Consider the following 144,179-nt stretch of genomic DNA (forward strand, 5'->3'; position numbering starts at 1 on the left):
TAACCCTAAACAATAGTTTCCTTAGACTTGGAAACCACTCCCCCCACAGGTGACTATTCTCTAACTCTCTGGCTGAGCAAGTAACCATTTTAACTAGACACTGAGGCAAGCAACATTGTGACCATGGTAACAGGTATAAAAAGAAGTTTAAAAAAGGGGGGGGGGGGAGAAAAATGTGATAACTGAAATGGGTTTAAATCATGATAAAAGGATTTAAACAGCTGTTATTTTTTTCAAAGTGTTATTTAAAAAATAATTTTATATAAAGAACTATATGCCACCAAGCTAGAGAATCTGGAAGAAATGGAACAATTCCTAGAAACCTATGCACTTCCAAAACTGAACCAAGAAGAACTAGAAAATCTAAATGCACCAATCACAGACAAAGAAATTGAAACCGTTATTAAGAATCTCCCCAACAACAAAAGTCCTGGACCAGATGGCTTCACAAACGAATTCTACAAAACTTTCAGGAAACAGTTAATACCCATACTTCTTAAGCTATTCCATAAGATTGAAGAAACAGGAATACTCCCTTCCACCTTTTATGAAGCCAACATCACCCTGATACCAAAAGCTGATAGGGACAGAACAAAAAAGGAAAACTACAGACCAATATCTCTGACGAACATAGTTGTCAAAATATTAAACAAGATCTTGGCCAACCGGATACAGCAACACATCAAAAAGATTGTTCATCATGACCAAGTGGGATTCATCCCAGGAATGCAAGGCTGGTTCAACATCCGTAAATCAATCAATGTCATTCATCACATCAATAAAAGCAAAGCCAAAAACCACATGATTATCTCAATAGATGCAGAGAAAGCCTTTGACAAAATCCAACACCCATTCATGCTCAAAACTCTACAGAAAATGGGAATAGATGGGAAATTCCTCAAGATAGTGGAGTCTATATATAGCAAACCTACAGCCAACATCATACTCAATGGAGAGAAGCTGAAAGCATTCCCCCTCAGATCGGGGACTAGACAGGGCTGTCCACTGTCACCGTTACTCTTCAACATAGTATTGCAAGTTCTTGCCATAGCAATCAGGCAAGAGAAAGAAATCAAAGGGATACAGATTGGAAGGGAAGAAGTCAAGCTCTCACTATTTGCAGATGATATGATAGTATACATAGAAAGAACTAAAGAATCCAGTAGAAAATTACTGGAAGTTGTTAGGCAATATAGCAAGGTATCAGGCTACAAAATCTATGTACAAAAATCAGTGGCATTTCTTTATGCAAACACTAAATCTGAAGAAGAAGACATCCAGAAATCACTCCCATTTACTGTTTCAGCAAAATCAATCAAATACCTAGGAATAAAGTTGACCAAAGAAGTGAAAGACTTGTATACTGAAAACTATGAGTCGCTACTCAAGGAGATAGAAACTGATACCAAGAAATGGAAAGATATCCCATGCTAATGGATTGGAAGAATAAATATCATCAAAATGAATATTCTCCCCAGAACCATATACAAATTTAATGAAATACCCATCAAAGTTCCACCAGGCTTCTTTAAGAGAATAGAACAAACACTACAATCATTTATCTGGAACCTGAAAACACCTAGAATTGCCAAAACCATCTTAAGGAAAAGAAACAGAAATGGAGGCATCACACTCCCAGACCTTAAACTATATTATAAAGCCATCATCATCAAAACAGCATGGTACTGGAACAAAAATAGGCATACAGACCAGTGGAACAGAATTGAAAGCCCAGAAGTAAATCCCAACACCTATGGGCATCTAATCTTTGATAAGGGGGCCCAAAGGATTAAATGGAAAAAGGAGGCTCTCTTTAATAAATGGTGCTGGGAAAACTGGGTTGAAACATGCAGAAGAATGAAATTGAACCACTTTGTCTCACCAGAAACAAAAATCAACTCCAAATGGATCAAAGACCTAGATGTCAGACCAGAAATAATCAAATACTTAGAGGAAAACATTGGTAAAACACTTTCCCACATACACCTCAAGGACATCTTTGATGAATCAAACCCAATTGCAAGGAAGACCAAAGCAGAAACAAACCAATGGGACTACATCAAATTGAAAAGCTTCTGCACATCCAAAGAAACTATTAAACAAACAGAGAGACCCCTCACAGAATGGGAGAAGATCTTCACATGCCAGACATCAGACAAGAAACTAATCACCAAAATATATAAAGAGCTCAGCAAACTTAGCCGCAAAAAAGCAAATGACCCCATCCAAAAATGGGCAGAGGAAATGAACAAAACATTCACCACAGAGGAGATCCAAAAGGCTAACAAACATATGAAAAACTGCTCTAGGTCACTGATTATCAGAGAAATGCAAATCAAGACAACACTAAGATACCACCTCACTCCTGTAAGAATGGCATACATCAAAAAGGACAGCAGCAACAAATGCTGGAGAGGATGTGGGGACAGAGGAACCCTTTTACATTGCTGGTGGGAATGTAAATTGGTACAGCCTCTGTGGAGAGCAGTCTGGAAAACTCTCAGAAGGCTAGACATGGACCTTCCATATGACCCAATAATTCCTCTCCTGGGGTTATACCCCAAGGACTCCATAACACCCAACCAAGAAGAGGTGTGTACTCCTATGTTCATAGCAGCACAATTCATAATAGCTAAAACCTGGAAGCAACCCAGGTGCCCAACACCAGATGAGTGGCTGAGAAAGCTGTGGTATATATACACAATGGAATACTATGCAGCTATCAAGAACAATGAACCCACCTTCTCTGACCCATCTTGGACAGAGCTAGAAGGAATTATGTTAAGTGAACTAAGTCAGAAAGATAAAGATGAGTATGGGATGATCCCACTCATCAACAGAAGCTGACTAAGAAGATCTGAAAGGGAAACTAAAAGCAGGACCTGATCAAATTGTAAGTAGGGCACCAAAGTAAAAACCCAGTGGTGAGGGGTAGGCATGTAGCTTCCTGGGCCAGTGGGGGGTGGGAGTGGGCGGGAGGGATGGGTCACAGTCCTTTGGTGGTGGTAATGGTGTTTATGTACACTCCTAGCAAAATGTAGACATATAAATCAGTAGTTAATTAATATGAGAGGGGGAAATCAATTGTATGTCTCAAAGTTTCTCAAAAGACAAACTGAATCTTTTTAATATATAGGCTATGTATTTGATATGCGGACTCTCTCAAAAGCCTAGACAAAGTAGATTAGAAGCTTCCAATAGCACAGCTATATACAAGATACTGGGTACTGTCCAGCAAACCATAACAAAGGGACTTTTCAAAGTTAACCCAATTAACAAATAATGTGATGATAATATTAACTATTGATTGTCTTTTTGAACCCTAAGACAGCAGGAACCTCACATCTTCACTATAGAGCCCCTACTTCCCCCAGTCCTGGAACTCTTGGATAGGGCCCACTTTCCCGTATGCATCTCCCAATCCAAACCAAATAACATTGCATCTGCCGATCACAACCTAACCAAAGCAACGATTGCTACCTCAACATGCTTCACCTCAGAATGTATCCAGAGACTTCATGTGTGGAATGACAACCCTTCAGCTTCATTACTCGGGTGAGACCTTTCCTTTAATAGTACACTCTAATTTCATCTCAGGTAGTTCACTTTCCAACAAAGTCCCATAACCTAGATATACACCAGTTTCTGTGAGAGAGAGCTTATTTGCACACGTATCCATAAACTACTGCAAAATATATACCTGAAAGCAGGACTACACTAGAGTTTGCAGTGAGTACCTCCCTAACACTTCCTCTCCACTATTCCAAGCTTGGGATCCATGATTGCTCAACAAATTGTTTGGCTTCATATGTTAACTCTCTTTTCAATCACCAGGTTCCAGATGCCACCAGGATGCTGGCTAGGCTTCCCTGGATTGAAGACCCCCACCAATGTGTCCTGGAGCTCAGCTTCCCCAGAGTCACACCCTACTAGGGAAAGAGAGAGGCAGACTGGGGGTATGGACCGACCAGTCAACGCCCATGTTCAGTGGGGAAGCAATTACAGAAGCCAGACCTTCTACCTTCTGCAACCCTCAACGACCCTGGGTCCATGCTCCCAGAGGGATAGAGAATGGGAAAGCTACCATGGAAGGGGGTGGGTTATGGGGATTGGGTGTTGGGAATTGTGTGGAGTTGTACCCCTCCTACCTTATGCTTTTGTTCACTAATCCTTTCTTAAATAAAAAATTAAAAAAATAAAAATAAAAATAATTTTAAAGGGCTCTTGATATGAGAAGGGAAAAAAACATCAGTTTTGAATGTGTCTTTAGGGAATGAGTCTCACTACTAAATATTGTAGTTCAAGATTGCCACGGGTGAGTGGGGTTCCTGGTAAATGAAAGGGGTGCCAGAGGGGAAGAAGTCAGAAAGGAAAAGCAAAGAACCGTAAGGAGATGCTTCAATCCAAATGAGTTAAAGTGTCTTCAGTGCTCTTTAATATATTGCATGTGTAGCAGTCCTTTTTAATAAAGTTTATGTTCATAAAAGAGAAAGTACCAGACTTAACAACGTTTTGAAGACTGATGGGAGTGTGGCTAAATCTGGACACATTGCTTAGTGAGTATGATGAAAGAAGACGCATAAAGCTGTTCTCCTGTAAATGGTAGATGAACAAATTTTCTAGTTTTAGAGAGGCTTGTGACTACCATGTCAAATGCCATTTTTTTAGACCATGGATTTGACCTTCTCTGTATTATATGCATTCCTAATTTTAAAAAATACACAAAAACATGTATGTGATTGCACACATACACATTACATAGATTTAAAGAGAGATGAGGAGAGATGGCTCCTTCTCTAGCAACCAGATTTTCAGAATTGGTAAAATGTCAGCATGACCAAGAAAAAAAAATGTTGTACTTCTTATGCTTAATTTAAAAAAAAAACTTTTTGCCAACAATCATAATTTCTGGGAAGACTGATTCTGCCACTTTTTTTAAAATGTGTAAAAAGTTCCTAAAATCAAATGTCTCTGAGAGGGTCTAGGCAAGTTTCATAGAACTAAGTGAAAGTAAACTTATAAGAGCAAATCTAGAGAGAGTAGAATCAGAGGAGAGTTTGGACCCGGCAGAAACATGGCTTATTTTGGCTGGGTTTCTCTTAAAGTTTAAATACCTATTGACTGAAAGCAAATTGGACATTAAGAAAGGCTGGAGTCCCCATGTAAAGAAAAACAAACACGCGCTGACCCAAAGTTGGTTGTAGAGGAAGTTAAACCTCTTGTTACTTTGCCTTATATGTTGAAAGAACTTAAATGTTGCTTTGTGTGCAAAATACTTTTCAGCTCTTGGTTTTTGATAAATAAACAGGCTATCGGAATAAATGCCAATCAGTTGCAGTAAACTAAGAAGCAGAAGAGAATGTGGAAAAATGGAAGAGAATTTAATAGAACAGCCTCAAGGATTTTAAATGTGTACAGACACCGGATGTTTAAATTAACAAGTTTTCTAATATTGACTATGTGTTTATCATGTGAGATGAAAATGTAACAACAAAAGAGATACCTTTCATCGATAAGGAATTATATTTCATTCATCATGCATAACTTGATAGAACACTTACTTAAAGGCATACCTAATTCTATACATATACACATGTGAACCACACTCAGACAAGCACATGTTCATATGAATACACATACATTAAAATGTACATAGTGGGAGTTGGGCGGTAGCACAGCGGGTTAAGCGCAGGTGGCGCAAAGCACAAGGACCAGCGTAAGGATCCAGGTTCGAGCCCCCAGCTCCCCAACTGCAGGGGAGTCACTTCACAGGTGGTGAAGCAGGTCTGCTTTATATATATATATATATATACCAAAGTAAATATATGAACTCATTTATGAGTTTTCAATCATATTGATTAAAGTCTGAAAAATATGGTACCTTCCTAGTTATGGTATTGTGGTGATGACTTAAAACGAAAACATTTCTATTAAATGCTTTTATAAATGTAGAAGATTGTTACCCTTATTGTCTTATTGTTTGGGGGGTTTATGTGCACACCAGTCACAGGGAACTTGAGATTTCAAGTCAAATTGTTCTTTCATAGTGATTCCAGTTAAGTCTTGTTATATTTCTTGTTCATGTCAAAACTCTTATATCTGAACTTAAATGGAAGTCACATATGCAGCCTTGTAAGATCCCCAGGACCCTTTACATGATCTGTGAGTCTCAGCCAAATGAATAATTGTCCATCCGCTTGTGGTTCATTAGGGACCACAAATCAGTTGAGTGGGAGGTATTTCATAGGAAACTATTCAAACCTAAGTTTTGCTAGATTTCTGATGAATAGAATAGCCTAGGATAAGGAACTTTCATCTGGGAGTTGCAAGGTAGCTAGGCTGGTGATAACTAAGGCCTATAAAGCTAATTGGGTAGATAAGAAAAAGGTTTGGATACAGAAAGGAGATATTCCTCTCAGCTTGATGATAGAAATCGTCACTAGAAGAGTAATCTATAAATAAACTTTATTACAAAAGTTTAACTTCAAGAAACATTCTCCAGTGAATGTACAGCAACACACCATGCATTTTTAAATTTCTGTTCTTTTAAGGGGAAGGCTATTTTTGATAAACATAATTTAAAATTATTTTATTTTAATAAACATTAACTGACATTATGATTTGAATTTAACTTTACACATCATCAGGTTAAATTACTCACAACCAAAGTTATTTTTTTCAACTAAGTTATCTTTTATAAATGGAGGGAAAATATATATCTGCAAAGGAGGTTTTCCTTCTCTCCCCGTTACCATTTTTTCCACCCTATGCACATGTGCTGAAAACTACATTGTGTTGGTATTTTCTCCAGGAAAAATAAGTACATATTCTGGATTTCCTAAATTAATGAAAAAATAAGGTACCCATGTGAAAGATATATGATATTAATCAAAGTTTTCAAAGTAATGAATCTCACTAATCCCAAAGGAAGCTAAAATTAACTTCAAATAGTGTTCCAAAGGAGACTTGGGAGATGCAGAAATAAGTCTGCAAAGATTTTCAGTTCCTAATGAATTTGATATTTCAGAAGTGAAAGGCAACTTGAGTAGGTGATGCTTTACCATGTGTACAACCCAGGTTCAAGTACAGCCCCTACCAAGCTGAAGAAAGCTTCAGTTCTGTGTTCTATTCTAGTCTCTCTCTCTGTTTCTCTGACTCTGTCTTTATTAAAAATAATAATCAAAAGGCAACTTATGCACTATTTTAATTGACAAGGTGCTATCACAAAAATCCATGCATATACAACATAATCAATTCAATCACACTCTAAGTAGATTACCAAGTAAATCTACAGCTAAACATCAAATCTTTCTTTCTACATATCAGAGAATTTCATTAACCCAAAGATATCTACTGTCCTACATTTCCTTGAAACAATTGTAAAATGCACATGTGACCTAGGAAGAAAAGGAGAGCTTTGGGAAATCTGTTAAAACACAGGTTAGTTAATGAAAGAGGCTAATTATAACTTCAGAATTTAAAATGAAAGTTTCCCTGATGGCATGAGAAATGGGACATAAAATTTCATGTGTGAAGGGAGAGAAACAGAGCAGTAAGCTCTATTTCTCTGTGGCAAATCTGAGCAGCCTTGACTACAGAGTGTCTGCAAAGACAACACAAACAATCATAACTTTTCTAAGGTAATATTATAAATACAACATGACCATCACAACATTATGTTCACCACAGGAAAGTACAGTAATATTCCTTTATTCCCTTTTTCTTTAAAAACTTACCGATATCTAACTACAATATATGTATCTTCTCGAACATGTACTACATATTTACATAAGTAGAAGTTTTTATAAGGGTATGGACATTTGAGTGTACATATTATCTTGTGCAGGAAACCAGGGTCAAGCCTACACACACACACACACACACACACACACACACACACACACACCTGTGCTGGTGAGGGGCAGGAAGCAGGAGAAGCAGTGCTGCTGACATCTCTCTTTCTTCTCTCCCCCATCTTTCCCTTTGTTCAAGTTGTCTTTGTACTAGTAAACAAAAAATAAAATTAAGTTAAAAAATATGATCCCCAGATCTGACAGCTCAGAAAGAAAATTAAAAAGGATTCCTGCTTTAAAAAAAAGGTTTTACAATTTATAATCATATAATTTTGGATTTGTTAAATATTTGTGTTCTGTGTGGTACCAGAATCTAGTTTTTTTACACTTAGGATTGACATCAGAATTTTAATTCCATTATTTATAATTCATAAAATCTTGGAAGATTTTAATCCTCCTACACGTTAGCTCTAATTTTGTATATTATTATTCCCTTGAGTAAAAATATTATAGCACATTAATAGAGCATTTTTGTACTAAATGAAAGTTCAATCACAACTGAGAATGTTCTTTCTCTTAGTAAGCACTATTATTCAACTTTCGGGGGGGGAAAGAATCAATTATTTGCATTACACAGCAGAATTGTGAGTTATTGTAAAGAGTAATTGTTCACCTTGCCATCTTTGGCATCAAAAATGTGTAGATCTCAGAATTTCTCCAAGAATTCACACATCTACAGGGGAAGAAAAGCAAACTACACAGAACAGTTCCTCCACTGTGAAAAATAGCAAAATTCCACACCTACAACAAATTGCAAATTTTCACATATTTGCTCCAGGCAAACATTTGCAATTTTCACAGCAAATAAGGCTTTTGGCTGCAATACACTTTTTTTCTGTTTATTCCCAGCCCCCCACCTTGGGGGAAAAAAAATCATTCTCCCTATTTTCAGAAAAACACATGAGGTAAAAACACTGATAATATTGTGCTTATCCAGGTATTTTAATTTTTATATCTACCCACCTACTTATGAATTCAACATTTGAATATGTGTTTTAAAATGCATGATTCTGTACAGGGATCCTGAAAGTGAATCCTGTCTATGATTGCAACCTAGGATATTTAGTTTCATTCTGATTACAAGTATTGTTCTTAAAACATTGCCTAGTGCTTTCAGGAAATAGATTTTTTTTCTTCTTCAGTAATCAGAGAAAAAGAGAAGTTGGGTTTCCCCTAAAATCATTTCCTATTCCTTTTATTACTATGAAACAGTGGCTTTCAGGCAAAAGGCAACATTAATTCCCAATTACCTGTACAGTATGGATATTTTTCCTGCAATTATTTTTTTATTTATGTTTATTAGATATGGAAATAAAGATGCATAGAGAGAGACACACACACAGTAGCACTGCTCAACTCTGGCTTAAAGTTGTGCTGGGATTGAAACTGGGATCTCAGAGTTGAAAGTCTCTTTGCATAACCATTACGCTATCAACTTGTCTCCTTCAATAAATTTAATAAATATGTGTTTACATTAAAATGTAACCTAGATATAGTGTGAGCTATATTTACATGAATCTATAATTTTCCTTTGCATGTATATTTGTGGCATAAGAATGACAGTTGAATTTTTAAAAGAAGTGTCAAGGAAACCACATAGTCCACAGGCCATAAGTGAATTTTTTAGGACAGCATCATCAGTCTTTTGTCTTAAAAGTTTAAAAAATAGTTGAACTTTGTTGTTGTTGTTATGTAGGGAAAGCATTTTGTTTAACCAGTGTTGGGCTGGGTTGTGGGAGCTATTTTAAAAGTGACATTTTTCTATTCACTGCTGCTTGGTTGACTTACTTAGAAACTACATAGCTTTATCTGCTAATGCAGCTGCGTTGTATTGTGTGACAGGCATTTATTTGCACAGATGTCTGCTTTCCCTCCTGGTTTTTTATACAAATCACTTAGTTTTAATGAGGAACTTTTCTTAAGCCACAGAATAAATCAAGTCCTATACCTCTTCAAAACACAGTTCTCTTTGAGAAAACTAAAAACAAAATAAAGTGATTTCATTGGCAATGTATTGAAGACCAACACCAATTTGATATCTAATTTACAATGGTGTTTCTATATTTTCTTTCCATCTACTCTTTCTGCTTTTCTTTTTTTGGGAGGGGGTTGCTTTTTTTTTTTTTTTCTTTTCAGATACAGAGAAAGAGAAATAATGAAGGAAAGACAGCAAAGCACTCAAGTGAGTGTGTGTGTGTGAGAGTGCGTGTGCGTGTGTGTTTCTGTGTATTTTGCCACCAGAGAAAATTATTGATGGGGTTCAGTGCCTGCACCATGGCTCTACCATTCCTAGGTGCCATGTTCATCCCTTCCCCCCTTACATAGAGACAGAAATACGGAGGAATGAAAAAAAAAGTGTTGGAATTAGGATTTACCTTACAATCAAGCCTCTATGTTTTATTTTAGTCATGGTTAAAGAATTCTTTATTATTACTGGCTAAGCTCTATGTCCACTGTCGCACCAGCTAAGTCAGGAATTGATCTTTCCCTCTAGTTACTATAGATTATGCTTTTACTTACTATACATGGTGCAGAGGATAAAAAGGATGCTCTACCCACCTCTACGACTCAGTACCTCTTTTCAATTCGAGGCTTATTTCTAACTTGTCTCTGTCTCACATTCGTTTTTGTGTAATTAACGAACAAATGCTGATAGGTTCATTTCTGCTGCATACTTAGCCATACTTCTATGCCTATACTGCTGCTGTCGTTTCTCCCTGGAAAGTCCTTCCTATCAGTCTAACACGTAACTCCAAATATTCCACACTTTTATGCCTATATTGCTGCTGTGGTTTCTCCCTGGAAAGTCCTTCCTACCAGTCTAACACGTAACTCCAAATATTATTCAGCAATTTGACAGTGTTTTCATGAAGGAACTTTATATATTATTGTAGATGAAATGTCATTCTACCCTCCCCCACATGTTTAATACACTGCACCAGACTATTTTAGCACTTAATATTAAGACTAAATTATGTTTCTTTTCTGTTAGATCATAAACACTACTTACTTTGCATCTTCAGTGTCTACCATATTGATTAGCATATAATATATGTTTGATAACTGCTTTTTGTTGAATTGAGATGAACCATTACATACAGGGGTAAAAAGGTAAAAGGCCCTAAGGACCCACAGTCTTACTCATTTTGTTTGTTTGTTTTTTAGGGTTATTACTGGTAGTATGAGAACTTGAATAGCTTCTGTAAGTTTATACTAGTAAATGAGTCATTTTGCTTATTGAGGGGAAGCAAGTTACATTGTGCTGTGGGGTCTGTGTGATAGTCTTACTTTTAGAATTAATATATCTACTAAATAACTTTATTTATTAATTTTCTCTTTTGTTGCCCTTGTTTTTCATTGTTGTTGTACTTATTATTGTTGTTGTTATTGATGTCGTCGTTGTTAGGACAGAGAGAAATGGAGAGAGGAGAGGAAGACAGAGAGGGGGAGAGAAAGACAGACACCTGCAGACCTGCTTCACCGCCTGTGAAGTGACTCCCCTGCAGGTGGGGAGCCGGGGGCTTGAACCCGGATCCTTACTCGTCCTTGTGCTTTTCACCATGTGCACTTAACCCGCTGCGCTACCGCCTGACTCCCTTTTCTTTTCTGATAGATTATAAACACTAGGTGAAAAGCACTACTTACTTTGCATCTCCAGTGTCTACCATATTTATTAGCATATAATATACGTTTAATAACTGCTTTTTGTTGAACTGAGATGAACCATTACATACAGGGGTAACAAGGTAAAAGGCCCTAAGGACCCACAGTCTTACTCATTATTTTGTTTGTTTTTTTAACTGCCACCAGGGTTATTACCGGTAGTATGAGAACTTGAATAGCTTCCGTAAGTTTATACTGGTAAATGAGTCATTTTGGGTATTTAGGGGAAAAAAGTTACATCGTGCAGTGGAGTCTGTGTTATAGTCTTATTTTTAGAATTAATATATCACCTAAATAACTTTTTAAGTCCAGGGAGATAGTTCAGCTTGTTTAACCATCAACTTGCATGCGAGAAGTTCCACATTATGCCCCATCTGGGCTGTGCTCAGTTCCTCTCACTCTCAGTCTTTCTCGAGACAAATCAATCAACAACTCATAATTCTAAATCACGGTGTGATTTCTTTAGAAAACATTTCATAGGGAGTCGGGCAGTAGAGCAGTGGGTTAAGCGCATGTGGCGCAAAGCACAAGGACCGGAGTAAGGATCCCGGTTCGAGCCCCTGGCTCCTCACCTGCAGGGGAGTCACTTCACAGGCGGTGAAGCAGGTCTGCAGGTGTCTATCTTTCTCTTCCCCTCTGTGTCTTCCCCTCCTCTCTCCATTTCTCTCTGTCCTATCCAACAACGAACAACATCAACAATGGCAATAATAATAACCACAACAGGCTACAACAACAAGGGCAACAAAAGGGGGAAAAAATGGCCTCCAGGAGCGGTGGATTCATGGTGCAGGCACTGAGCCCAGCAATAACCCTGGAGGAAAAAAAAAATATATATATATATATGAGAAATATTAAACTGATGATATTGCTACCTTGAAGATAGCTACATAACTTTGCCCACACATAGAAATGTTCCTTTTTTAAAAAAAAAAGCCACACCTGCCCAAAGATAGTTTTATGCAATGAATGTATTTTATTTTGAGAAATAACTCCACTGGACTGATATTAAACCTTCTGATTTCTGTTGTTTGATAATTAGTGTACCCAATAAACAGGCTACTGAAAATGTGACTTGAGGATAATGCACACCTTTAAAAACCAAAGGAAAAACCTCTGGGTAACTAAAATATTATCATTGTGATTCTAAGTTAATAAAAATTAAAATTTAGGCGGTAACGCTGCTGGTTAAGCACACGTGGCACAAAGCACAAGGACCAGCCTAAGGATCTAGCCTAAGGATCCCGGCTCTAGCCCACAGCTCCCCACCTGCAGGGGAGTCTTCACAAGCGGTGAAGCAGGTCTGCAGGTGTCTCTCTTTCTCTCCCCCTCTCTGTCTTCCCCTCCTCTCTCTATTTCTCTCTGTCCTATCCAACAATGATGACAACAATAACTACAACACCAATAAAAACAAAGGCAACAAAAAGGAAATAAATATATATTTAAAATGTTAAGAAAATAATATTTAGTATTTAAAATAAACATAATAAATTTCATGGTCAAACACCAAATTTCTGTATGTTTATGAATTTTAAAAATTCATTATATTACCTTATCATTTTTATTTCCAAAACATCTTCAAATCTAAATTTCTGAAGGGATATATATATGTATATCTATCATATGTGTGTGTATACACACACACACACACACACACACACACACACACACACACATTTTACTTATTCAAAATACTGTGTATAATGGGGAGTTCAAATGTCAATGCACAACTTTGGTGAATTTTTTTCCCAACATCTCCTCAGGTGGTAATTGAAAAATCAATGAAACATTTTGTTTTAATTATCTTTCTCCAGACACTGATTATAGTACTACATCATCACCTCTTAAGGAAGTGTTTACTGAGCAATTCCTATGGGCAAAGCCCTCAGGTAGGTGTTGATAGCCATATAAAACAACAACTCTGGCTTGAATGCTCTAGCAATCACTCCTTTTCTCTACTAAACTGCTCCATTTGTGTCTATAACCCATATTCTCACAATTTCTGATTTTTTTCTTTAAATCTCCTTGTGCTATGTCTTGCTTTGTTAAACATTGGATTTTTCTCATTTCAAAAAAGCTTAGGAAATTCACTATGTTCTACTGTGTTGTCATAACAGATTATTTTGTAAATTTTACAGAGTTCCAACACTCCTGAGATTGATTGAGAACATGCTGGTTTTGTGGTAGTCAATAAGCTAGTACTTAAAATACCTTATAAATGGCATGTGTCACCTCATGGTAGCTGATAACACTGTACTATAATGTTTGAGAGACAACCTGTTAAAGTCATTACAATAACAAATCAAGATGTATTTTAATTTTTACAGAAACTATAAAATGTATTTTCTCATCCAAGTTTATCACAGAGTTGGAAGGTAATTAATTTATAAAACACACCTTTTAGAATGTCTGGTATTTGATTGTAAAGAGGGCAGTAACCAAGTGGTTATGCTTTTGTCCATTCTAGTAAATATTCTACTATTTTACTACCATCACTTGTCTGAGTCATGAAATGGCAAGTGAGTAAAGGAACACTTAAACTATAGCAAACAATCGGAGGAATAATAGTTGAATGCCCTCAATATCAATAAGCTTTCAGTTAAGACACAACCTCCCCCGCCAAAAAAAAAAAAAAAAAAAAGGGAAGAATCTAGGTCCAATACAGAGTTTCATTCACTAGAAATATGACCTTAGGACAAAATACAGAAAATATTTCATTGTGGTTTTTACCTAATTAATGAATTAATTAATCAAACTTCATGAAAGAGAGATACACTGCTCAACTCCTACTTTTGGTGGTAATGATGATTTAACCTGGAATCTCAAGATCTGAAGTCATGAAAGTATTTTATATAACTATTATTCTACCTCCTCAGCCTTGTTTTCATCTTCTCATATTAAGTATTAGAAGAGATTGTACTTTTATCTATTTTACATAATACTTGTGAAATATCAGGACCAGTGCTCAACCTAGTGCCTAGTCAATGATTAGCACTCATAAGTGTTACTTCGTAGTAGTTATCAGCCCTGTTTTCCTCATTATCATTATACAATAAGTGTTTGTGGTCAGATTTCTGAACCATTTCCACAGCCCATGTTTCCCTGAACAAACTTAAGTAGCCAGTATCTGAGTGTAGAAATACCAAGGAAATACTCAGTTCATAGCCAGTTCAGTTGCTCCGTGTGAAAAAGTATAGGATGTGGTCTCAGTGGACATGTAGTAACAGATATGGTATAATATCTTTCTTTTTTAGCAGTAAAAAAATTCTTTCTTAGTCAAGCATTAGAGAATAACTACTATCAGTTTTATAAAAGGATCCATGATATCAAGAGAGATGGACATTCCTGATAAAGTATAGGAACTGATTCAATGAGATAGTCAGTCTGTACAAACTAAACCAAACAACGGAAACCACACAGCAGAAGAAGAAAAAGTCAGCAAAATATTAGTAATCTCCAGGTTTATGATCTCATTAAGATTTAAGAGAATATTTTATTCATTTACATAGGGGAAGGAAATGTGAAATGGGAACTATCTGAAATTAGAAAAAAAATGCATGATAAAGAAAAAAAATAAGTTGCTTACATGGAACTATGAGTAGCTTCAAAAGCAGTAAATAAGGAATAAAATTGATTTATAGATGTCAAATTTGAGAAACAGCACTCAAAGAAAAACTAAAAATGAAAGGAAAAAGACATGAGGGGGGTCAAAGAAAATAAACAAATTGTGAGTTAAAAAGTATAAGCAAGAACAAAAAGAAAGAACAATGATAAAATAAAAGTGTATTTCAAAAAGAAAAAGTATTGGGAAGATAAACATTACAAATATTGGCATTTTACCAAATGTTAACAACAGTAGAACTGAAGAGAATAATATCTAAGTGCATTTGAAGAAAACATAGTCATAAAAATATAACAATGAGGATTTAGTAGTTCTTAAAACAATGCATAACATAATAAGTGAAATAAATATTATCAATAAATAATAATTTAACAAATTTTTCCTGGATCAAAAAAGTAATCATTATATACTAGAACTATCTGAGGAAAGAAGAACATGTAAAATTTTAGTAAAAGTCTCTTTCCTTTTCCTTCTCCTTCATTCTCCTCCTCCTTTTTTCTTCTCCCATTTCCCATTCCTGTTCCCGTTCCCCTTCTCATTCTTCTTTTATCGCTTATTACCAGGGTTTCCTTACTTCAGGTCTATTATTTCAGATAGAAATACAGAGACAAAATTATAGAAACAGAAAGACTCCACAACAGAGAGCTTCTCTTAGTGTAGTGGGTGCCTGGCTCAAACCTGGGTTATGCCCATGACAAATCAAGTGCACTCACAAATGGGCTATGTTGCCGGCCTAAAATTATTTTTATTACTCAAGATGTAATTTTTAAAAATATTTATTTATTCCCTTTTATTGCCCTTGTTGTTTTACTGTTGTTGTTACTGATGTCCTTGTTGGTGGGTAGGAAAGAGAGAAATGGAGAGGAAGACAGGGGGAGAGAAAGATACCTGCAGACCTGCTTCACTGCTTGTGAAATAACTCCCCTTCAGGTGGGGAGCCAGGGGCTCGAACCGGGATCCTTACCCCAGTCCTTGTGCTTTGCGCCATCTGCGCTTAACCCGCTGTGCTACTGCCCAACTCCCAACAAGATGCAATTTTTTAAAATATTTATTTTATTTTATTTATTCCCTTTTGTTGCCCTTGCTGTTTTTTTTAATTGTTGTAGTTATTATTGTTGTTGTCGTTATTGGATAGGACAGAGAGAAATGGAGAGAGGAAGGGAAGACAGAGAGGAGGAGAGAAAGATAGACACCTGCAGATCTGCTTCACTGCCTGTGAAGTGACTCCCCTGCAGGTGGGGAGCTGGGGCTCTAAGGATGCAATTTTTATATTTATTTATTTATTTATTTTCCTTTTTGTTGCCCTTGTTTTTTTATTATTGTTGTAGTTTTTGTTATTGATGTCGTCGTTGTTGGATAGGACAGAGAGAAATGAGAGAGGAGGGGAAGACAGAGAGTGGAAGAGAAAGACAGACACCTGCAGACCTGCTTCACTGCCAGTGAAGTGACTTCCCTGCAGGTGGGGAGCCAGGGGCTTGAACCGGGATCCTTAGTCGGTCCATGAGCTTAGCACCACCTGCGCTTAACCCACTGTGCTACCACCTGACTCCCAAGATGTAAGTTTTAATAATATTCCACTAGTTATATTTTGAATGTGTATGCATGGCACACACTTTTCCGTGAAATGGACATAATGATAATATTTATCTTTCAAATTTTGTACTGTACTCAAAATAATTATGTTATAAAAAATGGGAGATTTATATACCATTTAATGGAGAGGTAAAGAAATAAGAAAAGCCGACCCCATGTTCCACTCCTGTAGTGGAGTCTCGTCACAAGTGGTGAGGCAGGTCTGCAGGAGTCTTTCTCTGCTCCTCTCTGTCTTCCCTTCTCTCTCGATTTCTTTCTGTCCTATCCAACAAGAACAACAACAAGAAAATGGAAAAAATGACCTCCAAGTGGTTCCATAGTGTAGGCACCGAGCCCCAGAGATAACTCTAGAAGCAAGATAGAAAGAGAAAGGGAGAGAAAGGGGCGGGGAGAGAGAGAGAGAATGGAAGGAAGGAAGGGAGGGAGGAAGGGAAGAAGGAAGGAAGGAAGGAAGGAAGGAAGGAAGGAAGGAAGGAAGGAAGGAAGGAAGGAAGGATAGAAGGAAGGGAGGGAGGGAGGGAGGAAGGAAGGGCATTTAAGCGATGTGACTACAATTCTCCCACTCAGAAGGAAGGACCACTAATCACTTCATGGAGTTCAATCAAATAGATTTCTAAAGGTAAGATTTCTTCATTTTATTTTTTTATTACTGATTTAGTAATGATTGACAAGACCACAGGACAAAAGGGGTACAATTCCCATCACCAGAGTTCCATATCCTGTCTCCTCCATTAGAAGCTTTCCTATTCTTTATCCTTCTGGGAGCAGGGACCCAAGATCATTCTGGGGTGGAAGGTCTGGCTTCTGTAATTGCTTCTCCACTGGACATGGGTGTTGGCAGGTTAATCAAAGCTTCTAGCCTGTTTCTGTCTTTGTCTAGTGGGACAGGGGTCTGGTGAAGTGGAGTTACAGAGTACAATGATTAGGTTGTATGCCCAAGAAAGTCAGGTTGGCCTTATAATAGATAGCATCTGCAACTTGGTGGTTGAAAAAACACTAAGATATAAACCAAGAAAAATTGTTCAATAATTAGTAATCTAAAGATAAGAATATAGCAGATGGGATTTGGGGTCTCCATTTTGGAAAGGGCTAGGAAGTCTATTTTAAGTATATTCCAAGGGACCCATGACTTTACTAATTTTTGCCTGAGCCCAACAGCTAACATGCAGGTGGGCTAAAGGCACTATCTAGGGAGGTGGTGTCAAAGTTGGAAATAGGACTAGAAAGCTGGATTTGGGCAGAGAATAGCTCCCCAAAATGAGCAAAGTCTATAAATATTCTTAACTGTTAAATCCCATCCATTTTATCTGGGGTCCACAATCAACACAGGAGCCTGTGAAACCTCTGCATGCCTGTGGTTTTGAGCTAGCATTCTGTGGTCATGGCTAGGAACATTCTAGGCTGTACTCATTTCAGGGCAAGTCTTCCTCAAGTGGCAGAGTATGTTGACCCAACCTCCCTTTGGAGAATGGGGCAGTTTCTACCATTCTTGACCCACATTGAAGGCAAGGTCCTTTAGAGGCCCACAAGGGTCCACTATGTTTTTCCGGATGGAGATGACCCCTGCCATTGGAGAGAGGGATCTGTTAGAAATCTAGGCCCATCATATCTATGTAGGAATCCCAGGGTTCCCTAATTAGGGTCGGATGATGGGGTGGCCTGGTAGTGACCAAAAAAGTCATCATTAAAGTATGACGGTCTCATATCCTTATTAGCTTTTGTAGTCCTTACCTTGTTTGACAAGATTAGCTTTGGAGTGATTGAAGGAAGTGAAATAGGAAGTAGGTGAAGAGGGTATCTTGATCTAAGTAGAGACTATTCATTAAGTACTTAATTTAAAAAAAAAAAGTGTTTTTTAAAAAAAATTTTAGGGCCTTCTACTTGCTTGTACTTATTGAGTCACTGCAAACTTCTGTGTACTTTTACATTAAGGTGTATGTATTAATATATAATTGATACATATTATTAATATGGATTCTATTTAATGTAGCAATCCAATAATTGTAGGAGATCTCAACATACTGCTTATAGCAAGTAAACAAGTTATAAAGTTGACTAGGCTGAGATCTATGAAAGCAAATCAAATTTCTAGATGCAGAGAGAATGTATGCATGTAAACACTTTGTAGAATGGAAGAAAGTTGTTTCACAGTAGTGAAAATCTGATTCATTTGCTGGGGAAATAGGGCAACATTTGTGAAATATTAGCATCCTTTACAAAAGTCACTCATTCAAAGACAATCTTTTATGTCCAGGAAAGCTTCTTTCTTAAGAAAGCTTCCTCTGGTCATACTTTTCATAGGACAAACTATATTTTATACAAAAGATATGAGAAGATACTGCATATGAACACTGAACAGTGTCTTTTTTTTTTTTTTTTTTTACCAGAGCACTGTTCAGCTCTAGCTTATGGTGGTACAGGGGATTGAACCTGGGACTTTGGAGTCTCAGGCATGAGAGTCTGTTTGCATAATCATTATGCTATCTACCCTCCGCTCCCGAACAGTGTCTTAAGGGAAAAGGGTCAGGAGATACAGATGGAATTCTGAAACCAGAGTACTGGGGAAAATTTTAAAACATTCTGCCTTAACAGGATATGACACTTGACCTAGAATTCTCTTTCATGAAATTGAGCCTAAGTCTTTATCTCTGTGTTTGGTCTATGCTAAAAATCTGTTTTCTTATAAGAAAGAATTTCACTGATTATTCTATTTAATGTAGCATATCTTAATCCTCCTCCACACTACTTTTTTAATTTTTGCTATTTTTTCCTTTATAAGACTATCTGACTTATTACATAGTTGACTGTGTCTACACAATAATTCCATTCTAGATTAGACTCTGAGGTATAGTATGCAGATAATCATGTTGAATGAGCCAATTTTAAAACTACTTGAAAAATTAACCCATTTTTGTTGAGACTACTTTATAGGAGATATTGGTAGGATTAACCTAAGCATCATTTAGGAAAATGTTAAAGGATTTGGACCATTAATGATGTTCTCGAAAACCATTTCCTTTTGCCATTTCAGCATCTTCTAATAGAGTTCCATCTGCTAACAGATTCTCACTCAAACCTCCTGTAAATTTAGCTACATTTATAAAAATAGTCATAGCTACATTAATAGCAAAAATTCATGAGGATATTTAAAAAAAGAACATGCTGGGTGGAATAATTTAGTATTGATCAAATAATTATTGAAAATTATCTGTTAATAATACAACTTTATCTGAGAGAGACAAAATGGTATTTCTGAAGTTTAAAATAAGTTCTGTTTCTGTATATTGGATGCAAATCAGCACCATTATCTCAAAAACTACTCATTCCAAGTCCCTGACAATCAAGTGCTATTACCAATTTCCAGTATGCATTATCCCTTTTCCATGGCATGGTGAATTGTTCATTCTATCTCAGTATATTTTAATACTCAACAATAAACCCTGGCATGTGTTTACCTTGTGTTAATACTAAACTGAGAGATTTACATGTTAAGAAGAAATAATGGCAGGGAGGGGTGGAAGCACCACAGGTTTATTAATGAGCACATGGCCTGAAGCTCATGGATCAACTAAGGAACCCAGTTAGAGCCCCGTCTCCCCAACCGCGGGGGGGGGGGTCACTTCACAAGCAGCAAAGCAGGTCTGCAGGTGTCTTTATCTCTCCCTCTCTGTCTCCCACTCCTTTCTCAATATCTCTCTGTCCAATCCAACAAGAACAACAACAATAAAAACAAGGACAGTGGTGCAGGCACCTAGTCCCAGAGATAACCCTGGAAGTGAAAACAAAGAAGAAGGAGTTGGAGTAGTAAAAGGAGGAGGAGGAAGAAGGAGAAGGGGAAGGAGAAGGAGAAGGAGGAGAAGGAGAAGAAATAGAAGTAGAAGAAATGATTTTTTTTTACTTCACTTTAGTAAAAATCAGGAAGCAATTGCCACAGTATTTGAGAGTAAGTTATCTAAAAATAGCAAGTTATCTATGTTTTTTATTTTATAAGTGACTTATTATTGATTTACAAAATTATCAGAAAGTAGGTGTATCATTCTGCAGTTTCCACCACCAGAGATTTGTATTCCCATTGGATGCTGCAGTAGTTATTCCAAGGTTGCTGATATGAGTTAACTGTTATTTCAATAACTATCTGTATATATTTTCCCATTTTTTCTATGGTCTTGCCTTCTCTTCCTTTCTAAGTCACACCTACACCTATTACTGTTTCTGAATGTTCTTACTTTTTTTCTTCTGATGAAGTTGGAACTCAGAACACTTTGGTCATCTCCGCCTATCACTTCTCCCCCAATGGGAGTATGGTCCAAAATTTGAGGGAGGCAGTGCAGAAGGTGGGAGGTTTGACTTCTGGAATTTCTCCTCAATGGACTTGGCCATTAACAGGTCAATTCATACCCCCAGACTGTTTCTATCTTTCTCTAGTGAGGTAGAAATCTAGTGAGGTTCCAGGACACATTGTTGAAGTTAGCTGCCCAGAGAAGTAAGGATGGAATCTTGATAGCATTTGCAATTTAGTGGCTGAAAGGCAGTAAGATATAAAGCATTACAAAATGCTTAATAAATAGAAACCAAAAAGTAGGAATAAGGCAGATGAGATCTTATGGATGAAAGAAGCAAGGAAATCCATTTTAGGTATGTTCCTAGGGGCCTATGACTTTCTTATCATTTGCTTGAATTTGATAGCTAACATGGTAGTGGACTAAAAATATTATCTATAAAAATGGTGTCAGAGTTGATAATAGGACTAGAAAGTTAGACTATGTCAGTCAGAGAGTAGATCCCAAACTTGAAGAATATCTATAAATAAAATTATCTGTTTTCCCCATCAACCTGACCCATGGCCTATATATATTCATATTTAGCACAGGAACCTGTGTAACTTCTAGGTCCCAGTCGCTCTGAGCTTATAATTCATGGTCACAGCTAGGAACATTCATGCATTCATTTCAGGACCAGTCTACCTTGAGCACAGAGTGGGATGTCACTGCCTACCATTGCTGTCTCCACTATTGCTGCTCTACAGTGAGGGTAAGGTCCTGGAGAGGCCCAAGGGCATATAATGATGTTTCTCATGGAAGTGACCAATGATTGTGGAGACAGGAATCTACTAGAGGTCTAGGCCTATCATATTTGTGTGGAAATCTAAGGGAATCCATTTAGAATACCAGATAATGTGATAGTCTGGTATTGACCAAATAAGCTATTATAGTGAGCCAGTCTCTTGCCCATATCCAGCTGTTCTTTCCTTTCTTTATCAGTTGTTAAAATGTTGAACGTGGACTTCCGGAGGCAGGGCTATAGAGCAGCAGCAGCTGTGTTTCTCTCCTCTCCCAGGTCAGTTAGGAATACCAAAACAAATCACCTGGGACCAAAACAAGCCAGGACTAGAATGACTTCAGGAACCCACCAAATCACTGGTGAGTACAAACACGAGTGGCTCATGGACAGAGAGGAGCCTAAGGAGAGACTGAGCAGCTGGTAACATCCAAAAGTTTACTGGTTGAGATAGCACCTCCAGGCTGTTTTACCAACAAAAAGACTGCTGAACAGAGGGGAGTACTGCTCTAAGACTCACCAAATACAACTGTGAATCTCCATTACTACTACTCTCAGAGGCTGGAGCAGCAGGGGTAGTGAGGAGGCCCTGACCTGACATTGGTGGGCAGAGAACTGACTAGGAAACTCAAGAGAAGATCTATACCTCAGTGACTTAGCAGTGGAGTGGTACAGTGGGAGCCTTTCCACATTGTTCTCCTGATGAGAACATGGTGAATAATTGCCTCAGAACCTACAGACTATAAAGGGGACTTGTTTAGAAACTCACAGGGCCCAGCAGTGCTGCCCAGCTTGGCAAAGAACTTGAATTGAGCCTGGAGCTTTGGATCCTTGGGGGGTGAGAGTCTCTTTGCATAAGCATTGTATTATCTCTCCCCCACCATGCTTTATCTCTTGGTCAGTAGTGAGTGATTAAGCTAAGAAGCCTACTTATAATTTAAAAGCTCTCAGGCTCCCATAGCCTAAAGGGAAGAAAAAGAACAAAAGAGGCTTTAACTGTCACTGTGCTCCAACTCAGGGACTGAAATAATACTGAAACAACTGTTAATTTCCACAGCTGTGAACTCTTTAAGTACATTACTTAGACACAAGTCAATTCAGGCAAGAGTGATCAGTAATTTGAAAAGTACTGAGAGAGGAATACCAAAGGAGACCACCTGGGACTGCAACAAGATAGGACTAGAATGACTTCAGGAACCCACTAATAACCAGCGAGTGCAAATAGTGTGGCTCATAGACAGAGAGGAACCTAGGGAGAGATTACGTGGCTGGTAACAGTCTGGCAGTTTACCAGTTGAGATACCACCTCCAGTCTGTTTCACCAACAAAGAGATGGCTGAAGGGAGGAAAGGACTCCCCTAACACTCACAAAATGCAACTGTGAGTCTCCATTCCTACTGTCCTTAGAATCTGGAGTGTGTGTTTGGGGGAGGGGGAGGCCCTGTGCTGATACCAGGGGGCAGAGAACTAACATGGAAACTCAGGAGAAGATCTATACCTTGGTGGACTAGCAGTGGGGCTGTGAGTGTCTCTTTGTATCACAACTGGATTATCTCTGATCCACCCTGCTTTATCTCTTGGTCAGGAGTGAGTGATTAAGCTAAGAAACCTACTTATAATTTAAAAGCCCTCAGGCTCCCATAGGCTACAGGGAAGAAAAAGAACAAAAGAGGCTTTTAAGCCACTGTGCTCCAACTCAGGAATTAAAATAATATTGAAACAACTGTCAATTTCCACAACTGTGAACCCTTTAATTACCTAATTTAGATATAAATCAATCCAAGCACGAGTGATCAGTAATTTGAAAAGTACTGAGACAGGACCTCATAACGTACTACATAGAGTGGTTAAACCAACAAGAAGAAATATTGGAGAAATGAACCAGGACAAGAGTCCAGCTATAAGCCCCCCAAAGGTTGAACCACAAAATAAAGAGGTCAACATCCAAACACTAGCTAAGGAAATAATCATAGGAGTAAATAAAGTGTTTGAAAGAATTGTCATCAGAAATGCAGAAGCAACAAATGAGACTCCTAAAGAAAACACTAATTATCTCAAGGTTATTAGAGAGATGAAAGCTGAAATAGCTAAGCTAAGAACAAAACTAGGTGAATAAGCTAAAACAGTATAAGAACAGGGGTAACAAAATAGATGAACTCCAGAAAACAGTAGAGGGGAGAGAGAATAGAATCAATGAGTCTGAAGACAGAATTAGCAAGATCAAGGAGAAATTAGAGACAACTAAAAAAGAAGTAAGAGATCTCAAAAAGAGATTAAGTGATACTGAAAACAACAACAGAGACATATGGGATGACTTCAAAAGAAAAAATATATGCATTATTGGCTTACCAGAGAAGAAAGAGAGGGAGGGGAAGAAAGCATTCTTCAGGACATAATAGCTGAGGAATTCTCTAGTCTAGACAACATCAAAGACATAAAGGTTCAAGAAGCCCAGAGGGTCCCAAACAATTAATCCAGACTTAAAGACACCAAGACACATCATTTTTAGAATGCAAAGGAATAAGGATAAATAAAGGTTCATGAAGGCTGCAAGAGAAAAACAAAGAGTCACCTACAGATGAAAACCCATAAGATTAACAGTAGACTTCTCCACACAAACACTACAAGCCAGAGAGAATGGCAAGATATCTATCAAGTGCTCAATGAGAAAGGCTTTCATCCAAGACTACTGTATTCTGCTAGACTGTCATTCAGACTAGATGGAGGCATAAAAACCTTCTCAGACAAGCAACAGTTGAAAGAATCAACCTGGCTAAGCCTGGCCTGAAAGAAGTTCTGAAATTTCTCCTATAAACAGTCAGACCACCATAAGTATGGCATCAAAAAAATCTACAAGAATGGCATTAAAATATCTACAATCTTTGATATCAATAAATGTCAATGGCCTGAATTCACCTATTAAAAGACACTGAGTAGGAAGATGGATCAGAAAACACAACCCAACAATATGCTGTCTATAGAAAACCCACCTAACTCAACAAGACAAGCTCAGACTCAAAATGAAAGGATGGAAAACTATCACACAAGCCAATGGCCCACCAAAAAAAGGAATTAACAGCTATTCTCATATATAACACAATAGACTTTAAAATAAATAAAAATTTAAAAGATAGGTATGGACACTACTTAATGCTCAGAGGATCAGTCATTCAAGAGGACTCAACAATTATTAACATCTATGAACCCAATGAGAAACCACTTAAATACATGAAAAAATTAACTGAAAGAACTACAGCAATATATTAACAGCAACACAGTAACAGTAGGGGACTTCAACACCCCACAATCTCACCTTGACAGCTCATCCAGACAGAAAGTCAATACAGAAATGAAGGAGCTAAATGAGGAGATAGATAAACTATAACTATTGAATATTTTAAGAGTCATTCACCCCAAGAAACTGGAATACATATTCTACTCAAGTCCACATGGGTCATTCTCAAGGATAGACCATATGTTAGGCCACAAAGGTAGCATCAGCAAATTCAAGAGCATTTAAATCATCCCAAGCATCTTCTCAGACCAAAGTGGAATTAAACTAACACACAATAAACAAAGTATTAGTAATAGTTCCAAAATGTGGAAGCTCAACAGTACATTACTTAACAACTACTGGGTCAAAGAGGAAATAAAGGAAGAAATCAAAATGTTTCGAGAGTTCAATGAGAATGAAGACACAAGCTATAAAAATGTTTGGGACACTACTAAGGCTGTTCTGAGAGGGAAGTTCATAGACATACAAGCACACATTAGGAAACAAGAAAAACAACAAATAAACAACCTGATTGCACATCTTAAATACCTAGAAGAAGAAGAACAAAGGAACCCTAAAGCAACCAGAAGGACAGAAATAAATAAAGTTAGGGCAGAAATAAATAACATTGAAATTAAGATAACCATACAAAAGATCAAGAAAAGTAAATGTTGGTTCTTCGAAAGAGTGAAGAAAATCAACAAACCTGTACCCAGACTCACAAAACAAAAAATGGAGAAGACCCAAGTAAATTGGATTGTAATGAAAGAGGAGATATCAGACATGCAGAAATTCAACATATCTTGTGAGGCTCCTATGAACAACTATATGCCACCAAGATAGAGAACCTGGAAGAAATGTACTATTTCTTAGATACCTAAGAATGTCCAAAATTAAATAAAGAGGAACTAGATAATATGAACAGAGCCATCACAACTAATGAAATTGAAACAGTGAACAAAAACCTTCCCAAGAATAAAAGTCCTGGACCAGATGGTTGTACCAATGAATTCTACAAAACCTTCAAGGAAGAGTTAATACCTCTACTTTTAGAATACTCCCTTCCAGTTTCTATGAAGACAACATCACTCTGATACCAAAAGCAGACAGGGACACAACCGGAAAAAAAAAAAAAAAGAAAAGAAAAGAAAGAAAAAATAAAACTACAGACCAATATCTCTTATATACATAGATGCTAAAATATTGAACAAAAATTTAGCCAACCAGATACAGCAGTTCATTAAAAAGATTGCTCATCATGACCAAGTGGGGTTTATCCTAGGGGTGCATGGTTGGTTTAATATATGTAAATCAATCAATATGATCCACCACATCAATAAAAGTAAGACCAAAAACCACATGGCTATATTAATAGATACAGAGAAAGCCTTTGACAAAATACAACATCCCTTTATGATCAAAACACTACAAAAAAATGGGAACAGATGGAAAATTCCTGAAGCTGTAGTGAAGTCTATATATAGCAAACCTATATACAGGCAACGTCACACTCAATGGTGAAACACTGGAAGCATTTCCCCTAAGACCAGGTACTAGACAGGGCTGCCCACTATCACCATTACTATTCAACATAGTGTTGGAAGTTCTTGCCATAGCAAGAAGGCAGGAGCAAGGAATTAAAGGGATACATATTGGAAGAGAAGAAGTCAAACTCTGCCTATTTGCAGATGACATGATAGTATACATAGAAAAACCTGAAGAATCCATCAAGAAGCTTTTTGGAAATCATAAGGCAATAAGTAAGGTGTTGGGTTATAAGATTAACATAAAAAGTCAGCAGCATTCCTCTATGCAAACACTAAGAAGAAGATGAAAACCAGAAATCAGTATCTTTTACTATAACAACAGAAAACAGTAAAATATCTAGGAATAAATCTAACCAAAGAAGTGAGTCACTACTCAAGGAAATTGAAAAAGACACAAAAAAGTGGAAAGATATTCCATGTTCATGGGTTTGAAGAATTAACATCATTAAAATGAATATACTACTCAGAGTCTTATAAAAATTTAATGCTATCCCCATCAAGATCACAACCACAGTTATTAGGAGAATAGAACAAATGCTACAAATGTTTGTCTGGAACCAGAAAAGACCTATAATTGCCAAAACAATCTTGAGAAGAAAGAACAGAACTGGAGGCATCACACTCCTAGGCCTTAAATTGTATTATAGGGTCATTATAATCAAAACTGTTTGGTCCTGGAACATCAATAGACACACTGACCAGTGGAATAGAATTGAGAGCCCAGAAGTAAGCTCCCATACCTATGGACATCTAATCTTTGACACAGGTGCCCAGACTATTAAATGGGGAAAGCAAAGTCTCTTCAACGAAAGGTGTTGGAAAAAATGGGTTGAGACAGGCAGAAGAATGAAACTGAACCACTGTATTTCACCAAACACAAAAGTAAAATCCAAATGGATCAAGGATTTGGTTGTTAGACCACAAACTATCAGATACTTAGAGGAAAATATTGGCAGAACTCTTTTCTCCATAAATTTTAAAGACATCTTCAATGAAATTAATCCAATTACAAAGAAGATTGAGGTAAGTATAAACCTATGGGACTACATCAAATTAAAAAGCTTCTGCACAGCAAAAGAAACCACTACCCAAACCTAGAGACCCCTCACAGAATGGGAGATCTTTACATGTCATACATCAGACAAGAGTTTAATAACCAAAATATATAAATTGCTTGCCAAACTCAACCGCAAGAAAACAAATGACCCCATCCAAAAATGGGGAGAGGACATGGACAGAATATTCACCAGAGAAGAGATCCAATAGACTGATAAACACATGAAAAAAGGCTCCAAGTCTTTGATGTCAGAGAAATGCAAATAAAGACAATAATGAGATATTACCTCACTTCTGTGGGAATGCCATACATCAGAAAAGATAGCAGCAACAAATGCTGGAGAGGTTGTGGGGTCAAAGGAACACTCCTGCACTGCTGGTGGGAATGTCAATTGGTTCCATCTTTATGGAAAGCAGTCTGGAGAATTCTCAGAAGGCTAGAAATGGACGTACCCAATGATCCTGCAATTCCTCTCCTGGGGATATATTCTAAGGAACCCAACACACCCATCCAATAAGATTTGTGTATACTTATGTTCACAGCAGCACAATTTTTAATAGCTAAAACCTGGAAGCAACCCATGTGTCCAACAACAGATGAGTGGCTGAGCAAATTGTGATATATATATATATATATATATATATATATATATATATATATATATATACATATATATATTGTGATATATATATATATGCAATGGAATACTACTCAGCTATAAAAATAGTGATTTCACCATTTTCAGCCCATCTTTGATGAAGCTTGAAGAAATCATATTAACTGAAATAAGTCATAAAGAGAAGGAGGAATATGGGATGATCTCACAGGCAGAAGTTGAAAAACAAGATGAGAAAACACAATTTGAACCTTAACTGGAGTTGGTTTATTGCACCAAAGTAAAAGTCTCCGGGGTGTTTTTTTTTTGGGGTGGGGGTCGGGGAGTACAGGTCCTGGAAAAGGATGACAGAGGACCTAGTGTGTGTTGTATTGTTATGTGGAAAACTGAGAAATATTATGCATGTACAAACTATTGTATTTACTGTTGACTGTAAAACATTAATCCACCATTAAAGAAATTTTAAACAAAAGTGTTGAGTGTTATTTGTTGTATCTGTGATCTGTGGTTTAATTCACTCAGGGGGCCATCTCAGAGGTTATATATTAAGTTAATTTGGCAAGTAGGAGGGGTTCAGTGTAGAAAATGATTTATTGGATCAATATGTCATCTTTATCCATAACCTTGTATAACATCAATGTAATGATGTTAATTTTTGGTGAAGGAACATATTTTTTAAAATAGATATTAATTAGCTCCTTGAAATTTATGAAGTGGAAAGTCCTATTAAAACTATTATCAAATACTTATTCTTAATTGATACTTAAGGAAAAAAAGAAAGTCACACAATATGTGAATATTTATTTACTATTATTTGTTAATAAATAATAGTAAGCTTATGATCTATTGCAGCAGAACGAATGCTACTGAAGGGGGTATTGTGAGGAAATTATAAAGCATTCAGAAAATCTGGGGAGACTGAATAATGGTTATGCAAAAGATTTTCATGCTTAAGGCTCCAAGATCCCAGATCTAATATCCAACACCATCATAGACCAGAACTGAACAAGTGCTCTGCTCTTTCTCTCTGAGTCTTTCCCTCTGTACTTATGTCTCTAATTAAAGTAAATAGAATATTAAAATAATAACAATAAATTATTTTTAAAAAAGTTGTTTAGGGGTCCAGTGCCTGATAGTGGAGAAAAATGACTATTGGGGCCACAGTATAGGTACATATTTATGGGGAAGTATATAATTATAAGGCATATTGTAAGACAACAGTCTTATAAAACAGCACTTCCTCAATAAAAACAAGTTAGTATTTCTTGTACTGGAGCTTCATTGATATAGAAGAGTTTGACAGGTTCTTTTTATTTCAATTTTAACTTCAGATAGAGACAAAGAGATAAAGAGAGACACAGAAGGAGAAAGAAAAGGAGAGATTTTATAGCACTATTCAACCATTTATTAAGTTTCTCCTGGTGCCAAGCTTAGTGCTCTCATGTGGTGTCAAGTGCTTGAACCTAGGTTCTCATGCATGTGAAGTGTGTCTTTACCTGGTGAGATATCTCTTGCCGTGCCAAAAATAACTTTCATTTTTCCTATGTTATAATATAGCACACCTACTTTTCATTATGTATAGGTAGAGGCTATGGGTACTACGTTAAATAGAGCAAACATTATTCCAGCTCTGAGAATGTAAGCATGGAAACAAGGGTTTATTCCACAATTATAATACAACAGTATGATGTACCAGAGTCATCAAATATCTATGAAAATTTAAAGTATCGGAGCCAATAATATTTTAAATGTATATTCATTCTCCTTTTATTGGCTGTGGTATGAATTCAAATTTTTCTTCATTACAAATAATCCAGCAGATCTTCTTTATATATTATATAAGAATCATGTGCACTAAGAAGTGAAATTAGTTCATTAAAAAGTATGCCTGAAGGATGTTTAAATCAGCTCGTTATATATTAGGGTTACTGTTGGGAAATCACATTTTAGAATTTATGTTAAATAGAACATTTATACTACATCACTCTCCGGATGTTGCCTTCTATTTTCATAGAATTCCTTATTAGTCAATTGGTACATTTCCCCTAATATTGGCTTTGAATGCAGATCTAAAGCATGCCAGAAATCATCTAACACAGTACTGTTTACTCTCACCCAGTGATCAAATCTATGTGGATAACTTGAAGCCATTGCTTTCTCCATAGAACTAATGCACTTTATTCTGCATGACATTGAAAGGCAGCGTCAATTACAATGAATCATGAGGCTCACAACTAATGATACATTTAAAACCAATTCATTTGTCTTTTTGATCATATAAATGCATTGACATTCGCCAAGCCTGCCCTGATAGGACATTATAGCTACTTTGAAGTCATTTCATTGTATACTTATATATCAATGCAGCTGCCACTAATGTTTACAAGTCTGTGTGCTACATATCCTCTTGATGTTTCTGCAGAGGTTAATGTTCCTGCACAGTAGATATATTTATAATATAGACAATAACAGACCCACAGGAGTCATTATAGCTCTTAAGAGATTAGTGTCTATGATCTCTCTAATTTTATTATATTTACTGCTTATCTATTTAGCCAGAGTAGTGTTAGTGTGTGTGTGTTGTGTGAGTGTGTGAGTGTGTGTGTGTGTGTGTGTGTGTGTGTGTGTGTGTGTGTATTTTAATTCTCTACTTGTCAAAACTATTCTGATACACTCTGGTAAAGTTAGTCATATACTTGTAGGTTGCATACTGTAGGACATATTTTACTGACCTGTAAATCAAAACCAATTTTAAAACTTCTTGTACTTCCTCTTGACTTAGAAAATGTGTGTTTATTCTTGCTAATCCTGTTTTGATAGTAATCAATAGAATAAGTCACTATTACAGAAAACAATATTCCATAAGAATATTCCAAAATCTCCCAAAAGATTTTGACTATTCTGCAATAGCAAATGATTATAAGGCATGAAATATTCCCTAGATCTAACACCTTGCAACATCACTTACAGAGGCTTTCTCTTCAAGAAAAATTCTCACTTGCAATTCATGTTTAGTCTGTTTTTCCTATCTTATCCCTAACAGCTGGTATATATCATCTTCCAGGGAAATGTGCTATGTGTTTAATACCAATAGCTAAAATGAGCCTTGAAAACTGAAAATAGCTTTACATTTAAATTTAAAGAAGGTTGCCAAAGAATGTCTAAATTTGTGACCAAATAGGTAATAATAACATTAATTACTTACAAAGATTAAATAAGTCAAGGTCCAGTCTATATAACTACACAAAAACAACTTAATATATTCTCTTTTGTTTTAATCCAAACTGTTCTCTAGTATTGCCTTTTTATATTTTTACTAGTGATTTTCAAAATTATAACATAATAGGGGTATAGTTCCACACTGCTCCCACTACTAGGACAAGGATTTTTTTTTTTTTCCCTTTTGGGAAGCTTCTGGTCCAGAATCAAATTTCTTTAGGAAGATATTACACCTAATCTATGGTTCTTTAGAACTTGTGTGAAGACAAGAGTTCTATTCTTCCTATGGTCTTGTCAGTTTCACTCTGACAGAAGGACTTCACCCTTGCAAGATCACAGGTCTGAGTTACACATGCTTAGTCAGGAAGGCTTTCGTGATACTAAACCAATCTCTTTCCCCTAAGCCACATCATTTTTGTCCAAATCAGGAATGTTGGACATTAGAAGCATTACTCACAGAGTATTTGTCAGACAGATGTGTTGATGTTCACCCTCTACCTATGAGGCAATGTCTCTGAGTCACAGGGGAGGGGTGAACAATTTATGCAATTATAAACCTGCAGATGTTAGCAAATAAGGTCAGTATATTCTGAGTGTATTCACTTAGTATGTTCTGGACTTTTTTTTTTCTCTCTCTGATCTGAGAAAATTTTTCCCAGCAAACCTTCTAGATGTTTAAAGGAAATCTCACACAAAAAATTTTAGAGCAACTTCACATATTCAGGTGCATCATAGAATCTTCATTCAGGGTTAATACCAATAAGGACTCAGGGATGGGTGGGTCCTTAGTTGTGTAAGTGTATAAAACTATTGTTCTACTAAGAGCCTTAGTACTGAGCAGGAGTGTTAATGTGAAAATGTATTTTTCAACTTGCTTCAGCTATCAATGGTAGATGAACAAGGTTTCCTTCCTCACCATATTTAGAGAGCCAAGAGATTTGCAGATGATTGGTTTCTCAGGTCAATATGCAATATTCAATGACGGAACAATCCAGTGATGTTCCACACTGACATTATGCCATTGGTTTACATAAGAGGCATTGAAAAGACCATTGTAACCAATATTCATCAGAGTTTCTTCATTTAAAAACACCTTGGCAGAATCTAATGATTACCAGTGGGTTTGGTTGTCAGGAAAGTGTGTGTGTGTGTGTGTGTGTGTGTGTGTGTGTGTGTGTATGTGTGTGTGTTTAAAGGAAATATCCTTAATTATTTTATCTACCATCTACTTATGTCATGTTAATGCGGTTTAAGAATATAATGGAGTTATGTTTGTGATGTATTCAGATACCACTGTTAAAAGCTTACATGATGTGAGGGCAAGGACTCACATAAGGACCCAGGTTTCCCTGGCTCCCCACCTGCAGGGGGGTCGCTTCAGAAGTGGTGAAGTAGGTCTGCAGGTGTCTATCTTTCTCTCCCCTTCGCTTCCTCCCACTCCTCTCTATATTTCTTTCTGTGTTATCCAACAACAAAAACAACAGCAATAGCAACAAAAACAACTTCAACAAAAGCTGCGGAGGGAAAGGGAGTCGGGCGGTAGCACAGTGGGTTAAGCACAGGTGGCTCAAAGCGCAAGGACCAGCTGAAGAATCCCGGTTCCTTGAAGCTGCATGTCTACCCCTCACCACAGGGTTTTTACTTTGGTTCCCTACTTACAATTTGGTCAGGTCCTGCTTTTAGTTTCCTTTTCAGATCTTCTTACTAAACTTCTGTTGATGAGTGGGATCATCCCATACTCATCTTTATTTTTCTGACTTAGCTCACTTAACATAATTCCTTACTAGCTCTGTCCAAGATGGGTCAGGGAAGGTGGGTTCATTGTTCTTGATAGCTGCATAGTATTCCATTGTGTATATATACCACAGCTTTCTCAGCCACTTATCTGTTGTTGGGCACCTGGGTTGCTACCAGGTTTTAGCTATTATGGATTGTGCTGCTATGAACATAGGAGTACACACCTCTTTTTGGTTGGATGTTATGGAGTCCTTGGCCAGTGTGGGGGGGAGTGGGTGGGAGGGATGGGTTACAGTCTTTTGGTGGTGGGAATGGTGTTTATGTACACTCCTAGTAAAATGTAGTCATATAAATCACTAGTTAATATGAGAGGGGGAAATTAATTGTATGTCTCGAAGTTTTTTTTTTTAATTTTTTATTTAAGAAAGGATTAAAGAACAAAAACGTAAGGTAGGAGGGGTACAACTCCACACAATTCCCACCACCCAATCTCCATAACCCACCCCCTCCCATGATAGCTTTCCCATTCTCTAGCCCTCTGGGAGCATGGACCCAGGGTCGATGAGGATTGCAGAAGGTAGAAGGTCTGGCTTCCGTAATTGCTTCCCCGCTGAACATGGGCGTTGACTGGTCGGTCCATACTCCCGGTCTGTCTCTCTCTTTCCCTAGTAAGGTGTGTCTCTGGGGAAGCTGAGCTCCAGGACACATTGGTGGGGTCTTCAATCCAGGGAAGCCTGGCCAGCATCCTGGTGGCATCTGGAACCTGGTGATTGAAAAGAGACTTAACATATGAAGCCAAACAATTTGTTTAGCAATCATGGATCCCAAGCTTGGAATAGTGGAGAGGAAGTGTTAGGGAGGTACTCACTGCAAACTCTAGTGTACTACTGCTTTCAGGTATATATTTTGCAGTAGTTTATGGATACGTGTGCACATAAGCTCTCTCTCACAGAAACTGGTGTATATCTAGGTTATGGGACTTTGTTAGAAAGTGAACTACCTGAGATGAAATTAGAGTGTACTATAAAAGGAAAGGTCTCACCCAAGTAATGAAGCTGAAGGGTTGTCATTCCACACGGGAAGTCTCTGGACACAGTCTGAGGTGAAGCATGTTGAGGTGGCAATCGTTGCATTGGTTAGGTTGTGATCGGCGGATGCAATATTATTAGGTTTGGATTGGTATGCTGAAAACTATGAGTCGCTACTCAAGGAAATAGAAACTGATACCAAGAAATGGAAAGATATCCCATGCTCATGGATTGGAAGAATAAATATCATCAAAATGAATATTCTCCCCAGAGCCATATACAAATTTAATGCAATACCCATCAAAGTTCCACCAAGCTTCTTTAAGAGAATAGAACAAACACTACAATCATTTATCTGGAACCTGAAAACACCTAGAATTGCCAAAACCATCTTAAGGAAAAGAAACAGAAATGGAGGCATCACATTCCCAGACCTTAAACTATGTTATAAAGCCATCATCATCAAAACAGCATGGTACTGAAACAAAAATAGGCACACAGACCAGTGGAATAGAATTGAAAGCCCAGAAGTAAATCCCAACACCTATGGACATCTAATCTTTGATAAGGGGGCCCAAAGGATTAAATGGAAAAAGGAGGCTCTCTTCAATAAATGGTGCTGGGAAAACTGGGTTGAAACATGCAGAAGAATGAAAATGAACCACTTTATCTCACCAGAAACAAAAATCAATTCCAAATGGATCAAAGACCTAGATGTCAGACCAGAAACAATCAAATTCTTAGAGGAAAACATTGGTAAAACACTTTCCCACCTACACCTCAAGGACATCTTTGATGAATTGAAGTTTTTTAAAACACAGACTGAGCCTTTTTAATATATAGGCTGTGTATTTGATATGCAGACTCTGTAAAAAGCCTAGACCAAGTAGATCAGAAGCAACCAATAGCACAGCTATATACAAGATACCGGGTACTATACAGCAAACCCTAACAAAAGGACTTTTCAAAGTTAACCCAATTAACAAATAATGTGATTATAACATTAACTATCAATTGTCTTTTTGAACCCTAAGACAGCAGGAACCTCACATCTCCACTATAGAGCCTCTACTTCCCCCAGTCCTGGAACCCTTGGATAGGGCCCACTATCCCGTATGCCTCAATCAATCCATATCAAATAATATTACATCCGCTGATCACAACCTAATCAACACAACGACTGCCACTTCAACATGCTTCACTTCAGACTCTGTCCAGAGACTTCACGTGTGGAATGACAACCCTTCAGCTTCATTACTTGGGTGAGACCTTTCCTTTCATAGTATACTCTAATTCCATCCCAGGTGGTACACTTTCTAACGAAGTCCCAAAACCTAGATAAACACCAGTTTCTGTGAGAGAGAGCATATGTTCACACGTATCCATAAACTGCTGCAAAATATGTACCTGAAAGCAGAAGCACACTAGAGTTTGCAGTGAGTACCCCCTAACACTTCTTTTCCACTATTCCAAGATTTGGACCCCCTTATCAAAGATTAGATGTCCATAGGTGTTGGGATTTACTTCTGGGCTTTCAATTCTATTCCACTGGTCTGTGTGCCTATTTTTGTTTCAGTACCATGCTGTTTTGATGATGATGGCTTTATAACATAGTTTAAGGTCTGGGAATGTGATGCCTCCATTTCTGTTTCTTTTCCTTAAGATGGTTTTGGCAATTCTAGGTGTTTTCAGGTTCCAGATAAATGATTGTAGTGTTTGTTCTATTCTCTTAAAGAAGCTTGGTGGAACTTTGATGGGTATTGCATTAAATTTGTATATGGCTCTGGGGAGAATATTCATTTTGATGATATTTATTCTTCCAATCCATGAGCATGGGATATCTTTCCATTTCTTGGTATCAGTTTCTATTTCCTTGAGTAGCGACTCATAGTTTTCAGCATACCAATCCAAACCAAATAATATTGCATCCGCCGATCACAGCCTAACCAATGCAACGATTGCCACCTCAACATGCTTCACCTCAGACTGTGTTCAGAGACTTCACGTGTGGAATGACAACCCTTCAGCTTCATTACTCGGGTGAGACCTTTCCTTTTATAGTACACTCTAATTTCATCTCAGGTAGTTCACTTTCTAACAAAGTCCCATAACCTAGATATACACCAGTTTCTGTGAGAGAGAGCTTATGTGCACACGTATCCATAAACTACTGCAAAATATATACCTGAAAGCAGTAGTACACTAGAGTTTGCAGTGAGTACCTCCCTAACACTTCCTCTCCACTATTCCAAGCTTGGGATCCATGATTGCTCAACAAATTGTTTGGCTTCGTATGTTAAGTCTCTTTTCAATCACCAGGTTCCAGATGCCACCAGGATGCTGGCCAGGCTTCCCTGGATTGAAGACCCCACCAATGTGTCCTGGAGCTCAGCTTCCCCAGAGACACACCTTACTAGGGAAAGAGAGAGACAGACCGGGAGTATGGACCGACCAGTCAATGCCCATGTTCAGCGGGGAAGCAATTACAGAAGCCAGACCTTCTACCTTCTGCAACCCACAATAACCCTGGTTCCATGCTCCCAGAGGGATTGAGAATGGGAAAGCTATCAGGGGAGGGGGTGGGATATGGAGATTGGGTGGTGGGAATTGTATGGAGTTGTACTCCTCCTACCCTATGGTTTTGTTAATTTATCCTTTCTTAAATTAAAAAAAAGAAACCCGGTTCCAGCCCCCAGCTCCCCACCTACAGGGGAGTCGCTTCACAATCTGTGAAGCAGGTCTGCAGGTGTCTATCTCACACCCCATCCTCCCTACTCCCCCACCCCCGGTCTTTCCTACCTCTCTCCATTTCTCTCTGTCCTATCCAACAATGATGACATCAATCATTAAAACAAGAGCAACAAAAGGGAATAAGTAGACAAATTTTAAACAAAGGGGGCACGGGGAGAAAATGGCCTCCAGGAACAGTGGATTCGTGTTGTAGGCATTGAGCCATTGGGATAACCCTGGAGGCAGGAAAAAGAAAGAAAGAAAGAAAGAAAGAAAGAAAGAAAGAAAGAAAGAAAGAAAGAAAGAAACTTTGTAAATAACTTGGAAAAATAACATATTTATTTATTATTTTTCTTCTACCAAATTATTTTATTGAAAAAATGTTTATTTACAAGACTAGTTGCCACAAAATAGTTAACACATTTAACTCACCAACAATGTTCCTCTACCAGAGGCACTGGTATTTTAATCCCATTTAATTCTAATTTTGCATGTAGGAAGGCCATTAAAGTTTATCTTTAGGGGCATCCTATAATCATGGATATATTCATGTATTCTGTACTCGCACAATCTCAGCTGAGATGTTAATGCGAGTTGTGTGTTTTTTTGTTTGGTTGGTTGGAAACACTGACAAAAAGGAAACACACAAAAAAAACACTGATAAAAAGGAAACACTGACAAAACCATAGGATAAGAGGGCTACAACTCCACACAGTTCCCACCGCCAGAACTCCGTATCCCATCCCCTCCCCTGATAGCTTTCCTATTCTTTAACCCTCTGGGAGTAGACCCAAGGTCATTGTGGGTTGCAGAAAGTGGAAGGTCTGGCTTCTGTAATTGCTTCCTCACTGAACATGGATATTGACAGGTCAATCCATCCTAGCTCACCTCTCTCTTTCCCTAGTGGGGTGGGGTTCTGGGGAATCAGAGCTCCAGGACACATTGGTGGGGTTGTCTGTCCAGGGAAGTCTGGTTGGCATCATCTTAGCATCTGGAACCTGTATTCATAAATGTATCCATGTATCCATAAATTAGGGCAAAATATATACCTGAAAGCAAAAGTGCACAATAGTCTGCAGTGAGTCAGTATAAAGTTCAAATAACATATTTATAAGAGTTAGCCTATTTGAAAATCTGTAATACGAATAATTTCTTTCATTGGTTTTGTTTTTGAGGGAGAGAGAGAAAGGTTAGAATACCACTCAGTTCTGACATTGATGATGTCAGGGACCAAACCAAGGGGCTCAGGTATAAGATTCCTGTGCTTTAATGTTGAGCTACCTCATTATGGTTGAGTTTATAATATAAAGATCAGCCATACCTTCTTAGTTGAAAGAAATATTGTACAGATGTTACTACTTTGAAAAGTAAATACCCCTTTATTATTCTGGAGATTTAAAAACATACTCTGTCTACCTGAAAAGAGGCTCTTTACATAAATCATAATACTAACTATTTTTAAAGTACTAATTTTATTTCAGAGGATAGAAAATCTATGCTATGAATCAATTTTTGATATGAGTATTCTAAATAACCGAACTATTACATCTCTAAGTTTGTTGAATGACACAGGTGAGTTCTCCTTTGGAGAAGTGATTGGAAGATTTTCTGATACTACTAATTCTATTTCTGATAAGACAATTAAATTAATCTTTAAAAAGTCTGCCCTTACAATTATTTGAGATATGATGAAAGTATGAATTTATGTTGTTTGAAATTTGTGTTGTTGTTCAAAATTGTGGTGGGAGTATTCTCTATATGGCTTCTATAGTTTAGATGACTGAGGTATAACTAACAAAAAAAAAACCTTTTAGGTGAAATATTTTAATGTTTTCTTGGGAGATATGGAGATGAGAGACATGCACATAGTATTTGTAGTGTGAGAATGATCTATTTTATCTCATTTTCAAAAATATACAATTTTCAAACAACTTCCAAATTGGGATACTGCATCATTAAGCATTTGACATTTGTCCAGTTAAAACTATTGACTCATGCTTTCATTGCTTCCCCTTCAAATTACTACAGTGCCACAGCTGATCTGACTATATTTTCCATTTCTTATAAATAGCCACAAGAAAAGTATTAATTATCCTTGTACGATTTAATGCACCAACTGCCTTAACCTTTCAGGTTTTCTTAAACGCCAGCATAACAAGGCATATCCATGGCAGCAAATGTGATTTATGACAGGAATCTTTAATTTCTGTTTTTAAATATGTTACCCACCGATCTGCATACATTTAAATTCGCCTGCAACACTTTTCTCTGTCTTGAGGCTGTTGTTTAATATTCAAGGATGATTTTTGTCCACATACATTTTGGTCTATGTCACCTCAGATTAAATTATTACTGTTTGCAGCCTTTTCGGAGCAGGCCTCAGGCCCTTATTTACAAGAATCAATGAAACAGTAATGAAAATCCATTTTTCATACTATCAGCTCTGGCCTGCTTTTATTTAGTTAGCTGTGTCTAAGCAAGCAATTCATTTTGTGCAAATGTCATGTAGAGAAAAAAGGATGAGCCGTGAAAGGGTTAATCATGAAATAAGGCCTAAGTTTTTCCCCATATAAAAAGCATCCGTAATGTTAAAATTAAAAAAAAAGCCCTTCTTAATATATGCAAAGTAATGTATATTGACACATAAGCAAGGCTTTTCATGATGAATATTGAAATATATATGCAAAGCACAGGAAATGGGTAACATGTTATAGATCTTTCAGTGTACATTTAGAGGAAATGAACCATTTATATTCTACAATTTAGTGAATACCTACTGTTTATCGGTACAGAGCACATAGGAGTATATTTGTCTTAGTAATTTATTTAGGGAAATATATTTATTCTTCTAGGGGTTCTTGTGCTTTTCTTGGTTCTATAGTGCTAGACATAAATATTTAACAATGCATTGTCTCAAATGTTATTCATGTAATTTATCAGAGAAAACAGTGGAGTTGTAATAACTTTTAAACCTGCACCTTCTCTTAAGCCTAAGATTGATTTAGAATGTTGGAAATGGAGCTAGATTTTCCTCAGACTGCAAAGGAGAATTATTTACCAGTCCTAACCAAGCTAAACCAAACTAGCCCAGATATCCAAAGAACAAGGTTCATTTACTCCTTTATGAATCAGTTTTACAAGCAAACGCTTTGACTATAAAAGAAAGGGAGTTCCTGGGAGAAGAAAACACTTAATTACTATGAATTTATTTTTCTATATTTGCTGACCTATTCACTTTCCTTTATCCATATATGTATACACAGAAATATACATATATATTACCCCTTGTGAGTTCCCTCTTGGGAATGTCTTCTAAATTTTAATGCACTTGGCTATAAGGATGTCAGTTCAAATTATAGCTAGGTTCTTGTAAAAGTGATTGTCCACTTTTTAATATCACAAAATAAATGACTAGAGAGTGGAAGCATTTAAAGTCTTCTTGATGTCTGCTATGAACTTTCTTAGAGCTAATTTTAAAGATTTCGTATCTGAATTGTTCTGTCTGTGTACTTGTTTCCTGTCGTATTTAGTTTTTAATATCTGTTTGCTGTTTAGTGATGGAATTTTGAACTTTAGGGCAATATGAAGATCTGAGAACTGGCTTGTATGAAATGCTTAATTATCTTCAAAAGTGTATGTATGTATGTATTCATGTATGTATTCATGTATTTATGTATGTATGTATGTATGCATGCACCTATGCATGTATGCATTAGAGAGAAGCCAGAGCACTGTTCTATTCTGGCACAAGAGCTGTGAGGGAGTTGACTTGGGATCTGAGACTTATAAATCCTGCTCTCTACTGCTGAGCTAGCTCCCTAGGCTCTTAAATTATCTTTTTAAAAGGATATATATATATATATATTTTACAGTAGAGACAAAACTGAAAAGTGCAACACCATAGTCCTAAATTGCAACTGGACAGTGGGATCAATCCTGTATATTCTCACATAGGATAGGTTAAGGACTGGTAATTAAACAGGCTGCTCATTATTAAACAATTAGACATAAAATCAGAACATCGAGATTGCTCAGTTACGAGTGTTTCACTTAGCTACTCAAGAGCCATATCTATCACAGACTATATCCTGGGTAGTTCTAATTCCAATACTAGAATACACTGAGACAATTCTCTATGTAGGTAGAGTACAACCATCTGAGTTCTGATAATTATAAAAAATACAAGTTAATTTTAAATTATCATTATTATTTGCTATTGATGTTTTCACTGATGTTTCCAGACTGAACAATTCCATCGCTCCTGGTATATTCTTTTATTATTTTTTTTCAGATAGCGAGTGAGAGACAAAGAGGGAAAGAAAAAAGAGGTACACTATTACCACTTCTCTGCTCTTAGAGTTTCCCTTTTGCATAGTGCTCCTGAGGGGATTGAGTGTTGGAACTGGCATCATCATACATAGTAAATTCTGTATTGCACCAGCTCAGCTATCTTCCATCCCCTCATTAAAGATTTTTCTGCATGTCTACCCCTCACCACTGGGTTTTTACTTTGGTGCCCTAGGTGTAGACATGCAGCTTCCAGGGCCAGTGGGAGGTGGGAGTGGGCGGGAGGGATGGGTCACAGTCCTTTGGTGGTGGGAATGGTGTTTATGTACACTCCTAGCAAAATGTAGACATATAAATAAGTAGCTAATTAATATGAGGGGGAAAATCAATTGTATGTCTCAAAGTTTCTCAAAACACAAACTGAATCTTTTTAATATATAGGCTGTGTGTTTGATATGCGGACTCTCTCAAAAGCCTAGACCAAGTAGATCAGAAGCATCCAATAGCACAGCTATATACAAGATACTGGATACTGTACAGCAAACCATAACAAAAGGACTTTTCAAAGTTAACCCAATTAACAAATAATGTGATGATGACATTAACTATCGATTGTCTTTTTGAACCCTAAGACAGCAGGAACCTCACATCTCCACTATAGAGCCCCTACTTCCCCCAGTCCTGGAACCCTTGGATAGGGCCCACTTTCCCTTATGCATCTCCCAATCCATACCAAATAATATTGCATCTGCCGATCACAACCTAACCAACGCAACGATTGCCACCTCAACATGCTTCACCTCAGACTGTGTCCAGAGACTTCACGTGTGGAATGACAACCCTTCAGCTTCATTACTCGGGTGAGACCTTTCCTTTTATAGTACACTCTAATTTCATCTCAGGTAGTTCACTTTCTAACAAAGTCCCATAACCTAGATATACACCAGTTTCTGTGAGAGAGAGCTTATGTGCACACGTATCCATAAACTACTGCAAAATATATACCTGAAAGCAGTAGTACACTAGAGTTTGCAGTGAGTACCTCCCTAACACTTCCTCTCCACTATTCCAAGCTTGGGATCCATGATTGCTCAACAAATTGTTTGGCTTCGTATGTTAAGTCTCTTTTCAATCACCAGGTTCCAGATGCCACCAGGATGCTGGCCAGGCTTCCCTGGATTGAAGACCCCACCAATGTGTCCTGGAGCTCAGCTTCCCCAGAGACACACCTTACTAGGGAAAGAGAGAGGCAGACTGGGAGTATGGACCGACCAGTCAACGCCCATGTTCAGCGGGGAAGCAATTACAGAAGCCAGACCTTCTACCTTCTGCAACCCTCAATGACCCTGGGTCCATGCTCCCAGAGGGATAGAGAATGCGAAAGCTATCATGGGAGGGGGTGGGTTATGGAGACTGGGTGGTGGGAATTGTGTGGAGTTGTACCCCTCCTACCTTATGTTTTTGTTCATTAATCCTTTCTTAAATAAAAAATTTAAAAAAAAAAAGATTTTACTGTTAAGGTGCCAGCTGGTGGCACACCCAGTTAAGTTCACGTAGTTCACATAGGACCAGCCTGAGGATCCGAGTTCAAGCCCACACTCCTTACCTGCTGGGGAACTCTGTCCTATCCAATAAAATGGGAAAAAAATCACCACCAGGAGCAGTAGATTTGTAGTGCCAGGACAGAGCCCCAAAGATAACTCTGGAAAAAAAACAGTCATCATTGAATAAAAACAGTATTATTGGGCTGGGGGTAGATAGCATAGGGGTTATGCAAAGAGACTGCCATGCCTGAGGCTCCGAAGTCCTGGTTCAACCACCCACACCACCATAAGCCAGAGCTGAGCAGTGCTTTGGTGTTTCTTTGTGTCTTTCTCTGCATCGCTCTAAAAAATAAATAAAATATTTAAAACACACACACACAATATTATTACTTTATTTTTAATTTTTTTCTTTTTAATAATTTTTAGTCATCTTTATTTATTGAGTAGTTGGAAATTCAGAGGGGAAGGGAAATACAGAGGAAAGAAACAGGGAGACATTTGCAAACTAGGTTCACCTCTTCTGAAGCTTCCCCCCTGCAGGTGGAGATGGGGAACAGAACCTGGGTCCTTTCACATTGTACTATGTGAACTCAACCAGGTGTGTCACCACCCAGCCCTCAATAAAAAAAAAAAAAAATCTTTATGTCTGGAAATAAAGAAAAAGATTAGTAAGTGACAGAAACTACTTTTCTTTTTTTAATTTCTTTATTGGAGGATTAATGTTTTACAGTTGATAGTAAACACAATAGTTTGTACATGCATAACATTTGTCAGTTTTCCACATAACAATACAACCCACACTAGGTCCTCTGCCATCCTTTTCCAGGACCTGAACTCTTCCCCCCACCCACCCCAGTCTTTAACTTTGGCGCAATACACCAACTCCGGTCCAGGTTCTGCTTTGTGTTTTCTCTTCTGACCTTGTTTCTCAACTTCAGCCTGTGAGTGAGATCATCCCATATTCCTCCTTCTGTTTATGACATTTCATTTAACATGATTTCTTCAAGCTTAATTCAAGATGGACTGAAATCACTATTTTTAATAGCTGAGTAGTATTCCAATCCACAACTTGTCCAGCCACTCATCTGTTGTTGGACACATGGGTTGCTTCCAGGTTTTGGCTATTACAAACTGTGCTGCTGTGAACATATGTGTACACAAATCTTTTTGGATGGGTGTGTTGGGTTCCTTAGAATATATCCCCAGGAGAGGAATTGCAGGATCATTGGGTACTTGCATTTCTAGCCTTCAGAGAGTTCTCCAGACTGCTTTCCACAGAGATTGGACCAATTGACATTCCCACCAGCAGTGCAGGAGGGTTCCTTTGACCCCCACAACCTCTCCAGCATTTGTTGCTGCTACTTTTTCTGATTTATGACATTCTCACAGGAGTGAAGTGGTATCTCATTGTTGTCTCTCTTTTTTTTTTTTTTTTTTTTTTGCATTTCTCTAACAATCAAAGACTTGGAGCATTTTTTCATGTGTTTCTCAGCCTATTGGATCTCTTCTCTGGTGAATATTCTGTCCATGTCCTCTCCCCTTTTTTTGATGGATCATTTGTTTTCTTGTGGTTGAGTTTGGCAAGCTCTTTATATATTTTGGTTATTAAACTCTTGTCTGATGTATGACATGTAAAGATCTTCTCCCATTCTGTGAAAGGTCTCTTTGTTTGGGTATTGGTTTCTTTTTAATTTGATGTAGTCCCATAGGTTTAAACTTGCCTTAATCTTCTCTATAATTGGATTTGTTTCACTGAAGATGTCTTTAAAATTTATGCAGAAAATAGTTCTGCCAATATTTTCCTCTAAGTATCTGATAGTTTGTGGTCTAACATGCAAGTACTTGATCCACTTGGAAATTACTTTTGTATTTGGTGAAATATAGTGGTTCAGTTTCATTCTTCTGCCTGTTTCAAATCATTTTTTCTAACACCATTCGTTGAAGAGACTCTGCTTACACATGTGAATGCATTATGTTTATCCTGAGACCTACATTTCACATATCTTATTACTTGAGATTACATCACAAACCCAATGCTGATAGTTCAAAGAAGTACAGATTATGGGAGAGGCCAGTTTCTGAGATACTTTGTATTACAATTATAATAACTGCAATTAGTTGTGAAAATACCAGTGAAATATAGTGAAATGTAGTAAGCTTTAGAGGGAGATCTGTATGTGATTCCCCCCATTATGTATTTACAAAACCCAAGGAATGGAAGATTGGAAAAAAATGTATACACAATTTTAACTTTTGCTCTCTTTTTGATAAGATTTAAGGTAACACTTTTTAAATGTTTGTTTTTAATTTCCTTAGAGTGAGAAGGCATTACATGATACATCCATAAAAGTAGAGTCTTTTTTTGAAAGACATAAGGAGGAGACCCCCCCACACACACACCCCACAAAGGGAGTGTAGCCAAAAAGCACCACTTTATATAAACAGGGCTCGCTCTTTCTAGCATTTTTTTATTTTCAGTAAAAGTATATATCTAAATTCTGAAAAAAATTAATACCACTGAGAAGAATGAAAAGAGACATTAACACATAGATTTAAAAAAAAAAAGAGGTTTCTTTTTTTTTTTTTTTGCTCCTCCAGGGTTATTGCTGGGCTCAGTGCCTGCACCATGAATCCACCGCTCCTGGAGGCCATTTTTTCCCCCTTTTGTTGTCCTTGTTGTAGCTTCGTTGTGGTTATTATTATTGCCCTTGTTGACGCAATTCGTTGTTGGATAGGACAGAGAGAAATGGAGAGAGGAGGGGAAGACAGAGAAGGGGAGAGAAAGATAGACTCCTGCAGACCTGCTTCACCGCCTGTGAAGCGACTCCCCTACAGGTGGGGAGCCGGGGGCTCGAACCGAGATCCTTACGCCGGTCCCTGCGCTTTGCGCCACATGCGCTTAACCCACTGCGCCACCGCCTGACCCCCTAAAAAAGAGGTTTCTTCTGTGGTCAAGTTGTAGAATAAAGGTCTTGAGTGTCTGAAGTTTCTCTCTAGCACTGCATATTAACAGGGAAGTTCTCTAACTTCTCTCTCTCTACTTCATGTGAAACTTTCTCTCATCAGTAACAAATAAAATAAATTATTAAAAAATATATTGCTTCCTTCCTAAGGCATAACACTGGTAAGCTGTACAAACAAATGGAAAGTTTAGTGGTGAGTTATAAGCATGGGAAGCATGTGAGGTACTCCACTCCAGACCTTGTTGAGATGTCACTGGAGTAGAATAAATGTGTCCAGGACCTGGCAGTGAACCTCTTTTCATTGTGTCAGAAATCACTGAATCCCACTCTTCTATTACCTCATCTGTGAAATGGTGATAATTTCAGTGCCCATATTACAGGTTGTGGTTAGAATGAAATGCAATAATACCATAAAGCATTTACAATTACTTTTGGCACACAGTAAAAGCTTCAGAAATGTTAGCAATTTAAACGACATTGGAGTGTTTTAGGAATCAGTATAGAGGATTATGTTTTAATTGGACATGGATATTGAAAGAAAGGTGTGAAGGGATAATTTTAAAAATTCAATATTTAAAAATGAATTGAAATCATTTTGAATACTAGAAAGTAGGATGGAGGAGTAATTATCATCATTATCTTCTTCATTCTCTTGCCTGAAGCAGCAGGGTTCCTGCTGTTAAGAACTTAGGTTAGTATGATTACCACTGACTAAGTTTATGCTTTACATGTGGGTAAACCTAGGAATATAACACCTATATTTATTTCATTTAAATTATGTTTAACTGTATATATTGCATTTGTTTTAACTGTCACCTGAAATCAGGAGACTATAAAAATTTTAAATGTACAATTTCACACCTCTTCACAATATAATAATCCACCTTACTGCCACCAAAGTACTATTAATCCTTAGCCGAATTCCTTTGACACTCTCCTGTGTCAAAGTTCCCTTCGTCCAAATTCACTAATCTTCATTCTTCAAACTAAGTCAGAAGTGTGTCTTCATTTTACTTTGATCATTTTCACTTTCTTCGATTCATTATTGACACAATTTGAGTGCAATTATTCTGTAGTTTTTTTTCAAATAAGTCCTATTATTTCTTGAAGTATCAGTTTATTGGTAATAAATTTATTTAACTGTTGTTTGCCTGAAAAATCTCTTCTGCCAGGCTAGCATGGAGGTGCCTCTTCTCAAACGCCTACTTTCTGGGTAGGAGCGAATGCGACCAGACCCAGCCTGGGCTGCTACTCACTCAGTGACCTGAGAGAATTGTCCCAGGAACAGAGGTGGTGGTGTCGAGGTGATTCAATTCTTTATTGATCAGAGAGCTAAGGCTTTTTAAAAGTTCGACCTGGAAGTGACAAGTCAAAAATGGAAATGGCTTGACAATACCATACATGGTTAGGAAAAGGACAGAGAAAGGCAAAAGGGGACTGGGAAAGGTAGGAACTTCCTTAGCAACTGTTGTGAGTGTTTTAACTGGTAGGGTTAATAATACCCTGCAGGCAGGGAGGGTCTTAAGGGAAGAAAGAAGATTGATCAAAGGAATGGAATGGGTGGGGAAATAGTGGGGGATATGTCAGGCAAAACAATGATTATGTAGATAATAAGGGAGCAGGCCATAGTATCAGGAATGCAGGGTGGAACAGAGGGAGCTGGCTCAATGTTTAAAGGAATGCCAGTCTCCTGGAGGCAGAAAAATGCAGGGTACTTTGTGAGGCAGGGAGTCTGGTAAGATCAGGCAAATCTTGGGGGGTCCTGTCCCTCCTTGCTCGACTTCTCAGTGGACTGACAGGATGGACTTGCCCCTCAGGTCAAGCCCTGCCAAGCTCAACCACATCCAATTTCCCTACACTCTTTATCACTCATTCAAACCTGAGTGACAACCTAGTAGGGGTCAAAGCCTCTGCCATCTCAAATTGATTATATTTTCTTCTTATTTTTAGTGGTTCATCATCAGTAATGAATAATTTTACAACTCTTGAGCCGACTTGTATATTATTTTGATTTCAGAGAGAAGTAGAGTACAAGGGGGGTGGTGGTACAAGGGTTTGAAGCTGGGACATGTATGGCAAGGCAATAACAATATTGAGTTCGCTATATTCTGGTCTCTTTCACGCAAATATTTGACTAAATAATTCCAGCTTTTTGTAAAATTTAGACTTTCTGCTGAGAAACCAGAATCAGAAGTTCAAGATGCTAGCATGATGCCAACCAGACTTCCCTGGACAGACAACCCCACCAATATATCCTGGAGCTCTGCTTTCCCAGAGCCCTTCCCCACTAGGGAAAGTGAGAGACAGGCTGGGAGTATAGATCAACCTGTCAATGCCCATGTTCAGTAGGGAAGCAATTACAGAAGCCAGACCTTCCACCTTCTGCAACCCACAATGACCTTGGGTCCATACTCCCAGAGGGTTAAAGAATAGGGAAGCTATCAGGGGAGGGGATGGGATACAGAGTTCTGGTGGTGAGAATTGTGTGAAGTTGTACCCCTCATATCCTATGGTTTTGTCAATGTTTCCTTTTTATAAATAAAAATTTAAAAATTGAGAGAGGATGAAAGAGAGTAGGAGAAAAAGTTAGACACCTGCAAGCCTGCTTCCCACTTGTGAAGTAGACCCCTTGCAGGTGGTGGGGGCGCTCAAACCTAGGTCCATGTATTTGGTAATATGTGAGCTTAACCATATGTGCCACTGCCTAACCACTACAACTATATTTCTAAAGAAAAAAAAATTACCTGTGACAAAATACCCAATAAGGAATGAGAATTTGGATTATATTTACTTGTGAATTGATTTTCCTACTTTATTATATGTTCTCTTTGTCATTTTCTTTATAAGTACATTTTAAAATATAATCTTGTAACTATTCAAATGTAGTAAGAGAACCAGTAAAAAAAATAGAATGGAAATAATTAATGCATATACTGGAGAAATAATTTCTCCAATAAATTAAATATTGGTTCGCATGTGAACTCAATGAGCAAAAGTCAGAAAATACTTATTTGTATTTGATTTAGTCAACTTTTGCTCATAATAAAGAAAATCATCTGTATGTACAACTACATTTTGTTTCATTATCCACATTTTACATGAACATATAATTGAGAAAATAAGGTAGAATAACAAACAACTATCTACCAGATTATAAGGTGAAAGTTGATATGTGTCTGGATTTTGTAGGTAGATGAAAAAATATCCATAACATTACAATGGTCAAATTTAATAACCAGAGAAAAAGCAAAGACAGTACTCTATTTTTTTTTTTCTTGGTACTCTATCAATAACGAATACTCTATCAAGACATAGGATGTTTCAACTGTGGACAATAAGAGAAGTTATGCCTATAGGAGAAGCAGTGAAAGTTTCAATTATCTTGAGAATATTCAGATTTCATCAGTGATTTATGACCATTTATGAAGAAAAGGAAATATCAGTTACTAAATTTATATTTAATATTTACAAATATGTAAATTAGACTGTCTCAGAAAAATGTAACAGATGTCCCTATCTTTTTAATTCTGATGGACTGCCTAGGTATTACTTTAAAATGATAGATTGGCAGTGTGAATATTATTTGCTATTCTATCTTATCATATTCATTTGGAAGCATTAATTCTTTTTTAAAAGATTATACATTCAATACAATCTTGACAGCCTGGCTCTATGTAATGGGATGTTCTATTTAAATGTGAGGACATATTGATCTCATTCTGAAGTATCCATCTAGTATCTCTCAAGAGGATAAAGTTTGAACATTTTCCATAGTGGGTCTTGTTCCAATTTTTTTAATGAATATGCCATGAAGAAAAAAGATAAAATTTAACTTCTTGATTTGCAGACATTTTAAGCAATGAAAAGAACACTGAAGAGTGTTGTTATATTTCTTTACACAGGGTCTTTTAGCAGGAGGATAGAAAATTTACCTCAAGGGAATAGCAAGCCAGAGGGTCTGATTTCTCAACACCTTTAGAAATGAATCATTTTTCTTAGATGCTATCGGCTATAGGTCTTCTTAGTCTTTGTTGTATTCCAATTTGCAGAAATTATCTTTCACACCATCCACCAATGCTGAATTCTCAGAAAAAAAAAATTTAAGTAAGTAAATCACTTTAAGATATCATACTACTCTTGATATTTCAAATTTGGGTGCGGAGGTATTTTGTTTTTCATAATCATGTGTAAAAAAATGGAAGGTTTTCATTAGTGTCCATTCAATAGACAATGCATTTAATATAGAAAGAGGGAAGTACATTTTAATGAAATAAAATGCATTATACAATATTAAATCAAGATGAACTATCATCTGGGGGGAAGTGAATGAGTGTGTGTACAATATACTATGCATTTCAGACCCAAATCTCAGGAAAAAAAAAATCTAGAGGGCTGCAGAAAACATAAATAATATTGTATAACAAATGTTGTTCATTTAAATTTTCTACATTAAATCAATTTAAGCTAGTAGAATACTCCCAGTAAAATTTGGATTACATATTGCATATGAATATCCAATGCAATATATGGAAGTCATAAAATTTGTATTTGCCTAAATAAAATATTCATTTATAAATAATTATCAACTACCATATACATATGTCTTTGTATTTTACTTCCACATATTATGCTTTATTATTGTCTTAATTGAACCTTTTTGTTCAATTTCAATGTCTCTTTTAAATTTACATAATTCTATTTTTTAATTTTTCATTTCATTATGTATAGTAGTAAGGAAAACATGAACATACATTTTTATGACTTTGGAAATTTTTTCCTAGTGTTTATATATTAAGGAAGACAATTATTTGGGAGTTGGTATAGATCAATTCTAGTTTTAAAAAATTGAGATAAATACTTGTTTACAACATTCTATAAAACTTAGGTGTGTAATTTCTCACTTTGGAAACTGTGTATATCATACCATGGCTTTTATATACCCAGTAGAAATAAATTCAAATAAATTCTCAGCTTTGTGATATATATAGTGAACAACTTCTTTTTTTTTTTTTTTTAATGGATATTCACTGTTGGAGAATCCCTGATTTCTGGATAGATCCCTGAATTAAAATGCTGTTTACTGATTTGCTGAACTATTTTTCTTTTTTCATACTTACTAACATCTATGTATTATACCAGATAAGTCAGAAATTTTTTTGTTATCTCTTAAGTCTGTCTCTAGCCCCCAAGGATGTTTTGGCCACATCAGGGTAAATGCAGATAGTAGTTAGCAGGCCCTTCTGGCTGACATGAAGCCTGATTTATTTTGATATCCCTGAAATATGACTACAACCTTGGGGTAAGGCCAGGATTAGCACAGTAAACAGTAAAATACAGACAATGATATAATCACTAGAATTGGAGATAAGGAGTCTGATATAGAGTGGTCCAAATACTCAGAGAGAGATCATTTAATTATGTGTGTCCTTAAGATGTTTTTTGTATACTCTTAAGTGTATCCTTGACTTAGCTGTGTACACACATGAACCCATGCAGAAGATTAGGCAGACACACATTCAGGAGATATTTTGGGGACAACATGGTGCCAGAGTGGGAGACACTGAGCAGAACCTCACTGTGAAATGTATGAACTCGCCACTCCATGAAACCTCTTTTCTCTCGCCGCTAATGGTGTAATGAGGTTTACTTCTCAACCCTGAATCACGAATGAAACTCTGCTTCCCTGTATCCAGAGAACCGTAGATTAATGTTTCAATAATTCAGAATGTTTCTTAGGCTGGGGAGATAGCACAACGGCTATGCAAAATGACTTCCATGTTTGAGGCTCCCAGGTCCCAGGTTCAATTCTCTGTACCACCAAAAATCAGAGTTTAACAGTGCTCCAGATAAAAAAAAAATGAACAAGAATATTTATTATTACATCTATCTGACTTATTGGTATGAAGTGTGTGCTGTATTAAAAAATAATGTGAATTACTAGAAATACAGTACAGTTGCATCTGGGTAGGGGTAGATAGCATAATGGTTATACAAACAGAGTCTCATGCTTGAGGCTCCATCAAGTCCCAGGTTCAATCCACCACACCACCATAAGCCAGAGCTGAGCAGTGCTCTGGTGAAAAAAAAAAAAAAAGTTATACATACAGCACAGTTGCATCAATCAGCATTTGTAAATTGTGTCTGTGAAGATTTTATGAAATCAGAGAAAAAGTCACATTTCAGAAAAACCTGGAATCTAAATCTCATTGCCAATATAAGGAATTTAAAAGTACAAGTGAAAGGCTGGCAGGCAGTGCGCCCAGTGGAGTGCACATGTTACCATATACTAGGACTCTAGTTCAAGCCTAAGGTCCTTCCTGCAGAGGGAACCATCAGGAGTGGTGAAGCCTTCCTGGAGGCATCTCTCCTATCTTTGTCTCAACTCCCCCTCCTTCTCTATTTCTATTTTCAGTAGAAAAAAAAAGAAGGGAAAAAATGGCTGCTGGAGATATTGGAGTTACTGTACATGCACTGAGACCCAGCGATCACCCAAATGGCAATAAGGTAAGTAAAGTAGAAATGTGGATGTGTGATTTCTTAGAAAGTGTTTTATTAGAGGTTTCAATCAAATGTCTAACTTAAACAACACTATGATCAAATCATAAAACAATTAAAAAATATATACTGCCTATTATAAATGTGATAAAAAGATAGCTAACATTGACTCTAGGAAGTAAAATTTCAAAATTAGGATGGAGTTTTTCTGAATACTGCTATTATTTGGCTTTAGTGCTGGCATCCCAAAAGGTGAAAAAGTGGTCCCGGAAGTAGATGTGTATCCATTTCATACCCTCAAGGAGCCAAATGATTTTCCTAATAGATGCTTTCACTCCTTTTTATAGTATTTACCATTAAACATGAAATAAATTACCTCTTCCTGACAAACTTGTGACTTTCTGTACACGATGTACTTTTCTCAAGAGATATTCCTTCTACTTTTCTTCCAAGAAGAAATGTTGGTCTCTTCATTAATTACTATTTAACTGGAATCGAAAAGTCAAAGAGATCTAATTGCTACATAACAGAAACTTGAAATAGGATAAATTTTCACTTATCAAACTTAACAATGAAGAACAGATAGTTCAAAACAGAGGTTCACACAAATTTTCATTTCTACTTGTTTTTGGAATGCATTATTAAAATCAATTTGTATCACATAGTTAATGGCTGAAGAAGTTGGCCCAAATCCATTCTGAATGAGAGTGGAGAATCAGCCTGGGAGTCAATTTGCAGAACAGCCTTTCTCATTCAAGTGAATGTTTCTGTGGAAAGGTTGAAAGCTGCAAAGCATTACTGATGAATGTCTCTAAGTAATCAAAAGGTCAAAATAAATTTGGAACCTTCTCTAGATGATCTGTCCATAAGTCTCCATCGAATGTTATGTAGAAGTAAGTAGAAAGGACACTTTTTACTAACTACTGACTCTGGATATGTTGGAATTATGTATCTCAAAATACTCGTGAATCCTAAGTGACATTGTTCTATATGTTTTGAAAAATAATTCTGAATTTTATAAATTTATATCTACTCCCAAATTCACTTCTACAGTACTACCTTCAAACCTTGGCCATTCAATATTACTGGTCACCCTCTGCAGTTCTAATATTTGCAGTATTCTTTGGTTTGTGGCAGCTCCTGCTTTGTTTGCCTCAACAGAATTATCATGTAGGTAACATCACAGACTTCATACTGATGCTGCTTTTGATTTAAACCAAGAGACAAAACTCAAAAAAAAAAAAAAGCTGCTATTAACTCTTAAGAAGATTTAGGGGAAATGACATAGTAAATGTGCTGAGGCTATATTTTTTCTCACTTTCTATTATAATTCACTCTTTGGCCAAAGGACATAGATACTGCTACTTAAACCTCTCGATTTGTCAATAACTTCAGAGTACTGTTAGTGATTCCAACTACTTCAGCTTATGATATATAGTATATCATTTTACTCATGATTACCTTGGATAAATATATACTCTGTTTTCTTGATATTCTTTTTGATTCACTCATAACTTTAGGGGGTAAAAGTAATGACAAGAGAATAAGAAAACAGACTACAGACAGAAATTATTTTCAAAGGATATATCTCATAGAATTCATAAAATCTCAGAAATGAGGATCTATAAAACTGTGCACTTGGATAGTGCACTACTTTGCCATGTGTGTGACCCAGATTCAACTCTTACCCGCACTGCATTGAAGAAATCTTTGGTGCTGTGGTCTCTCTCTCTCTTTCTCTCTTTTTCTCCACTCTCCCTCTCCCTCTTCCTACCTCCCTGTTATATCATAAAATATATACATACATTCACACATACATGACATAAAATTCATTACTATTAAAATATCAGAAATGAGAACATAGATGCCTAATGAAGAGAAGTCCTAGATAGAATGTTATATATAAAGGTAATGATAATAATACGCATTAAGAAGATATTAAGCATTATATGTCATTGGAGAATTACAAATTAAAGCAACAGCAGTATACCATTATAAAGCCTACATATTTGACTGGTCAAATCCAAAACACAGATTGTACTAACCAATGGCAAGAACTTATGACACTAGTTAGTCACATCCCTTGCTGGTGGTAGCATAATGATACAATCTTATATAAGATAGAAATTTCCTTAGTAGGTAACATCCTCCAACCATGTGATCCAGTAATCTTTTTTTCATTTTTATTTACACAAGTAATTTGAAAACTTAATGACCATACACAGAGTTACACATGAATGTTTATAGCAGCTTTATTTATAATTGTCACAACTTTGAAGCAACTGAGATTATCTTTTACTGAGTGGATATATGGTGTTCCATTCTAGCAAAATAAATATTGTTCAACAATAGAATAAAAGTGAGCTATTCAACTGTGAACATATTTTAAAGATACAAGCATTCATACTTAATAGTAAGACACAAATATGAAAAGTGTATATACTATACTACTCTAAATAGGTGACATTCTTAAGATAAAAATATGAAAACCATAAAAAGATAAGTGATTCCTAAGCACAAAGGTAGAAGGAGAAATAAATAAGAGGAGACTTTAAAGCAAGGGAACTATTCTATGTGATATTATAATCCTAGATATATGTCATTTGTTGATTATCAAAACTGATAGAATGTGAACCTGAATGTAAACTGTAGATCTGAAGTGATAATCAATCATGTGTCAATGTGGGGTTATTGATTATTAAAAAATGCACTGTTCCTTTGTGGGGTATTGATAGTAAGTGGGGAGGGGGCACTTGGGTAGGGACTGGAAGTATGCCTTCAAAATTTTCTTTTTTAAAATGAAATCTACATAAACCAGGAGGGTAGGACAGACAGAACTCCAGTGATTCAAGCCATATGGAAATAACACATCTTTGTAATTGTAAACCATTACATTATTAAGTTACTAAAGTATTTGATGCAGGTATGTATGTATGTATTTGTGTAGAGACAGAGAAAGGGAGGATAGAAAGGGGGAGAGAAAGACATGTGCACCACTGTTTCACTGCTTGTGATACTTTCTCTCTGTTGGCCTTGAACACGGGTCCTAGAGAACTGTAACGTGTGCTCTTCAGATGCACACTAAATGCAGTTTTTAAAAGATAAGTGTGAGGACCGGTTGACTACACTGGTTAAGTTAGTACATTCATAAAACCAATTAATATCATTCTATCTCTGACATCTTGCCAACTTTGACGGTCCTGGAGAGAACTGGTAGCTCTAATGTGCCTTGGACTTTATATATATCATCATGTATACCTACCTATCAAATTCAGATCAGTCTACTCAACTAAATTAAAATTCCTTGGAGGAATTATTTATGTATGTAAAGCACATAGCAGAGGCATGATAAATATTTTGCAGAAGAATGAAGGGAAAAATGAGTGAATCTCCACCTTTCAAACTGAGGCTTAGAGAGGATAAGTGACTGGACAGCACAAGTAGAGAATTCATTGATCTGGAAGATGACATGGGTGTTTTAGGACTCCACTATTCTCTGCACTGACATCATCTCTGAAACTTTCCAGATAAACAAGGCTCATGCAAGACCCAACTTACTAGCATCTTGAAGTCCTACTGAGGTTGTACACACATTCAAGACTGCGCATGTAAACAGTGTTGGCAGCAACAGTTGAGTGTGTGCCTTTGTTATGCCACTTCTCATCCATAGTCAAGCTCAGAAATGTTCCCTGGAACCACAAACACTAAAGTCTACTGCCAATATTCCTACGATTTCAGGTATTGGTTCAGGAAGAAGGATAGCATGGAGGATCAAGGGATGCTGTACAAGGGAAGAAGGGAGACTGAAGTTATGTTTGTCAAGGGAAGACAGAATACTCAGCCTTTGCAGGGTTTCATGGGAAAGAGGAAATAAACCAGGCTGTGATAGAATTGCTGATCTAAAATCCAGATTTATCAAGAAAAAACAACTTTCCCAGAAATCACAGAGTAGATTGGTTGCCACTTATTCAAGCTGAGAAAACTTCTCATACTTTCCTTATCTATCATGACTCTTTGAAGGGACATATAATTTAATAATCAGGGATATGAAACCACATATAGCTCCTTCTCCCTTTTTTAAATATTTGCCACAAATCCTTTGAGAATGATATTCTGTGTTTTTAGAACAATGGAGGAATCATATTTAGAAAAAAAGGACACATTTGCTTATCACTGCCATTTGGAGTTTTTATTTGCATGTTTGCCACCAAAGACTTTATACTTGGATATTCAATAATATGTTTGTGAAGCTGTTTCAAATACTTTCTTCCTGATCCTATTCCACTATCATTGGTTATATAAGAATTTCTTAGTATCTTAAGTCATCAAATATTTATTTTCCTCATTTTCTATCTACCTAGTGATTCATTTCATCTGACTTTCTAGGTGTTACATTGCATGAGTGCCTGAGACAAGTTATTCATGTAGATTTCTTTTTGTCACCCATTGGCCTTGGTGATTCTCTTTTTTTGCTTCTGGTCACCCAGTTCACTTCACCCCTGAGATAACTGTTGGTACTGTTCTAAGACACCCCCCCCCCAACAATAGATTCAATAGCTGTGCTGCATGATCTTTTCATTATCTTGGCATTATCGTTATCTTTGCAGATGCTCTGTTTCATGTCTATGTTGTTGAAAACTTTGAAAGCTTCCAAGTCTAATGAGCATTAAAATCCTCAGGAGTAACTCTTCTCTTCCCATCAGCTATTTCTGTGTTCGTGCAGAGTTCACTCCCCCTTTAATCTTGGGGCCTCATTAGTTACTTTTACACTGGGATAAAGGGTTGAATTTTATGGAGGGAAGCTTGCACTCTGCAAACACTGACATTTCCTCTGTCTTTGTGACTGGATATGGTGGTTGCTGTTACTGACATTTATCCAAAGATTTAGTATCAAAGATAGACGTATTTTTACTTAGGTGTATCAAGCTGGCCTTTTGGGCTCCATAACTAATCATGTGAAAGACTCAGAAGTTAAGAGGGACCTCAAATAATTGCATTAGAATGTGGGAAAATAATTAACAGAAGCCTTAAGATAGAAATAGGACACAGTCTTTGGCACAGGCTATGCAGACAGCAAAGATCTGTTAGCCTATATACTGTACACAGAGTGAAAAAGACAGACATGAAGAGGAGAGTCTACATTAGGGTAACTCTCAATGTCTGTCCCATTTATTCACTGAAGAAACAGTGCATTAGAATTCCAGCAATACACACAGAACCTAATGTGAGACCTTTGGGGAAAATGCTTTAGAGGCACTAAAAGATTATCTCTGACATTGAAAATGCCTAGTCCCTTGTCCTTGCCTTTTAGACCCTCTGTCTTCAAAGGCGTCGTCGACAGAAGGACTGACTGCAGTGATCTGCTTATAGCTCCATTTGCAGACTTTCTTATAGGTTCATAAATGGAGACTAGGAGGAGGAGGGAGAGGAATAAAATTTAATAACTGAATAAAAATGTAAATAAAGATTTGCCTAAAATTACTTGTCCAAGAAATAATTCTCCCTCCCCCTTAAGCTAATACTTTGATAAGCTCAGTACAGTGATCCTGATTTGGAGCGTGACCTTTGAAAATGCTCTCCAGCTTGATTAAAGATGTATTAAATTTGTTTAAATAAACCTCGTTGTAATGGCACATCATTTGTAAGAAGCTATTAGGGGGCTGGAAACTGGGCTGCTGTATTTGCATGAAAATGTGCCCTGCTTGAATTGAGGATCTCTCCTGAATTAACTGTAAAGGGAAAGTGACACTTTCATAATTTTTTCTGACAAAGAGAGAGAGAGAGAGAGAGAGTGAGAGAGAGAGAGAGAGAGAGAGAGAGAGAGAGAGAGAGAGACCAGAGAAGAGAAGAGAAAGAGCAAAACTTTATGCGAAGCTCTCCAAGGGAGGAAGAACCACATGTCAGAAATGGAGCCATATGTGCGGCTGGTGCTCCTGTCTAAGCAGTGTTCCTGATGTTCTCAAGGTATTTCGGTGCAATCAATAATATTTATCTGCCAATTACTTTGCTCCCAGAATGGCTTCATCTTTGAGTATGTGAGTGGGAGCATGTGAATTGCTTGAGAGTAACCAGATCTGCAAGATGTTCAAGAAAACGCTATATGATCATATGTCACAAAATTCCACAACTGAAATTCCCTCCCTGTCTTTAATTTTGCTGTGGTTTCTGCAAAGGTGATGCTCCCGGGGTTCGTGGAGAAGCTTAGGCACCCGGGTGTCTCCACCTGCCACTCCCAAATCAAGTCTATAGTTGCCAGATGTGCTGTAATTCCTGCCACTCCGATGGGAAAGGGTCTCTCCTTTAAGTCAAATGCTAAACTCTCAAACCTTGCACATCTTGGAGGAGTCAGGCTTTTAGGCCACCTGCCAATTCACAGAAACTGACCTCTTTCTACCCACCATTTTCTCATCTTGTTGGGTATAGAGATGCCAATGTTTAACCTACTTTCTTCCAGAGCAATCAGACTATGTCACTGTTGAAAATGTTAACTGCTAAATAAAAATAAAAATAAAACCAAAAACATTAAAAAAAATAAAAGAAAATGTTAACTGCTAGCTATCAACTGCAACCATATATCGGGAGCAGAGCTGCTTTGCTGAGATGCATAACAGCCAGCTTCCCATGATGCAGCTGGAGGCAGAAAGGAAATACACTGAGGCAGCCACACTCTCTCAGGCAGTGTGCAAAGAGTCTTCACTTTCTTTGTTTAGTTCTTAAAGTAGCCGCATGATTAGATGACATGCCCATAAGTATAAGTTGAGGAACAGAACTCAGTTAACCAAACTTAAAGCACATAATTAGCAAGTGGTAAAACTGTGTTTTCAGCTTAAGTGTGCCTGACACTAGTGCCCATACCATTTTATTATACTAACTTAGATTTGAATTTGCCATATGGAGATAAATCAAGGGGCTCAGAGATGAGGCATGACTGGTAATATTAAGAGTCTCAGATTCCAGAAACAAGTATGGGTATGTTTCATAATCTCCCCTGGCTTCAGTGTTTAAGGAGGAAGAATTGTTTATTTGTTGCAAAGTATTAAGGGTGTCTCACACTGAAAAAATAGTTCACTTGCATAATGTACCTGCCTTGCCATGTGCATAACACAGGTTTGAGCTGGAAACCCGCTCCCCCGCCACTGCTTTAGAGGATCTTTTAGTGCTGTGATAGCTTTCTTTCTCTCTTGCTCTCTACTACACTCCATCTCTTTTCTTCATTAAAAATTATTTCCTTAAGTCTGTGACACTATTGGATCATTTAAGAGGAGACATTTTCTACTTCTATTTCTTTCTTCTTCTTCTTCTTCTTCTTCTTCTTCTTCTTCTTCTTCTTCTTCTTCTTCTTCTTCTCCTCCTCCTCCTCCTCCTCCTCCTCCTCCTCCTCCTCCTCCTCCTCCTCCTCCTCCTCCTCCTCCTCCTCCTCCTCCTCCTTCTTCTTTTTTTTCTTTGGCCTCCAAGGTTATCACTGCATGTGGCTCAGTGATTGCACTACTAACCTACTGCTCCTGGAGGCCATCTTTCTCATTCTGTTGCCCTTGTTATTATTGATGTTGTTGTTGGATAGGACAGAGAGAAATCGAGAGAGGAAGGGAAGACAGAGGGGGAGAGAAAGACAGACACCTGCATACCTGCTTCACCTGTTATGAAGTGACCCCCCTGCAGGTGGGGAGCCGGGGGCTCGAACCAGGATTCTTAAGCCGGTCCTTGTGCTTCTCGCCTTGTGCACTTAACCAGGTGCACCAATGCCAAACCCCCTAGAGAGGACATTTTCATGACCAAAACATTAAAAAAAAAGTGTAACTAGGAAAATAGATCAGCTAGGGGAGCACAGGAATTACATATCAGGTATTCCTGGTTCAATGTCCCCATCACAAATATCAGAGTGACCCTCTGGATTTTTTCTCTTATATGAAACTCTCATATGGCTTAAGTAATGAAATAAATATAATCAATTTAAAAGTGTAATATAACTTTTTTTTATTATTGTTAGTATTGTTATTGTTGTTATGTAATATATTTTTTTATTTATTTAAAAAAAGGAGACACTAACAAAACCATAGGATAAAAGGGGTACAACTCCACACAATTCCCACCACCAGATCTCCTCCGTATCCCCTTCCCTCCCTTGATAAATTTCCAATATATTCTTTATCCTTCTGGGAGTATGGACCCAAGGTCATTTTGGGAAGCAGAAGTTGGAAGATCTGGCTTCTGTAATTGCTTCCCTGCTGAACATGGCGTATATTTTTTATCAAACATAGTGGCCAATGACTTCTATGTAATGGTATTTAGCTGTTGTGTAGATGTTCTTGAAGGCAATTCTAAAAACAGTAAAACCACTCTTAGAATCAGCACATGATTTCCTGAGGAAGGCACTTCGATGGTAATAGTGCAAAACAAAAGGAATGGGGAGGTACTTAAGATGGGTCTCAATAGAAGACAAGACAATGCATGAATGAATCTACATTCTTTGAATTTCGAGCAGAAGTGGGGAATCTTTCTCCTGCCAAGTACCATTTGGATTTTTGTAACATCATTTGTAGAGCATGCAGAAAAAATATATTAACTTAAAAATTTGTATGTTATGTTTCTACAAAAAAAAAATAGACAAAAACTACTAGAGTCACTGAACTTCAAGTCCTTCTAGTGGTTGTCTTGGCAGAGTCAAACCAGGGAATTCATAGTAGCAACTGCAACTTGGTGGCTGAAAGGTGGTAAAATATACAGCAGGGAAAAATGATTAATGAATAGGAAACAAAAAGTAGAAATAGAGCAGACAAGAATAGGGATCTTAGGATGTAAAGAATCAAAGAAGTTGATTTGAGATATGCTCCTAGGAACCCGTGTTTTTAACAATCATTACTTGAGCTTGATAGTCAACATGGAGGTAGACTAGAAAAGTTGCCTAGGAAGATGGTATCAGAGTTCAAGATAGAACTAGAAAGCCAAATTAGGCAGACAGTAGCTCTCCAACTTGAAGAAAATATATAAATACAATTAGCTGTTTACCTGGGGCTCATATTCACGTCTAGCACAGAAGCCTGTATAACCTAACCTCTAAATCCCTGTCAGACAGCTCACAGTCCATGGTCACAGCTGGGAACATTCTAGGATGTATTCACTTTAGAATCAGTCTTCCTTCAGTAGCAGAGTATGCTGACCGAGCCTTCCTTCAGAGAGTGGGGGCAGTCCTCACTACATAGTGAGAGCAAGGTCCTGTAGAGGCTGCAAAAGGGTCCATGAGTATATTTCTGATGGAAGTGACAAGTGGCCGTAGGTAAAGGGATCTGTTGGAGGTCTAGGCCTATAACATCCTTGGGGGAAATTCACGAATTTCATGATAAGACCCCAGGTTCTGAGGAGGCCCAACAGTGGCCCCAAAAGGCCATCCTTTAGTAAACCATTCACATGCCCTTTTCCAGCATTTGTAGTCCCTTATTTAGCTGAGGAGCTTAGACTTACTCTCAGTTTTTAAGTGTTGACTGTCATTTGTTGTATTCATATTAGTAGTAGGTTTATGAGGTCTGACCTCAAATTAGGGAGGAGATTAGTAGTAGGTTTATGAGGTTTGACCTCAAGTTAGGGAAGAGATAGACCTAGGATTTTAGTGATGTTTTAGTTAACCTCAAGTTTTTCATTTACTTGTTTGATAATTCCAATAAGGGTTGTCATTAAACAATTCATAATCATTACTATTATTATTCCCCACCTATAGTCCCATAAAAGTTTTAAAGTGAGTGCATTCTAATATGATTTGATTTAACTATATCTCAATGTTATATTCTTTTTAAATATTATTTTCTTTACAAAGTTAAATCTTTAATTTTATTCCTTGTGCACTATTAGAGAGAATGGAATAGGGTAAAGAGATACTAGAGAACTGCTCAGTTTTGACCTCAAATGGTGCCAGGGAGTGAACCTGCAGACATGGGGGCATTAGACATATATATTTTGTGCATTAACAGGTTAAGCTATATCCAGGACCCTAATTAGAAATTCCTCAAAGCATGGTAAATAAAGCCTTCTTAAATCAAAAGAAAAAAAAAGAAAGAAAAAAGAAAACTCAAAATAACAGAAAAAGACTAGATTATGGGAACAAAAATTGATAATGGAGACATGGTTAGTGGCTAAGTCATGTTAATTGAAAACAAAAAAGGATAAACATCAAATTTAGGTGAAATTTTTAAAGAATCAAACTGAGGGCTTAAACCCAGGATGATGTCAAACTCCAGAACAGTCTTGGTAGTGCTCTGAGAAAACTGAACCAAAGATTGTCACTGGTGTGGATATTTATATGCTGAGTATATTTTAGGAGAGGTTGTAAACTCCTATAAGGATTTTCAAAGTCCTGTTTTACATATGCATTGAGACAACCAAACAAGGTTATTTATTTTAGTTATATCCTTATTAATTAGTTAGCGACACAGATAAATTGAGAGGGAGGGGGGAAATAGAGAGGAAAAGAGGAAGCTGAAGAGACAGCATAATGGCTTTACAGACATTCATGACGGAAGTACCAAATGTCCCAGGTTCAATTACCAGCACCACCATAAAGCCAGAACTGAGCAATACTCTGATAACAACAACAACAATAATAATAATTGAATAAATGGGTAAACAGTCAATTAATTAATTTTTAAAAGAAAAAGAGATACCATTGCACTGCTTTACTGCTTGCGAAACTTTCCCCCTACAAATGGGGACTAAGGGCTTGACCTAGGTCCTTGTGCTTTATAACATATACACTTTCCTTGGTGCACCAACACCAAGTCCCTGTTTCAGTCTACTTCATTTTGTCTAATGGGAGCTGATGGTGGATATCATAAATCTGAAGTTCTAGTGTTAAGAACTGAAGCCTCTTTGTGTTCTTTCTGATTGAAGAAAACCATACATACAATGACCCTGTAGCCTCACAGTCCAGATGCTCAGGATGCTACCACATTATAAAACCAGACCAACTCAGCTCTGACATTTGACTTACAAAAGTATCTAAGGAAGACTGTGGCTTTAGCACCATTTCTTGGAAAATCTATGTCCCCTTGAACTGTTCCGAGTCATTTTCTGACCTATACCTTTTCTCTCTTACTATTGTTTTACTATATGGTCATCTTCTTCTTATTCTTCTAGCGTTTGCCCTTCTTCCGTAGCCAGTCAACAGCGTCAGGTTGAGCCTGATGTAAAGTTTCGAGACCTCCTTTGAATCTGGAGAGGTGGCAGTCATTGACTATGTGGGTCATAGTCTGTCTGTAGCCGCAGGGACAGTTTGGGTCGTCTCTGGCTCCCCAGCGATGGAACATAGCGGTGCACCGGCCATGGCCTGTTCCATAGCGATTGAGGAGGGCCCAATCCTAACGTGCTAGATCAAAGCCGGGTGGACGCTTGCAGGGATCTGTGATGAGGTGTTTGTTCTTTACCTCAGCTGACTGCCAACTCTGTTTCCAAGAGACTGGAACAGAGAAGTTCAGTGTAGGCGTAGGGGACCAGATTGGGTGACGAAACGTCAAGCGTTGGACAGGGTGGGCGAAGATCTCCGCGTATATTGGCAGGTCCGGTCGAGCGTAGACGTGGGAAATGAACTTAGATGATGCCGCCGCATCCCGACAAATATCTGGCGGGGGGATGTTGCTAAGAACTGGCAGCCATGGAACCGGGGTGGAAGGGATGGTTCCAGAAATTATCCTCATGGAGGATCCTCAAGGAATCGACCAAGTGGACATGGGGGCTACGGAACCATCCTGGGGCACAGTATTCTGCAGTGGAATAGCATAATGCCAGAGATGATGATCGTAGTGTGGAAGCGCTCGCGCCCCATGAGGAGCTGGCCAGTCTTGCAATGATGTGATTCCTCGTGCCCACCTTTGCTGCAGTTTTTATGAGATGTTTGTGATTCAGTATTACTCAAATAGGTCTTAGATTTGAAGTCATCAAATACCTGAGAAAAGTGTTATGCCAACTATATCAGGATTTTTGTATTCTTCTGATTGATATGTAAATTCTACTGAAGTTTCTTTTCTCTAAATTTTATGTAGAAAATATGGAAGACATTATCAATTTATGTAAAGATACTCTTATGCCCTGCACTTCAAAGTCCCAGGTTCAATGTTCCACACCACCATATGCCAGAGCTGAGCAGTGCTCTGGTAAAAGAATAATAATTATTACTATAAAAATAACTATTATAAAATGATTATTATAAAAATTAAAATATTATTATTTATTTAACCTTCAGAGTTATTGCTGGGGCTCTATGCCTGCACTACGAATCCACTGCTCTTGGAGGCTACTTTTCACCCTTTGTTGCCCTTGTTATTTATTATTGTTGTTGTTATTATTATTATTATTGTTCCTGTCATTTCTGGTGGATAGGACAGAGAGAAACTGAGAGAGGAGGGGAAAACAAGAAGGGGAGAAAAAGATACACACCTACAGACCTGCTTCACCGCTTGTGAAGCGACCCCCCTGCAGGTGGGGGGCCAGGGACTGGAACCGGGATCCCTGTGCCAGTCCTTGTGCTTCATGCCATGTGCAATTAACGCACTGCACTACTACCTGATCCCCATAATAATAGTTAATAATAATAATACTTTTTTAAATACAGGATTTCAAACACATATGAAATTCAGAAAATAAGTTATCATTTCTTGATAATGGTTTAATTTAGTGCCTGTTATGGTCAGTGCAAATAAGCCACTTGCTCCTATTCACAATCTCACCAAATTAAAGCACTGTTTTCACAGTATGTTTCCACATTTTCCATAAGCAACATTTAAGATAGTGAGCAAAAATGCTTTCTCTTTACAACCTATCTTAGAGGGCTACAAATAATCCCCAGTCCCACTCCTGAGACATAAGTAGTTTCACATTTAATGCCTGTTTTTCTGCCAGTACTCCAAATACATCTTTTCATTTGTTTATTTTATTGTATACAAAAAGCAAAAAGGAACTCTGAAACTGTTACAGAAGGGTCATCCTAGACTATAAAAGGATATTCCTGCCTTCTAGTGCTTCTTTTCCTTCTCATTTCCTTTTAGTTTTAATTTACCATTCCCAGCTGAGATAGCAGATAGAAGCTACCCAGCTTCAGGCTAATTGGTTCATCATGCACTTTATGATAATTTTCATTCTGGATTTTGATTAGGTCAGTATGGGGACTGCATTGGTCAAAGCTTGTAATGATCTGCCTATTAACTCTGAAATAGGGTCTTTGACTGTACTCAGCTTATTAGATATCTCAGCTGCCTTTAACTCTGCCAACCATGAAATATTAGTGAACTATCTTAATGTCCTATATGTTCCATATTAGTTTTAGCCCTATTCAACTCAATTTGCTATATTCATTGCAAGTTCTAAACGTTACTGATGGGCAGATGACAAACTGTTTCTCCTTAAAAATCATTTTTGGAATCAGCTCTTTACAAATATCTAGGGTAGTGAAGTGTGGTACTATTTTTCTGAGTCGATCAGACATGGTTGCACTTCCATTCTCCACATGCTGAATTCCTTATCTGATTAGTAAGATCACTTATCCTTTGGTTCTCTAGTGTGGTCATAAAAATAGTTAATGTTCTGCATATAGGAAAAGTCAATGCTGTTAGCACAGTTACTTTCAGGTTATCACGAATGTCTAAAATATTGTAATTCATAAAATGTGTAGTTACATAGAATTTCACATGTAGAATATGGCAATTAGTCAGGGTTCAAGCTAGGCTTTTGTTGTTGTTGTTGTTGAGTTTTCTTGATTTTTAGACAGCTGCATTTTAAGAAGTCGGAATATATGGACAGTTGATTCAAGTTTCACCTTCACATGGAATCTGAAATTCTACTCATTAGCAAATCAAATCCCAAAGTCTCTACCTCCAAATGACATCTGGTTAGACTTTAACCTGTGAATTTCTGGGGAACAATATATTCAAACTATAGCAATTAGGTAACAGTATTACCTTTTATTTTCAACTATTGAATCAACATGGAGGCTCACTTTACTACTGTTATCATGGGATAAAGATTTGCCATTGAAGATGTTTTTGGGAACTATACAGAGTCGTTCACTGATTACTAAATTAAATAAGTGAGTTTGTACCATAAGCTTTACCTCCAGGACTTAAATTTTCTTTTATTATTGCCTTTAATATGTTCCTTGGTGGAATAAACAAACTAAACTTACTCTTATTTATTATTTCAGTGAATTAATTATACCAGAAAACTGAAGAACCAGTGATACAAGGTTTGATGTTTGAATTTCAGTTTTACTGTTAACTGTTGAATTACTTAAGTTTCTTTCCCCAATACATATAATAATAACACTTGTTATATAAATTCTAGACCTTAGTATAAACTAACCAGTAAAATACTTGATGCATAAGAAGTAATCTGCAGTTTGTATTTCCCTGTTTGATTCCACTTAAATTCCATCTCAACATTTTTCCCATTGTCCCTTTTCCAAAAATTGATTCCAAGAATATGCAAATGGGGTTAAATAGATTTGTGGTGGAAATTATTTTTGAAATCTGAGGCACAGTCTGACTTCTCATCTCCATTTAGATTTTTTGTTGCCTCATGAGTATTATTGAAATTTACCTCTTTCTGCTTCTAACAAAAACTTGTTGCCACCCCAATGTGTGTGAATTATCTGCTCCTTGATCCTTTATCCAGAGAAAAGGTGATTTCTTTTCCAACCTGATATTCTCTTGTCCAACTGGATTTAAATCTAGAACAGGCAAGCCTGGAATTAGTAGCCACTATACCATTTTTGAATCTCAGAACAAAATCAGCGCGCGCGTGCGCGCGCACACACACACACACACACACACACACACACACACACACACACACACGACGAAACCTTTTCTTTTTTTTTCTTTATTATTATTACTTTTTAATTTCTTTATTGGTGGCTTAACGGTCTACTGTCAACAGTAGATTACAACTGTTTGTACATGCATAACATTTCTCAATTTTCCATATAATAATTCAACCCCTACTAGGATCTCCTCTGCATGATCATATTCCAGGACCTGAGCCCTACCCCTTACCCCAGAGTCTTTTACTTTGGTGCAATACATTAACCCCAGTCCAAGTTCTGCTTTGTGTTTTCCCTTCTGTTTTTGATTTTCAACATCTGCCTATGAGTGAGATTACCCCACATTCCTCCTTCTCTTTCTGACTTATCTCAATTAGCATAATTCCTCCAAGCTCTGTCCAAGAGGGGTGAAGAAGGTGAATTCACCATTTTTAATAGCTGAGTAGTTTTCCATTGTGTATATATACCACAACTTAGTCACTCATCTGTTGTTGGGTACCTGGGTTGCTTCCAGGTTTTGACCATTACAAATTGTTCTGCTAGGAAGGTAGGCATACGCAAATCTTTTTGGATGGGGGTGTTTTATTCCTTAGGATATATCTCCAAGAAAGGAATTGCAGGGTCATAGGGTAGGACATAGGGTAGGTAGGTAGTATTGCCTTCTGATGGTTCTCCAGGCTGCTCTCCAAAGGGGTTGGACCAATTGATATTCCTACTAGCGGCTCAGGAGGGATCCTTTGTCCCCACAACCTCTCCTGCTTTGTTGCTGCCACCTTTTCTTATGTAGGACACTCTCACAGGAGTGAAATGATATCTCATTGTTGTCTTTGTTTGCATTTTTCTGATAATCAACGACTTGGAGCATTTTTGTTCATATGTTTCTTGGCCTTTTGGATCTCTTCTATGGTGAATATTCTGTTCATATCCTCTTCCCATTTTTGGATGGGGTCCTCTGTTTTCTCGTTGCTGAGTTTGGTGAGCTCTTTATATATTTTGATTACTAGCCTCTTGTCTGATGTATGGCTTGTAAAGATGGAAGAAACTGTTTCTGTGGAACATTGAATTCTTCAGTTAAAAAGATCAATACATGTACATTGTTTTTTTGATTAGGCAGTTTTGGATTATTTCATAATATTCTGTGAAAGCACACAAAATATGCTTACTTGAACTATGTCTTAACAACTCTCGTTTTGTCAGCCAGCCTCTATATTTGCAGTCTCATGCAAAAGATATATACAGGTCTATAAACAGTATCTCTATATTTTTTAAAAGTTTAAAGTCAAACTACAAGTTATTATACAAAATATTTCCTCAATTTTGTCAAGTATATACTTAGAGGACAATATTTTTTAACTAAAATTTTGCTTTATAGGTAAACATATAAAGTATCAAAATAGTAATTTAGTCTTTTGATTTTCAAATTCATGGGGTTTACTGGTAAATTCATGTGGTTAATATAATATATAAATATATATATATATATTCAATATAATTTGTTTTTTGGTTTGAATTCCAGATAAATTACTAATCTATCTTTTTTTTTTTTTTTTTTGCCTCCAGCGTTATTGCTGGGACTCAGTGCCAGCACTACAAATACACTGTTCCTGTGACCATTTTTCATTTGTATTGTATAGGACAGAGAGAAATTGAGAAGGAAGGAGGAGCTAGAGAGGGAGAGAGACAGAGAGACACCTACAGACCTGCTGTACCACTTAGGAAGCGACCCCCACCCCCACACTGCAGGTGGTAAGCTGGAGGCTTGAACAAGGATCCTTATGCCTGTCCTTGCACTTTGTACTATGTGGGCTTAACCTTGTGCATTACCACCTGCTGTACAGCATGATTTTTTTTTTTTACATTTATTTATTTCCCCTTTTGTTGCCCTTGTTGTTTATCACTGTTGTTATTATTGCTGTCATTGTTGTTGGATAGGACCGAGAGAAATGGAGAGAGGAGGGGAAGACAGAGAGGGGGGAGAGAAAGACAGACACCTGCAGACCTGCTTCACAGCCTGTGAAGCAACTCCCCTGCAGGTGGGGAGCTGGGGGCTCCAACCAGGATCCTTATGCTGGTCCTTGTGCCTTGCGCCACCTGCGCTTAACCCACTGAGCTACACCCAACTCCCAAGCATAATTTTTATATAAATTTAATTGTATGGAAAGTGTTGTTATGAAGAATAAAAACTAAAGTGTCATGACGTTCATTATGTAGTGTTTGTAAGCACTTATTAAAGTAAAGGAAATGGGATAAAGATGTTGTTTGTTTGTTTCAAAAATAGTTTACTCTTGGTATAAGGAGTTAGTGCAGAGATCCTGAAGAAGATTTGGATATGAGAGATTTCATGTTCAATTCCTGGCACTACCAATAGCCAGAGGTCAATGGTGATTCAGTCAAAACAATTTTTGACATACAAAATCATCTTTTAAAGTTGAAAGTCATGGGTTGGGCAGTGGCAAACCTAGTAGGTTACACATATTCCCGTGTTCAAGGACCCAGGTACAAGCTTCTGGTCCTCCGAGGGCAGAGGGGAAGCTTCAGGAGCAGTAGAGAAATGCTACAGCTATTTCTCCTTTTCTCTCTCTGTCTCTCCCCAGCAGTCGAGAGAGAGAGAGAAAGAGAGAGACAAAGAAAGAAAGAAAAATGAGAAAAATGAAGAAAGGAAAAAAAAGAAATCAAAAGGAACAGTGGGTGTGCAGACTTATTATACATATATATATTCAACTATTAAGTTAAATAAACATCTACAGGGAGTTGGGCGGTAGCGCAGTGGGTTAAGCACACGTGGCACAAAGCACAAGGACCGGCATAGGGATCCTAGTTCAAGCCCCTGATCCCCACCTACAGGGGAGTCGCTTCACAGGCTGTGAAGCAGGTCTGCAGGTGTCTATCTTTCTCTCTCCCTCTCTGTCTTTCCCTCTCTTGATTTCTCTCTATCCTACCTAACAACGACGACATTAATAACTACAACAACAATAAAAAAGGGCAACAAAAGAGAAAACAATATGAAAAAAATAAATAAAAATAAACATCTACATTACAAATTTTAGTAAATCTTATTAAAATTTGATTTTAAAAGTATTGTAGTTCCTAGTTCCTTTTTTCCCTCACTAATCCATTTGAAAAAAAATGATACCATGAATCACCATGTTAATTTCTGAACCCTACATATTAATAACATGTCATCCATGAATTGTTTAACAATGAAAAAGAATTCTCTAGCCATTGAGCAACTGTCACAAATACTGTGCTAATTCATGAATATCTGCAGAACTTGAAATTAGGACATGAATAGAAGCACAAAAATGGACACTTGGCATTCCCAGGAAATGAAATTTTGTATGAAATTTATTCCAAGAATGCTATTGAGAAGGATTTGTTAACTAATTTGCCTTTCCCAGTACAAAGATGTTTTCTAACATCAGCAGGAATAAACCCTCCATCTATTTATCACACTGAGATGCAATTGTCTTTTTCAAGGATGTAAGACAAGATGAGGAAGAGCATTTCCTTGCAGCAAGAATGGAGTGAACTGTGTTGTGAACCATTGGGTTTGTAAAGTTACTATGTTTCTATTCAGTGACTGGGGTCCTTTTCTATTTTATGTTTTGTGTTTCTGATTTATGTAGGCAGCTTAAGTGTAGAGCAATCCATGACTTGGTTAAGAAGATCAGTTGTTCATAAGACAACTTCTCCCATGAATGATGCCCCACTGTCTATTGGAAACAAATCTTTACATAATAGTCAAATATAAGGTCAAAACCCAAATACTGCATACTTTGATTACCGCTCCCAGGTCACCATAGAATCCCCTTACTTATTTTACTCTTTCCACAATGTTTCTTGTTCCTATAGAGATTATAGTCAATACTTTTACACAATGGTAACATAGAAATTCTGAACCTGATAAATTCTTAATGACTGTGCTCCTCTGCTCACCATTACCCAATTGTCCATCCACTCACTCAGCAGTCAAACATCGATAGCTTCCTTTCCGTGGTTTGAGTGTTTAATGACTCCTGTCACCTTAGAAGAAATGTATATTCACAATCACACAGCACCACAATTGAATTACTTTTTATAGATTATCATAAATGCTTACTAAAGTGTATTGCTCCCTTTCTTTATGTTTGGGTTTATGTTTCCTTAACTAGATTGCACAGTCCTTGAAGACAGAAATTATATCTTACAGTTCTTGACATACTCCTTACTACTAAACACAATTACAGAGACATCTAGTAGTTATGATCATCATGAGACAGTTTCATTTTAAATACTACCTACAGTTGAGAGGTGTTTTGTGTACCATGAGCCACAGTGTTATTTGCTTCCCCTTTCCAATTAATTTGCTGAAATATCCAGTTAGAACGCCTCATATGTGCCATTTATCATAAGACAATTCCTCTTCTCCATTGGGGACACCTTCTCCTTGTTCTACATCTGTGTGTGCTTAGGGTGGACACCTGGTGGAAGGTCTGTTCACACACATACAGATGGGAGCTAGGAGCACACCGCCCCCTCGTGAAAACTGGCTTGCAACTGAGAGAAATACCTTATGTCCTCTCAACCAAAACCATCCTGCATGTTTTCCTTACCAAGATTTAAAGAACATACTCTGTTCCTATCCAAATGTGAAAAGTTTAATTTCAAAATAAAACGTGTCACAATTGCAAAGAAACAAAAGTAGAAAGATTCCTTATGTCACTACAAGTTGAAGTGTTTTATGAGTTCTATATGTAGCACAAATCCTACAGAAAGATTCATATAACTTTTTTCTATATTGTGTGTTTGAATCATCTGGTAAGGAATGTCAAAAATTTTTTTCTCTCATACTGTCCAATCTAGCATGAAAGTTGAGGAAGTACCCATTATCTAATGTGCAAATACTCTTTTCTTCTGCATGAAAAATTCTTTTAAACTAGGACTGAAAACCCTGTAGGTGGAATAGACATACAGTCAGTTGTTAGGAGTCTAAGGAATTTACACCCCCCCCCCACAATTATCTATTTCTTCTAGAATGCATCCTTTAGTTCACTGTAAAACAAACGAACAAAATTGATCATTGACTATGAACCAGGCATTTTGGCTATTAGTTAAGATAGCAAGAATCAAATCAACTTTACTTTTCAGGAAAATTGAGAGGCCCTGTTAAAATGTAAATGTTATCTAAATAAACTAACAAGTCAAACCACTTAACCACAAATTACTGGTAAATTCCATTCCCAGTAGGACTCTGACATGATGGAATGGATCTTGGTATAGGTAAGTGTGTGTGAAAAATAGTAGGGATTAAGACTTCTACACAGGAAAGGATATCTAAGTGAAAATTCTACAAAAATCCTAAATAGATTCTGTGAGTTTATCTAAGAGATTATGTATATGGTAAAATTCAGAAAATTTCAAGGCTTATTTACTTCATTGTTGTTTAATCCTATGTCCAGGTACGGATAATATCATTATCTAAACATAATGTGTATAATGTTGTACTTGCACTAAGGTAAATGTGGGCAGAATGTTTTTTTATCCATATTCATTATGTATGGATATAGTAATAATCATGAGAGATTAAAATATTGTATGCATTGACATTGCAGTAAGCCCAGTTGATAAAAAGTAGGGGGTGACTCTCAGATACAGTGGTACCCCAATGATTCAAAAGTCAAAATCACAGATCTGCTAAAGAAACTGGAATTGTTAACACTAAATTATGAGGGAGAACCCCCCGCCCCCACCGTGCCCCTGCCACACACACAGAAGTTTAAGTCCATAGGTGATCCTGATAACATGATAACATACATCTCCTAATTCTGGTATGTTTTCAACTTTGTAGTTTTTTTCATTGAGTAAGATTGACAGGGACTACCTGGGTTTAAGAAAAGCAAAAAATAGAGGGCTGAGTGGTAGCCCACCCTGTTGAGTGGTCACATTATTATGTGTAAGAACCTGAGTTCAAGCCCTTGCTCCCAAACTCTAGAGTGACTCTTCACAAGAAGTGTAGCAGATCTGCAAATGTCTCTCTTTTTTTCTTTCTCTGCCTCCCAACCCCATCTCAATTTCTCTCTGTCCTATTAGAAAAAAAAAAAAAAAGGAAAAATAATTGCCAGGAGAGGTAGATTCATCCTAAAGGCACTGACTCCTCAGCAATAACCCTACTGGTAATACAAAATAAATAAATAAAAAGAAAAAAGAAAAGCAAACACTGGCCTGAGGCTTGTAGTTTGAAGGGTGTAACAACACCTATATGGGAGCAACCTGCCTGCTATATTCTCATGGTGGACAGAATCTTGCTATTAAACTAAATCTCAGACCAGGTCAGACTGGTCAATGGCAACTGCACAGTGGAGCTCTGATAGGCCTGTAGGTTATGCCCTGGTAACAGTCTTTCCTCACCATTTTCTGTACATGAACTGTATGGTCATTGTCAGTTCCCCTCTGAAGCATGCCTATCCCTCTCCTTCATAAATATGAATGACTATTTTTCCTAGAAAACTCCTTAATATGTATCAACTATTACTTATGTCACCCTAGATGTGCTCTGTAAAAATACAGCCCCCCCACCCCACTTCTTATTCTTTAAAGCTTGCCATCAAGGTTCCTAAGCCCAGTTGTTTTCCAAGCTAATACACTCTGTATCCCCTCCCCCCCCCAACACTTCCAGCATTCTTTGATGGTGCAAGCAGTGAGGATGAAGTTTTGAACTTTTACAACAGTGAAATTGAGAGAGTCAGGTGGTAGCACAGCAGGTTAAGTGCACATGGTGCATAGCACAAGGATGGCACAATGATACGGGTTCGAGCCCCTGGCTCCCCACCTGCAGGGGAGTCGCTTCACAGGCGGTGAAGCAGGTCTGCAGGTGTCTATCTTTCTCTCCCCCTCTCTGTCTTCCCCTCCTCTCTCCATTTCTCTCTGTCCTATATAACAGTTATGACATTAATAATAACAACAATAATAACTACAACAATGAAAAACAACAAGGGCAACAAAAGGGAAAATAAGTAAATATATAAAAAGTGAAATTGAAAATAAACATACAAAATTGCGAGCAACTTTCTTCTTTTTGTTTCTTCCTTGAATTTCTGTATTTTCTCTAATGAGAACTCATTGTTATGCTGGTTTAAAAAGATTATTTTGATGAGAAGATGACTGAAGAATGTGTCACTGGAGGAAACTGGTCAAGTCTTTCCTTGTTTCTCCTGATCATTTGCAACTAGGTCCATGGAGCCTGGAATGTGTCATCTCACTGCTCCATGTAATTACCAGGCAGGGGTCAAATCTTTTAAGTATGAATTCAGTGTGTATTTAGGAAGCGGACATACTTCACTGTCTATTCTAATGAGCTGCTAGCTAAATTAAAAATATCTGTACACTGTCTGTCCTTTGCTCTGAACCCTTTAAGTATCTTGGAGAAAGAGAAGTGGAACTGGGACTCAAGCAACAGTTAGATATCAAAATTGTGAGGTTTGCCTCCTGTCTTAGCAGAACTTTCCCTGTTACATCAGTATTACATTCCCTCACAAGCTTAATGACCCTGCTTAGGTAAGAATTGCGTTATTATCAAAGTGGGCCCATCACAATGGATTCATTTAGCCTGCTATTCATCTAAGAATTTTGGTACCTGCTCATTCTTATTTAGGCTTAACTCTGCTTCTAAAAATACATAACATAGAATTAACTGATTTTTATGATAGTTTTCTATGTGATAGCAATGTTACAGGAAGGTAAATACATATATTGACATCAAATATAAGTTGTCACTTGGTAGATGTTATTGACTAGATACAGCTTCTTGTTACTGTTTTTCAGATGATTATTATCTTTTTCAATTCCTGTGATGATGCAGTTCTGAATCTAATGGGAACAATGAATGGTTGTCACTTAACTCTGACAAATTGTCCTGCATGTTGACACTTTTAATGTGAAAGTTGAAATCATGTGACTAGAATTGCTACATGCAAAGCATCTCTTCACATCCAGAGAGTTCAGCCTTGTGTTTAAATTTTCATCCATGTGCTATATTAATGAGTTATTTATTCTCTTCTTAAACGGATAGTAGTAAGAGAAAAAAAAGTCTGAGAAAGAGATGGTATCTAATCAAAAAGAAACCTCAGGATGTATATATGAGTTTGATATTTGGACTGATATCCAGAGAAATGCAAAGAAATATAATGGCATTCACTGAATAATTTTTAGACATGTGAATATCATGAAAATATTACATAGACTTAAGATGGGGGTTAAAGTGTAATTCATAAATAGAGAAATAGTGGTAGTTTTTAACTCACTGAAGATCAGCCCTCCCTTGAGGCTGAAGGAAATGGATTTTCCTCTCCACCAGACTTCTCTTTTCCATACTAGGTCTCAAAAATTAGACTGTAGTAAATCTGGTTAGATAAGAAGGTGTATTAGTCTGCTCAGACTGTGGTGGCAAAATACACTGCATGGGGGTGCTTAAATAACAAAGTGATTTCTCACAGTTTTGGAAGCTGGAAAGCCTAGGCTCATGGTGTCAGTATAATATATTTTATTCCTAGGTCTTCACTGATTTATAGACAATCAGCATTTTTCTCTACTACCACTATGCTTCTCTAGTCTGGTTATGTGGGGGAAAAAACCAAGCGTTTATTTATTTATTTATTTTTATCACTGGTCTCAGCAAACTTTTTCAGATACAGACATGGAGGGAGAGAAAGAAAACACACACAACCAAACACACACACACACACACACACACACACACACACACACACACTCCAACATCCACCATTGTGGTGGCAGCCTGACTTGGGCCTGGGTTGTGTGCTTGACAAATCAGGTGCATAGTCCGGGTGAGATTTCTTACCAGCCTTGGTGTCTCTTATCATGAAGGCACTAAGCCCAGCAGGAGATATAACTTCATCTGCCTGGCTTCTTTGGGGTTTAGCATAGAACTTCAACATAGGAATTTGGGTGTAGGTCATAAACTTGTTTATAACAAATTTGACTTAACTTTTAAAAAGTAAATAATGTATTTTAGGGGCTAGGTAGTGGTGACCTGGTTGAATGAACATTACCAGGTGAAAGGGCCCAGGTTCAAACCTCTGTTTCATATATACAAGGGAGAAACTTCACAAATGCTACACAGTGCTACAGGAGTCTTTCTCAGTCTTCACAGTGCTACAGGAGTCTTTCTCCCTCTCTATCTCCCTTTCCTTCCCAACTTCTCTCTGTCCAATTATATTAATAAATGATAAAGAAATATTCAGTGTTTAATATACATATAAATGTATGCTGTATTTTAAAGTGATTCCAGGGAATGAACCAAGGAATGCGTGATACCACTGACTTGCCTCATCAGCCCAATTTTTTTTTCTTTTTTAAAGATTTAAAATTTTTTTTAATTTTATTTATTTATTCCCTTTTGTTGTCATTATTTTATTGTTGTAGTTATTACTGATGCCACTGTTGTTGGCTAGGACAGAAAGAAATGGAGAGAGGAGGGGAAGACAGAGGGGGAGAGAAAGACACCTGCAGACCTGCTTCACCACCTGTGAAGCGACTCCCCTGCAGGTGGGGAATCGGGGACTCGAACTGGGATCCTTATGCCAGTCCTTGTGCCTCGCGCCACCTGCGCTTAACCTGCTGCGCTACCACCCCACTCCCATGAGCCCAGTTTCTATTCTATATTTTTTAGTGAGTGAGAGTAAAAAAGGCAGAGATGGAGAAACCCAAAACACCATTTCCTCACACCTCAAGTTCCTTTGGTGCTGATCCTATATGCTTTCAGTAGTAGGAAGGATTAGACCCAAGGCTTCACATATGGAAAATAGGCACTTTATTCTCTGAGCAATTTCTTAGTCTCCTGGATGAATAATATATAAGCCGTACATCCTGTAGTAACTAGAGTACTGTGTCCTAAGAGTATGTCTATGGCATACATTAGGATCCATTCTATATTAGCTGAAAAGTATTGGTCTTAGAATCTATGCCAGCTGAATGTAAATTTTCTTTGTTTGATTCTTAATTGTGTTTCTCTAATGTTAAATAAACATCCATGGAAAATTATTTAGACCTCTTTTGTATAATGAAGTGCAATAGAAAACATGCATATGGATATGCTTAGAATATTGTAGATAATCAATAATTATTTCTAAAATACTTTTTGATAATCTTAACTTTATATGTTATTGTACAAAAAGAAGCACAGTCTATAACTAAGGGATCATTTAAAACAAATCCATGGTCAACAGGATAGATTGCTTGGAAAGGCACTTTCTTTGTTAGAAGGTTTGATCCCAGTCTTCATAATACTGGGAGAATCTTCAGTGCTATGTTGTCTTTATGTTTCTCTTCCTCTCTCTCAGACTCTTCCTATCTAAAAAGAAAGAAAGAAAGAAAGAAAGAAAGAAAGAAAGAAAGAAAGAAAGAAAGAAAGAAAGAAAGACAAGAGTTGTGAAGCCCTGGTGAGGACAAAAAAAACAAGAAACAATTCACCTGACCAGTCATTTAATTTATTTAAAAAAGGGCACTGCCTATATTTAGATCTTTCTATTATGGCACTGAACTCCACAGTTATTTCAGTAATAGTGGGGTAAATTTGAGTGGCACCCCCACACATTGAAAGAGCTGCATAGATATCACCATATAGTTAAATCATATATTTAGTTGGAATAGTATTATAGCCATTAAGAAAGAACTTTTCTAATGAAAATTGTCTGTAAATATGGCCTATAGCATTATAGATGATTCACAAACATAAAGAGTGTGTGTGTGTGTGTGTGTGTGTGTGTGTGTGTGTGTGTGTGTCTATGGCCTCAAGCCTATATGATCTCATAGTTCCCAACTTTGTTTCACTAAAATAGAGGGACAATAACACTGGAGCATTCCATTCTTCTTCTTCTAGCATTTGCCCTTCTTCCATAGCCAGTCAAGAGGTCAGGTTGAAAGCTGTCAGGGGCTGCTTGTTGCTGGCTTTGAAAGTGACTGGGATCCATGTGGATTCGGTCGGCTAAGAAGGATCATCAGTTTCCCCAATGAATGGGTACTCACGGGATGCACCACGAGAAGGTCGATCCAATGCATCCCATGGACCATTCCCTGGTCCTGTGGTACAGGGACTGGACAGAGCTCATAGTAAGGCACAGATCCTTCTTGGTGCTCTATCTCTCTAGTCTGAGAATTTCTCTTTAGTTATGATATTTTTGTTTATTTTGTTTCTGTCACTTCAAGTTCTCAACCCCCCTAAGTGAAATTCAAATTATGTCTCAGTCTGATCGCACATTTTCTTTACTACTCAGGAGGTGTAGTAGATATATTCAAAGGATGTATAAATGCTATTAATTTCAGCAACCTTGTTATTTGGGTAGAACTAAATCTGTACTCATGTCTAGACCTCTATTTGATATAAGGATAGAAAATATTCTCATCTCATAAAAGTGTTTTTCCATATTTAGATCTTGATTTGTTAGAGATAATTCCCAGAAGAAAAACTGTGTAAGTGATTGTTAATGACTCATTTCCAGCTACTCCATTGGCTAGAGTAACTAAGATAAGATTTTTGAGATGAATACCACCTAGAAGGAAGGTGGTTTTTGGTTAAAACTTGAGTCATTTTAGCTCTATCTGTGAACTTACCATAACACAAATTAAGAAACAGTGAATGTCTTCAACTTAAAATGACCTTTCATAGTCCAAGCCTTTTGTGGGCCTCTATAAGAGCTTGCCCTCAATGTCAAACACCAATGGTAGAAACTGCCCCACTCTCTGAAGGGAGGCTGAGCTAACATACTCTGCAACTCCAGGAAGATTGACCTGAAATGAGTGCAGCCTAGAATGTTCCTAACTACATGGAATGCAGCTCAGACCAACAAGAATCCAGAGGTTACAAAGGCTTCTGTGCTAAATATGAATAGATATGGACCCCACATCATGTCGATGGGGGATGGGTTTTCAGTTAACAGTATTTGTATACTTTTCCCTTATTTGGGAGATACTCTCTGCCCTGATACAATTTTCTAGTCCTGTTCCCATTTCTAACATTATCTTTCCAGACAACAATTTTAGCCAACCCTCATGTTAGATATCCGGCTCAGGCAAAAATTAGTAACGTCATGGGCTCCTTGGAATAGATCTAAAATAGACTTCCTAGCTTCTTCTAACATGAATACCCCAAATCTCATCTGCTCTAGTCTTACCTTTAGCTTCCTACTTATTAAACAAGTTGTTCTGCTTTATATCTTAATGATTTTTCAGCCACCAAGTTGCAGATGCTACCATGTTAACAACTTGACTTCCCTGGGCAAATTAATGTGTCCTGGAACCCCACCTCCTCAGTGCCCTACCCCACTAGGGAAAGACAAACAGACTGGGGCTTTGGATTGACCTTTCAATGCCCATGTCTAGCATAGAAGTAATTACAGAAGCCAGACCTTCTACCTTCTTCACCCCATAAAAATCTTTGGTTCCATTTCCATCTTTTTTTCCCCCAATGATCTTTAGATTAATCTGTCATTTTCCTACTGCTCTAAATAAAATCCACATGAGATTTTCATGGACCACAAAAAAAAAATCTTTGGTTCATACTCCCAGAGGGATAAAGAATAGGGAAACATCCAGTGAAGAAAATGAGATATGAAGCTTTGGTGGTAGGAATTGTGTGGAATTATACCCCACTTATCCCACAATTTTGCCAATCATTATTTAATCACTAATTTAAAAAAGTGTCATTCTCAGGGCCGGGTGATGGTGCACCTGGTTGCGCGCACATGTTACAATGCACAAGGACCCAGGTTCGAGCCCCAGGTCCCCACCTGCAGGGGGAAAACATTGCAAGTGGTGAAGCAGTCTTGCAGGTGTCTATCTCTCTCCCTCCCTATAACTCCCCTTCCCTCTCAATTTCTTGCTGTCTCTATCAAATAAAGATAATTAAAAAATTTAAAGATATTACAATTTCTTTTTTAAAAGTGTCATTCTCTGATTTCTATCATTTTGTCTCATCCCGCTATGCTTTTCTATATTTCTTTTTATTTATTAGTGTCGGGAAAACTAAAGACTTACACTCTTACTAAGTTAATGTGAGTAAAGAAGACAGATGAGTGTATGGATGTTGTCTAAACACAGATATGTGTCTGTGTTGATTCCAACACTATGTAGCTGAGAATCTGGTGGAGTAAGCTAATTGACCTACTGATAAGGAGGTTTTATTTTTTTAATTTTTTTTTACTACAAGGTACAATCATACTTAGGCAATATCATCTTCCTGTAGTGTTTTCTATCATATCATGATGATATTACAAAACATAGGATACTCTCTTGAGATGAACTTCTACATCATCTTACACCATGGGATTCATAGAAAATATAAATAACTACTGATCAATTTGGATTAATGTAGTTACTGATACTCAGAAGGTCTGTAGTTCTAAATACAGTGGGACAGAAGATTCTGGATTAAATGGAGGTGGGGTGGGGCATTCTGCTTAACATTTAACTTAGATGAAATTTGAGTGGATTATCAACAGGCTTTTTGCACAAATTTATGTTGATTCTACAAGGAGACAAGTAATAATTCTAATGTATATATTGAGGGGATGATATAAATAAATGTATTATAATATAACATCATTTATTTAAAATTCTCTAACGTCCTCTAATTAAGGAGTGCCTTGAAATGGAACACTTTCCTTATCTGAAATTATTATTGGGTAATTTTATAGTAGAACTAGTGTTTTTAAATTGTAATAAATTCAAATAATAAATCAAAGGTTTAGAGTCAACACACTGTATACCTTCAGGAGATAGTATTGTATCATTCAATTGTAAATATGACATATACGTCTCCGGCATTTTTCTAGTAGTAAATGTAAGAACTTACTGGAATAAAATATCACAAAGTATGTAAATAATCAATTGTGCAACCATGTCTCTCTAGAAGCTTTTAAATATAAATTAATCACACTATTGTCTTTAGAGTGATTTATTTAAAACAAGTCTTTCTAAAAGTCATAATTCCTTATTAGAATAGAGCAAATGGAAATCAATTAATAGAGAGTAGAGCAAATAGAAATCAATTAATTCCAGGGAAAAAATCTATCTTTTATAAACTGTTTTATATATTGGAATATTTAGTCTTTCTAGGTCAGGGAGAACTTTTTATTTTATTTTTATTTTTTGCATTTTTTGTTCTATAGCTTACATAACTTGCCAGTGCATATTTAATTAAATATAATGTTATTTTTGTTTTCGTTTGTTAAGAATCATAACCTCAGTCCTGTGATAGTCCTATCACCCCCTGGGGATATGGTGAGAAAGAAGAGACCTTATGAATACTGTGACATAAAGGGTATAAAAGCTGTCATCATGCTTTCATCAGTCACTAGAAAACAATTGGTTGGCAGGGAAAAGTCAAAGAAAGAAAAAAATCATAGACTATGGATATTTCACCTTTCACAGTTTGGTCTCAGACAACTTCAAGAAAATCTGTGAAATGACCCTACTCCCTATGACCCTGGAGACAGCCAGTCAGCTTAGGCATTTCTTATTATCATTCCATAGCACAGTCTTGGGAAGAGAATATTTCCAAGAAAATATGTTCAGTTCCAGAAATACTAATAGGCTGGCAACATTTTCCCCGAATCTTTTCTAACTTGAGGGAAGGAATAAGGGCAAAGTGTGGTAAATTACTGGAAGTACTTGCAATCCCTAAATTCTCCAGATTGCTCACCTACTATTCTCCAGAGATTTGCTTTCCTGTGAAATGTCCCATTTCTTGGGAATTTGAAAATTCTTAATGAGTTAGGCTTTATCAGACAGATGCTATTATCCGTATATGTGTGTAAAACTCACATGATCATCTCTAAATCAAACATGTATTTGCTAAGCTGTAGACAGAAAACAGATTCAAGTTTCTTTAGGGGTGAAATCATGCTGAGAAGCAAATGAATGGCCACTGTGGGGAATTTATTTCTCCTGCTGAAAAAGCAAAGGCTAATAATAATTGAGGTTGATTTGCAAAATGCACAGCTTTACAATAATCATATGATACCTAGTAATTTTGAAATTGAGGTAAAAAAAAAAAGGAAGCACTTCAGAAGCCGGAATTATGAAAATCAAGAAGTTGCTTAAAATATTTGAGAGTGTACTTAGAAACTCAAATGCCATATGCTTTATTTGCTTCTGAAGAGAAATCATGTTTTCTGTTGGAACAAATTGCACACACAGGTGTTTGATACAGGGTTTAGAAGCTATCAAGAGGAGCCAGAATGTTTGGAGTTGGGGTAGGAGGTGTTAATTTGTAGAAGGTGGCACAGGGGGAGGATGAAGAGAACAGAACAGAATGAGTAGTGGAAAAAAAAGTTTCTTAGCCATATTTGTAAATTGGGTGGATTTAGAATTAGAATTTACCATCTGAGTGCAAACCCACCTGGATTCATGCAGTCAAATTAGGACTTGACTTTTTGACTAATTTACTTATGAGTCAGTGTCGTAAGAGAAATGATAGAAATAGAAGGATTGTTACATCTATGTGTTTGTTCTGTTTCTGCATATTATATGGCTACAGACAGACTATGACCCACATAGTCAATGACTGCCACATCTCCAGATTCAAAGGAGGTCTCGAAGCTTTACATCAGGCTCAACCTGACACTGTTGACTGGCTACGGAAGAAGTGCAAACGCTAGTAGTATATGGTAATAAACATAAAGATACATGAATATTTTCTTTTCTCTCTTACAGATTCCAATGGAATGATTGCCCTTGTTATTGGGAAGAACACTGAAACTGAGTTTATCTGAATATATATATATATATATATATATATATATATATATATTCAGATATATACTATATATATATATAGTGTGTGTGTGTGTGATTGCAAAACACACATTTTTTTCTACTGGCACATACTGATATGTAAGAATATTGATGATTTATATAGTTTATTTGATGAAATATATACTATTGCTTTTGATATGGAGTCTATCCTGAAAAACTACCAATGCAAACTAATGCAGATAATAAAATAAGGCAGAAAGATTGACATAACAGTCATAACTCTCAGACATCAAAATCAGAAACTGCTACCTATTTTTGTTGTCTGGGTATCTAGATACAAAAACAAAGAATAAATTTAGCAGTATTTAGTAATATTCCTTATGTAGGTAGGTTGGTTAAATTCATCAGAATGAAGGAGTAAGAAAAATAAGTCAAATAAACTGAAATCATTAGAGTGATTCTCTTGAAAGAAACCTTTTTCAGTTGGTCCATATAAAAAGTAGTGGGTAGATAGCATAATGGTTATGCAAACAGACTCTCATGCCTGAGGCTACAGAGTACCAGGTTCAATCTCCCACACCACCATCCCAAGTTCAATCCCCCACACCACCATAAACCAGAGCTGAATAGTGCTCTGGTTAAAAAAAAAAAAAAAAAAGTGTCTCCTCTTAGTTTCTCAATAGTTCTACTTCCAGTAAGAAAGGTTTCAAAAATCAAATTATTTAAAACTAAAATGAAATCATTAAAAAAAATAAAACTAAAAACACCTCAATACTCTGAAGGCGTATGTAGAAACACAAACAGGACCAGAGATATGCACAGTGGCATTCTTAGGTTCCAGTGTTCACAACTTCAGTCAACAGCATTATGGGGAATTGAGAAGTGCTCTGACCTCTCTCCTATGACAATAAGCAAACAAACAAACATGGTCAAAGAAGAAAATCATTTTAGTCGTGGAATTATCTATAAGAGACAGGAAATTAGCCATGTTTTTCTCACAATCGTTTCCCTTGTGAAACATTTCCTTAATTCTAAAACAAATTTGTTTACTAGCCCTGAATATAGAATGCTTAAATATTCATTATTTCTCTCTGAATAAATATTAAATTATTAAGATAATTTCCATTGTATAAAATCTCTTTTTAAGGTTATAAAAGACAATATAAGAAATAATAATTGAACATTAGAATATTCCCTTTCAATTCTTCATTGAAATTAACCAAAGTAAAAATGGATTGTTGAAATCCTAATAGATAGTTTTACTAATTGCTAACTTGTATCAAAGTCAATGTTACAGTTCAATATAAAAGCTTCTCTTCCCAGTATTCTCAGTAATATACCTACTTGTTATTTGTTAAGGAAGGCACTCTGAATGAGACTGTATAATTTGAAAAATGCTAAGTGGTAACAATATTTGACATAATCTTTATAGTATTTTGACAGGATATTGTAATTCTGGTATGCAGATTAGTTTCAAACACTAAGGAAAATTATGCTGCTTTAGATCTGAGTTACTGATGATATCTGAATGCCAAGTGAACCCCACACTCTATAATAATCATTTTTGTTTGACTTTAATAACTTAAAATATGTGGAAAGGTAGACCCAGGGGGGTTAACTGTAGTGATTTCTTACTGGTAAATTCCCAGACTGGATGACTCAGTAACATATAATCAGTCCAATCTGTACCAATTTTACAAGCATACAGACTGCCAGTAATCATGACATATATAGCTCTCTGACAAGATATTTTAAAACAAAAATTGTATTTCCTATGTGTAGTTCATTATCTTTGCTTTCTCTTTTCCAAACCAAATGAATAGCTCTTTTACCCTTTCTCAGATTTATGGCTTTACTTACAAAAATTTAGATATAGTTACGAAGATAAAGGAAAATTGCTTAATCTGTGTAATTGGTAGTGACATGTAGTAACAAAACAAAATGTATTTAAAAGATACACACACACACACACACACACACACACACACACACACACACACACACACACACACACACACTATAACAGGATCCTTTATTTGAGGCTGATAGACTTAAGGCCACGAGGTGCTGGGATCTTATTTATCTTAATTTATGTCGTGTGTGCTCTGATGGTTGTGGGGAACAGCACTGAGGAAGTTTTATTCTACTAAAGTTCAGAAATGAACCTTTCAAATACTAAACAATTTCTTTAATTTTAATGTGGACTATGCATATTTTTACGCCAGTCCTTGCGCTTTGCACCATGTGCGCTTAACCTGCTGTGCTACCGCCCAGCTCCCAATGCACATTTTAGTTTAGTACCGAGTAAAAGTATTTTTTTTATTATTTTGATATATATATATATTCTATTATTAATTGACACCATGGGTATCACTGGGGCTCAATACCTGCATGGCAAGTCAACTGCTCCTGGTGGCCATTTTTTCTTTTTTTAATTTTAAAGGGACAGAGAGTAATTGAGAAACAGGGAGACTGAGAGGTAAAGAGGAAAAAAGATACCTACAGTCATGCATCACCACTCATGAAGTTTCTCACCTGACCCTTGCAAGTAGGGTCTGGGGGCTTGAATCATAGTCCTCATGTATGGTAATAAATATATACTCAACTATATTCAACATGGTCTAGCCCCTGTTACATATTTTAAATAAAATGTCTTGTAATAATCAATTACAATGTTTTATAATCTACTACAAGTTCAAGATCTTAACTGGCCTATTTTAAAACTGAAATCTGAACTAAAATATATTATTATAGATGTACTTAAATAATGCAAATAAATCCTCCCAATTTTAACCCCCAAAACTAAACAAGAGAAATGTATATAATATTTCCTTGCACAAATATGCCCAATTTAAAATAGGTATGAATATGTAGTGGAAATTACCACACATTCATAACTGTATCAACCTTATCATACTCTTTAAAAGTTTTTTTTACTTATTTATTGTTGATAGAGACACACAGAACTAGAGTAGGGTCAAGTAGTGGCACACTTGGTTAAGCACTCTTATTACAGCATATTACAGCACGCAAAGACCAGGTTCAAGGCCCTGGTTCCCATCTGCAGGGGGAAAGCTTCATAAGTAGTGAAGCAGGGCTGCAGGTGTCCCTCTGTCTCCCTCTCCACCTCTTTCTCCCCTCTCAATTTCTCTCTGTCTCTATCCAATAATAAGTAAATAAAATTTAAAAGAGAGAGAGAGAGAACTATAGCATCACCCTGGCAATTGCAGTACAATTGTTGGGATTAAACTCAGGACCTCATGCTTATAGGGGCAATGCTTTGTCCACTGTACCAACTCCTGAGTGGCCCCTGGTATATTTTTTATCCTAACTTTATAAGTTATTAATGAAAGACTCAATGCATATATCTTCACAATCTGGAAATAACTAGTGTGTGTGTGTGTGTGTGTGTGTGATTTTATATAGTTAAAATTGTTTGAAATTTTGAATTAACTAATGTAATTTATATAGTTCTGTATTTACTGGCAATGATTTTCTGGAAATAGAGTAAGTAAACAAATATAGTCCACATACACATACTGAAAACCTTGTAAATGATAAGATTAGCTTTCATACTTATTTGACCAAGATAAAACCTATAATGTTCCATTGTCATATATATATATATATATATATATATATCATAGTTAAGATAATTGTAGTGGAAGCTAGAAGTTACTAATCTTTTCAAAAAAACATACCACTTCCAAACTGTGAGTTTAATCCGGAAGTATAGAAACCAGACTAATACAGAACCACGTTCAACTGATTCAATATAACACTGAGATGTGATGGTGTTGGTTTAATGACATCACCACTCTCTTGGGACCAATTCTGGAATGCAGGTGGCAGAGTTAGGCTGAGCTCATCGGAAAATAGCTACCTCACACATGCCAGCACATTTAGGGTCTACAACTGCTTTTGCTACCCATCCAAACCACTAAAGGATCACTGCAAGTGACTTTAGAATATTAAAGTTAAGATGGTGCAGACAGTTTAGGATTACATCTCATACTTCACAATGGAACTGTCTGTTTAGTTATAAATGAAAAATGTAAAGACCAGAGTCTTGTAGAAAGTCTGACAATTAATGGATATGGATTGCATTATTTTTTTGACAACTATGCAATAGGCTACATTTTCTTCCTCCTTTCTGTACTTTCTCCATAAAAACTATTTGGAAGGACCCATAGAAGGATCCTGGTTTGAGCCCCTGGCTCCCCACCTGCAGGGGAGACTCTTCACAAGTGGTGAAGCAGGTCTGCAGGTGTCTGTCTTTCTCCCCCCCTTTCTGTCTTCCCCTCCTCTCTTCATTTCTCTCTGTCCTATCCAACAACAATGGCATCAATAACAACAACAATAAAAATAAATAAATAAAATATATTTTAAGAGACTATTTGGTTTAAAAATTCAGTCATATAGACTGTAAACTGATAAAGCATGAGCTTTGTATTAATTCAGATAGAATTACTCCCTATCTATGTGACTTTTTCCATTTTGAATATTTATATTGTGTGTAGATAAATGTGTTAATTAATTTTTAAAAAATAATCAGGATACTTTTTCTTTAATATCACAAAAAATAAATAAAACTACTAGAGTTGAAAATAGTCTTTAAGTCTGACTGGATTTTGGTGTAGAAGCATGAGACTGATGACAAGTAATAAGTAGGTGATATATATATATATATATATATATATATATATATATATATATATATATATATAATGATTAAGTTTCCAAAGCCAGTGAAAAATGAATTCAATGCTTTTGTATTTGCATATGTTCCAAATATTTGTGGATACACAGTGCATAAAGATAGAAAATCTTAACTCTGTAAGAAAGGATAAATTTTGGGTGGAGGGTAGATAGCATAATGGTTATGCAAACAGACTCTCATACCTGAGGCTCCTAAGTCCCAGGTTCAATCCCCCCACACCACCATAAGTCAGAGATGAATAGTGCTCTGGTTAAAACAAACAAACAAAAAAGGATAAATTTTATAATTAGTGGAACTAATGTTTGTTTTGTATTACTCCTAAGTTTTCAAAGAAATGTAGCTGCTACTCATACAGTAAAAGCACAGGAGGACAATCCTGTATCACAACATAATGTTCAGATAAACCTTATGTTTTAGAACAAAAAATTAAATAAAAGAACAATAATCATAATCTGTTACTGAAATATGTAGGGATTTTAAGGAATCAAATTTTTATGAGTTGGGTGTCTTATCAAAAGCAGGAGAAAGTTGACAACCCATTTATAGACATCAATTTAAAATGCATGTCATTTGCTTCTCACAGTAATTTTTATTTTAAAAAAATAGATAATGGTGGTGATAGAACAGGAGCCATATCAGATTCTGCTTCTGAAAAACTAGAAAAAAAATCACCTGAAAACTCAACAAAATACAACCAGGGTATCTTCAGAAACTCAGTAGACCACAGACACCAAGTTCTGATGCTACTACAGTTTCATCCTGGACTCCCTGGGCAGATGACCTCACTAATGTGTCCTGGTACCTCACCTCTCCAGAGCCCTACCTCATAAGGAAAGATAAGAATTAAGCTGGAGCTATGAAAAGACCTACCAATACTCATGTCCAGTGGAGAAGCAGTTATAGAAACCAGACCTTCCACTTTCTGCAACCCATAAAAATTTTTGGTCCATAGTCCCAGGAGGGGTACATGTTAGGGAAAGATGACCAGAAGGCTCTAAACTCCAATTCCATCAAGATCCAGAGAAAAAAGAGGAGGGAAAAGAAAAAAAAAAAAAAGACAGCCACTCAGAAGTTGTAGGTGTGACTTAGAAAGGAAGAGAATGCAGGATCATAGAAAAAAGAGTATATATATATTAGCCCATATCTGTTATCTTGAGAGAACAACAGTTTTAATGGTGGGACTGGGGCACAGAACTTGGGTGGTGGGGAAGGTGTAGAATTATACTCCTGTTATCTTATAATTTTGTGGGGTTTTGTTTTTTGTTTTTTAAAAAAGAATATTTTATTTATTTATCAATGTGAAAGATAGGAGGAAAGAAATAATGAATCAGAAATTATTCTGGTACATGTATTCCTGGGGATCGAACTTGGGACTTCATGCTTGAGAGTCCAGTGCCTTATCCACTGCACCATCTCCCAGACCACTCTTATAATTTTGTAAATCAGTATTAAATCACTAAGAAAAATTTAAAACAATTGATAAATAAAACACTTACTATGCAAGATTCTACAAGTAAAATTTCTTCCATTTGGATATCCTTAAAAGAGTCTTGCAATGACAGTTTAGTTAATTACAAAATTAAACTTTATGCTATTGAGACATGATTTCAATGAATAATATTTTCCAGGCAGAGTTTAATAAGTAGTTTGTGGTTGAGTAGTCTCTTGACCAAAAAAGGGAACCAGGTTTCTGTGACTACCTTCTACAATGAGAGAACATGAGGGTAGAGCATGTTCAACTTGTCCACCCTGGGAACTGAGTTCCAGTAACTTTATCAGAAGCTAACAGAATGACCCCACCCTAAACATTGTGAAAGCAAGACTGTTGAAATAGCACCTGGCATTTTCCCCTGAACTCCTGTAACACTTGCTGATTCACTGACCACAGTGAGGGGAAAGTACACTGGATGTTCAGCTGGTCTTCCTGGGTGAGTCCTGCTGGTAAACATTTCTCATCTGAGAAATCACAGGTTTTAACAGTTACATACATTGATTTAATTTTTCCCTGAAATCAAAGTTAATCAAGTTTTCAAATATTGACGTTTCCAGGGATTAAAACAAGACATCTATATTTTACACAAGGGAAAGCATTTTACAAAATCATGGAGAGAGGTGTGTGTGTGTGTGTGTGTGTGTGTGTGTTTGTGTGTGTGTTTGTGTGTGTGTGAGTGTGTGTATGTATTCATTGTTTATGCATATCTTGCTAAAAAAGTGGTTAGTATAATAAACAACTGGTATGACCAAACGTCTGATTTTTGGTAAGCAGGTTTTTCCAGGTAATTTGGAAAGACTCTGATTATACTTGACTAACTCAGATAAAGATTGAAGAGAGAAGAGTTTTCATATGAAGTCATTGTTCTCACATTTTCATTCTTAGAAATAGTGACTGATTTGAGTAGACCAAAGCAAGACTTTACTGTGTAGGTCATAATTTAGGAAACAACTTATATATGCAATGATTTATGAATATTTTCTAAATTTTTGTTATGAAATAGCTATAATCATGTATATATGTACTACATTTAAATTAAGACAGATCCTTACTCTAGTGCATTGCTTGTAAATTGATGAAACAAAAGTACAATAGCCTCATCTTTCCTCCAATAACTTGGAAGACTGCTCTTACAAAGTCAAAAGCATGGTAGTGGTCCAGGAGGTGGCGCAGTGGATAAAGCACTAGATTTTCAAGCGTGAGGTCCTGAGTTCAATCCCCAGCAGCACATGTACCAGAGTGATGGCTGGTTCTTTCTCTTTCCTCCTAGCTTTATCATTAAATAAATAAAGTCTTTAAAAAAAAGTCAAAAGCATGGTAGCAAACTGCCACCCAGAAAACACTCAAAAGATCATACTCTCATGAAATTGTTCTATTCTTGCTTTGTAAGCTTAGCAGCTCTTTGGAAATGTCAGTTGGACTTAATGGTGACTATACTTCTTAAACATGACTATTGAAATTCTGGCAAGTCAACAAATACTTCTTCCATAAAGGCGATTAATAAATCAGCATATTTCTTATATGCTCTGTGCGTTGATTTCAAATCTGTTTTAGTGGAATAGTTAAGAACTTAGGATACTAAGGATAAGGACAATTGTGGAGATTTTCAGAATAGATCTTCAAGTCTTAAAATTGTGTAAAATCCTTCTTTGTGCAAAATGTATTTATTCATTTAACACAGCATTACCTATGGCTGGTGCTTGTAATCAAATCTAGGAACTTTTATATTCCAGTCCTTTAAGTTATTACTGTGTCGTTTGCTTGGATGTTTCATTTTTAACATCAAGCATGTTGACAAATAACATATATATATATATTTTCCATTTTAAGCATTTTCAGATGTATACATATAAAATCACCACTTTCACATTTCACAGAGAATCTTTCTGTCAGTTTAGAAAGGTCCTTATGTTCTATACTAGTTAATTCCCTCTTCAGAATCGATGCTAGGAAATCTTCTGTCTCCATATAACTTTGCTTAATCATGTATTCTGAATCAATAGCATCATAGAGATGTACTCTTTAGTGTTTTGCTAATTTCACTCAACGGAGATTTTGAGATACAAAATGTTGTGTTGTGTTTCAGTATTTATCTATGTTCCCAGAATTGTAATGCTTTCTACTTTATGAATTTACTAAATGCTGATACATTTCCATATTGATAGATGTTTGTATTGTACAGAAATTTTTACTGTTATAAATAATAACTACATATTGATTTACAAGAATATATGTGTGTGTGTGTGTATTTTAGGTAAATGCCTAAAATTGAAATTGTTAAATAAAATATTAAGTTAAGTTTAGTATTATAAAAATTTTGCAAATAACTCTCCAAAAATGCATGAACTTTTGGTATATCCTTTGCATTAGTAAGAAATGTTTGAAAGTTATAGTTGCTCCATTATTACAAAATTTTCAGGATTTTTTTTTTAGTTCATTTGCTTGGGTAACTTTTGCTTGTTTATTCTGTAGTTTCTCATTTTGTTTGAATTTGCAATTCCTTAATGACAAACTATATTGGCTGTATTTTAATGTGCTTCTTTTTTTTTTTTTTTTTTTTTTACCTCCAGGGTTATTGTTGGGGCTTGGTGCTTGCACCACAAATCCACTGCTCTTGGAGGCTATTTTTCCCCTTTTGTTGCCCTTGTTGTTTTATCATTGTTCTGGTTATTATTGTTGTTTTTATTGATGTCATTGTTGTTGGATAGGACAGAGAGAAATGGGGAGAGGAGGGGAAGATAGAAACGGGGAGAGCAAGATAGATCTCTGCAGACCTGTTTCACTGCCTGTGAAGTGACTCCCTTGCAGGTGGGGAGCCAGGGGCTCGAACCGGCATCCTTGTGCTGGTCCTTGGGCTTTGTGTCACGTGCTGTTAACCTGCTGTGCTATCACCTGAACCCCATGTGCTCCTATTTTCCTTTTGTTACATATTCTCAGTGTTTGCTTTTTAAATAAGATTCTTAGTCTTTTTATAAATCATCAGAATGAATAATCATCACTAATTTGCACCACAATTATCCCTCCAAAAAACCTTTCCTTTTTATTATCTTATTATTTTTTGAAAAGGAGAGAAATGTTAATTTTTCTGAATCCATTTCATTATAGAAAAACTTTTCTTCTATGTTTTCTATCAAAGTTTTGTAAGCTTAACTTTCTTCTGACTTTATAAAGAGACCATTTTAGATCTGTACTTGAACATGTTTATTAGTGATTTAATATTCATTTACAAAATCATAAGATAATAAGGGTACAATTTTGCACTGCTCCCACCATTAGAATTCGGTGTTCCCATACTCTCTACTGGAAACTGCAGTCGATCTCCTGAGGTCCCAGGTATGGAGTGATTCTGTATCTGAATCTATATCTATTAGTATTTTCCCATTTTTCCTAAGGTCCTACCTGTACTTCCTTTCTAAGTCACACTTAAACCTATTACTAATTTCAAGTGTCTTTCTTTTTTTTTTCCTCTTATAAGAGACACATTTCCTGATGTGCTCTAGTGTTTTCAGATTTACTTTCCTTTCAGTGATGGTATAAAAACACAAGTTTGGTGATAAACACTTTGGGTCCTGGTGAAACTGGGGTTCAGAGCCCTCTGCCATATTTCCCTTATCATGTACCCTTCTGTGAATATGGACCAAAGTTCTGTTTGGTTGGTCAGTTCATACCCCTGGCCTATTTCTATCTTTTCCTAGTGAGCTAGAGATAAGGAGATGTTAGTTTCCAGGATGTATTGGTGAGCTCATCTGCACAAGAAGGTCAAGATGGAAACATAGCAGCATCTGCAACATAGTGGCTAAAAGGAATATATAAAATATAAAGCATGACAAAATGTTTACTTAACAGGAACCAAACATAGAAATAGAGCAGATGAGAATAGAAACCTTAGAGTAGAAAGAAGATAGGAAGACTATTTTAGGTAAGTACCTAGGAGCCCATGACTTTAGAAACCTTTGAGCTAGTTAGCTAACTCAGAGGTTATATAATCTCCATATATATATATCATGTGTCAGATTGATGTGGCAAACTGTTAATTTAGGTTTGGGAGCTACTCTCTGCTCTAACCTTGTTTTCCAGTACTATCCTCAACTCTGACACCATCTTCCCAGAAAATATTTTTAGTCCACCCATATATATTCATATTTAGCACAGGAGCTTATTTAACCTTTGAGTCCTGGTCAGACTGAACTCACAATCCATGGTCACATCTGGGAGCATTCTAATCTGCAGTAGTTTCAAGACCAGTCTTGATTTAGTGATAAATAGGATAATGCAACCCTTCAACTCTTTGGAGAGTGGGACAGTCAAAACTATTGCTAGTTCACAGTGAGAGAAAGTTCCTGGAGAAGCCCACAAAAGGCCTATGATGACATTCCTTTTTTTAAGTTTTTTTTTTTTTTTTTAGTGATTTATTATTGATCTACAAAATTCCAAGATAGCAGGAGTTACAACACCACACAGTTCTCACCACCAGAGTTCTGGATCCCCAATCCCTCCATACTATGCTACAGCAGTTCTCCCAAATTTGCAGATGTGGTTCAAGTATAGTTTCTAAAGCCTTCTGTCTATATTTGGCCTTTTTTTCCCAGTGGGATGTAGGTGTGGGTATTTTATCTTTTCCTCCTTTCCAAGTCACACATACACCTATTATTATATCCAAATGTACCTCCCTTTCCCTTTCCCTTTCCCTCTCTCTCTTCCCTTTTCCCTCTTCCCTCTTCTTTCTTTTCTCTCTCTCTCTCTCCCTCTCCCTCTCCCTTTCCCTCTCCTTCTCCCTCTCTCTTTCCTCTGTCTCCTGTTCCTGATAAAGTTGGAGTTCAGAGCCCTCTATTCATCTTCTCCCTATCTTTCTCCCCCACTGGGAGTATGGATCAAAGTTGTGTTGAGGTCTACAGAAGGTGGGAGTTCTGGTTTATATAATTGCTTCTCCACTGGATGGAAGTAACCAGTGATGATGGAGAGAAGGATTAGTCAGAAGTGCAAGCTCATGGTATCTATGTGGGAACCCAAGAATTTTCTGAAAATGATTGCAGGTGATGAGATAGCCTGGTATTGGACAAAATAGTCATCATTAAGTTAACCAATCTCTTGCCCTTTTACAGCTTTTTAGGAAACTTCTCTGATGAGCTTAGACTTTTTTTGTTCTTTTTTTTTTGCTAAAATTATGCTAATTTACTATTTTATTTTCCTAGACTACATTAAGAAATTAGATAATTGTATTATTGAGTTATTTTATTTATTTATTTATTTATTTATTTTTTTTTTTATTTATTATTGCTACAGGGCTATTGCTGGGCCTTGGTGTAGGCACTAGGAATTCACTGTTCCTGGCAACATTTTTTTTTCTACTTTTTACTAGATAGGACTGAGAGAAATTGAGAGAGGGCAGAAAGATAGAAAGGGAGAGAAAGACACCTGAAGAAATGCTTTACAGCTTGTGAAGTAGATCCCCTGCAGGTGGAGGGCATAGCCTCAAACACGGGTTCTTAGGCTTAAGTGACATGTGCACTCAATCACATAGGTTACCTCCTGACCTGCCTGATTTTATTTTTGTATGGCAACCTTCCATCTAGTGATTATAATTTATTATATTTTTGTAGATTCTTAGGACTATGAATATACACTATGTGCCTATCCCAAATAAATACAGTATGACTTCACTACTCTGCACTATGCCTTTTATTTCTTTTTCTTGTCTTAACGCATAAGAAATGGTCTCTGGTAGAATAGTCGGTACAAATAGTGAAATGAGGCATTCCTGCCATTTACCTGAAAGGAAATTTTATAATCTTTATATTCACAAATTATTTATTATAAATCCCACTGAATTTATTGAGACTTGCTTATGGTCAATGAAATAAGCTTCATAGGTGGGTATCTCCTGTATACTTTTCCTCTTAATCTATAACTCATAACACTGACTTCAGATTTATGATCAATAATTGATTTTCATTAAACATTGAAGAGATAATCAGTGTTGCATGTTGGGCCTGGTTGAGCTCACATCTTACAATGTGCAATGACCAGGTTTGAGCACCCAGTCCCCACCTGCAGAAGAAAAGCTTCACAAGTGGTAAACAGCACTTGAGGTGTCTCTCTGTTTGTCTTCCTTTCTCTCTCTCTCTTCCTTCTTGATTTCTGGTTATCACTATCCAATAAATAAGTAAAGATAATAAAAAAATTTAAATAGATGATCATTGGGTTTTTTTTGTTGTTGTTTGTTTGTTTTGCTTTCAGTGTTTCTATGTAAAGAGTGTGTCCATATACCTATCCTTTACTTCTAGTTCATTTGCATCCCCCCCTGGCAACTTTTAGTATTTTGTTTTCACCATTGATGCCCTTACAACTACTACTGATTTTTCTCATATGCTTGTTAGTTTTCTTTTTAGTTGTTAGAAACTACTTCTAAATATGCATATTAACAAATTTACAAATAGAACATTTTACAATTTTAAGTGAAATATTCCTCACTGTAATTATGTTTGGAATCCTCTAACTTTTAGGCTAGCATTTTCCCTGCTTCTTTCCATGCAAATTGAATAAAAATAAAAAGTTGCCTTTTTCCATAGTATACATTCAATGGCAGAGGGACAATATGCCAACAGTTCTTAGTTTCAATTGATGATATGGTCAGATAAGAAATATAAAATTGGGGGTTTCCGGAAGATGGTGGACTGAGAAGCTGCTAGTGGCTTGAGCTCTGATCACATCTTCTGGAAACGGTAGGATTTTCTGCCTTTAGTAGGCCAGTCAATAAGGGGTCCTAGCAGTGACACCAAGGAGGTGACTATAACTTAATTTGGGTTAAGAATTAGAGTAGAGGTGGCGCGGACTAGCGGGCGGGCTGCTCCAGACTTCCCAGGCGGTGGTGGGCAAGGCGGGTGTGCCGGGCACTGTCCTCAGCCCGGGAAGGCAGCTCCTCCAATGGTTGCAGAGTGCTGCTGGGCAGCTGGCAGAGGACCGGGAGGGAGCACTGTTGCTCGGGGGCTTTCTCTTTGGAGTCTCTGGGGACCACCACGACCCTGAGGGTGGGTCCAAGGACATCCTTGAGTACAGCTCTCATTGGATCAAAAGGACTTGGAGCTAGTTTTCATTTTTGAGAAATCCTTTAAAAAAGCTTCGGGGGGGGGGGTTTCCTGGAAGATGGTGGACTGAGAAGCTGCCAGTGGCTGAGCTCTGACCACATCTCCTGGAAATGGTAGGATTTTCTGCCTTTAGCAGGCCAGCCAATAAGGGGTCCTAGTGATGACTATAACTTAATTTGGGTTAATAATTAGAGTAGGGAAAAGAGGGGAAAAAATTTTTTTTTCTTCTTTTTAATTTTCAAGCATACCTCCTTCCTGCCCCCCCCCCCCCATAACCGGTCCCTAGGGACCAGCTCCTAACAGGGGAGGGGAGCTCCTTTTCTTTACCAAATTCCTGCCCCACTAGGGAGTATCATTAATTCTAAGTCTATACCCTTCTGAAACCTCTGGCCTTTTTTCTTTCTAAGTAGCCAACCCCCCCATCTCAACCCGAATAGCTAATTAAATAATTAAAAATAAATACAAAAAAAACCCTTTCCTTTCACTACCCTTTTATAACTTCTTTTTCTTATCTTTTTCTTTTCTCTCTCTCTCTCTCTTTTTTTTTCTTTTTCTCATTCTTGTCATCCCTTCTTCCTTAATCCTACAGCTTCCAAAGTCACAGCCCCCAGCCCCCACACCACAGTGTGCTTTTTTGAATTCACTGATACACATTTGGGAATTTCCTTTCACTGCTCTTTAATTACAGCTCTTTTTCTTATCTTTTCCATTTTCTGTCTCTCGTCTCCTCTCTCTCTCTCTCTTTTTTTTTTAATCTTGTCATACACTTCTTCCTTCTTCTTTGCCTTTCTGAATTTGTGAATTATTTTGGGGAAGAAATCTGACTCAGAGTGGACTCTCTATGTGTGTATCTCTGCTCTAGTTCCCTTTATCCTCTTGTTACCCCTAGAATATACAGTGGATAGTAGATTTGCATAACTGTCTATTCTTGCTATCCTTTCTTTCTTTTCTCTTTCTTCACTGGGATTTGGTTACTATTTCTTCACGGATTGGAGAAATTGTTTGGCTAACTAGTAACGATTAAACTACTTCAATACTTGCTTCAGTTGCTACTGTAATTCCTGAGGTTGGTGAGTGCAATTGTCATAAAGGTATTTAGTACAGTGTTACTTGTACTCAAGACACAACAACTGAAGAACAACAGAACATAAAAAAAGGAAACACATAAATCAAAAAAATGGGTAGATCAAAAACAAATAAAACTGCTACTCCAATGAATGAAGACAAGAGCCCAGAAGAAACTACAAATCAGCCAGAAGTAACCATAGATAAGAAAAGTATACAAGCAATAATAAATTTATTAATCACATAAATGAAAACAACATTGGAGGAAAGGAATGACAGTATTAGGGAAAGAACAGTTGAGATCCCCAAGGAAAATATTGATTATCTTGAGGCAATTAGAGAACTGAAAGCTGAAATAACTGAACTGAAGAAAGAAGCTGAGGCAAGGGAAAGCAGACTAACAGAAGCAGAAAACAGAATTAGTCAGACAGAGGATGAGTTAGAGAAAACGAAGAAAGAGGTGAAAGAGCTTAAAAAGAGATTGAGAGACACTGAAAACAACAACAGAGACATATGGGATGATCTCAAAAGAAGTAACATTCATATAATTGGCCTGCCAGAGGAAGAAAGAGAGAAAGGGGAAGCAAACATTCTAGAGGAAATAATAGAAGAAAACTTCCCAGACCTGAATAACAGAAAGGACATCAAGATTCAAGAGGCCCAGAGAGTACCAAACAGAATCAACCCAGACCTGAAGACACCAAGACACATTATAGTCACAATGAGAAGAAGTAAGGATAAAGAAAGGATCCTAAAAGCTGCAAGAGAGAAACAAAAAGTCACATACAAGGGAAAACGCATAAGATTATCTGCAGACTTCTCCACTCAAACTCTAAAAGCCAGAAGGGAGTTGTAAGATATCTATCGAGCCCTGAATGAAAAAGGGTTTCAACCAAGGATAATATATCCTGCTAGACTTTCATTCAAACTAGATATAGGGATCAAAACCTTCTTAGATAAACAACAGTTAAAGGAGGCAACCATCACCAAGCCTGCCCTGAAAGAGGTTCTAAAAGACCTCTTATAAACAAGAACATCACTATAAAACTTGCAATATATCAAACAAAATTTTTTTTGAACAATGGCACTACAATACATTAAATCCATAATATCAATAAATGTCAATGGCTTAAACTCACCCATCAAAAGGCACAGGGTGGGGGGATGGATCAGAAAACATAACCCAACCATATGCTGCTTGCAAGAATCCCATCTGTCACAACAAGATAAGCACAGACTTAAAATGAAAGGATGGAAAACTATCATACAGGCTAACGGACCACAAAAAAGGGCAGGAACAGCCATTCTAATCTCAGACACGATAGATTTTAAATTAAATAAAGTAATAAAAGATAGGCAAGGACATTACATAATGATTAGAGGATCAATCAGCCAAGAATACTCAACAATTATTAACATCTATGCACCCAATGAGGGACCATCTAAATATATTAAGCACCTACTGAAAGAATTTCAAAAATACATCAATAGTAATACAATAATAGTGGGAAACTTCAATACCCCACTATCACACTTAGACAGATCAACAAAGCAGAGAACCAATAAAGATACAAGAGAATTGAATGAAGAGATCGACAGACTAGACCTCTTGGACATTTTCAGATCCTCCACCCCAAAAAACTGGAATACTCCTTCTTTTCAAATACACATAAAACATACTCAAGGATAGACCACATGTTAGGCCACAAAGACAGCATCAATAAATTCAAGAGCATTGTAATAATCCCAATTATCTTCTCAGACCACAGTGAAGTAAAACTAACATTTAACAACAAACAGAAAATTATCAAAAGACACAGAATTTGGAAATGAAACAACATGCTCCTTAAGAACCACTGGGTCAGAGACTCACTCAAGCAGGAAATTCAAATGTTCCTGGAAACTAATGAAAATGAAGACACAACATATCAAAATATTTGGGACACAGCTAAAGCAGTACTGAGAGGGAAACTTATAGCCATACAATCACATATTAAACACCAAGAAGAAGCTCAAATGAATGACCTTACTGCACAACTCAAGGACTTAGAGGAAGAGGAACAAAGGAAGCCTAAAGCAACCAGAAGGACAGAAATCACTAAAGTTCAAGCAGAAATAAACAACATCGAAAATAAAAGAACCATACAAAAGATCAATGAAGCCAAATGTTGGTTCTTTGAAAGATTAAACAAAATTGACAAACCCCTAGCCAGACTCACCAAACAAAAAAGAGAGAAGACTCAAATTAATAGAATTGTAAATGATGGAGGAGATATCACAACTGACACCACAGAAATCCAGAGAATCCTGGGAAACTTCTATAAAGAACTATATGCCACCAAGCTAGAGAATTTGGAAGAAATGGAACAATTCCTAGTAACCTATGCACTTCCAAAACTGAACCAAGAAGAACTACAAAATCTAAATGCACCAATCACAGATAAAGAAATTGAAACTGTTATTAAGAACCTCCCCAACAACAAAAGTCCTGGAACAGATGGCTTCAGAAAAGAATTCTGCAAAACTTTCAGGAAACAGTTAGTACCCATACTTCTTAAGCTTTTCCATAAGATTGAAGAAACAAGAATACTCCCTTCCACCTTCTATGAAGCCAACATCACCCTGATACCAAAAGCTGATAGGGACAGAACAAAAAAGGAAAACTACAGACCAATATGTCTGATGAACATTAATGCCAAATTATTAAACAAGATCTTGGCCAACAGGATACAGCAACATATCAAAAAGATTGTTCATCATGACCAAGTGGGACTCATCCCAGGAATGCAAGGCTGGTTCAACATCCGTAAGTCAATCAATGTCATTCACCACATCAATAAAAGCAAAGCCAAAAACCACATGATTATCTCAATAGATGCAGAGAAAGCCTTTGACAAAATCCAACACCCATTCATGCTCAAAACTCTACAAAAAAATGGGAATAGATGAGAAATTCCTCAAGATAGTGGAGTCTATATATAGCAAACCTACAGCCAACATCATACTCAGTGGACAGAAGCTGAAAGCCTTTCCCCTCAGATCAGGGACTAGACAGGGCTGTCCACTGTCACCGTTACTCTTCAACATAGTATTGGAAGTTCTTGCCATAGCAATCAGGCAAGAGAAAGGAATCAAAGGAATACAGATTGGAAGGGAAGAAGTCAAGCTCTCACTATTTGCAGATGATATGATAGTATACATAGAAAAACCTAAAGAATCCAGCAGAAAATTACTGGAAGTTATTAGGCAACATAGCAAGGTATCAGGCTACAGAATCAGCGTACAAAAATCAGTGGTATTTCTTTATGCAAACACTAAATCTGAAGAAGAAGACATCCAGAAATCACTCCCATTTACTGTTTCAGCAAAATTAATCAAATACCTAGGAATAAAGTTGACCAAAGAAGTGAAAGACTTTATGCTGAAAACTATGAGTCGCTACTCAAGGAAATAGAAACAGATACCAAAAAATGGAAAGATATCCCATGCTCATGGATTGGAGAATAAATATCATCAAAATGAATATTCTCCCCAGAGCCATTACAAATTTAATGCAATACCCATCAAAGTTCCACCAGGTTTCTTTAAGAGAATAGAACAAACACTAAAATAATTTATCTGGAACCTGAAAACACCTAGAATTGCCAAAACCATCTTGAGGAAAAGAAACAGAAATGGAGGCATCACACTCCCAGACCATAAACTATATTATAAAGCCATCATCACCAAAACAGCATGGTACTGGAACAAAAATAGGCACACAGACCAGTGGAACAGAATTGAAAGCCCAGAAATAAATCCCAACACCTATGGGCATCTAATCTTTGATAAGGGGCCCAAAGGATTAAATGGAAAAAGGAGGCTCTCTTCAATAAATGGTGCTGGGAAAACTGGGTTGTAACATGCAGAAGAATGAAATTGAACCACTTTACCTCACCAGAAACAAAAATCAACTCCAAATGGATCAAAGACCTAGATGTCAGACCAAAAACAATCAAATACTTAGAGGAAAACATTGGTAAAACACTTTCCCACATACACCTCAAGGACATCTTTGATGAATCAAACCCAATTGCAAGGAAGACTAAAGCAGAAACAAACCAATGGGACTACATCAAATTGAAAAGTTTCTGCACATCCAAAGAAACTATTAAACAAACAGAGAGACCCCTCACAGAATGGGAGAAGATCTTCACATGCCAGACATCAGACAAGAAACTAATCACCAAAATATATAAAGAGCTCATCAAACTTAGCACCAAAAAAGCAAATGACCCCATCCAAAAATGGGCAGAGGATATGAACAAAACATTCACCTCAGAGGAGATCCAAAAGGCTAACAAACATAGGAAAACTGCTCTAGGTCACTGATTGTCAGAGAAATGCAAATTAAGATAACACTAAGATACCACCTCACTCCTGTAAGAATGGCATACATCAAAAAGGACAGCAGCAACAAATGCTGGAGAGGATGTGGGGACAGAGGAACCCTTTTACATTGCTGGTGGGAATGTAAATTGGTACAGCCTCTGTGGAGAGCAGTCTGGAAAACTCTCAGAAGGCTAGACATGGACCTTCCATATGATCCAGTAATTCCTCTCCTGGGGTTATACCCCAAGGACTCCATAACACCCAACCAAAAAGATGTGTGTACTCCTATGTTCATAGCAGCACAATTCATAATAGCTAAAACCTAGAAGCAACCCAGGTGCCCAACAACAGATGAGTGGCTGAGAAAGCTGTGGTATATATACACAATGGAATACTATGCAGCTATCAAGAACAATGAACCCACCTTCTCTGACCCATCTTGGACCGAGCTAGAAGGAATTATGTTAAGTGAACTAAGTAAGAAAGATAAAGATGAGTTTGGGATGATCCCACTCATCAACAGAAGTTGAGTAAGAAGATCTGAAAGGGAAACTAAAAGCAGGACCTGATCAAATTGTAAGTAGGACAGCAAAGTAAAAACCCTGTGGTGAGGGGTAGACGTGCAGCTTCCTGGGCCAGTTGGGGTGGGAGTAGGTGGGAGGGATGGGTCACAGTCTTTTGGTGGTGGGAATGGTGTTTATGTACACTCCTAGCAAAATGTAGACATATAAATCACTAATTGATTAATATGAGAGGGGGAAAATCAATTGTATGTCTCAAAGTTTTTCAAAACATAAACTGAATCTTTTTAATATATAGGCTGTGTATTTGATATGCAGACTCTCTCAAAAGCCTAGACCAAGTAGATCAGGAGCATCCAATAGCACAGCTATATACAAGATACTGGATACTGTACAGCAAACCATAACAAAAGGACTTTTCAAAGTTAACCCAATTAACAAATAATGTGATGATAACATTAACTTTTGATTGTATTTAGGAACCCTAAGACAGCAGGAACCTCACATCTCCACTATAGAGCCCCTACTTCCCCCAGTCCTGGAACCCTTGGATAGGGCCCACTTTCCCTTATGCATCTCCCAATCCATACCAAATAATATTGCATCCGCCGATCACAACCTAACCAATGCAACGGCTGCCACCTCAAGATGCTTTACCTCAGACTGTGTCCAGAGACTTCACGAATAGAATGACAACCCTTCAGCTTCATTACTTGGGTGAGACCTTTCCTTTTATAGTATACTCTAATTTCATCTCAGGTCGTTCACTTTCTAACAAAGTCCCATAACCTAGATATACACCAGTTTCTGTGAGAGAGAGCTTATGTTCACAAGTATCCATAAACTACTGCAAAATGTATACCTGAAAGCAGAAGTACACTAGAGTTTGCATTGAATACTCCCCTAACACTTCCTCTCCACTATTCCAAGCTTTGGGTCCAAGATTGCTCAACAATTTGTTTCCTTTTGTATGTTAACTCTCTTTTCAATCACCAGATTCCAGATGCCACCAGGATGCTGGCCAGGCTTCCCTGGATTGAAGACCTCACCAATGTGTCCTGGAGCTCAGCTTCCCCAGAGACACACCTTACTAGGGAAAGAGAGAGGCAGACTGGGAGTATGGACCGACCAGTCAACGCCCATGTTCAGAGGGGAAGCAATTACAGAAGCCAGACCTTCTACCTTCTGCAACCCTCAATGACCCTGGGTCCATGCTCCCAGAGGGATAGAGAATGGGATAGCTATTTGGGAGGGGGTTGCTTATGGAGATTGGGTGGTGGGAATTCTGTGGAGTTGTACCCCTCCTACCTTATGGTTTTGTTAATTAATCCTTTCTTAAATAAAATATATATATATATATATATATATATATATATATATATAAATTGGCCAGATGATTGTGCTATAAAGAAACTGTTATTTTTATATTATGATAGACTTTGAATTTTTAAATGTTAATCCAAAATTGATTTATTGTATTTTTCATACAAATTAAAGTTTTGTGATTTATTTTAATTGCATACATTAAGAAAAAATGCATGAATCGGTTGAGAAAATAGCGCAGTTGGTAGTGGGCAAGACTGACAGGACTGAAGACCCCAGATTACTGCTGGTGCTGGAATTTCTAAAATGGTGCACTGCTTTCTCTTCCATGTCTCCCTTTCTCTCTGTCTCTATATTTGTGTCTCTCTATGATTTAATTTTCTGATGTTATTTAATGAAAAGTTATATAAATAATATAATAATAGAAAATAATATACTTTTCCTCACCTACAAAGCTCACTGCTTTGTCATGTGTGTGACATGACACACTGAAATACAGGATGATTTGGTGTTATGGTCTTTCATTATATCGCTCTATCTCTCTACTTGGAAACATTAGCCTGGAGTGGTGAAACCCTGATAACATGGAAACAAGAAGAGGAGAGAAGAGACGAAGAGAGGAGGAGAGGGGAGGGAAAAGAAGGGAGGGGAGAGAAGTGAAGTGAAAGAAAGGGAAGGGAAAGGAAGGGAAGGGAAGGGAAGGGAAGGGAAGGGAAGGGAAGGGAAGGGAAGGGAAGAGAAGAGAAGAGAAGAGAAGAGAAGAGAAGAGAAGAGAAGAGAAGAGAAGAGAAGAGAAGAGAAGAGAAGAGAAGAGAAGAGGAGGAAAAGAAAGTAGAAAAGAATAAACCAATGGGAGTACATCAAACAGAAGAGCTTCTACACAGAAAAATGTACCACCCAAACAGAAAGATAACCCATGACATAGAAAATCTTTTCACAACACACATCAGACAAAGGACTAATAACCAAAATAAATGAAGAGTTCAGCAAGATGGGGGCTGACTGGTAGCGCAATGGGTTAAACGCACATGGTGCAAAGCTCAAGGACCAGAGTAAGGATCCCAGTTTGAGCTCTGGCTTCCCACCTATAGGGGGGTGGTTTCACAAGCATTAAAGCAGGTTTGCAGGTGTCTATCTTTATCTCCCCCTCTATCTTCCCATCCTCTCTAGATTTCTCTCTGGCCTATCCAACAACGAAAGACATCAACAATAACAATAATAAGTGCCTGCACATGCGCATGCACACACACCTCATCAAGTTAAGTACCAAAAAAAAAACAACAACCAAGTAACCCCATTAAAAAATGTGGTCAGGGCATGGATATAAATTTCACCCAGGAAGAGATCCAGAGAGCCAACAGATATATGATACGATGCTCAGAATCACTGCTAGTCACAGAAAAGCCAATAAAGACAACAATTAGATACCATATCACACCTGTGAGAACGTCACTCATCAGAAAGGACAGACGATGAAAAATGTTGGATAGGATGTGGAGAAAAAGGGATGCTTCTGCACTGCTGGCAGGAGTGGAAAATGGTCCAACCATTGTAGAGAGCAATGGGGAGACTTATTAGGACACTAGACACTAGACATGGACCTACCCCACATGACAGAGAGAAAACTTTTGGGGCCTGGTAGATGATGAAATTGTAATCATATATCAATGGCTGCATTGTAGAGCATTAACGCCCTCAACAAAAGGAAGAAAGAAAGGAAGGAAGGAAGGAGGGAGGGAGGGAGGAAAAGAGGGAAGAAGGAAAGAATGGAGGGAACTGGGAGATAGCACAATGGTTATGGAAAAAAAAAATTATGCCCGGGGCTCTGAGCTCCCAGGTTCAATCCCTAGCACCACCATGATCAAGAGCTGAGCACCCCTCTGGTCTTTCCTTCTCTCTATTTCTCTCATTAAAATAATAAATGATAAATATAAACATATAAAAAAGAAATATACAAAAATTCCCAAAGCTATGTGAAGCAACTGCACAGAACAAAGTTTATATTCAACTTATCTAATAATTTGTAGACAGGCTTGAGGCACTGGCAGTCTTAAAATTAATTTCCTTAACTCCCACCATGTATTCAAATATGCATTATATTTATTTGTATGTAATTAATTTATTGAAATAACAGTCTACATTATTTCTTCATTCCTCTGTAATCTTATAAAAGATATATCCCTTTAGCATATACTTACATAGTCATACATATATACACATCACATTTTCTGCATCTGGTCATGAAATTATATTGATAAGTTACACAAGAATGTTTCTTGTAGTCTAGAAATGAACAAAACGGGTCAATAAAATACAGAATATGGATAAGGAAAAAGTTAGACATAACTGAGTATGAATGCCTGTTCTCTAACGATTTGATTTTAATTCAATCACTCCTTTAAACTGTGTCTTAGTACGTCACCAATTATTCTCTTTATGAAAGCTCCATGTGTTCAAATTTTTCTACCTTAATTTCACTATAGCACTAAAAATGCCCAATAATTGTATCCAACTTTTGTTTGTATTTGAACTGAGCTATTTTAGACTCCAAGATTTTACTGCTACATGATTGAAATACCTATAGTGCACATAATAAAGTTTGCAAATGAAGTTCAAATATTTTTGCTTCCATTTGTCCACACATATGCTTTTGCTTATACCATTGTAGAACTCAATTACTATATTTGCTTGGTTCCTTTTATTATTTTTAGCAATAGTCTTGTACAAGACACTGTGGTAGCAGAATATAAAGAGGATCTCAGTGAAATTGGAGATTGCTTACTTTTTCCTTTACACCATAGCTTGAGATTCTGTCAGTGTCACAATTCATATGGAAATCAGTTAAGTGACACAGAAACAAATTATGCCAAAAAAAAAAAAAAAGGTACACTTCATAGGAAAGGAAGGAAAGGAAGTAGAAGACATGTTTAGTTGTTTAGTAAGTACTGAAAAATAAGTAAGGCCAACAATGCAATTTCAAGAAAAGTTCTGACAATGCTAGTGATAAACTCATTTTGCTGATGTGATTACTGCATTTGGGAAAGGTATATTCTTGATATAATCTTAAAATTATAATCATATGATCAGTACATCTGGAAAATAACAGTGAAAATTAAATCGAGCTTTGTCTGGATACTGCAATTTTTACGTGGCTCTGTCAAATGTCAGACTTCTCTCTCCCTCAACAATTTCAAAAAATGTTTCACCATGATTTCAAACAGTGAATCATCCCATCCTGTGCCAACCATCTGTTTTGTCTGCCCCCTCATCAACTCAAATTAGATGATGGAGGGCAGGGCAGGTTCTCAAGAGCAACCATTAACACTAGGGGAAGGAAGGTTCTGGCAGCAGACTTTCCATTGGAAATTATGGACCATTAAAACTGGCAAGAGAAAAAAAACAACAAAAACTACAGACAGAGCCGTTAGAAATGAAGTAAAGCTACGAGCAAGAAATGTGGAAGACTATCAAATGATGAAAATATCAGCTAATCACAATAAAATGAATTGTAGGACAAGTTGAGAAATTGTCAGATACCAGAAGGAAAATGGAGTCAGAACTGTATCTACGAAAGCAGTAAAAATTTAGGAAAGAATATGTGTAGAGTACTGGGGACAGAAAATCATATGGACCTGTGAAAACATTGTTACTCTCATATGTAAGGGGCATCTGAAAACTAGGACTTATATTTTAAAAGATAAGTTATGAAGTTTAATTGATTTTCTATTGGGAAAAATTTTTAAAGATGAAGATACCTTGTAGATATAGGAATGGGATAATAGATGTGTTTTAGGAAACTCTGACAAATATTATTGGAGAGCAAACTTTTGTCATTTATGGTAACATTTAATTCATTTTCCTGGAAGAAAAAAGCACCGCCTCCACACCAATTTTATCTTAAGGAATGGTTGCTCTTGAATTCAAAATGTACAATGTAACTAAAAGTTATTTGTGTGTTTTATATAAATGACTCCTATTGTAGTTGACTTACTCAAGAGTTATCAAATATAGGCAGAAGTAGTAGATATTTTTTTAGTCATGTATTTTGTCAGATTATATAACGTTTCAATTTCAAATATGACCAAAAGAATGGAACAGAATTACAAGTCAACATACATAGTATATTTAAAAAACTAAATTTTATCATGGAAAGAAACCAATATTTGATTTGATAGAACAATACATTATTTTATTATTATTTTTATAATACAGAGAAAAAATGAGAGGGGAGGGAAAGATGGAGAAAAAGAGACACCTGTAGCTTTTTTTTAAAAAAAGATACTATTTGTTTATTAATGAGAAAGATAGGAGGAGAGAGAGAAAGAACCAGACATCACTCTGGTACATGTGCTGCCCCGGGATTGAACTCAGGACCTCATGCTTGAGGGTCTGATGCTCTATCCACTGCACCACCTCCCGGACCACACCTGTAGCTCTTCTTCACCATACATAAAGCGTCCCTCTGCAAGTGGGGACCAGAGGCTTGAATCTGGACCCTTGTGGGTGATAAAGAAGTGTATTCAACCTGGTGTATCACTCCTGGCCCAAAATTATATATTATTTTATTATTGTTGTTGATAGGACAGAGAAAGAGGAGGGGAAGATAGAGTGGGAGAGAGACACAGCTGCAGATATGTTTAACCACTTCTGAAACTTCCCCCTTGCAGGTGGGGAGTGGGTGCTCAAACCCAGGTCCTTGCACAGGGTAATGGATGTTCAACTGGGTACACCACCACCTGGCCTGAATTGTACATTATTAAAGATTTGATAGATGTTCTGTAAAATCAGCTTCTATTTATTTAATATATTGATACTTTTCTAAGGTGAATGAAATCAGAATATACTAGAATTTGACCTCATCACTTTGCTACACTTAGCTCATACAAATAAAAATAACTGTAGGCTTTGTGACTTCATACTGAAAACAATCAATTTATCATGTCAAACAACATCCTCCTTAGAAATAAATCATAAGTCTGGCCAGTTCTTACCATTCACTTTATCAACCAACCCCCCATCAATTTCTCTGAACTACTAAGATGATTTCTTAACACTATAGTTCTGCCTCATCCCTTATTTCTCATTAAATATACTTTATATAGATGTCAGAGATAATGATTAAAGCTCTACATTAATTTGTGGTTTTTCTTAGTCTCTTGTGGTTGCTCCTGCAAAGTTAGAAGACAGCCCAGAGTCTTCTCTGAACTTGTGAGTTCCACAAATGTTAGCCCAGCCCTCTTGCTTCTCTCAACCCATGCTAGCCTCCCTTCCTGAAGACCTCACTTTTCACTTCTCTTCTGCTAGAAATCTTTTCTCTCAGACCTTTGAAGAGTCAACTATTTTCTTTTTTTTTTTGTCAGACTCAGTCCAGATGTTTGTCTCCTTCTCATAAAAATCCTTTTTTCTTTTGCCTGTGAAAAATAGGTCACTTTTTTCCAATAATTTCTTTCATAAAGTTGATGAATATTGGAAATTATATTATGTATTTATCTTGCTAGTTTAATTTTAGATTCCTTTGCAGAAATGTAAGTTCCTTAAAGGCCTGGGTGTCACTGACTTTTTATTATCATACTCTGACATTTCTTAACTGTCTGGTAAAGAACAATTATACAGTTTACACATGTGGGATAAGTAAATAAAAAATGAATGTGTGAATGAATTTAGATCACATTCTAGATTCAAATCCTTAACAAAAATCTGTTAGCCTAAACTACTTTTTCCTTTCTATTTTCTCTTTCTTTCTTTCTTTCTTTCTTTCTTTCTTTTCTTTCTTTCTTTCTTTCTTTCTTTCTTTCTTTCTTTCTTTCTTTCTTTCAGATAGAAACAGAGAAGGGAGAGAGAAGGAGGTGGTAAGAGAGCATCCACAGCACTGAAACTACCTTCAATATGTACGGGATAGGGCTCAAACCTGTGCTATGTACAAGTAAAATGATACATTATCCAAGTGAACTATTTAAACTCTTTCATCTATCATTTTTCTCTCTTATTTTTGGAGTATGTTAAAGATTTCTGGTTAGATTCCTGAATTCTGCTCTTTGAAACCTCTTTTTTCTCTTGAGCTTGCTTGTTTAATACCTTGTATTTATAAGGTTTTGACACTTTTTAATAAACTGAGTGAAAGAAAAGGAATTAATTATACTTGTAAAACAATACACAGTGTTTAAGCTTATAACTTAGTCTAGTCATATGTTATGTACCTGTAAAATATAGCCACTTCTGAGTTACAGTTTATGCTAATTCAGGATCTATTCAAGAAGCAGAATTTGATCTAAGCCTTGAAGAATTATGTAGTTCGAGGTTAAGGGTGTGAAGAATGGGGTATTTCAAAAGTAAACTCCACAAGCAAAGACAACAAGGTTCAGACTGTTATTTTAGTGAACTGTAAGTACTCTGGAATGAGTGAGTACTCGTAAAAAAGAACTGTGGATAAAACTTGAGAGCTATACTTTAAAGGATGTTTTAGACGATGGTAAGACACATAGAGTCTTCAATAATAAAAGTCTGAAGTAAGGTCAGGGAGAGAGCATAATGACAGTGCACTAGACTTTCATGTCTGAGGATATAGAGGTCTTAGGTTCAATCCTTAACACCACTTCAATCCAGAGATGAGCAGTGCTCCAGCCTCTCTCTTTTTGTCCCTCTGTTCATTATTAAAATAGAAAAATAAATATTTAAAAAGATAATAATGGTTTTTTGGTACAAAATATGAATAGGGAAAAAGAAGCATCACAGGTAATACATTTGGGTTTTATTTCTTGGAGCACTACTGCGCAAAACAGATTAGAAATAAATCAGGTGGTGGGGTGGGAGATGGGGGGCTGTTGAATAGATAACATAATGGTTATGCAGAGAGACTTTCATGCCCAAGCTCCAAAGTCCTAGATTCAAGCCCCTGCACCACCATAAAACAGCTGAGCAGTAACTCTGGTGAAAGGAAGAAAGGAAGGAAGAAAGAAAGAAGGGGGAAAGGAAGGAAAAAAGGAAGGGAGAAAGAAGGGAAGAGAGAGAGAAAGGAAGGAACGAAGGAACGACTGAAGGAAGGAAGAAAGAAACCAGTTAGGCTAGAATCAAGGACACATTTTAGCAGACGATTATTTTTTGAAGTATAATATAGAATGACGCAGGGCATCATGCAGGAAAGAGATAATAGGACAAAAACACAATGTTCATATATTCCCGTGTTTTAAGAAGGCTGACACTGACCTATACCATTTCTATAGCTTTTTCTTCAGACTCAACTAAATAGCAGTTTATTGTTGAGGAAGCAACTCTGAGCACCTGGAGATGTGGGGCTGTTACCCTCCCCCATCCTTCCCCACCTGTTATGACTGGGTCACACCCCTCTCTGATTAGATTTGATGGATTCAAATGGCCATCTGATCCCATACAGATTCTTTCAGGGACTGGTAGTGACTGTAGAGTAGAAGACAGCTTTACTTGAAGGATCTATAATGTGAATATTTATTGTGTTTATGCGTAAATGTAAACATACAGTGTATAGATGCATCCCCCCCCCAGGGTGATTGCTGGCACTACAGATCCACTCTCAGTGGCCATAGTGGCCATGACCATTGTTCCTTTTTTCTTTTTAATAGAATAGGACAGAGAGAAAGTGAGAGGGGGAGGAGAGACAGAGAGGGAGACAGAGAGATACTGTCAGACCTACTTCACTGCTCAGAAGCATCTTTCTGCAGGTGGGGAGTGGGGTCTCAAACCCAAATCCTTGCACATGGCAATGTTCGCGCTTAACCAGATGTGCACCGCTGGCCTGCACAGTGTATAAATGTGAGGACTATTGTTAATTAGGGAAATCAGTTATTCTGTGGGAATAGAAGTTCAAGTTAATATGAAAAAGTTTAAAAAGATACACAGACACCACAAGAGGACATAAACCCTCCTGTGCTAAAGATAGGAGTGATCAAACTCAGAAGAAGTGAGGATGCCAAGATAAAAAGTAATATACAGGGGCTGGCCAGTGGTGCACCTGCTTGAGCATACATAATACAATGAAAAGACCTGGATTCAAGCCCCCAGTCCCCACCTGCAGGTGGTGAAGCAGTGCTGCATGTATCTCCCTCTCCTTTTCAATATCCCCTTCGCTTTTCATTTCTCTCAGCCTCTATCCAATAAATAGGTAAAATATTTTTTAGGTAACAAGACAATTGATACCACAGAAAAAGAAGTAGAGACACATAGATGACTTAGCTTTTTCCATTTACTTATTTTTCAGTAACTGGCTCAGGACACCATTGCTCACTGGTCAATTTCTTCATTCTTTTCATTCTATCAATAGAAAGAGAGAAGAGAGTGGGAGAGACATACTGCTCCACTGCCTACATAACATCATCTTCTAAAGCCCTGGTGCTCTCATGAAGTGCCTGGGCTCTTATACCAGGCTCTCAAAGACTGTAAGGCATCTGTCTTACCAGATGAGATATTTCCAAGCATCTTAAATTTACTCTAGAGAATCAAAAGACTCAAGGGAAGTGAAATAACATAATTCACATCCAAATGAAATTCTAGAACTCTTTAATTGTTTCACAATCTGTGTTCTTCTCAGAGTGCTCTTCTGTATGGATTTCCAAGTTCTCTTCTGTGAGATTACTGTTTTCCTACTTTCTTTCTTTTGTTCAATTTTCCTTCTAGTCCTCTTTTTTCAATTCCTTTATATACTGTATTTACCTCTTTATTTTTTAAACAATGTTGAAAAAGCACTTTTGTTGTATAGTAATGTAAAAAGAAACATAAACCAATACATTTGTTTGTGATGTGTATGTATATATTTATATTTCTATAGGCAGATTCACAAAGAAATGCACAATACTTAAATGCTAAATAATAATAGTAACTGGACTATTATATGAATTTGTACTTTACAGTTTATAAAGTGATGATTTCTCAATAAATGTTTGGTAATTGGTTTTGTTAGCCTACTGACAGGTTAACCCACACATATTTCTTCTCATTATGACAGAATGGGTGGCGTTTCTGATATTGTCCCAGTTATGCAATGTAATTAATGCAAAGATGTAAAAGAAATATTGTCCTGTCTCATGATTTTTATTGGGCTAGAAACTAGCTTTGTTCAACTAGGGAATTCTTTTTTCTTTTTTTAAAGAAAAAAATTAAAATTTCTTATTATCTTTATTTTATTTACTGAATAGTCACACAGAGAAATCGACAGGAAAGGGGGTGATAGAAAGGGAGAGACAAAGAGACCTGCAACAATGCTTCACCACTTGCAGAGCACTCCCCCTGCGGGTGGGCACTGGAGACTCAAACCTGGGCCCTTTTGTACTGTAATGTGCAACCAGGTGTGCCACCACCTGGCCCCTCAAATAGGCAACTTTTGATGAAGAATTTGCATGTTATAATTCATTGTCACAGGAGCTGGAATCATCTAGTCATCTTGGAGCTTTGTCCCATCAATTTCATATGTTTGGAACTCAAAGATTCTAAGACGGTTTCTATCTGACTCTGATGAGCCCCTCTGTTATAAACTGACCTATCAAGCAGGGAATCTTTAGGAAAGCTAGATTTCTGAAAGGTTGTCTGGAAACTCTAAAGGTATGTGGTTCAAGTCAGAGAGCTAGTTAGAGGTGAATGTTGTTGCCTCTTATTTCCTTGCCTTTGATGTCACATAGCAAGGATGCATTCAAGATAAGGGGGCTTAGACACTATCTCTTATTAAGATTAAGCACCAAAGCACTTGTAGAAAGCTTTAATGACAGCTGCATGTATAGTACAAAATTGACTAACAGGCATAAAGAAGAAGACTAGTCAACCCAATATGCAGGAATTGAAGTGTTTCCTAAGATGTAGAACTTTCAGTGTCAACACTGGCAAAGCGCTGGATGAATTCAAGAATGTATCGCCTACTATTATTTTATAGCACAGAGCACTGAACAATGAAATGGAGAACTATTAAATAAATACTCACAGTGGAATTTCACATAGTATCTGTGAAACTATGCTTCATGGAAAACTACAAAAAGGAAATTCTTTGTGAAAGCAAGATGCCTGATCAAATACATTTGACAATCCTCAGTTATTATTAATAATTAGTTCCCTACTTAGAGATTTGTACAATTCAGCCGAACATTTCATAAATATCTTCAATCATCAAATATTTAGTTTTCATAGGAAAATTGTTAAAAAGATATATATATATATATATATTAGGGATTTGGGTGGTAGTGCAGCGGGTTAAGTACAAGTGGCTCCAAGCGCAAGGACCTGCATTAGGATCCCAGTTCAAGCCCCCAGCTCCCCACCTGCAGGGGAGTCCCTTCTCTCCCCCTCTCTGTCTTTCCCTCCTCTCTCCATTTCTCTCTGTCCTATCCAACAATGATGACATCATCAACAACAACTATTATAACTACAGCAATAAAAAACAACAAGGGCTACAAAAGGGAAAATAAATATTTTAAAAAGAATATTAAACTAAATACATGCAAAGAACACATTAAAATACTTGTACAGACATAGATTGCACATAAAGAGACATCAATATGGAGACACTCATGAGGATGAGATAAGAAAGACCAAGTAGCAGACACAATATAGGCGAAAATTTATGCTTTGTTTGGCCTACCTTACTAATTTTGTGGTAGATGTATAAAAAATTAGGTAAAGATAGAAGTATACAGTTAAGTCATCGATTTCCAGAAATAGATCCAATATTATTTTAAATAAAGTAAAGTAACAGACACCCAAGCTGCAATTATCTGGCTAACTGTCTGTGTGGGGAACTTCACACATCCTCCTCACTTTCTGCTCCTCTCATCAGAACCATTAGTCTTCTCATTCTTATGAATACGAAATTCACCTGGAGTGGAAAAATACAAGGACGTTTAAGTTTATATCTGTAAAGTTTACATTTTTACTTTAAGTAAAAAAAGAAAGCAGTTTGCAAGCCACACTGTAGCTATCTTAAAATTCAGTTAGCTATTAAAAACTGGCCAATGCCAGGTCTATTGGTGCTTCAGGCAGATTGCTGGCTTACATTCATGAGCTATGTTTCTTTCCCCTTCAGATAGAAATGTAGAAAGAGAGAGAGGGAGAGGCACCATAGCACTAGAGCTTCCTTCTTTTTGAAGTGCCAGTATGCCTGACATGTGATGCCAGGGCTTGAACCTGGGCTGAGGGTGTGGCAAGAGATACCCCTACTTGGTGAGCTAGTTCTCTCCTGCAAAAATAGTGTTAGTTTGTTTTGGGGGGGTATTCTCCTTTTTATTAATTAAGTTTCTAATATTTTATTTAGATTTATTGATCTTGGATACGGAGAGAGAGAAATTAAGAGGGTGAAAGAGAGACTTGTGAAACATGACAGATGAAAACCGAAGGATTGAACCAGCATTCTTGTGCATTGAAACATGTGCACTCAAACAGCTGTGCCATTGCACAGCCCCCAGTTTATTAAAAATTTGATACTACTTTGGAGTAAGGTAGTTAAAAGACTCCTGTGACTTTATTTTCAAGTGCAGGTATATTGAGTGTTGACATTCTTAAATAAGTAAAAGTCAACCAATTCATAATTTCTGAATCTGAAATAAATCATGATGACCTAAATAGCATCAAACAGTTTGACACTTGATTTGGGGATCAAGTTTTGCAGATACTGTGCTGTGCGATTTGAATAACATAGTTCTCTTAGATTCTCATGAAGATAATGTATGAATGGGGTGAGATAGTCTATGTGAAAAAACATTTGAAAAGTAAAACCTCACGTGAATGCTTTGATAAATGATCAAAATGTTTGAGCAGAGCATTTCCTCTGTTAATAATCATGATATAAGAAGTTCCCATTGCTGAATTTTATACTAAAACATCTTTATTTAATTGAAACAAATGCTCTGTGAGAAAATCATCTTCTTTGTACATATGAGGAAACTGAGGATCAGAGTTAAAAGATAATTTCCCAAGATCAAATATCTAAGGAGGAAGCAAATGTGAAAGTTCTTTTTCTATTATTTTCCATTATTTTGTTGTCCTGTACAACAAAGTGTTTGGATTTTGTCCTTATTCTCAAGGTGTTTTTTGACAAGCCAGTGCAAAGTGCCTACAAATAAACGTGCAATTTTGGCAGCTATTTGTATTAAGTGTTATGAATTTAATAAAATAACAAAAATCTTGCCCTGGATGGCTCCCTACCTGCAGGAGAGTCACTTCACAGGCAGTGAGGCAGGTTTTCAGATGTTTATCTTTCTCTCCCCCTCTCTGTCTTCCCCTTCTCTCTCCATTTCTCTCTGTCCTATCCAACAATGAGGACATCAATAACAACAACAATAACTACAACAATAAAGAAAACCTGTAATTGAAAGGACCTCACATTGCACACTTATCAAACATCACTGCATTTATTTCAGTCAATAATTCAGTCAAGGAGACTTCACTACTATTTTTACAAAGAACTTGAGGAGATTCACTTTAGCAAAAAGTTGCTGAAGAGATGGAAGCCATTTTGTATCAGATCAAGAGATAAAATGTCTATCAATCTGCTCTTGAATTTGTTGATGCTGTCTTTGTGGCCTAACATGTGGTCTATGCTTGAGTATGTATTGTATGGGTTTGAAAAGAATGTGTATTCCAGTTTTTTTGGGTGAAGAACTCTGTAAATGTCCAGGAGGTCTAGTCGGTCCATCTCTTCATTTAATTCTCTTGCTTCTTTGTTGATTCTCTGCTTTGTTGATCTAAGTGTGAGAGTGGGTGTTAAAGTCTCCCACTATTATTGTATTACTATTGATGTACTTTTGTAGTTCTTTCAGGAGGTGTTTGATTTATTTAAATGGTCCCTCACTGGGTGCATACATGTTAATAATTGTTAAGTCTTCTTGGCTGATTGATCCTCTAGTCATTATGTAATGACTTTGCCTATCTTTTATTAATTTATTTAATTTAAAATCTATTGTGTCAGAGAAGAGAATGGTTGTTCCTGCCTTTTTTGTGGTCCATTAGCCTGTATGATAGTTTTCTATCCTTTCAGTTTAAGTTTGTGTTTATCTTTTTGGGTCAGATGGGATTCTTGCAAGCAGCATGTGGTTGGGTTATCTTTTTTGATCCATCCTCCCACTCTGTACCTTTTGATGGGTGAGTTTAAGCCATTGACATTTATTGATATTATGGATTTAATATATTGTAGTACCATTATTCAACAATTTTTTTCCCTCCAATTTTATTGCTGGGGCTCGGTGCCTGCACCATGAATCCACTGTTCCTGGAGGCCATTTTTTCCCTTTTCTTACCCTGTTTTGTTTTGTTTTTTATCATTGTTGTAGTTATTATTATTGTTGCTATTAATGGCATTGTTGTTGGATAGGACAGAGAGAAATGGAGAGAGGAGGGGAAGACACAGAGTAGGAGAGGGTTCAAACCTTGCTCCGGTCCTTGAACTTTGCACCACATGCACTTAACCCATTGTGCTACCACCCAACCTCCTATTCAACAATTTTTTATTTGCTCTGATATATTGTAAGTATGCTAGTGATGTTCTTATTTATAAAAGGTCTTTTAAGACCTCTTTCAGGGCAGGCTTGGTGATGGTTGCCTCCTTTAACTGTTATCTGTCTAAGAAGGTTTTGATCCCTCCATCTAGTTTGAATGAAAGTCTAGCAGGATATATTACCCTTGGTTGAAACCCTTTTTCATTCAGGGCTCGATAGATATTTTGCCATTCTCTTCTGGCTTTTAGAGTTTGAGTGGAGAAGTCTGCTGATAGTCTTATGGGTTTTCCCCCATATGTGACTTTTTGTTTTTCTCTTGCAGCCTTTAGGATCCTTTCTTTATCCTTACTTCTTTTCATTGTAACTATGATGTATCTTGGTGTATTCAGGTCCTGGTTGATTCTGTTTGGGACTCTCTGGGCCTCTTGAATCTTAATGTCCTTTCTGTTATTCAGGTCTGGAAAATTTTCTTCTATAATTTCCTCTAGAATGTTTACTTCCCCTTCTGCTCTTTCTTCCTCTGGCAGGCCAATTATACAAATGTTACTTCTTTTGAGATCATCCCATATGTCTCTGTTGTTGTTTTCAGTGTCTCTCAATCTCTTTTTGAACTCTTTTACCTCTTTCTTAGTTTTCTCTAGCTCATCTTCTGTCTGGCTAATTCTGTTTTTTGCTTCTTCTATCCTGCTTTCCCTCCCCTCAGCTCCTTTCTTCAGTTCAGCTATTTCAGCTTTCAGTCCAATTACCTCAAGGTAGTTTGTATTTTCATTGAGAGTCTCATCTGTTGTTTCCCTAATACTGCTATTCTTTTCCTCCAAAGTTGTTTTCATTTCTGTGATTAATAAGTTTATTATTGCTTGCATACTTTTCATATCTATAATTATTTCTGGCTGATTTGTAGTTTCTTCTGGGCTCTTGTCTTCAATCATTATAGTAGCAGTTTTATTTGCTCTTGATATAACCATTTTTTAGTAATGTGTTTTTTATTTTTATGTTCTGTTGTTCTTCAGTTGTTGTGTTTTGAGTACAAGCCACTCTATACTAAATACCTTTATGACAAATGCAATCACCACCCTCAGAAACTACAATAGTTACTGAAGCAAGGATTGAAGCAGTTTAACCAATACCAGTTATCCCAATAATGTCTCTAGTCTAAGAAAAAAAAGCAACCAAATCCAAATGAAAAAGAAAGAGAAAGGAAAAAAGGGATAGCAAGAATAGACAATTATGTAAATCTAGTGTGCACTGTAAATTCTAGGGGTAGAAAGAGGATAAAGGGAAGTAAAGCAGAGACACACACAAAGAGAGTCCACTCCGAGTTGGATTTCTTCCACCAAATAATTCACAAACAAGTATCAATGAATTCAGAAAGCCAAGGAATGAGGGAGGAAGAAAGTCAAGAATGAGAGAAGAAAAAAAGAGCAGTTAAAGGAAAGAGTTTTTTTTTTTTTTTTTTTTTTTTTTTAGCTAGGAGGAGGGAGAAGGGGGAGAGAGTGGATAGAGGAGGTAGGTAGAGTGAAACAAGTTCTTCTCCCAATGATTAGGGTACCTAGCAATGCAAAATACATTAATAGTTCATTTTGGTCAACCTGAATGAGGGGGGTAAAGGGACACACACATATACATAATAGTAATAATAAAATAGAACAGAGTAAAAAAAACCCTAACAGTCATTCTGCAGCTTGGATGGCTCCAGATTGGCTCTCAGAAGGAAAAGGGTTGGAATGACACCCCTGGTGAACCAGAAATCTTGGTAAAGAAAAAACCAGGGAGCCTGCTTATGTCAGCTCTCCAGGCCCTGGCATCTGGTTATAAGGGGAGGGGAGATTGGTGGGCTTTGGAAATAATCAGAAAATTTCCATTCTTTTTTCTATGTTTTCTAACCCAAATTGTGCTATAGTCACCTCCTTGGTGTCACCCTCAGGACCCCTTATTTCCGTCCTGCTGAAGGCAGTGTACCCCTACCCTTTCCAGCAGTTGTTGTCGGAGCTCAGGCCAGCAGCTGCTTCCAAGTTGCCATCTTGGCTCTGCCCCCCACATTTCTTTTTTTTTTTAGGTATGTTTCTTTACTCAGTTTATCTCTTCTAACCCCCTAATAATAATGATAATAATAATAATAATAAGAAGAAGAAATAGCACTACCATCCATTGAGAGCCCTGTATATTGCAGAGTTTTTTTCTCTCAGTTAATTGCTCCAACAGCTATCTGAGTTGGAATTACTTTTTGGTTATGTCAATATTAATTAAAGTAAAGTTCAGAAAAATTAAGGCATTTTCCCAAGGTCATGCAGCAAATAGAATTAATTCTGGGATGTGAAATTTTTACTGAACATTGATGTTTTTATATTAAACATTTTAAAAATATTTGAGAGACAAATTGAATTAAAAACAATGGTCTTAAGATTGATCTAACTGCATATACACACGAAAACAGAATATGTGTGTGGGTTTACTATCATTTTTCTTAAATATTAAGGAGCAGAATTATCCTGTTTCTTTCTCCTTATTATTCTTATTCTCCTCCTCCTCCTCTCCCTCTCCCTCCTCCTATTCTTCCTCTCCCTCCTCCTTCTCCTTTCCTCCTCCTCCTCCCCCTCCTCCTCCTTCTTTTTATAGGAACATGGCTTCACAGATGTCAGGAAATTGTGAGGATGTGGTAGAGCATGGCAGGGCTTGACCTGAAGAGTGTGTCTATCCTGTCAGTCTCTCTCTCTCCCAAGAGGTTGAGTAAGGAGGGACAGGAGTAACCACAAAGGTTTGCCCATCTTATCAGACTCCCTGCCTCACAAAGCACCCTGCATTCCTGACACTATGGCCTGCTCCTGTATTATCTATATAATCATTGTTTTGCCTGAAAGATCCCCACCCACTCCATTCCTTTGATCTATCTTCTTTCTACCCTCAAGACCCTCCATGCCTGGTATAATTATTTATCCTACCAGTTAAACCCTCGAAACAGTTGCTACGGAAGTTACCTTTCCCAGCCCCCCTTTTCCTTTCTCCGCCCCATTCCAAACCATGTCAAGACATTTCCGTTTGGACTCACCACTTCCAGGTCGACCTTTAAAAGCCTGGGCTTCCTGATCAAGAAAGAATCGAATTGCCTTGCCACCACGAGCTCTGTTCATGAGTCATCTCCCTTGATTCACTGAGTGAGGAGCAGCCCAGGCTGGCTCCAGTTGCATTCTCTCAAACCCAGAGAGTATGAGCCCAGGAAGAGGCACCCCCATGCTAGCCCAGCAACTGAGACAAAGGGGTTTATTTACACATCATACCCAGGATTTTTGGAGGAATAGTATATGCATAAAAGTGAATAATGTCAACCAGATAAAACAAGGCAAAGTGGCCCCAGGGAGCTACATTAGAAAGAGAATGGAACCATGAAAATGGAGTCTGAGTGAGAGGAGCATTCTTGATAATAAGCTTACTGCTCATTCCTTGATCTTACTAGGGTTTTCTGAAATTTGAACATGAATATCAAAATATAATTTAAGGACTTTATTACACACCATTTTGTGAAAAATGGTGCCTTAATTATAAACAATTTAATGGAATGATAAATTCCTGCATTTCTTTTCCTTTTTTTTCTCCTTATTATTATTATTATTTTAAGCTAGCATTTGTGAAATTTTATCACTCTTGCCCAAAGGTTGATTTTTTTTTCCACTCACATAATCATAGAAAAGAAAGACAGAGAGTGGGAGAGACATCATTGCACTGAGTTTCTCCCATGGTATCACGGCTAGAAATAGTGCCATGTTCACACAAGACTTGTATCCTACAAGCTGAGCTGACTTTCTGGTTCTGAAGTGTGAACATTCAGGAAATAACTGTTATATTTATAAACTGAAACTCTTCTATCAATTTCTACCTTCCTTACTTCCTTTCCTTATTTCTTTCTTATAGTGGTACAGGGTTTGAACCTAGGATTTAGTAGCCTCAGGCATGATAGTCTCTGTGTATAGCCATTATGCTATCTACCTCCACCCTCTTTCATCAATTCAATTGAAACAATGTATTGATAGACAGGGGAATCTAGGGTTTTGCTGTGTATCGATTTTTAAAGCTTCCCGAATGCCCATTTCTATAACCATCATCAACTGTAACAAAGAAGAGTTAAACAAAGACATGACTTTTGAAGTACTTTGTTTATTTTGGCTTCCACTATTTCTTTAAATGAATGATTGGATGTCTTGTTCTTCCTCTATTTGAAAACTAAACAGGTCTATTTTCTTAGTTTGCATTGACTGTGTTTTTACATGACTATTATCTAAAAATGGTCTTAAGTTCTTTTGAAATGAAACTCTTACTAAAATTGATCTAGTGGAAAATGGGGGAAGGATGTAGATGGTTGACATTTTCTCTCTCTGTTTATTTTCTATCTGACTTTAGCTACTATTTTAAATACTTGGGGTCTAAGTACCAAGAGTAGAAGGACTAAACCTTATGCATTCTTGTATTTAGATAGCAGTGGAAACTGTTGTTTCAGAGATTACCCTGCTTCACTGAAGATATCTATTATGATACTCATTTCCCATACAATCTTTTTATTATACTCCTACACCTTTTTTTTTTTTTTTTGGCAAATTCACTATGTCTTCTGTATCACAACCTCTTTGTAGAACCTACATTTAGCTCACTCAATGCATGCATCCCTCTATGGCCCAAGTGAACTCTAGAGTGGCATTTATATTTTCCTTACAGCAATCGTCTCTCCACCACTACTTTCATATTCCTATAATGTGTGTTCTCTATCATCTATAAACCTCAGATTGAAATAATTCAATGTTTATAATTTCTTACACAATTAAATATACTTCAATATGATCAGAACTTCTGAAATGTTGATGAGTTATTTAGTCCACTTGAATCTTTGCAAGAGGCTCACACCAGCTGGTCTTACAGTTTTAACACCCATGCTTAATTGGAAAACATCAACATCATCTCAATAGAATGTTAGAGTATCATAATTTCTCACTTACACACCAATTTTTACCCACTGCAATGTATAATCTTTGAGGACATGCTAGATGTTTTGTTTTAAGACTTCTGTGCCATATGACTCTGTTTTGAAACTTTCCTAGAGTAAGTGTTGTACATAATCACTTTATTGTTGATAATGCTTGGTTTTTGTTTTTGCTATTGCTGGAAATTCACTCTTTTTCTGCTTTTTCAGATAGAAAGAGTGAGGGGAAAAGACCACAGCACCAAAGTTTCCCCCAGTGCTATGGGGGGCAGGGCTCAAACCTTGGTTGTGTGTAGACAAAAAAGGGAAAGTGAGCTATTTTGGAATCCAAGGGAGAGACCAGAATACCACTCCGTTATGTGTGATGCTGGGGTTTGAAATTGAGTCATCATAAAAAGAGGGATTGTGCTCTACCAGAAGCTCAGCCACCCTAGCCACAAATAATAAATAAATGGGGCAAAAATAAACTATATATATATATATATATATATATATGTATATATATTACCATTAAGAGATATCATAGCCATAGTACTCAGACAGTGAGAATTGCCAGGTTCAATTCCCAGCACCATGAATAGCCACAGTTGAGTAGTGTGCTAATAACCTGGGTTCATTGTAACATGTGCACTCAACCAGATGTGCCACCACCAGGCCCCAGAATTACTAATTATTTATAATTAAGATTCTTATTTTCAATAAATTTCCCTTCTAATTCTTCCACTGCAAAGTTTCCCCTTACAATTCAGTTCATAGATTGAAGGATACAAGGATACAGAAAAATCAGTCCTATGCTTATATCATTGTTTCACATATAACTGAATTGTTAAATTACTTCCTAGACAACTGAGTTTCTGTTACATGTTACAGATGTAATAAAAACTAAAAAAGTGACTTTGTCTTGCATAAGCTAGGCTAAAGATGGTGAAAAAAATCAGTTATGAATCTATGTGGTTTTAATTTGCCTTAAAAATTGAGAGTGGATTAAGGAGATAGTATAAGTATATAAATCAAACAAACAAAACATCTCCTGCATGAAGCAGCAAAGGTCCCAGGATCAGTTCCAACACCACTATTAGCCAGATCTGAGCAGCGATCTGGTTTCTCTCTCTCCCTCCCCGCCACTTTAAAATGATATAAATACAATAAACAACAACAACTCTATAGATTTTTGAGAAACAGAGTTTATAAAACATAGAGGAAAGGGTGAATATAGAAACATAAATGAACTTTTTTTTTTCCTCAATATGTTGGAATGTGAAAGACAGTATCAGGATGTTTTCTTTCATATGTGAACTAAAAATAACCAAAGAAAATCAACTAAACAAAAAGAACTTTTAAACTTTGCAAAAATCAGTATGATTCCCAAAGTGAAAGGTAATTGGGGTAGGAAAAACAAAAAATGGACCAATTTGATAATGGAAAAACACTAGAATTGAGTGGTGGGAGTGATGAGGTTTATATACATACAGATGTAGGAAGTTATACTGAAGAGATTTTTTTTTTTTTTTTTAGCCTTGTAAGCCAATAATCAATACACTTTGAAAAATCTTATTTGTGGAGGTTGTTGGAAGAAGATCTGAATCTGACCAAGCAATAATAGGGAAAAAAATAATGAAAAGTTATGAGGAGTAAGTGGAGGCAGATTATCTGGGAAGGTATATAGCTTGTCTCCTTCTGAGCCAAGTCTCAAGGACACATTCCAAGAACCCCTGGTGAAGTCGAAGTAAATCAGAGAATGGAACAGACTTCCTAGATGCCTCCTCACAGAGTCACCATGATGTGAGCAATCTCTGACTCTGAGACTATTAAGGGTGGGATACTCAGTATCTTATACAAGAAGGCATGAGTAGAGCAGTCTCTAAGTTCCCGAGTCAGGCAGAACATCTAAAGTGGCATGGGGTACCTATTACACTTGATTATGCCACAACAGACTCCTACAGGCCAAGTAAATGGACTGGAGGTTGGGAGGAGTATTAATGACCTAACCACTGAAGGAAAGGAAGGAATCTGGTTACAGCTACACATGCTCAATAAATAACAAGGAGCACATCAGTGGGCACCTGAAAGTAATGCTTCCAAGCAGCAGTTTCATCTGGGACTGTCATGGCACCAGGGTAAGTACATGGATGGTGGATCAGTACTTTGGTCTCTCTCTCTCTCTCTCTCTCTTCTCTCTCTCTCTCTCTCTCTCTCTCTCTCTCTTTCACTCTGAATTAAAAAGAATGAAAATTAGGGAGTCAAGCAGTTGGGCACCTGATTAAGCACACATATCACCATGCACAGGGACCAGAGTTCGAGCCCCCATGCCCCACCTGCAAGGAAGAATGCTTCATAAACTGAGCAATGAAGCAGGTCTGCAGGTGTCTGTCTTTCTCCCCACTGAATTTCTCTCTGTCCTATCAAATAAAACAATTAAAAAAATTGCTGCCAGGAGCAGTGTATTAGTTGTTCTGGCACTGAGCCCTAGTGATAATCCTGGAGGGAAAAAGAAAAAAAGAAAGAAAGAAAGAAAGAGTGAATGAATGAATGAAAATGATAGCCTGGAAATAGTGGAATCACATATGTACAATGCCTTGGCATGCAAATAGTTTCTCTCTCTCTCTCTCTCTCTTTTCAAGTAGCCATACTATATATCAAATACCACTATCATTTTTGGAATCAAGGGTAGATTCTTACTCTTCCCTTTTGTGATCAAGATGTTATAGAGACATTGGACAAAAACAAGTATCTCACAGATCATTAACAAACGCCCAGGTCAAAGCACTGCTACTCTTAAAAATCAGACTCAGAGCCTGTTTCTATCTACTTCATAGAACAAAACTTATGCTATTTCTTTAGGCTTGTGGTGGTCTGAGGATATCGTCCATGAAGTCTTCTCTCTTTTAGCACTTGGCAATTTCATCTAGTCATCAACTTCAATTATCACCTCTGTGGGAATGACTCATGCTGCTACCCATTATTTCTTTGTATTTATTCAAGACTTGTGTCTTTTTGAAGATCACCCCCCTCCAGTTAGTCCACTGTCTTCATTTACTTTGTTCTTATCATCCACAGGCCATTTGGGTCTCCTTGGGGACATTGCTAGTCAGGGTTGAGTTTTGCTCTACCCTGTGTGTTTTCATTGTCCAAGTGACATCTTTTAAAAACATTCACCTATGAGTGAATCCCATCTTTAAACATATCATTTGGCATATTTCCCAATTCTACTGTCAAACAACAGCCTTTAAAAATATTGCAACCAGGCTCATTGCTGAAACCATGGTTTCTGTAAATGTTCTGTTGAGGGACAGGGGGTACCTGGAGAGGACACAAACACTGCTGCCCAGGAAATGGGAGTGGTGACAGGTATGGCTTGGAAAGGTGAAGGCTGGGTGGAGCTTGGGTGTTAGAATCTTGACCTGTGGGTGTGGCTTTTCTCTGCCTTGGTCATCATGTGAGCAAGCTGCTTTTGGATCTTTTGCTCTCTTGCTTTCTCTGCTAGGTGAGCCTCCCACAGAGATGTGAGCAAGAGCTCTGGGGGCTTCTCTCTCTCTCTCTCTCTCTCTCTCTCTCTCGGCCTAAATCTGAATACTCTCAATTTTCCTGAATAAAGTTTAAAATTCTTGAAAATCATGCTCTCTCCTCATTACTTTGTGGAGATTATGCAGGATTAACTTTTAAATTTTAGGGAAAGAGATGGTTGGTCAATCCCCCCCCCCCAATACAGTTCTCTCACTCACTCCAGCATTAGTTCTGTGCCTACAGATTTCAGGGTGGAGTAATCTCTCTTAAAACGTCTGTATTTAAGCTCCCACATCTATGGATATCTCATATTTGACAAGGGGGCCCAAATTACTAAATGGAGAAAAGAGAGTCTCTAACAAGTAGTGTTGGGAAAATTAGGTTGAAATGTGCAGAAGAATGAAACTGAACTACTTTTCACTAGAAACAATCATTAGAAACAGAAGTAAACTTCAGATGGATCAAGGACTTGGATGTTAGACCAGAAACTACCAGATACTTCGAAGAAAATTAGCAGTATCCTTTAGTATCTAAATTTTATAGACTTCTTCAAATCCAATTTCAAAGATGACAAAACCAGAAATAAACCAATGGGACTACATCAAATTGAAAAAAAAAATGTGCAGCAAAAGAAACCACCACCCAAACAGACTCCTTATAGCACGAGAGATCTTTCCATGTCATACATCAGACAAGAGGCTAATAATCAAAATTATAAAGAGCTCACCACATTCAGCAGGAACAACAACAAAATGACTCCATCCAAAACCAAGGAGAAGATATGAAGAGAATATTCACCAAGGAAGAGATCCAAAAGTCCAACAGACATAAAAAAAATACTCCAAGTCACTGATTGTCTAAGAAATGCAAATAAAGACAAAAGTGAGACAGCACTTCATTCCTGTGAGTATGTCAGACATCAGAAACGATAGTAACAACAAATACTGGAGAGGTTGTAGGAGCAAAGGAACCCTCCTACATTGCTGGTGAGTATATAAATTGGCCCAACCCCTGTGGAAAGCAGTCTGGAGAACTTTTAGAGGCTAAAAATGAACCTGCTTTCCCTACAACAACTTCTCTCCTGGGGATATATCCTAAGGAGTCAAGCATGTATATCAACATATATATTCATAGCAGCACAATTTGTAATAGCCCAAACCTGGAAGCAATGTAAGTGTCCGGGAGTGGGTAGGTGGCTGAGAAAGTTGTACTACTCAGCTATTAAGAATAATGAATTCGCTTTCTTCACCTCATCTTGGAAAGAACTTGAAGAAATCATGCTAAGTAAGATAAGCCAGAAGGAGAAGGATAAATAGGGGGTGACCTCACTGATAAACATAAGTGGAGAAATAAAACCAGAAGGGAAAACACAAAGTAGAACTTGAGCTGGGTTACCCCTGAAAAGTGACCCAGATAGATAGACAGCCACGAATCAATGATTAAAACTCTGGAGTTATTGGGGGGGGCAGCTTTCAGCTCCTATTGCATGATGATAGAAGTGGACCTGGTTGAGAGTGATTGTGTTTTGCAGAAAACAGAAATTTTTATGTGTCTCCATTACTCACATTTCCTTTTAATTTTAAGAGAGAGAGATTAATGAAGGAGCACTGCCACAGCACCACTCTACTCATCGTGAGGCTTTCTGGCACTCCTATGTGGCTCTAACAGAACACACATGCATGGAAACATATAAGGTCTACTTACAGACCCAACTGATTGATTTCTAGTTGGCAATTTTGTGCTCTATCTCAACTGTTCACCTCTCCACAAGCTCAGTTCATTACAATGTCAATATTCAGAACATCTGGATCATTCAAGTATCTTTACAATATCAGTGCATTATCACTGCAGCAAAGGTGGGCTCGAGGAATAACATCATTGCAAGACTGGCCAGCTCCTCATGGGGCACTAGCGCTTCCACACTACGATCATCATCTCTGGCATTATGCTATTCCACTGCAGAATACTGTGCCCCAGGATGGTTCCGTAATCCCCATGTCCACCTGGTCGATTCCAAATTATATTCCTCTATGAGGATAATTTCTGGAGCCATCCGTTCCACCCCGGTCCCATGGCTGCCAGTTCTTAGCAACATCGCCCCGCCAGATATTCGTCGGGATGTGGCATCATCTAAGTTCATTTCCCGCGTCTACGCTCGACCGGACCTGCCAATATACGCGGATATCCTCGCCCACCCTGTCCAACGCTTGACGTCTCGTCACCCAATCTGGTCCCCTACGCCTACACTGAACTTCTCTGTTCCAGTCTCTTGGAAACAGAGCTGGCAGTCAGGTGAGGTCAAGAACAAACACCTCATCACAGACCCCTGCAAGCATCAACCCGGCTTTGACCTAGCACGTTATGATTGGGCCCTCCTCAATCGCTATCGAACAGGCCATGGCCGGTGCACCACTATGTTCCATCGCTGGGGAGCCAGAGACGACCCGAACTGCCCCTGCGTCTACAGACAGACTATGACCCACATAGTCAACGACTGCCACCTCTCCAGATTCAAAGGAGGTCTCGAAACTTTACATCAGGCTCAACCTGACACTGTTGACTGGCTACGGAAGAAGGGCAAACGCTAGAAGAAGAAGAAAAGTGCATCATAATACATCCATAAGGTAAAATTTGGGGTTCCCTGGTAAAAGCTCATAGTTTCACCAAATAAAAATTTGTAGACTACTGCATATTAAATGATTTATTGGCAGAAATTTCCCAATAAACTAACATCATGGGAACAAAAACTGTGGGCTTCATGCTGCCTTAGATTCATTTTGATATTATTTATTTAGGACCTTCAATATTCGTTTCCTTTTCTCCTTGGAGAGATTTGGTTTCATATTGTAAAACACCCAGCATTCTTCCCAAGGGAAGAGTCAGGAAATCAATCAGATACTCTGTAAAATACTGTATACAAAAGGCTTAACTTTGGCCACAGGATTTTAAAAAATAAAAATCAGACTATCACCCATTAGCTCCACGCACAAACACCAAAATCATCATAATCATACATTTTTCCTCAAACATCTTTCTCTGGATAAATAGTTTTGTTTCTCAGTCAGAAGTCAATGTTCAGAAGTAAATGAAGCTGGGTAATGTACTAGATCTAGATTATATCTCTGCTTGCTTATCAACTGAAGAAGGAGGAAAATGTAGAGAGCGAATCATACTTTAAAATGGGCTAGAGAATTAAGAGACAGAGAAGAACTAAGAGTACTAAAACTGAATTTGTCCACTTGATTTTTTTTTTCCCCTGGAAATAAGGGTCAATTGTCAAACACTGAAAATGACCTTAGACAATCAACCTGAAAAGCAATCCAGATAGACAAACATGGATCAACACTAAAAAATAGCTAGTAGAAAATATTTTAAGTGATTCATTCTCTCTCTACTACTCAATTTCAGCTACTAGGTTTATGAATTTTTTTTTTTTTGTATGAATGGAGGATTTACATAGCTGTAGACATCTGTGGGAGGGAATTTACCCTGATACTAGATGAGTGCTGGAATGAAGAACAGGCCGTAGAAGCAATGTGAAACCATGGCAAGATGTGGAGAGATCCGATACCAACGTCTGTGTACTGGAGACTCAGAAATAACCATGTCAACATGAACATTCTTCTTAGTGTGTTGGTGGCATACCTAGTTGAATGCAAATGGTACAGTGTGCAAGGACTTGGGTTCATGCCCCAGGTTCCCTCCTGCAGGAGGGAAGCTTCATGAGTGGTAGAGCAGTGCAGCAGGTCACTCCCTTTCTCTCTTCCTTTCTATCTCCCCTCTCCCTCTCAAGTTCTTTCTCCTTCTAACCAAAAATAATAAACAAATAAAACATTAAAAATAATAATCATAGTGGTACAGTGGTAGAGTTCAGGGCTTTCAGACTTAGTGACACCCAGTTAACCCCAATAGTGCCATAGTAATGCTCTGGGTTGCTCACCCTTATTCTCATCAATAAATAAACAGGTAATCATGGCCATGTATTGTTTCATTCTACCAAGTGTCATACAGCTGCAAAAGGGAATGAATGAGAAAGGAATAAAAATAGTGTGTGTGCCAAATAAAATAAGAATCAAAGTTTACTTCAGAAAAAAAAGGAGTATATTTACCATTTTGTTCAAATTAGAGGAAAAAATTTAAATATGCTGCAAAACACCAGAATATTATATGAGACAAGGAGACACGACCAACTGTTTCCACTGGTTTATCACTAAGATGAAATCTAGGTGGTAGGGAATTTGAAATATCCATGTACATATAGCACTCATCCAATCAGCAAAAAAGATATAGCCCACGTTTTGAGAGGGATGAATTATACTGATGCCCGTTATAAATCCCTAACATAGCTCATGAGATCAATTAAGATGTTCAAGCAGCTACAAAAAGGATGATTGTCGCAAATGGTAACATCAGGATGACCATATGGTAAGGGGAAACTAGAACTGCTCGGACATAAAAAGAGAGCCATTGGAATTGTAGTTACAATCAGACACTACAGTAAGGAGAGAGCAGGATGAGGCAGCCAAGAAAAATACTAGATGAAGAACAATTTGGACAGTGAGAAAGACAAACACGCTTGCATTTCCAAGTCCATAAGCAGGTGGTAGGGATAAAAGGTGACTTCACTGCATTTTTTTTTTTTTTTTGGTCCTCTAAACCATGACTTCCCTGTGTGTTCTGCCTACAGCACCGAGTACTTCTCAGAGAAGGAACTCTTGGATTTTTATAAGTAATGAAAGAAGCTTTAGGGTTGGGGGGGGGGGGGAAGTGTTTAACCAAGAGGAAAATATGTTTAAATGGCACCATCAAAGGTTCCTTCTCCTTTTCTCAGGAATAGGAATATTCATTGTGTTTCTCTATGCATGACCTCAGACAATTTCTCTCAAGTCTGCCCAGTGAACTGCACAGTTACAAACCTTCATCACCACAGGACACACTGGCCTTTGGGAAACTTAAATTACCTTAAAATACATTACCAGGTGATTATACCTTTGTCAGGTCATGCCACATGATATAGTTAGGTATGAAATGTATGAAAGGTTTCCCTTTTCTAATTTTCTTCAAACTTCTAAACTGTGCTAAGCAATTTAGTCTGGCCTTTTGCAACTGTTTGAAGTCTGTATTTACCAATGATTCCATCATATATGGAAAAGAATACAATTTGACAATCTTCATAGATTTAATGGTATTGAAACATATTTCAACCTTTTTTTTTCCCAGATATACCATGGCTTTTGGAAAATTCATTAATACCTTTATTCACAAATAGTTATGCCATACAGGCTAGATAGCAATTGTCCACAGCAAACTGAAGACCTTCGACTGGGGACTACTTCTCTAAAGAACATGATCTTCAAAAGGTGCAAAGCCAGGAAAGAACTGATTTTATGAACATGAGTTTTAAAACAAGATCTGAAGCTTCAAGTGTGACATCAGACAAATTACCCACTATGCTCTGGAGATTTCAACTTTTCCAAAATATATGTGAAAACTGAATCTGTCTCACATTGGGCATGAGGATCCTATCCTCTAAGGAACATACTGAGCATAATGAAGTGCTTGGGGTACAGAAAGTTTTGGCTAAATATAAGCTATCACTGACTTTATAAAAATCACATGAATGGGATTGTCTTGTCAATTAGGAAAACACAAGAACATTTTTGCATGTATACACTGATCATGTGTTTCTTTTAATTTTCAGAATTAAAAAAATCACCTTTTTAATATGTTCATGTATGTATTATTGGATACAAACAGAGAGAAATTGAGAGAAGGCGAGATAGAAAGGGAGATGGAGAGACACATGCACCACCCTTCACCACGTGTGAAGCTTTCCCCCTGCAGGTGGGGCCCAGGAGTTTAAACTTAAGTCTTTGTGCATTGCAAAATGTGCATTTAGCCAGGTGTGCCACCACCTGCTTCCCCCCAAGTCTATCTTCTTTTGATGTAATATTATGTAAATTCCAGATGTACAGCACTTAAAATCAATATGTCTGTATCCCTCTTTGCATGTTTTACCTCCTCTCACACCATGTGACCACTGATGTATTTTATCCTTGGCATTTTACTTTTAGTCTGGCAAAAGAGCTCACTTTGGATAGTGCACAACTTTTTTTGCTTTTTTTTTTTTTTTCTCGAATCCACTGCTCCTGGAGGGCGTTTTTTCCATTTTGTTACCCCTGTTGTTATTGTTGGAATTGCTTCTGTTGTTGTTGGATAGGACAGAGAGGAGGGGAAGACAGAGAGAGGGAGAGAAAGATAAACGCTTGCAGATCTGCTTCGCCACCCGTGAAGTGACCCCCCTGCAGGTGAGGAGCAGGGGGCTCAAACCAGGATCTTTATTGCAATTCTTGCACTTTGTGTCCTGTGAGCTTAACCTGCTGCACTACAGGCCCCCAGTGCACAGCTCTGTGGCATGCCAGAACCAGGTTTGAGATCAGCCCCATCCACTCTAGAAGAAACTTCAGAATTTTGTTTTCTTTCACTCTCATTCTCTGTCTCTTTGTCTCTGAAAAAATTCATTTCAGAATAGTGCAGCCCTGGTGGTGGCCAAAAAAGAAAAAGAAGAGTGAGAGAGGAGAGAAGAAGAAGGAGGAGGAGGAGGAGGAGGAGGAGGAGGAGGAGGAGGAGGAGGAGGAGGAGGAAGAGGAGGAAGAGGAGGATGAGGAGAAGGAAAAGAAGGAGAAGAAGGAGAAGGGGAAGGGGAAGGGGAAGGAGAAGGAGAAGGAGAAGGAGAAAGCGAAAGAGAAGAGAGGTTTTCTGGTACACTACAGACAGCATCATGGTAATTCCATGCATGGTGGAGCTGTGCTGAAGTGTTTCTTTTTTCCCCATGAAGATTTTGAAATACTAGTACATAAAAACCTGTATTAAGAAAGAAAAATAATACTGAGGGAGCCAGGTAGTTGCACATGTGGTTGAGAACTGTCATGAACAAGAATCTGTGTTCAAGTCCCCAGTGCCCTTCATGGTTGGTGAAGCAGGTTTGCAGGTATCTTTTTCTTTCTCTCTCTCTATTTCCCCCTCCTTTCTCAATTTGTCTCTGTCCTATCAAATAAAATTTAAAAAGAAAGACAAAAATAAGAAAAGAATGGTTGCCTGGATCAGTGACTTTGTAGTAGCAACATTGAGCCACAGCAATAACCTTGGTAGCAATAAAATTAATAATAATAATAATAAGATGATGATGATAATAATGATGATGATGAAGGGGAAGAAAAGGAAGAACATCAGCATGAAGAAGAAGAAATGAAAGTAATCAGAGAGCTCTTATGACAAGAAGTAGAATGCAGAGCCATCAGAACCATGAAGATTTATACAAAAAATATTTTTATAAGTAATAACAATGTTTTATTGAACAGTTAAGAGTTATAAATATAGCATAAATATTCCATAGGCAATGTAACATTTTAATGAGCTTAAACCATGATTCTATGACAAGTAGAGAGGCCCAGAATACCTGCACAATTTACACATACTTAAGAACCATAACAGCTTAGAAAATATGGTTATTCTGCCAAATAAGATAATTTAATTCATGGTAACTATAATTGGCTTTTATTCCAATGTCTATTTGATATAATTTCCCCTTTTGTTATTTAAGTAAGGATCTAATTTCTCCACGTTGACATATTTGAAACAATATAATCATATTTCCACAAATTGGACCCTATATATTTATGTCAGTGCCTTGGTGATACTCATAGTGTTCTTTCTGGGAGAAGTATTAGATATCATCCCTTTGTAAATTTCAAGGAAGTATTTAATATGCTCCTAAATAATAATAACTATATTATTAACTTGATTAAAAACATTACTGCAACATATACTGTTGTTGTAAAACCTGGTGCCAGATTCTAAAATACAGGAGGCAGTCAATTTAGCATCATATAGTTAACAGATATTATCTCACACTATGTGCCAGATACTGGGTTCACAGAATATAGCTAATATATCAGAAAAGATGATCTATATTTAGATATTAGTTTTGTTATTTAACCCATAATGATGCAGAATTTATAACATTGATGAACTTTCTCATACAACATCAGCTTTCCATTGTATTTAAAGCAATAATAAATGAGGCTTAGGGCGATACCTCACTCTCTTAGAAGGCTAACTTGCAAATCTTAAATCCTACAGGCAGCAAGTTTAATTCCTTGCACCACTAAAGAACAACTGTGTCGTGTTGTCACTCTGTCATCTCTCATTTTTATTTCTCTCTTGAGAAGCAAATGACTGGGAGTTGGGTGGTGGCGCACGGGTTAAGCGCACGTGGCACAAAGTGCAAGGACTGGCATAAGGATCCCGGTTCCAGCCCCTGGCTCCCCACCTACAGGGGAGTCGCTTCACAAGCCATGAAGCAGGTCTGATGGTGACTATCTTTCTCTCCCCCTCTCTGTCTTCTCCATCTCTCTCCATTTCTCTCTGTCCTATCCAACAACAGGATCAATAACCACAACAATGTTAAACAACAAGGGCAACAAAAGGGAAAAATAAATAAATAAATATATATAATTTTTTTAAAAAAAGAAGCAAATGACTAAATTTTAAAAATAGACATTAAAATTATTTGAAAACTAAAAAATTATTTTTTAATTATAAATATGAAAACTAAGAAATTCCATAAGCTTCATTAACATGAATTACACAATTTGAAACAAAATAAATGTGAAGGCTGTCTACTTTGTGACTTAAATTTTAACAAGCAACTGAGATAAGTTATAATAATGAAGGAAGGGGGAGAAGTGGGGAAAATGTTAGCCACACTATTTTCTTCATTGTATATAAGCAATGTAGTAGTGAGTAACTATGATTTGAAAATTTGTCATTTGGTTTTATATCAGAGATCTACTATATCAAGATAAAAGGACAGATGTTTGTTTCATATACTTCAAACCACTGCCAGTGGAGTCCATGTACTGATAAATAAAACGGATTAACTCATAATGATGAAGAGCTGGTAGAGATAGTAACCAACAGATAGGCGTTTCTGCTTAAACAACTTGAATTACATAGATGAGAGGATGCCATAACCCAGAACCCAAACTGAGACAAGTTTACATTTCTGTCAGAACCTAGAGGGACTTAAAGTATAATTTTTAGATATGATAAAGAACAGGAGTAAAAATAGAGCTAAAAAGAGGGACCTTAGTTTAAGACCTAGAGAGGGAAAAATTAGTATCCTCCTACACTCACATATCTTTGCATAGAAGGAAGCAGCTTGATGTTAAGTCTCCAGGTAAAGCATAAGTGAGTACAGACATAAACAAATTTATCATATAAATAGCTAAAACATTTAGTGTTCCCCCCATGTTCAAAGCCTCCTTTATGCAAATTGCAATACGTGGTCTCGAGGTTCAAGGGTTGCAATGTTTTTCTTCAGTTCCAAGCAAAGGTTGATACTACCATGAAACATACCTGTTACTTATGGGTGAACAGGCATCATCAGTTACAAAATAACAAAGGCAATTTACACAAACTACCCAATTTTTAAATCTTAGCTATCAATGAGCTGCCAAGATTGTCCAAATATATACAAAAACCTACCAAGTAGAAAGCAAATACATTAAGCAGAAAAACTTAAATGGTAAGAGTAAACATGTCACTTATAAATAAGAAAAAAACTCAAATTTAACTTATTAGATTATATTGAAAGAGTTCCAATGTCATATTAACAGAGTAAAGAGTTCATCATGAGACAATGAATAGAATGGAATATTTACAAGAATTAAAAAGTCCAGGAGTCAGGCGGTAGCTCAGCGGGTTAAGTGCATGTGGCGCAAAGTGCAAGGACCTGCATAAGGATCCAGGTTCAAGCCCCCGGCGCCCCACCTGCAGGGGAGTCGCTTCACAGGTGGTGAAGCAGGTCTGCAGATGTCTGTCTTTCTCTCCTCCTCTCTGTCTTCCCCTGCTTTCTCCATTTCTCTCTGTCCTATCCAACAATGATGACATCAATAACAACTACAACAATAAACTACAAGGGTAAAAAAAGGGAATACATAAATAAATAAAAGAATTAAAAAGTCCATCTCTAATTTAGGGAGTTTCACTAAATACCCACTAAGTCATAAAAGAAAAGAGTTATAATTTCTTAACAAAGAAAAAAACTTTAAATTCAATGAACAAAATAGAAGTGGTACCAAATTTCACAAAATTGAATTCTAATAGAGTATGCATGGATTCTATAAATATTTTTAAATAAAATAAATGTATTTCATACTCAGCAGAACTGTCATACATAAGAGAACTTTCAGAGCATCATTAGATTTGTAAAATATTTCATTTCAAATAATATTGTAGAAACTACAATTCATAAACAAGAGGGTATATAGTAATATATAGGAAGATCTATGATCTCAAGAACAATGGTATTTTATCTTGTAAAGTAGATACAAAATATCAGGTCTAGGAAAAAAATTATTGTTTGAAACAATGTTGTAGAAAATAGTGGAAAATAATCAGACTAAGAGAATGCGCAGAATATAAAATAGTTGAGAAGATATAAATTTGTAAACAATTCATTATTGTAATTCCACTGGAAAAAATAGAATTTTTTAGGAAAAAAATCTATTTAAGAAGAAAAAAAAATCATGATTCGGACAAGAAATAAAACGAGTGATCATTTTAAGCCATTAATTAAATTAAGAAAATGGAATGTACACCTGTAATAATATAATTCATGAGAAAGGACAAATGTTGGAGAGGAAGTGACACTTCTGCACTTCTGATAGGAAGAGTAAAATGATCTAACTATGGTAGAAAGCAATTTGGAACACTAGGAATAGACCTACTCTATAATCCAGTAATTCTTCTTTTGGGGATTTACCCAAAGGAGACAGAAGCACCTATCAGAATAGATCTATGCATACCTATGTTTACAGCAGTATACTTTGTAATAATCAGAACTGGAAACAATGCAGATGTCCAACAAAATTGTGGTATATATACATAATGGAATACTACTCAGATATTGAAAATTATGAAGTTGTCTCCTTTGAATCCTCTTGGATGAAATTTGAGGAAACCATGTTCGGTGAGATAACCCAGAAAGAGGACAGATATCAAATGATCTCATTTATTAGCAGGACTTAATAAAGTAGAGATGGGGATGAAGAGCACAAAGTTAAACATGAACTGGATGTTTAACACCAAAGCAAAGGACTCTTAAGAAGGAAAGAAAGAGAAGAGAGGAAGAAAATCTGGGGGAAGGGTCTGGTACATAATTAAATTGTATGCATATGTCAGTTGACTGCACAGTATAACATTAACTCCCTCATAAAATGAAAGGAAAAAGAAAAGAGAAGAGAAAAGAAAAATGAATCACTTTTATTAGTAATCTTGGTACCATGTAAATTTTGAGTTACAGAGGAACTATAACTACAGAAATAGAAATATTGTCTTTGTCATCAAAAAAGGAACAGAATATAGATGTCAAAATCATACAAGTCCTACTGAATGTTTTTAGCTTTTTGGTCCATCTTAATACAAAGAGCACATGACCAGGTTGTGTCTTGTGTAGCAGAATTTAAATGCTAAAATAGTAGCAAGAGATATCTTCATATTTACAAGATAGTTCACCTGGAAAGATTCTTGCTTTGCTATTTGTGTGCCCAGGTTCAAGCCTGACCCCATCACACTGGGAAGATTAAGTGCTCTGGTGTCTTTCTCTCTCTATTTCTCTTTCTTTCTATTTGTCAGCCCAGAGTAGTGAAGCACTAGTGAACAACAAAAAGGAAGATATTTTAATGATCAAAAAGGTAATATTTTAAATACCTGTTATAAACTTAGCATTTGAGAATTCTGAAACATTTTATAATGGAATCATTACATCTGGTTCATACGTAAGTATGGCTCATATAACCATTATTAATTATATAAAACAAAGTTATAATTTTGATATTTGTATATCAAAAAGACATGTAATATATAAAGAGTATACACACATACTTGTATGTGTATGCTATGAGAAGTTTAGTATTTGACAGTTATAAGTTTATTTCTACATATATGCAAAGTTAGCTAAAACAAAGTATGTGCAAGATTTGTAAGGACTATCTTCCTCCACATGTATTTATATATGTATTCTTCTACACTATAAATTGACAATTTTAGGACCATATTTTAATAATCACGTTTGTCAAATTTTAATTTATAATTGATCTATGCTTAATACTATGAACATATTTATCTGTGAAAATATTGCATATTAGGTAATATATATTCCTCTTGATATAGTAGAATGGTATAGTGCTCTCTATATCAGTTATATAACACTGCATATACATTACATATAATATACTCCCCATACAGCATAATATTCTTTCTATATATTATGCAACACTTCATATAAAGAATATATAGCACACCAGGTTAAGCACACATCATATGAAGTACAAAGACCGACCTAAGGATTCTGGTTTTGAGCTCAAAGCTTCCTACCTGCAGAGGGGTCGCTTCACAAGAGGTGAAGCAGGTCTGCAGGTGTTTATTTTTCTCTTCACCCCTCTGTCATCCCCTCCTCTCTCGATTTCTGTCTGTCCTATCCAACAGCAATAACAACAACAACAACAACAAAATGGGGAAAATGGCGGCTTCCAGAAGCAGTGGATTTATAGTTCAGGCACCAAGACCCAGCAATAACCCTGGAGGCAAAAAAAAAAAAGAGTATATATAAAGTATGTATACCTTATAAATTCTGTTATAGAAGCATATGATACAATATAATTTAGACAGGGTTTGAAAAGAGATAAAATTAGGTAAATTGTGATTATACTGCTACATAATGATATGCATTAAAGCAAATTGCTTAAGTTCTTCTTATGATTAATTTTCTCATTTGTAAAATAGAGATAAGCCCATTTATCCTTATTGAAAAGTCATTGTGAAAATTAGAGTAAATACATACAAACTGTATAACATAATAGTAACTTTTTAAATGATAGCCACTGTAACTTTTATGACTAACATTTTACGTCTCTAGCTATTCAATTCACATGATAAAAATATAGTAGATATTTTGCTTTTAATATCCCTATAAATCTGAATTAGATATACAGTACATGAGTAATCCATTCACTTTAAATTACCACTGTGAATTTTATTTCAAAAATAGAATATTAAAAAAGACATGCAAGGGGGAGTCGGGCTGTAGCGCAGTGGGTTAAGCGCAGGTGGCGCAAAGCACAAGGACCAGCATAAGGATCCCGGTTTGAACCCCGGCTCCCCACCGGCAGGGGAGTCGCTTCACAGGCGGTGAAGCAGGTTGCAGGTGTCTATCTTTCTCTCCTCCTCTCTGTCTTCCCCTCCTCTCTCCATTTCTCTCTGTCCTATCCAACAATGACAACAACAATAATAACTACAACAATAAAACAATAAGGGCAACAAAAGGGAATAAATAAATAAAATAAATTTTAAAAAGACATGCATAATGTAGTTATTAACATAGGGACTTTTGATTTCTGTTCATTATGAAATATTCTGAGGGAAATACCAAAGAAAATTCCTGGTAAGAAACTAACACTTCCCAGGACTGGTAGTATGAACTGAGGGCAAGGGAAAACTCAAGAATTCTCAATAATTAATAATAGATATCTATGAGTAGGATACTACTGAAATGTCAGAAGATGATCATGCTGATTTCTATTTTCTTGCCTTTATTTTAAATAAATGTGCCTTCTACCTCAATTGAATCTAAGAAACTAAGTGAAAGGAAATTTGCAGTAGAGTTATCCCTTCTCAATCTCTTATTAACAACTGTCAATCACAAGAAATTGGCATCGTTAAATAGTCCCAATTCTTCAGTAATATGAAACTGCATCTAGTGTTAGAGAAGATATTGTACTAAAGAATCTGAGGAAAGTACAGGCCTAAAAAATTATATTATTAACACTGTTATAAATGTTAGTTTTCTGAGTCACCAATGTCATCTAAGGTTGTATTCCTGCCATTTTTCTTTTCTTTTTTAAAACATTTATTTATTTATTCCCTTTTGTTGCCCTTGTTGTTTTATTGTTGTAGTCATTATTGATGTTGTTGTTGTTGTTGTTGTTGGATAGAACAGAGAGAAATGAAGAGAGGAGGGGAAGTCAGAGAGGGGCAGAGAAAGACCAGACCTGCTTCACCTCTGGTGAAGCAGCTCCCCTGTAGGTGGGGACCTGGGGGCTCCGACAGGGATCCTTACACTGGTCCTTGCGCCATGTGCGCTTAAACCAACTGCCACGTGCGCTACCAACTGACTCCCTCCTGCCTCTTTTCTATATCATCCATCAGTGAAATAGATACGTTGTTAAGATGTCCATCCAGTGGTTGTTATTTTTATTTTATTTTATGGCTTTGGATAGTGAACATGACAAAGAATCTCAGTTCACAACACCTGGCATGCAGAATGGATGATATTTAGGAACCAAATGACTCTGGTGCATGGCATAGCACATGGATAAAAATGAAGCAATTACACATAGTTTGGATTTATTTTTATGCTCCATTTGACAAACTATCGTAATTGTACACTTTGTTATTAAAAGTTATATCCTAATATTATATGGTAGTAATTGGAAAGAAATTGATTTTGTGGCTGCACATGATTCTTTACATGGAAACCACTCCAGTGGCCACCTTACACACTGCCATTTCTTTATGCTAAGAAGAGTACTGAAGTTGTTTTTCTTTTGTTTGTCTCCAGGGTTATTGCTGGGCTCAGTGCCTGTACCATGAATCCACTGCTCCTGGAGGCCATTTTTTTCCCCTTTTGTTGCCCTTGTTGTTATAGCCTTGTTGTGGTTATTATTGTTGTTGTTTATGTCGTTCCTTGTTGGATAAGACAGAGAGAACTGGAGAAAGGAGGGGAAGACAGAGAAGGGGAGAGAAAGACACATGCAGACCTGCTTAACCCGCTGTGCTACCACCCAGCCCAGGAGTACTGGAGTTTTACCAAATAATAAATGATACGTCTTTTGTACATAATGTTGAATAAGTTAATAATTATGCCTATTTATTAGCAACATAAAATGACGTTTTGACTTGGAAACTAAATCACCAAAATTATCAACCAATACTCATCACAGTTATAGTCATACTTAAGATAAAACTCACTAAAATACTTGTTATATAGAAAGCACTTAAAAAACACTAGAGAAGGACTTGTTTCTCTCTCTCTCTCTCTCTCTCTCTCTCTATGTATGTGTGTTAAATATCTTGGAGTATATAATTTTATTTTTCAATTTCAAATACACTTTATTAAGGAAATGTTGATTTATAGGATTGTTGTCATGAAGGTGTGTTCCTCCAAATTAAATGCTAGTACATCTCACCCTCATAAAATATGATATATAATAAAATAATTTGTCATTCTGATCTGATGAAAATATTTAAGATATTAAAGATACTTATAACAAAAATAATTTAGCTTTAAATACACGAAAATTTACAAGTATTAGAAAATCCTTACACTCTTAAATTTTAGTATAAAGAATTTTTTATTCAGCTAACATTTTCATTTCCAGTCTATTCCATTAACCATAGTCTTAGATTCTGTGTTATTTTATATAGTAATATTTTGTGCCATACATTTTGAAATATCTGACACTTAATTAGATATATCTAATCTCAAAAATAAAAACTAATGATAGAGGAATATTTTATATTACTCTTCAGATGATATCACAAAGAATAAATTTATTTACACTTATATTCAGCTTTATGAATTACTGAAATATTGCAGTAATAAAAACATAATAGGAAGGAGCACTGTAACATAATTAGATGCAAAAAAGCATGTATTTATCTCCAGATAACCTAGTTGATTGATGCCATTTTTTTGAGTACTGTTAACTAATCTATTTCTGAGTTGGCTTACAATTTTTTTCCACACTTCCCATCTTAAATATTATTCAGTCTCTTTCACATGGGTGGAATGACTTTTGTTTTGCCCCAATAGCTATCTTTATTATCTTTTACACATGTCCAGTCTTTTCTAAGCATATTCCTTCAGTACAAAAGATTAGCACACAAGCCATGGAAGTGTCTGTGTGTTAAAATTCTCTCCCAGGATTGTACAACTGATTATTTTTCATTTAATCATTTCCATTTTGCTTGATCTATTTTGAAACTGCTTTAGGTACATAATAACTGATAATTCTCATATATTCTTAAGTATGAAATTGTCCTCTTGTTCTCTCTTATTACTTTGTCAAAGTCTATTTTATCTGATAGTAAATTACTGAGTTTCTTATGCTTGGTATTGCTGTGCATGCAACAATTTCTTTATATAAAGATTTCATCATTTCTATTTTTTAATTTTTAAAAATATTTCTTTATTTTGGATAGTGACAGAGATAAGTTGTGAGAGGAGAGGAGACAGAGAGACACCTGCAGAATTGATTCACCACTAGAGGAATTTCCCCACTGAAAGTGGGGGACAGGGACTCGAACTGGGGTCTTTGTGCACTGTAAGCTGTGCACTCAGCCAGGTGCTGAGTTTGAATTTTTCAGGTAGAGACAGGAACAGATAAACAGACAGGGAAAAGTCACCCCACTTCAGAAACTTCCCACTATCTGGCAGGGATCAGACTGGAACCTGAATTTTGTTCATCACAAAGTTGTTCCCTTTGTAGGTTAAACTATCTTTCTGGCCATATCTGAATATTTCCAATATTTTCATTTAAATATTAACTTTGGCTACATACAGACGCATGTGTGGGACAGAATTAGTTCAAGAGAGATCCTCCCATGTATTAAAATATACAGGCATAGGAGTCGGATGGTAGCGCAGTGGGTTAAACGCAGGTGTCACAAAGCACAAAGACTAGCATAAGGATCCTGGTTCGAGCCCCTGGCTCCCCACCTGCTGGGGAGTCATTTCACAAGCAGTGAAACAGCTCTGCAGGTGTTTATCTTTCTCTCCCCTCTCTGTCTTCCCCTCTTCTCTCTATTTCTCTCTGTCCTATCCAACAACGACATCAATAACAACATTAATAACTACAACAATAAAACAACAATGGCAACAAAAAAGGGAATATATATATATATGTATACACACACACACACACACACACACACACACACACCACATTTCATTGCTTACAGAACAATAGTTTACAAGTTCAGACAATTTGGGGATATTAAATCCATATAGAGAGCTCTCTATCATACCCAATGGGCTTTAGATTAGTTTTATCAAATATACATCTTGTAAACTGAAGAACTTCATAGGAAATGTTATAATTGGTGCTTTAAAGAACCTTCCATAATTTAAATAGCTTAACTTAAAACAGTATCATTTCACATTTACTCAGCTATTTATCATTTATATTATTCTTCTTCCTAAAGATTCAAATTTTTCTTTAGCATCTCTTCTTGAAGAAAACCCTTTTGCATTTCTAAGTAATGGCAATTATGGGATGGTTTCACTCATCAGTAGAATATAGAGAATTGAAACACATAACCTTGGAAAAAGAAAATAATACCATATAGTTAACTTATGACTATGTTCTTGAGAGAACTATTTTGGTTACTGTTGGGGGGTCACATAACTTTTGTGGTGAGAGTGGCATGAATTTAGAACCCCCTATTATCTTATAATCTTATAAATCACCATTAACATTAATTAAATATGATATTAAGGAAAACCCTTTCGCATTTCCTACTCAACAGTTATAATGACTACACATCCTTTTTTTACCTGCAAAGTCTCCATTTTGCTTTAGTAAATACATTTTTATCAGTTTATTAAATAAATATAGATTTAAAGGTTTATTTCTACAGTGGCACAGGTATACATCTCCCCAAGCAGTGTCAGCTTTCCTCTCCTAAAATATACACAACACACACACACACACACACACACACACACACAAAACACACATAACTTAATTTAAAAAGAGAGATACAGAGAGGGAAAGACCAGGGCCCTGCTCAGCTTTGGTTTATGATATTGTTGGGGACTGAACATGGAATATAGAGTCTCAGGCACTTTTTTTTTTTTTACTTAACTATTATCCTATCTTCCCAGCCCTGAAATGTATGTTTACAGAAAGAAATTAAGAAGTGGATGTACTTATATTTTTAATGTCATGATGTTTGACTACTTTATGTTTTTATGACAAAACCAGGATCCTTTGAATCTTCGTCTCCCTGTTTGCAATGTTTCACTTTTCTATCTGTTTTCAAGACAACTGTATTACCTGACTTTCAGTAATGACAAAATGCATAACATGTTTGGTTTTCAAGTTTAAGTTAAGGACAACATAAGTTTTTATAAATGCCCGTCACAAAAAATAAACTATTTTCCCTTTGTTATTTATTTATTATTCTTTATTTATTTTACCAGAGCACTGCTCAGCACTGGCTTATGGTAGTGCAGGAGTTCAACCTGGGACTTCAGAACCTCAGGCATGAGAGTCTCTCTGCATAACTATCATGCTAACTACCCCCACTCTGAATATACATATATATATTTTTTTTTTCCTGTTTGGATCCTTTTTCCTTCTCAGAGGTCCTCCTGGGATGTCACAATTATATGTGTTAGATAAACTGATACTGTTTGTGAGGTGATGGTCAGTTTAAAGAACATATACTTTATGCTCACATCCTTATTCCCATTATCTCTATTCCGCGTTGACTACAGACCTTGGGTTTTTATTTCTGATATGATTCTTTTCAGCTTAAATTTTTTATTTGATTGATTTTATAGTTTTTAATTTTGTATTAAATATGTTGTGATTTTACTGACTTAAATACCTTTTTTTCTTATTTCTATTGAGGGTGAGGGTTTTTCATGGTTTACAGTGCAATCATTAGCAGAAGGGGACAATTTATTATCTCCCCTGGCAGAATGCTCTCAACCACAGCCTCGGAGGGCA

Source organism: Erinaceus europaeus, chromosome 18 (genome assembly GCF_950295315.1).
Source record: "Erinaceus europaeus chromosome 18, mEriEur2.1, whole genome shotgun sequence".
Taxonomy (NCBI): domain Eukaryota; kingdom Metazoa; phylum Chordata; class Mammalia; order Eulipotyphla; family Erinaceidae; genus Erinaceus; species Erinaceus europaeus.